General features: G+C 37.2%; 7 protein-coding genes across 11 annotated transcripts; 2 read left to right on the forward strand and 5 right to left on the reverse strand.

The window, feature by feature from the left end:
• Nucleotides 1–23,931: 23,931 nt before the first annotated feature.
• On the forward strand, nucleotides 23,932–55,834 carry LOC116734284 (potassium channel subfamily K member 2). Of its 3 annotated transcripts, none has more exons than XM_032585595.1 (7): nucleotides 23,932–24,340; nucleotides 26,866–27,179; nucleotides 35,095–35,212; nucleotides 40,132–40,292; nucleotides 42,144–42,354; nucleotides 45,806–45,948; nucleotides 50,936–55,834. In XM_032585595.1, the coding sequence occupies exons 2-7, from the start codon at nucleotides 26,991–26,993 to the stop codon at nucleotides 51,290–51,292; spliced, it is 1,179 nt and encodes a 392-aa protein (XP_032441486.1). In that variant the 5' UTR covers nucleotides 23,932–24,340; nucleotides 26,866–26,990; the 3' UTR covers nucleotides 51,293–55,834. The 3 variants fall into 3 exon arrangements, with proteins under 3 accessions (XP_032441486.1, XP_032441485.1, XP_032441484.1); XM_032585594.1 differs by having other exon boundaries at nucleotides 23,932–24,315; XM_032585593.1 differs by lacking the exon at nucleotides 23,932–24,340 and having other exon boundaries at nucleotides 26,856–27,179.
• Nucleotides 55,835–66,423: 10,589 nt separating this feature from the next.
• On the reverse strand, nucleotides 66,424–83,381 carry prkg3 (protein kinase cGMP-dependent 3). Its single transcript, XM_032584499.1, has 22 exons — nucleotides 83,069–83,381; nucleotides 80,573–80,662; nucleotides 79,615–79,677; nucleotides 79,370–79,496; nucleotides 78,947–79,113; nucleotides 78,710–78,823; nucleotides 77,572–77,677; nucleotides 77,382–77,445; nucleotides 77,136–77,213; nucleotides 76,962–77,050; nucleotides 76,485–76,550; nucleotides 76,322–76,369; nucleotides 76,164–76,205; nucleotides 74,755–74,866; nucleotides 74,486–74,622; nucleotides 74,300–74,389; nucleotides 73,780–73,921; nucleotides 73,519–73,682; nucleotides 72,176–72,292; nucleotides 71,909–71,971; nucleotides 71,410–71,485; nucleotides 66,424–69,776 (listed from the first exon to the last, which is right to left on the reverse strand). The coding sequence occupies exons 2-22, from the start codon at nucleotides 80,658–80,660 to the stop codon at nucleotides 69,690–69,692; spliced, it is 2,040 nt and encodes a 679-aa protein (XP_032440390.1). The 5' UTR covers nucleotides 80,661–80,662; nucleotides 83,069–83,381; the 3' UTR covers nucleotides 66,424–69,689.
• A 2,484-nt stretch (nucleotides 83,382–85,865) lies between these two features.
• Nucleotides 85,866–92,297, reverse strand: LOC116734484 (phospholipase ABHD3-like). 2 transcript variants are annotated; one of them, XM_032585915.1, is made up of 9 exons: nucleotides 92,105–92,297; nucleotides 91,065–91,225; nucleotides 90,807–90,989; nucleotides 89,840–89,885; nucleotides 89,196–89,308; nucleotides 88,944–89,117; nucleotides 88,802–88,850; nucleotides 87,458–87,623; nucleotides 85,866–87,365 (listed from the first exon to the last, which is right to left on the reverse strand). In XM_032585915.1, exons 1-9 carry the CDS (start codon nucleotides 92,108–92,110, stop codon nucleotides 87,109–87,111), a joined length of 1,155 nt encoding a protein of 384 aa, XP_032441806.1. In that variant the 5' UTR covers nucleotides 92,111–92,297; the 3' UTR covers nucleotides 85,866–87,108. The 2 variants fall into 2 exon arrangements, with proteins under 2 accessions (XP_032441806.1, XP_032441805.1); XM_032585914.1 differs by having other exon boundaries at nucleotides 91,874–92,297.
• A 1,099-nt stretch (nucleotides 92,298–93,396) lies between these two features.
• On the reverse strand, nucleotides 93,397–96,233 carry ctsbb (cathepsin Bb). Its single transcript, XM_032584550.1, has 10 exons — nucleotides 96,153–96,233; nucleotides 95,677–95,800; nucleotides 95,491–95,576; nucleotides 95,245–95,359; nucleotides 95,054–95,169; nucleotides 94,522–94,607; nucleotides 94,307–94,450; nucleotides 94,111–94,227; nucleotides 93,573–93,701; nucleotides 93,397–93,480 (listed from the first exon to the last, which is right to left on the reverse strand). Exons 2-10 carry the CDS (start codon nucleotides 95,797–95,799, stop codon nucleotides 93,404–93,406), a joined length of 993 nt encoding a protein of 330 aa, XP_032440441.1. The 5' UTR covers nucleotide 95,800; nucleotides 96,153–96,233; the 3' UTR covers nucleotides 93,397–93,403.
• Nucleotides 96,234–97,361: 1,128 nt separating this feature from the next.
• fdft1 (farnesyl-diphosphate farnesyltransferase 1) lies at nucleotides 97,362–104,087 on the reverse strand. 2 transcript variants are annotated; one of them, XM_032585721.1, is made up of 8 exons: nucleotides 103,873–104,087; nucleotides 101,520–101,617; nucleotides 100,716–100,899; nucleotides 100,448–100,576; nucleotides 99,872–100,063; nucleotides 99,293–99,469; nucleotides 98,457–98,609; nucleotides 97,362–98,375 (listed from the first exon to the last, which is right to left on the reverse strand). In XM_032585721.1, exons 1-8 carry the CDS (start codon nucleotides 103,969–103,971, stop codon nucleotides 98,154–98,156), a joined length of 1,254 nt encoding a protein of 417 aa, XP_032441612.1. In that variant the 5' UTR covers nucleotides 103,972–104,087; the 3' UTR covers nucleotides 97,362–98,153. The 2 variants fall into 2 exon arrangements, with proteins under 2 accessions (XP_032441612.1, XP_032441611.1); XM_032585720.1 differs by lacking the exon at nucleotides 103,873–104,087 and having other exon boundaries at nucleotides 101,520–102,668.
• A 7,381-nt stretch (nucleotides 104,088–111,468) lies between these two features.
• LOC116734698 (uncharacterized) lies at nucleotides 111,469–117,583 on the forward strand. Its single transcript, XM_032586228.1, has 3 exons — nucleotides 111,469–111,819; nucleotides 112,026–112,136; nucleotides 115,053–117,583. The coding sequence occupies exons 1-3, from the start codon at nucleotides 111,794–111,796 to the stop codon at nucleotides 116,182–116,184; spliced, it is 1,269 nt and encodes a 422-aa protein (XP_032442119.1). The 5' UTR covers nucleotides 111,469–111,793; the 3' UTR covers nucleotides 116,185–117,583.
• Nucleotides 117,584–117,933: 350 nt separating this feature from the next.
• On the reverse strand, nucleotides 117,934–125,810 carry gata4 (GATA binding protein 4). Its single transcript, XM_032586229.1, has 6 exons — nucleotides 124,794–125,810; nucleotides 121,011–121,177; nucleotides 120,788–120,913; nucleotides 119,853–119,934; nucleotides 118,769–118,938; nucleotides 117,934–118,639 (listed from the first exon to the last, which is right to left on the reverse strand). Exons 1-6 carry the CDS (start codon nucleotides 125,311–125,313, stop codon nucleotides 118,514–118,516), a joined length of 1,191 nt encoding a protein of 396 aa, XP_032442120.1. The 5' UTR covers nucleotides 125,314–125,810; the 3' UTR covers nucleotides 117,934–118,513.
• Nucleotides 125,811–138,447: the final 12,637 nt, after the last annotated feature.

Below are 138,447 nucleotides of genomic sequence, written 5' to 3' on the forward strand. Positions count from 1 at the left end.
TTCAACTTTGAGAGATGAGAATTTGTAATATTGGCACCTCTGTTTTTCACTTCCTGTGGAGTAAATGTAATTACCAAATCTACTTTCTCCACTGCATTGCAAACGTACCACATGCAAACCGAATCACACGCATAAACCATCTGGAATAAAGTGCAATTGAGAGAAGTGCGTGTGGGTGCGCGTATGCGTGCGTGCGTGAGTGTGTGCGCGCACAGCCACAGGGTGGCGCCATTTGACAGTTTACTGATCTGTTGGGTTTTGATTGTAATCATAAAATTTCTCACTTCATTAAACACACAAGCTTTTAAAAATTCAAGCATTTAGACAAGGTCTCATCATTGAATGAATGATGCTTGAATGAATTTTATTACTAAGAATTAGTCCTTTATTGACATTTAATGAGTTTAAAATATCCCTCTAAAAATCTGGGCACTCCTGTAAAGAGCCATTAAGTCCTCACTTCTCACTGATTCCTTGAATTTAAAGATTATGTGAATTAATGTAAATATTCATGCATGTCTTGTATTAGATTTTTTTTAAATCCTCACTGAGGAAGAACACTGGTAAAATTCCATGAAACAAGAGAGTGAAGTTATTTTGGTGTCTCTGTTCCTATATATATGTTATATATATGTATGTTATATATATATGTATATGTTTTTGATTGTTAGAATTAAACAAATGTAAAGATAAGATTAACAAAATATAGTAGTATGCATCAAACTACATACTATTGCATTTTGCTGCATAGCAATATTTAAAATGAGAAAACCTTCCAATTTCTTAGAAGATTGCAAGTGCATCATGAAACCCTCTAAAAGTATATTTAAGGCTTACAAAGTTTTGTCCAGCAGAAAAAAAAACCTAAATGTCCTAAATCTTATAAATAAAGAAAATGTAGAAAAGAGGATTCAGTCAAAGTTTCCAGTATCAGACACTCATGAGTCAACAGAATTATTGAGGGAAAAACTGCTCTCATTCAGGCATTTCAATCTCATCCATGACCACTGGTGGAAAAAAAGTCCAGCAAATAGGCAGATTGCTTCTACATACATTTATAAAAAAGAATGGGTCAATCTTAGTAGCTCAGTGACTTCCAGGGTTTTACCTTGATACAATACCACCTGTGCAAAACAGCCAGTTGTAAAATGTTCTCTTACTATAAGAATGTGACATTACAGGATCAAAGTGAAAGGCCATGTAAAACCAAAGAGTGAGGTCAGTGGATGATTAGGCACCGAGTAGGCAGAGATCACCATCTCTGTATAGAGTTGATAGTGGCCTATCTCCAAACCTAATTGGAGGACAGTGTGTGGAGAGCTTCACAGGATGGGTTTTCCATGGGCAAACAGCTGGATCCACTCTTAAATCACCAGGTGTAAAGGGTTGATGCAGTGTTTAAATTAGATCTCCACTAGAACAATGAAGCTGAGTCCTCTAGAGCGATGATTCATGCTTGGCTGTATAACAGTTCGTAAATCAGAGAGTTGCCAGCAGAATACTACACACTTGACAGGATTGTGTCTAGATTAAAGTTTAGTGCCATGGGGATCATGTTATGAGGCTGTTTATCAGGAGTTAGTATTGACCAATAAATTCCTGTGAAAAGAATATCATCATTCCAAGACATTTTAGAAAATATCATGTTCTTGTCTTTGTGGAAACAGTTTGGTGATGGCCACATCCTGTTCCAACATTAACTAATCAAGGTTTATAAAAATATGGATGAGGTAGTTTGCTCCTGACCTCAATCCAAGCACTCATGTCCAGCATTAGTGTCTGACCCCACAAATGAGCTTAAGAACTTGCTCCTATACCTTGTGGAAAGAATGTCCAGAAGATCTGAAGCTGTTATACCTCTAAAGAGTGCACAGACATCCTATTAAAACATCATTTGATCAGAAATAGTATATCACTCCAGTTCAAATGTGTGCAAAAGCAAACAAAAAAAAGCTTAATGAAAACAATGGGTCATGATTAGAGTTTAAGGGGTCTGCAATAACTTGCCTTAATTTTGAAAGATATACGATCTAGGTGTGAGTTTTGATTTTTCTTTTCAACCTTACTGATTGATCACAGTCACTCCTTCCTCTCCTGCTTTTTTTAAGGTTGCTTTTAATGAAATTGTGATAGATGCACACATGGGACAGCTTATGTGGCAAATTGTGGAATATTTGTGGTTGCCCTGCAACTTGAGAGTTTCCTTTCCCCCCTTTTATTACCTTTTTATTGTACTGAGTTTACTTTGAAAGCACCTTTGGGTTTAAGCTCAAAGAAATCTGATAGGAGTCAGAGCTGACAGAGAGCTGTGGGATATAAGACAGTGTTTATGAGTGTCCCCTATGCTCCACATCTCCTACAGTCCAAAAATAAACCTGGGTTGTTCTGCTACATTAAGTTCAAGTGTTGATTACTTACCTGAAAGGCAGTAGATATATTTACGCCAATCCTTTTCTTCCATTACATAAGACGCAAAAAACATATCTATAAAAGACACCCCCGACTTATATAGTTGTAATGATCTGTTTCTTTTTCATGGCAGTTATTAAACACAGTGTCAGAATTAATATTCTCGTTCATCCTCCATGAGTAAATAAGCAGGAACGCAGCATTTGATAAACTACTTTTCCAGCTGAAATTGACTCCAAAATCAATACATGCTGATGGTGCAAAAAAAAAAAAAAAGGCAGAAATGCATGTGTTGCAATAAAAATAAGGGTAGAATCTAAAGTTTTATTAAAAGGTCATCACAAAATTATTTTGCCTTTCACTCATTCTCATAAAGAATTATACTTAATTATAGATATTTGAGCAGTTATCAAAAATAGCAGTGTTTTTGTGTTCGTGGTTTATATAACAATTTGTCTTTTTAAGCAAGTGAATAAATATACAACATTAATTATGTGTTTGTTGTACAACGGATTTTGGTATGATACTTCTTCAGATGTTGGACTTGAGAGTTGAGCAGTATCGCTCATGTCTTTTGAAGCCGAAGCCTTAGAAGAACTAAAATATCAGCTTGACTTCCTGGTCAACAATATCTCACCAAAAGCTTGCATGTAGTCTCTCTTGGTGGTGAGCTCAGAATTTCTCCACACCAAAGATTTTGTAGTACTCATTGCTTCGTCACCAGCAGGGAAGGATGCTAGCGATTAGCCAACTAGTGCATCCAGCTGGATTCAGAGATGTTGCCGAGCAGCTGGTCAAAAACAGAAACACAATAGTCTCTTACTTGCGGATATACTTGCAGCTGTAAACAATCCACAGTATTACTCAGGAAGCAAACATTTGTAGAGAAATACAGCCGTATTGCAGTTTTATTTGAGACAGGTCTAAGTCATGCCCAGCAAATGGGCCTGTTGAGCCGCCTCCAGGCACACCACATTCCATACAGCCTCAGTTAGTCAGCTGGCTGCCTCCTCAGCATTTTATTATGCTGCTTCTCTTCCACAACATGCAATTATATATCAAAGACTATTTTAATCTTATTAAAAAACAGTAAATGAAAATCTCTTGCACATGGCACCGAAACCAAACGTTTCTTGTCTAAAGCACGACAGACTGTCGTAAATGTGCAGATTTCCACCGTTCTCAAGCTAACAAGCTGATATTAAACAGATACTTACTTAAGTGAGTTTCCTACATTAAATCAAAGGAAGCAGCTCTGTGATGGGGGAAAAAAACAGACCTATGAAGGTGTTTGCAGTAAATGAGTGATTTGCGTAAAACTCATCAAAAAGTGATGCATGTTACTACAGACACAGGCCATAACGCCTGTTTGAGACACATCCTCGTGACAACACAGTGAAGTTTTTATTTTTTTCTTTTCTAGTTAATTCGGAATTATTCATAGAGTCTGAATCTCTGTTTATCATTTGTCATGGGGTAAAAACGTTGATTCCGCCATGCTGACAAGAAACTAAAAGCAGTTCAGGTTGACTGATGTGACATTTTGACAGACGCAGTGCAGGAGGCAATGGTTGAGTAACAAGATACATGAAGGGAGAATAAGAGTGGTAGGTGTGCTGCTGGATGTGCAGAGCAACAAGAACAGACTCCATAAGGAACGCATTATTTAAGCTCTTTTTCTCTGACTAACAATGCAAGGTCTTTTGTTCGCTTCCAGCAATGTATCTGAAGGTTAACCTTGTGTAACAACAGATCCATTTCAACCTTCTCTTGAAATAACCATTATATCAGGAAAAGCACTCCTGGAACCACCACTCCATGTGTCTTTGTGCCACAGTCTCCCATTAAAAACTCATTTTTTCCCCTACTATCTATGGGCTGAGGGAAAATGGATGATAAACGAAATAGACTGGGACACAAGAACCTGACAGAAGAATAAATCAAGATACAAGCAAAAAGGCAAACTCCCACTCCAAAAAACATACCAAAAAAGAGTTAAGAGCTACAAAAAAAAAAAAAAAAAAAACTATAACTAAAACCTGCAACTCTGATCACATTATAAATGCATGAAATTACTTCCAGGACAGGTCACAAGCACTAGAGATCATAAAATTAATAAATTAAGTGAATATTAAATATCAAAAATGATCAATTAAAACACAAAATGTCCAGACGGTCATGATAATTCCAGCATTTACACACCTAAAATTATTGAAGTATCACCTTGAACAATAGGTTTCATCATGCATTCTTCATGTTAAGTTTAGTTGTTCACTCTTTGTGTTTGCTTTCAGGTATTTTCAGTATTTTTGTCTGGATATCCGTCTGTGCTTGTTCTTGTTCAACACTGACAGGTCTGTGGTTATGCAGCCCTATTCGCAACAACCTGTAATCTGATTTCTGTTCTGATATACATACATCCTGTACTCAGCATTGTCTCACTTTCATTGGTTGATTTTTTAGTGGATTTTTTTTAATTATTACTTTTGTCAGTTTCAAGTTATTTCAGCAACCAACAAGCGGTACCAGCAATTTTGTCCACACGTGCATAAAAGTGGTTAATGGAAAGTCACTTCCAAACAATGGAGACTGTAAATATCAGAAATGAATCACGGCTCTACAGTTTTTTTTATTATTATTATTCCAGAAATAAACTGTTATTTCACTGCCCTCTGATGAAGTTGCTTAATAAAGTGCCTGATCAGTGCCGTGCTTTAAAGGTTGGCATTTTCATCAGGGAAAAAAAAAAGAAAAACAAGGTGCTTATCAAGCACAGACAGAAAAGATTCTTCAGCAAATTAGACATAAAGGGCTTAAAACGCAGGTCAGACTTGAACTGAGTGGTTTCGCTTTTAGCCTCCAATTATAACTGGAATGGCTTCAATAAAAACTCTCAAAAAGACACAAAAGCTGAATTATTTTTGTGAATTCTCTTTTGGTGGAAATATTTTACACAGATTAAATAAAATCAGACTTATGAAGCTTTGAGTATCTATAGTCACGGGCTTTTCTTGCACCATTTTATGGATGGATGTTTGTTTGTGAGTACGCCTCGCTGTAATAAATTCTGAGAGACAGGACTCTATTCATCACTCTGCTCCCCGTGGTATCATGTGAACCTTACTACCCCAGTGCTGAACATAGACACACTTGTCTTGAGAAGATAAACTCAAAGAGAGCCACAGGAGGTGGATAAAACTAAACATGGTACTGAACTGTTAAAAGTACTAAACATGATTTCTCCAGCAAATTCTAACATGTAATGGCACACATCTCCCGCCCCCCTTGTCTCATTATCTGTAAAGATGCCTAATGTACCAGGGCTTATGTTGTTTACACAGAATGTGATAAACGTCCCACGTTTCAAGCTCATTTAAAAAGGTGCAGTGCATCAAAAATCATCTGCTCAAATAAAGTCCAGGTTATTCGAACCATATCTTTTTCTGAAATACACTGATGTCTCTAGTGGAAATACCCACCTGAACTTTCCCATCACAGTAAAGTAAAACATTTCCACCATCTGTGTTTGTTGTTGAATACAGAACAGAAAAATTAGAAGGAATAAATGGTTAAAATATGCATTAGTTGGAATTCAATTTAATTAGAGAAAATGCATTTTCAATCTGATCAGGGTGTTTATTTTGTCATTGTATGTTATGTTGCTTGGAGTGAAGGGAACGTTGCAGCATTTCTCAGTTCTCAGGGGGCAGCACAGACACGTTGATGTCCAACGCGACATCCAATGTAAGCATCCACAATCAACTAAGTGTGGGAGGAAACAGAACCAACCAGAGAAAACCCCAGCATACATAACTACAGGCAATTAGAAGAAAAAGCCACCCTCACACTGCCTACCATGAATATATGTTAATTGCAGAAAGTTAGGCCTAATTCACTATATGAGGAAAGATCAATTCCTGACAGAACAAACAAACCCTCAAGATGAACTTATACTTACGTTTGCACTGGAATCAGTCTTTGAGATCTATAACGCAAAACTCCAAAAAATTCAATAATTGCTGATTTCTAACAGGAGATTTTTATCATCCTTTACACATCCGATGAAGCAGAGTTTTCAGTTATTTAATAGATTTTTGATGCTTTGTATCAGAAAAAAGATCAGGAATTGTTTTTTGATGTTTTCTATTCTTTTCAGAGGTGTTCACGCATCAAATATACAGTGATGTGGATTTTCTATCTGGAGTCATTTTCTTTTTCTGTGAATAACCTTGATGTTTATTGAGAAATACCAGGCAGCAGCCCTGCAGAGAGCTCTAAGTCAAATGTCTGTCCTCATACTGTTTTTCTGCCCAGAGAAATAAAAGCAGACATAATGTAGGTGCTAAAAGCTATTTGTTTTCCACCTGGTTTCTCAGGGATGAAAAATTATAAGTACACCATTGTTTTTTGTTTTTTTGGTGGGGGAGAATTACATGAGTAAGGTAAAGAATACATCATGAAATATTCATGAAAAGATGAAAGCAGATGTTAGTAATTCAAAATAAAATCAAAGTCTTTTCATTTTTTAAAGGTAAACCTCGTTATTTTTGTTTTGTGTGTAGAACAAGAAAAACGAACAATAAGTGGAACAATCAATAACATGGCTTGAAATTACTCAATAATAAATGCACAGTAACAACCAGTGGGAACATGTTTTATATAAGCTGTGCGATTGCTGCGCTGGAGCAATTTGCTAACACAATATAAATCTGAATACATGAGAAATAATTTTTACAAAATGATTAAAGTTTCAAAACAATAAATAGAAACACAATGCATGTTTTAATTTTTTTTGTTGAAAAATCTTTGAAACACACAACTCAAGTTGACATTCCCAATATGTCCTTCCTTGTGATTAACATTCATACAATTACAAAGAACCCAACAGCTATGTCTAAGATTACGAGGGGGAAAAAAAACAAAAAAACATAACATACTGTTTAGAAATAAAGCATGAATTGTTGTGGTGACAATTTACCAGAAATTTTTATATTTGACCTCTTTCATTTGACAAAGCAATACTTTTAAAACAATGTTCCTTTAGATGAAGGTGCATGCTCTTGATAAACAGTTGTGTGAAAAACAGAAAAAATACTCTCCCTGTTGATGACACTAAGCTGATTGTAATACTCTGAAGAAAAAAAGGAAGATTTTATGGCATCACTTGTCAAAGCTAATGAAAAAACTTATCATCATTGGCCTCAAGACTGTACATAAAAAAATGTGAGGGCATTTAATATTTAGCAATGGAATAATTAATAAAGGACTTTAGCTGTGATTTGTTTAAAAAGAAAATATTTTTTGATAATAAAAATAAGTGATGGCATTTATTGGAGCTCATATATCTTCTTGTCTGGACTTTTAATAAATATGTGCAGTAAATATGCAGTTGAAAAACTGATGATAAAAATCAACCAAATAGCAATTCTTCTATGCAGTTCTTTCTGATATGCCACTTTTTTTTGTTTTTTACAGTGATTATTATATGAAAATAATTTATGTTCAGTGTGCGTTTTTCTTTTTTTTTTTTGCTCTGAAGAAACACCCAGCACAGGAACCAGTCGCACTTGAGTACCGGTAGTATTGTGTAATCATGCATCATATAACTGTTTGCATTGTGGATGAAATGTTTAATCACACAATGAATGTAATCATATTTCAGGATATTTCCTCACTGAATTATAGCAGCTGCATTGGCAACTTTGGCTTCTCTGCAGAGCCTCAACAAACCACTGAATATCCTGCTAATCATTACAGCATTGTGAGAGTGAAAGCCCTCCATTATTACACAAAGGAGAGAAGAGAATCTGTACTGAATGATTTGTAATTGAGACTGTGTCCAGTAACCCTTTCGCTCAAAGCCACAACTTCATCTGTACTTGACCAAAGAGATTACACTGTCAGAAAACTTATGAGGTTTGTTCTTTCTGGGTAATTTTATTGCAGGACTTACGTTAAACCAGGGATAGAACATGGAGACATGTAAACATTTAGGGGAAACGACCTACAAATACATAAAATAACTTAAATAATTATTTTAAAAAAGCCTGTTTTAATTTACAATCACCAAATTATAAAAATGTTCACCTTCATGACAAGCTATTTAAAAACACAGACATATACATAAAGTCATGGTCCAATTCAAAAGACCATACAAAGACGACCTCTTATTAGAAATACAGCAAAGTGTGTTCATTTTAAGTAGCGCATGTAAATAGATTTATTTTTAGATGTACAATTCAACACTCGAAGACGACAAAACAACATTTTGGGTAAGGCATAACTCAAATTGCTCTTCTCTGAAATAATCACTTAGCCGTCTCATCACTGCTCTCTTTTGGACTGGAGTCAGCTAAATGTCAATGAATTAAAAATTAGGGCTCAGCACAAAGTAGCTTTACTGCTTTCCATGTTGCTTGAACGTTGTCACACGGGAGCTCAGGACCTGACTTTATCACGAGAAATATTTCATGGCTCAATTCATGTATGTCTACCATACTGTCTTATTCTGATTCGTTTTGTTGGCATAATAAAAAGAGAAAGAAAAACTACATGGTCCTTAATAATTGTTACTGATCTTAAAAGTGACTTTACTGCTATGAATGGAAATATCACATTGGTGCTGGGCTACTTCGTTCAAACAAAAAAAACCCCAAAAAAACACCCAGACGTAAAGGTCGTGCTTTTCTTAAGGGACAAACTAGGTCTCAGGTGTGTTCAGTCCTGCAGAATTACCCTTTGACAGCTCTGCAGACCTGAATGCAGATTAACAAGGAGTGGGAGGAAGCAAATGTCCTGTGAGAAACGACAGAATGTCCTGTTATTCTGTTTTTCTCTGAAACAGGCTTTGCTGTAAATCTTTAAACTGTCAAACAGGAAAGAAAGAAGAGAAAAAGATGTGTTTCTGCCAAATAAAAGATGCTTTCTTGTTGTAATTGCCTTATTCAGTAGTCAGAACACATAAAAAAAAACACTTAACAGCAACATTTTCACAATTTCTTTTGCCCTTAATGGTTTTCATAGACGTTCTATTACAAGAATACCAAAATATGCATTTTGACTTTACATAACATTAAGGAAAATATAAAAAAATTATGCCTGCTGAGATGACATGTATTTTGGTTAGCATCTTTTAGCTCACATGTAGAAAGCATTCTGTTTTTTTTTTTTTCATTATTGAGGTTTCTTTTGACTGGACTGCTGATTACCAGTGATTGCATCAGCATGTTGAAGATATAAACTTAGAGCAATTCAACTCATAAAAATAATGATCCTCCACATGTAAAAAATAAATAACAGTAACAAAAAGTAGGAAGCTGTGACTCACACTGTCACAAATATAAAATAAGTAAGTCAAGGAAGTTCACTAACATTTAGGCAGAAGAATATATGCCGTGAGTTCATGCTGAGTATGCAACATGCCGCCACAAAGTGCATCTAGCTTGAGTTGGCCTGGTATCCATGGCAACAACACATGCATTTGCAGAGAGGAGAGAGTCCTCTTCTAGCTTAGATGAAGGTGAAATAATAAATAAATACAGCAGGAGACTAGACAGGATGTTTGCATCGGTCTGCAGAATCCTGCAGTTTCTATGACTGACAGTGAATAATGAGTTGCCATAATCCCTCAGACAGTGCATGAAAGAATATCCTCCCACTTCTGCTCTTAAATCTAAAGCTCCCTCTGCCTGCTGTACTCACAGTGATGTACTCTCTTCTTTTAAGAACATAATGTTAATGAGTAGAGGAATGAGTGTTTCTGTGTGTGGGGTGTGTTTTTTCTCCATTCAGCAGTTTTGTTTTGTAAAATGTAATAAAATAGGATTCTCCTGCCTTTATCTGTCAGCACTGCGCATTAATGGGGTATTCCCTCAGCTCACAGCAGGAGAGCTATTAATTACTGTTTAGATGGGAATCCCATGAAAGAGTAGGGGATTAATAAACAGATTATTAAGCGAAGACATTCTCGTTGTAGTCAAAGTGGCAAGAACATAATTTGCAAAGCAATAAAGATGAACTAAACTAACATGGCATAACAACAATGTCAGATTGAACAGGAGTCTCCTCTTCAATAAATAAGTGATCTACTAGTGCAACCTTCATTTTAGAGAAGGATAAATATTTTACCAAATGTCCTCAGATCACTTCCTCTCACGACTTCCTCTTTGTACCAAATGATTCAGTTCACTCTTCCAACATATCAAATTTTCTGCAACTTGGTTAGATTTGTGTAACAATCCATCCTTCCATCCATCCATCCATCCATCCATCCATCCATTTTCTAGCACCCTTGTCCCTAGTGGGGTCGGGAGGGTTGCTGGTGCCTATCTCCAGCTAACGTTCCGGTCGAGAGGCGGGGTTCACCCTGGACAGGTCGCCAGTCTGTCGCAGGGCAACACAGAGACAGACAGGACAAACAATCATGCACACACACTCACACTTAGGGAGAATTTAGAGAAACCAATTAACCTGACAGTCATGTTTTTGGACTGTGGGAGGAAGCCGGAGTACCCGGAGAGAACCCACATATGCACAGGGAGAACATGCAAACTCCGTACAGAAAGACCCCGGGCCGGGAATCGAACCCAGGACCTTCTTGCTGCAAGGCAACAGTGCTTTGTGGAACAATCATAAATTCTAATTAAAGCAAAATTATGGTGTGTATTCTGCCAGGTATGTCATGTTAATCTGCTCTCAGCTCAATTGTTGTCAAAATAGAAACATTGGAAAAGGTTTCAGTTCTGACTTAGATGTTGTGTTTTATAATAATGCAATAATGTGCTGGTTTATATACTCCCTTTACTCAGAGGAAGATATTTACTGCAAAGTGGGAGTAATGTGATTTATCACCAGAATATTAATGTAGTTTTGGTAACTTCTATATCCATGAGAGATAAATTATTCCCACTTGGGTAGACAGGGATTGATCACTGGGTTTAAGAATATCAGACCACACAGTTTTCAACAATGTCAGAGTGACTTATGAAATTCTATTCAAGTATTTTTTTTTTACTCTATTGCTATATGCTTTTGCCTTATTGCATATAATACTGCACTCTGTAACATGGAAAAATAAAAATGCTAAAATGAGTCCACAGGAACTAAAGTTATCAGTTAAGTCTGAAAACATGAAACACATTGTCCAAGTTGATGCTAATTTAACTCATATATGAGCAGCAGGTTCATCTATGATGAATGATTTTAAATGTGGTTGTTATTTATATCTCTGTCTAAACACACAAGCTCTATATTCTTTCTGTTTATGTAATGTCTGAGCAGCATGGAGAGAGAGTTCAAATAGATCTATGTCCAGTCTGTGCAATCAGACATAAAGAAAGTCTGTTTTACTATTCAGGGAGATGTTTGAAATTCTGAAACAGTTTGAAATTGATGTAGCTTTTGAAAAAGCTCTTGAAGAAAGAAAGAAAATCTTCCAAATTTCTTATGAATATTTATAGATCCTCTTGTTCTCTTTACTTTAAACATGTCCCAAGAGTGGAAATTATCAGAAGAAATTATATATTGGCATTGATATATGGGAACAAACCTTTGTTTACAGGGTTAAAAGTCTTTTTTTTTTACCAGCTTCTCTTCTTTCAGCAAAACATTTACTAAAGAAATTATGATACCTTGGCCAGAGAAGTAAAGTAAGTGGAGAAATACCTCTGAAAATTACAAGGTGAAGGTTCCCAATCAGGAATTTGATGCAATCCCTTTAAAAATACATCGAGTTCTGAAAAGAAACTCACCTCTTCTGACCAATAAAAAAAACCAGTCAGTTTTTCTCAGCTCAAGCGTGTGACAGAAAATACAAATCAAGATTAGATACCTGTTTTTTTCTTATCCTGAATTCCCATGGAGAGCTTTTTTCCAGGGAGAGCTTAGAACCGTGTGTCTTCCATTGAATCACTATTGAGTCAGTCTGTGTAGAAACACCATTTTCAGCTGATTTTCATTTTTACATCTGTGTGTAATGCATTAAATTATGAAGTCAAATTAACTATGTTTTATATATATAGAGTATTTTTTATAACAACTGGATGCAATATAGCTACTTAATTTTGCTACATATATGCCTGGGAAATAGATATTACCCCCTGTACATACAAACCTGTACATAAAATATCTATTGTAAAAATCCAAGACTGATGATGATGAAAGCACATCTGACTTGTGAAATATTTATAATGAGGGATGAGGGCAACAAAAGAAGGTAGAGTGAACATTTTGTACTTAGGATTTAAATATCTTTCCTGGAATCTGCACAGACAGGAACATTGCTTGAGGTGCCATAAAGGACATATCAGAAATATTTCCAAGAATCTTCCAAACCAGATACAACTAGTTTGTAGATGTGCCTTTAGAAAGGATGCACACCTTTAGCACAGACTCTGAGCCAAGTATTTTATTTTTTTTAATCAGTCAGACCTTTGTTGTTCCCATGAGAAGGAAGCCACCAGCAGGAAACTTGTTCAAGCAGATATTCTTGTTGTCAGCTCCACAGTGTGGAAGACATGCTGTGTTTTCCTCAAACTGCATATCAAGTATCCATCTGAATACTTCAAATGGAAAACCAGCTCGTAACAATATAAACAAACGTATTGTCAGAGAGGCTTTTCTTGGGCACCACTTCACCTTAATCCTTAGAGAAATTGTTACAACGTGAAACACTCCTGCTGAAATCTCATTTTATAGAAGCAGTGGAGCCATTTCTTGCTTCCTCTTGAGTAGATTGCTGCTGAGGACCAGGAGTCAAGTAAAGGACATCCTTCTTGAAAAGTGCACCTTGGATGAAATGTGGAGAGCTCTATGGTAAATGTGTGGGGGCAGCAGTGTGAGACAATGGGGCATTCTGGCCCAGTTGTCCAGTTGCCCAGCAACACAAGCTGTAGTTTTTAAGGCAATTGATGTTATAATGTTTGTGACACATGCAGTTATGATAAAAACATGTGAAGGAATTAATTGCAACTTTAATCAACATTAAACCTTAAAAATAAACCACTTTCTAAAGTATGGTAATTGTGATACAACTTGAAGTTTTTGTGCAACTTTGGTATTTTTGACTTTGTTTTGTTTCAGATACTTTCAAGCATAGAGAGCTGTTCTGCACTGACAACAAGAGCTGCTGTTTATCTGCCAAATGCAGCACCAAGGTTTAATGGACTGTGAGGAAGCCAAACAGAACAACAGTACTTTACTAGGAAAAGCATTAAAAAGTCCAACAAAAAATTTGTATGTCTGCCAACTGATTGTCTTCTGTTGCTCGGTACTCACTTTATTTTGGCTTGTTGGTTCTCTAGTTGTGTGATAAATTACATCTGAGATCATAAATCTAAAGTCAACATTTGCGAATTGCCTCAAATTTTTAAAATAATTTTATCTTAAAATATTCTTCCAACCAAACATCCATTGTTTAAACTGGCAGGGCCACATGAGGGTATCTATCTCCAGGTTACTGAGAGTCAGGGTTCACCATGAACGGGTTGCCAGTCCGTCACAGTGCAACAAAATTTGCACATTATGTCTATTTAATAATTTGGGCATAGTTAAAATAGTTATTTGGTGGAGACTGTGTATGTGCATTTGTTTAATAAGCAAAAGTTTTCCAATTTCTGCGCGATATGTTTCATGACCAGACTTTAACCTCAGTTCTGACCTGTGATATGAAGGCAACAACAGTGGAATAGAGAGGATTGTTGATTCTGAGAGTATTGAAGGTAAACACCATGCACTAACATCTGGTCAGTCTGTATCTGCTCACTGTCAGTTTAATTTCCACCCAGATGGCACAATCTTCCTCATGTGGATGAAGTAGATAGTGGAGAACACTGAAGATGAACTGCAGCCAAATATAATTTTGCTATTTCTGTCCATTGTCTGCACTCCTGTGATTAGAGCGAAAATATCTGCTGTAACCTACACAGCACTGGATGCTGTGATGTTACATTCACATAATTATCCCTTTAATTTCTGGTCTTTGCAGGAGCTCAAACTGGGAACAGAAAGCTGCCTTCAAACTGTTCTTAAATGCAGTAAGTGACAGAAAAAAATAGACATTTTTATTTTAGTCTTGATATTAAAGGCAGAGTAGAATGCTGTTCTTGTTTTATTATGGCAGTTGTAGAGAAATATAACATTTTATTGAGGGATTGTTCTTTTTTTTCCAAATTGAGGACATTTTGACATCTGAATGCCTGTGAACTAAACCCTCAAGTTCTCTTCCCACTTACGTCTGTCCTGTATGCCTGTATGATCTGATCTGGATGATTCAAATGCTTTCACAAAACATAATAATAGAGCTGACTCCACCAGTACTGCATACTGCATGCAGCAGAAAAGACTGGGTTATTCAATAGATAATGAGCAGTTGGGTTGCTGCGAGTTGAAGTCTCAAAGGGAAAGGAACAACCTCAAAGTCAAGTGATTGGAAGAGAGGGAGGACTTCTGAGCAGGATTTTTTTTTTTTGTTCAAGGCAAACCACATGATAATGTCCTTGGGAAAGAGCTCATTATGCAAAAGCACCACATGATAGGCACCACAGACGTCTAACAATATATTTGTTATCTCATAACTGCTCAATTACAAAGTTATGACAGATTTTGTGGTTGAATGTCATTTGTGGTGTTAAAAAAGTAACTTCAGGAACTTTAAATGTTCATTTCCTTTTTAGTGATTCATCTGTCTGCTCTCACACATTGATTCCTGATTGGTCTGGGTTTTTTTTAGTCTCTGACAGAGAAGCAAAATCTTAAAGCCGCCAGTGACATTCAGCTTACAGCGGAAAAATGCCACCATCTGTGAATGTCAGTGGTAATAATAGTTCATGTAATTTCATCACACAAAGTACTGTTATTTAAAAGGTTCATCTCAAGTTTGTATGTGTGTGCGCAATTACAAATTTCTAGTCTGCTGACATAAAATGTCTCCAAAAATAATTTTTTATGCTCCTTCAACATGTGACATTACAACTAACCTTTACTTTACTTTTTGACCCACCTGTGTGCCTGGAATCCAACACTGGATATCTCTCTGAATCCACCCACAGTGAAACATGGTGGTGACTCCATTATTCTGTGGGGAGGCTTTTCTACAGCAGTGGGAAGCTGATCTCAGTTGATGGGAAACAAATAAAAACAGAGTAATCATGGAAGCATTCCTATTGGAGGTTGAGACAGTGAGACATACAGTGAGAGTTAAATTTTTCCAAAGGTGCCAAAAACTTGAACTTGAGAGGAATCAAGGGCTATAAAAAATCAATTTTAAAAATGTTAAATCACAAAACTATTTTAATTGTAATTTTTTTTTACCTGCTCAACAATAAATTAATCATGGGATAATTGGAACAAGGAGTTTGACTTTTTAGGTAGCAGCATAAAGTTACTTTGCATTATTATCAAAAAGGCAACATTTTTAGCAGGTGTTGAAACATTTCACTGAGAATCTTTGACAAGAGATGACACGTGTCTAATATGACTGAGTTGGACAGAGGTTTGCAACGACAAGTTGGCAAAAGTTTTTGTCTTTAGATATGAGAAGTTAAACAGACAGAAAAGACAACACAGTTAAAGATTGTTCTACAAAGTCTTGACCGGCAGAATACAAAAGTTTGTCACACTTTTCAGATTTTTATTTCAAAACAATTTGTATTATTTTTCCTTCTACTTCACTGTGATTTGATCCATTAATCAAAGGATTGCAAGGTTATGGATATAACGTGGCTAAATGTGACATGGAACATCATCATTTTGACAAATGTAAACTATGTGTTCAGACATATCTGTGCTGTTTTTGATTGAACTTTTTTAAACATCCTAGTGCAGATGTGGTGCCTACATAGGTAGACTTTGGTGAGAATTGAATTGCTGCTGATTCCAGTTTCTCCTGTGCTTTTATCACGTCAACGAAACAAGAACTTGAAAAAGCTTTGAAACAACCATGGCAACAAGAACCTCTCCGAAGAAAGATTCAGTAAAATCTCATCATTTTTTTGCAGATGAGATTAAAGTGTCAGATCTGTTTGAAGATGCACCATGTGAACATCGTTAATATTTTAGTTTTATAGACTCGCTACATGTGAGGGTGCTGGAAAGCATCTCCCTCACTAAGGTGAAACACAAACAGAGACTAACAGGATGTTAGTTTTGTTATGCTTTTATTTTGAAGACCACTGACTTCACTGTCTTTGAGGTCAACTTTTCTAAGGACTAAATTCATGGATGACTTCAGCTGGAAGGAATTCCCTGATCCCTGATCCTCCACCTCAATGGGTCAAACCATCGGGTTGATGATGGTTTTGTTTTGCCTTGTTTTGTTTTGTATACTTTATATATATAGTTGGTAGTCAGCTGCATGTGGTGTTTGTCAAATAATTTTTCAGCTATTTTTATAGCTTTATTTTTAAATGTTTTGTTTAGGGTAAACTCCCCCAAATTTAATCAGTTATATGGTCTATGGCTATTTAAGCCAGGATGAAGTTGAGTTCACTGAGATGGACTTTTGATTTTTCTTTTCTTAAAAAAAAAAGCTAAAGCTCTGCCTGACCTATTGATGCAGTGATCCTGTGCCATAATCTTCAAATGGTGAAACTTTTTCAACACTAAAAAAAATCTAAGGAAAACACATTAAGAGCTCAGGAAAACTGGTATAGCCTGTCTTTGCATAGATTTAATCTCAGTTGGCAAGTTTCATCCTGTTTGCAGGTTCTACTACAACAATAACCTACACCTCCATACACCCAATCACACATGGATAATATGTCATGACATTCTGCCTTTACCAACAAGCCTGCAGCTATCTTCTTTAACCACATTATATCATAAAATCAGTCCCATCTCAGTCAGCAGGGTTCCCTGTCAGGCCTCACATTAATCTTAATTAAAAATCACTGCTGAGGTGTACCACAGTGAATGCAGCAGGCAGGGCGACATGGACATTTCAGTAGGCGGTAAAGTACAAAGGGAAAGAAAAGCAACATTTTCCTTCATCAAAATCTTGACTATATGCTGGTACAAATGAGCAGGTGTAACATCAAAGAGGCATGGGGCCTCGGATATGTTTCAGAAAATTAAAGCTGGGAGAAATGTTAGATATGTCTAAGGTTTTTAATATAAGCAGTTTCAAGGTTTGGCACTGAAAAAAAAATATTATATTTCTTTTACAGTTACAAATGGTAAATAACAGAATCACAGCTACAATACATATTTATGCTAAAATCTGCTGCATAGTTCTAATTATTTATTCTTTGAAAACATACATTTCTGAAATAAGTGACCAATTTATGTTACTTAAAGCAAACATCAGGCGAACCATTAGCTCTGCTCCACTATTGTGCGGTCAGCCTTGAAATTCTACAGACGCACCAGAAAAAAGGCCATTTCTTGTCCTTCCATGGCCCTAAGAGTGATCAGAGGGTCAGCAGTGTACGAGCTGGCAAACGTCGTGTATTGTGAGCAAATGAAGCAGAATGAGAGATGTGACCATTTAATTCTCAGAGTTTTCACTCAGGGGACAAGGAAAAACATCAGTACATGAGTGAACTGATGTCTTCCTTCATGCAGTGCTTAAAGCTTTTACTCAGTAAATAAAAACTGTTTCCCGTTCTCTACATCAAGTAGTGGCTAATATATTTTGACGATTCATCTCTTACTAAAAACCTCATCTGACTGATTTTTGCCAGCAGTTAAATGAAGTAAACTCTTAACACTGATTTAATAAGGCTATCTCTCAATACAACACCAGAGTTGTAGATAGCAAAATACCTTACTATGTCACTTGCATTATTTATGTTTTTATATCTCTTTCATATTTTTCATGCACATGTTAGTTCTTTGTCATACTGTCACAATGGCTGCTCTGTAGAGGAAAAGTGGAACCAAGTATAAAGTCATAGTTGGATGAAATGTTCTCAACACAATCTTCAGTTTCATTTCTCTACAGGTTTTATCATTTAGGGACCAAATCTGGACCCCATAGCTCATCAGAAACTTGTTAACTCTGTGTTTGCAGAAATACACAAGGGAAAGGCAGCACTTAGGTTTTCATGTGTCTTTTTAGCTCTGGAACCAAATTCCTAGCAAGCCTAAGATGTGCAAAAACTGTTGGCTCCTTTAATCAGAAGCAAAGAACACGATTGTTTCTGCAACTTTAATTCATTGATTTTATTTACTGTATTTTCTAAAACTTAGTTTCTTGTTTTACTGTAAGGCCCTTTCATTTACTTTACTTCAGGTGATGCACCTGAAGGAGTCCCTTTAAATCAGAGGTGTTCAAAGTCAATCCTGGATATTTTAGTTCACCTGAATCAAATGATGATTCAGGTTTTGTCACACTGAAGTTGAAGTAGTCGGACCATTTGAACCAGCTGTGTTGAAACAGACACTCCTAAAACTTGCAGACATTATGAAGTTTGTACAATTGAAAAAAAACCCATGTGATTGACCAGAGAACGAGAAAAAAAAAGAAATTTGGTGTGAAATTGTAATGGTAATTGTTATTTCATATACAAATGGAGGCACTAAAAGGACTCCATTTGTATATGAAAGAACTGAAAGACAAAAAAGTATTAAAAGAATAAAATTTAAAATAAAATACAAAACCTGGTTACTTTTATTTCATTTACATAAACACAACAGTTTGTTAGTGCAAAAGTAATAGAAAAAAAGAAAACATAAAATGTCCAGGAAGCCATGGGGAATACAAATTAACTTGCTTTGCAGAGTCCTCTGGATTTTCTGCACTCATCCAAAGTCAGGTTTCCTATCACCTCCATTAACAGTGTGTGCTCAGAGAGAGCAGGGAACATTGTTGAACAGGACAGAAAGAGCATCCCTGCACTTTAATATTCTTTTTGCTTGGCTGAAAATTATGTGATGTTGAAATCTAATCACAGATATCCCACAGGTATTTTTATTAAAATATTAATCTTTGCACAATTAAAATATTTGCCAACAGACCTTTGAGCCTCATTTAATCTACCAGAGGAAACAAGAAGAATAAAATCTTATCATTTAAACCATTTTGTCACCTTGTTTCAGATAAATACTCTGACGTTGTGTAATTATTAATGTTGATTATTTTATTATTGATATGTTTATGTCCATTTTCTCACAGCTTGCAGAACAAACTGTTATAAAATGTCTTCCCAGGCTTTTATAAATTCAGTACAACTGGGAATATGTTCATGTAAAGCCTAATTATTTAGACAGAGAAGCTGGTGTTTGAGCACATAAACATAACGTGTTTAGTTTGCTTCATTACTGTCTTTAATCAACTTTCATTAGCATGCAGGAACTGAAAAAGTCACTATAGGAGCAAAATAGCGTAACTTATCAAAAAATAATGACTGGCTTCCAGACAAGAAAATGACAGTTTAATAAAGTGAGGAAGAAATCAACATGAGATATTGAAGCGCTATCTGTTTGAGAGCCAACTGTGCATTTTAATGGCTTCTAAACCCACTGTGGAAAGATCGCGCAATTAACAGCGACCACTGAAGCCTGACGGATGAGAAAAGTTTTGGCACAATGCAACTTGTGTAATTTACAGATATTTAATGTGAATTCGACATCAAACTCTTTTATAAGTGACTTACATCATTTGCACTGAGTTTACGGTACACTGAATTTACTTGCTGAGACGTTCATTACACAGTTGCACCTAAAACTGATTAGTCCATACTGCAAAATATGTTAATTGTAAAAATATACATGTAGAAACAGATTTTTTTTAAAAAGTATGGATGTGGGCACTCAAAACTGTTGAGTATTCATCAAAGACAGCCTGGAGAATGATTCTGTCTCTGTGGTTGGTTTTGCAAACAGCGCTATGTAGTGCCAAACTAAAGGTAAAAATCTAGTCTAAATAGATGTTTGCTCTTGCCTCTCCAAGGATCTGAACTATTTTTGAGACAGCAGAAGTTTATAAAAGTGTAATTTCATGTTAAATTTAGATGCAACCTAAATTTTTCTTTTGGAATTTTGTTTGAATTTAATTTGTGGTGGGAGATGATTCATTTTAAATCCAGTAGTCTAAAAATGTGCACTTTTTGCCCCGCAGAGCATCTTTTCCCAACCCTGGCCCTCAAGACATACTGCCTTGCGTGTTTTTGACGTTTCCTTGCTTTAACACGCCTGATTCAGTTGTTTGCAGTTCAGCAAAAGCTTGTTAATCAACCATCAACTGAAATCAGGTTTACTGAAACAGGGAAACAACGGAAACATGCAGGGCAGTGTGTAAAAACACGCCGTAGAGGACCCGACACTGTGGATTTGCTGATAACTCTCTGCAGGACGAGCAAAGTGCAGGCTCTGTGGAAACAATTCAGTTAGATTCAGCAGGACCGGGAGTAGAGACGTAACTCATTTCTCCACCGTCAAATCCCCAGAGTCTTTACAATGCAAGCTTGCAGATGAGGCAGTGGACATAAAAGTGTATAATTAAATGAAACCTTAAAAATGTTTTGTTTGCTGATTTTGTTGTTCATCTGTTTCCTGAACCTTCTGAAAAACACAACTCCTGACAGATTTTGGCAAGACAATTGTGCAATATTTTTTTAAAAACCTTGCACTCATACAGAGAACAATAAGGACAAAGGGTTTTTTTTATCTGCTAGTGAGATGCACATAGATTTTGCCAACGTGTTTGAAAAAAATAAATAGCTACAACAGTTTGGAATCAGATCAGCACATTAAGGTCATCCTACTGATTTTAAAGATAACAAAAGCCTTAAACAACTCTGCTTTCCTACAGAACCTTATGGACTCAGTAGAATGTTTTTTAGTCATTTATTTATGAAAACCTTGTATGAAATTCAACATCAACATCATTACTCTTTTGTTGTTCTGCCTTTACAAAATTACCTTGGTAGTATGGGACATTAATGCAACAATGTCACCCATAACAAGGTGTAACTATTGTTAAAAAAAAATCTACTTTAAACTACTTCAATTATTTCTAAATAAAGCAAAAATTGGGAATCAGGAAGCAAGGCTCCTTTGATCAGTTTGGATAAATTGTGAAAGTGATTATAGCACTGAGCTATCCATGTAATTAATATGTTTTATCAAAGCTCATCAACACTACTGCACAGAAAGCTAAAAAGATAAAGAGAGAGAGAATTTATGTATTCTCTGTGTGACTTCACATCTGAAGTCGACACTGGGATTGAAAGAGGTGAGGCAAGACCAGAGAAAATTTCAAGCGAAATGTCTGTGAGAAAGAAGACATTTATACAGCTGAAGACTTAATCTACCAGAGGAAACAAATTAGGAGGTGGCTGTAAAAATCAATACTGGAGCAGGATGGATTTCATGGTATGGAGCCTGGACTTGTCTGTGGGCAGCCAGTGGAATAGAATTGGGTGATATTTACTGAGATACTAAACTCCTTCAGTGTGGAATAAATACGACAACATCAGGAGCAAATCTTCCCCTCTGAATACTTTATAAAAACCATTTGGCTGAGCTTACGGTTCATATTGGGTGAAAAACGGCTGTTTACTTGAGCTCTACAACAGCCTGAAGAGATATAATTTGACATCACAAAAAAACACACACATTTGAATCAAACACAACAGCAAATTCAACGAAGAGAATTTATGTTGTGTTGCTATAAATAATTTCTATCCAACTGCAAGAAACGTTAGCTTAAAACATTGCTAGATTTAAAGGAAAAATACTGAATCCCAGGAGACCTGCAGTTAGAATTACAATCCTCTATAATAATAATAATAATAATAATAATAATACTCTTTATCCTTTCATTATCACGAACAGAATGTTCACACGTATTGCATACAAACCTGTAAATAGTTTTGCATGAACTTAAAAGGTCTAAGGCATATAATCTGACTAAAATGGAAAAAAAAAACATGATAGTCACAATATACCTCAGAAGATTTTGCTTGATAAATAAATGTATCTTATTAAAGCAGAGAAACTCAGCTCTGGAGTCCTACCATTCAATTACCACTAGTACATTATGTAAATGAGCAGTCAATATTGATCAATACAGTGGGCTCTTCAGCACTAACACACGCTATCCTACTGTTTCTCTGCCTTATATGATCATCTTCAAGGGCAGAACAGACTTTAACCCAATTAAAATCCTTGTCAGCCCCTGTGTGTTCTCTATTTTTTCTGAGAGAACACACCTACATGCCACGAACAACTGAAAAGTCACATCATAAACAGCCCAGACTGTCTCACTAATTCGGATGGATTTAATTAATGCGCCAAACCTGTGCTTTGGAGCATGTAGTGCCGTGCCCTGGGGTCTGCTTCCTCCCACTGATAAGCTGGTTGTCGCCTGCAGGTTCAACTTCTCTCTGTGACAGGGGCAGCACCCGTTTAAATTACTGGTCCAACAAGGACATCATGGCACGCTTTCTGCTTTAAACAGCAGAAAACTGTCCTTGAGAGGGAAAAATAAAGCAACAAGGGTGGGCAGACCTCAGAAGGAAAATGTCAGTCCTCTCTACAAGGTGCTTTTATGTAAAATGATGATGCAAAATTGCCAGCTGTTTCATTCTACAGTCTGTATTGTGGCCGGTGTCAGTGTACAGTGTGATGTTCGCTATTTTAGTTTTACTCCAGATGCACCTTCTAAAACACAGGTGTCAAACTCCAGTCCTGGAGGGCCACTGCCCTGCAACTTTTAGATGTGCCTCTGCTGCACCACACCTGAATAGAATAATTAGGTCATTAGCAAGGCTCTGGAGAACTTATCTACACAAGAAGGAGGTAATTAAGCCATTTCATTCCAGTGTTTTGTAGCTGTGGCACATCTAAAAACTGCAGGACAGCGGCCCTTGAGGACTGGAGTTTGACACCCCTGTTCTAAAAGGTTTTGGTTGTGTTAGATTAATCCACAGAAGAAAATTTTGAAAAGTCTTAAGAAATGTCACAATTTTTTGGGGCAAATTAGAGACAGACCCCAGACTGTTCCTCAGTGTTGAATCATGAACTTAAAACTTTACTGAACCCACAACACCATGCTGTGGGTGTGTGTAAAGGGGTGGTGGTATGTATTTTTCAGACACACACAAGCGCGCACCCCCCTCCCCACACACAAACACATATTATATATATACTGTATATGACTTAAAATTTGACAATTTGACACCTTGAAGTTTGACCTCTGTCTCTTTAAGAAGCAGCCACTCTCTGATTTGTTTTCCTTCAGTATACAATTAAAATGAAGCCATGTATAATTTCCTTCTACTTCACAATTATATTTTTCATTATTATTATTTATTTATTTATTTGTTTATTTTATTTTGCTTAAATTCACAACAACCGAGTGAAGTTTTCAATGAGACAAAATGTGAGAAAACTTAAGAGGCATGAATACTTTTTCAAACCACCTCAAACTTTCAAGAAAACAATCATGATCATTCGTTGCGCTCTGAACGTTGCGCTAGAAATTTTCCATAAGATGTTACAGCGCTAGAAACCTCAGAGGTCTCTCTCTCTCTCTCTTTTTCTCTCTCTCCTGATCTCTCTCTCTCTATTCCTCTCTCTCTCTCACTTTCTTTCCCAGCGTACTGCAGCGCATCCGTCGTGGTCTTACTCTTAACAAAGTGTTTGCTCTCACTCCAACAACAAACCGCGCTTCCCCCAAAACACCTGGATGTTCACCGTGGATAGGAGCCTCTCCCACCTCCCCCCACCTCCCTTTACGCTCAGTCTTAGCTCGCGTTTGTGCCGACAGACGTGATTCCCTGGATGTATTTTCTCCGGAGATTGTGAAGCAGGGAGCAGTTCAGCACTCCGAAGCCATGTGGACAGCGGACACGTCCTCTGGAGCGAACACTGGAGGCAAAGGCAGACTTTAGGCAGAGAGCGGTGCTGCGCTTTCCTGGAAAATAACGCCTTCTAGGAAACCGACAGAGACGAGATGGTAGAGAAGTAAGTAGCCTACGTTGACATCAAGGTGATTATAAATTGTCTGCGTGAATTGTGAATGTTAAAAGATAATTTATGTCATTTTTGTGTCTTTTATTTCTGTTTTCTGAGATGCTTTTTATGCTTCTTATTGTCAAACATTGTTCCATAAAAATATGTTTTTTTAAAACCATCTGAATCGTGACAACAGTGCTTACCTTAGTCATATAACTTATAAAATAAGAATGCTTGCGAAAGCTTAGGAGGTATGAAGTGAGTACTACTCTGTAGAAGCAGTTTCCTTTAAAAAAAAAAAAGGCCATCACGACCTCTTGGGGGGTATTGTGTAATCACCTAAGGGTAGCAAACGTTTGAGAAACATCATTGTGACAAACATTGTTAAATATTTAATGATTTAAATTTATTTTTTTGTTGTAGCTCATGCTCCAAGCACAGAAATACTAAAAAAAAATGTAGCCATGCAGAGAAAGTGCTGTATGTGCAACATTAATATATAATAGCCTAGTGTCAGGCAGGCTGAGTTTATTCCACAAAGATTAGAGTCTCTGTGTTTGATTTTTATACAAGGAAACAAAAACATGTAGATGTGAGGCTTCTGATTGCTACAGATCACTGGGAGCTGAACAAGAGGTGCAGATCCAGTAATTCTAATGGTACAACCATGAAAATGGACATCTCATAAATTGCTCAGTAAAGAGAAACAGTCTGCTATCTGTAGAAATCTCACGTTTCGTTTGGGGTTTCACAAAGTCTACCCACTAAAAACTTCTAAGAATTGCCTAAAAACCAACAACAATATGGCACCAGAACAGCTCTGGTGAAACAATGCAAAAACACTGCACACACACTGGACAAGACAAGAAAGCAATTGCCACTTGTCACCTTCTGACTCTTCTGCATTGAGATTATATTTTGGACACAGTAACTGTAGTGAACTATGGTCAAGTGGGGACAGAAATATAATATTGTATGTCAGGAGGATAGATATGTTAAACAATGTTGTACTACTCCAAAGATATGAGTCAGAGGAACCAGGTCGATGCTTACTAAACGTTCTCCTATATGGAGCCTTGGGGAACTCCATATAAGAGCTTTGTTTGACCTGATTTAAAAATGACCAAAAAGCAGCCCCAGTTTGCCAAATAAGACCTGGAACTGTTTAGCACAGTACAATCCCAGGTACAGGGATGCTGATCAAGAAGAACTGGAAAGGAGCTAAATGCAGGGCAAACCTGGAAAAATACATTTTAGAGGCTGGAAAGGAGAATTGGCTGGAGTGGGCAAGGCTTAACAAGCAAAGTCATGTGTTAGAGAAGCACAGTCAAAGTTCAGTCCTCTTTCAAAGACTGATGTCAAACAAAACAAACTTCATCCAAGCTTCAACCAAACCTGCAGCAACAAAAGCAAAAAAGAAAAGAAACGTGGCTGTAAAGTAAAAGGCTAATGGAAGCTGTGTTAATTTAGAGATTTTTATTTGTAAAATATTTCAAAACCAATTGTCGTTTTGCTTCTACTTCACAGTCACGTGCTGCACATAATATCCCAAAAAACATGTGTTCTAAATATATATGTTGTAGAATTCATTTCATAGCCTGCATGTGCTAGTCCTTTGAACTACTGCCATGAGTCTTTGTATGTTAAAGTCTTGATTCAAATGTGGAAAATATGTCAAACTGGATCATTGAGACAGAAGCTTGAATAATAATCAACAACTAATGGGGACTGACGACTTCACCTGGATGCACTGGTGAAAGCTTTAATTATGTATTTATTAGTAAGACATTGAGACATGTGCAGCTTGAGTGAGTAATAAAATAATTAGTGCATTGCTGTGTAAGGCTAAGAGTTAATGCAGTTCATGTTGGTTATAGAAAGGTATTTTTTTCATAAAAAACAGCAGAAGTTTTATTCTTCACATTAAAATAAAAATATTTTCTTCACAGAAAAATTGTTTTCCCCCCAAAGAAACATAGTAAAAATGTTTGTGGGTAGAAGGTGAAAGAAATTGTAGTGAAAAATGCAGCATAGTTACTATTTTATACAACCTGTCTACAGAGCCTCATGTTTTTTGCATGGCTGTACAAGCTGGCTGTGCTGCGCATACACTTCTTAAAAAGCCATTTTTTCTGTTGTCCTGAGAAAGTTGGAGAAAAACAATGAAAATATTGCAAAACAAGTGTAAAGTCCTTGACTAAGAGAAAATAGGAGTTACTTGAACAGCTTCAGAAGCATTAGCTCTCTGTCAAAATCTATTGAAAAAAATGAAGGAATAAAAATAGTAAGACAGAGTAAATCTAAGAAGTACAATGAAATGAAAACAGTGGAACAATCAGTCATCTTCTTACTGGTGAAGTTTTAATATTAAAATTTCAAGCTATTGGCCTGCAGTGGCAATAATCCAACAAATTATTTAATTAGCTTTTGATACAAAGTCAGATGTATTAAGTAACACCACATAATTTGTTAGCTAAGCTCTTTTTAACAGAAGCATGTATAATTTTTAGCTCTTTTAGTGTGGAACACCTCAGATAATGATCATCTCCATGCTTCCAGTGGCCGCACCTGACCTCCTTGACCCAAAGGCTGCCGTCCACAACTCCAAGCCTCGCCTGTCCTTCTCCACAAAACCAGTGGTGCTGAACACTCCCGAGGATGAGTGCGACACCCGGACCACAGTCATGAGGTGGAAAACTGTGTCGGCCATTTTCTTCCTGGTGGTGCTGTACCTCATCATCGGGGCAACAGTGTTCCAGGCTCTGGAGCAGCCTCACGAAAGCTACCAGAAATCGGTCATTCTGAAAGAGAAACTGGAGTTCTTGGCCTTGCACAGCTGCATAAATTCAACGGAGCTGGAGGATCTTGTCAAGGCAGGTGTAATATTTTCTTTTCTGCTGACTTATAGTGACTGACAAAATGAGCTTTCTTTTGAAATGTGCATTGCTCTCAAATGCGTCACAGGTTTATCCCCATGTTTTGTGTTTTCCATGGCAAACTGTTGCAGAAAAGGTGAATGGTTTATTGAAACACTGGCTATATGAAGTTTTACCAGAGCACATGCAGTATATATTTTGTTTTGCCACAAAAACAACAATTACCACAGCTGGAGGTCAGTAGTGGAATGAATCACCTAGTAGACTAAAATAAACCTCAAAGAAGGTTGTTTGGTTGTTTCTCACTGTCTGAATGTGGTTTGTTCCTATTTACAGAATTTTGCTTATTTTAGATACTTTGTGGAATAACATATGATAAATGTTTAAACTTCCTGCAGTTTGTTGTGGTAATTTAAATAGCTGTTGGGCACGATGAATGTGAATCTAATCAATCAGATTCTGCTGTTAATATTTTTTTACAATTGATATAAATTTTAGTCAATGACTGAATCAGTAAAGCAGCTGAGCACGATTTGCAATGTGATCAAGTGCCGCAATTTCTGCTTTAATTTTGTGGAAGCTAAAATGTTGTGGCTTTGCTAATAAGATGTGGTTCATGAAGACTTACAAATTAATGTGCAGATACAATCAGAATGTCTTAGTGCAAGTAAACACATGCCTCAACTCACCAATCTGAATGCTGGATGTATAGTCAAAGTAAAAAACATAGAAACCTTCTGGATTAAAAACATGAAGTTTGAAGTTCAGTCCTGTTGGCAGGTGCCCACCTTGGTTAGGGAAAACACTGCATAGACTCCTTCATAGCGAAATGTGTTAAAGCTAGTAGCAGTCAGCTAACTTACATAGTGAGCATTTTGACAGCGATGCCCTGTCAAGATGCATAGATGTACAATGGCAAGGTGACAAAACAATTTCTCGGCTACAGTGATATGTTTGCTGTCCAAAGTTTTAAAATCATTTACAAAACTGATTTTTTTTTTGACTTTTTGAATCTCTTTAGAGTTTAGTCTGAGATGTTTTGCTTCACCTAGTAGCTATCTGGGTGAACTCATAATCTGCTATGTTGCTCCTTCATCAAAAGAACTGCAACATTTGAGCGTAGGAACTGAACTTCTTTCATTTTCTATCTCAAAATAGTTTTACAGGCATTGAATTGCAACATATAATGTGTAGATTAAAATGCAGTTTGTGTTCAAATCAACTGAACAGGTGTACCTAACAAAGTCGCCAGTGAGTTTAGGCCACAAGGTCACAGAAATCAAGAATCGAGTGCACGTTCTTTGAACCACTGTGATTACATTTAGTTTTTTTAATCCATAAAAAATATCTTTTAACAATCAAAGCTTAGAAATTACTGTTTTCTGCCTTAGATCTGCTTGACAAAAGAAGATGCCACTGTAACCTACTCTCTTACTTTAAAGAGATGTTCAAACATGAAATGCTGTATATTTGTTTCAGTGATGCTTTCAGTTTGAATGCATCATCTCAAATACCAAGTTTATTTACCTTTTATCTAAAGAAACTGTAAATATGAGCCAATTTGAAGCACTAACTCTAATAACAGCATTAACACTATATGCTGTAAAGATCAGGTGCAAAAACTGACTTTGAATAAAATCATAATTTTATTCAAACCTTTATCATAATGAAGACTTTTTTCCCCTTACCAGTAATCCTGTGATGATTGTTAAACACACTCAACCAAGATTGCTTGAGAATAATGCAACTGACCTCTGCTGACACTGTATTACTCAATACACAAATATTTACTACGCTGAGCAAATTGAGTTAAATTATGCTGTTTTTAATTAAGAGGACTTGATGAAAAGTCATAATTTTATAGGGTTTTTTTTCTCAAAAGGTTCAATTTTGTCCTTGAAAGTGGGTTTTTCTGTTTTACATTTTTCAAGATTTCTACATAATTTAGACTGAAAACAATAGATAAAAAGATATCCTCGTTAAAAAATGAGAAAATTCACAATAAATGGTAGTTTTGTTGTTGTTGTTGAAACAAAGAGTGTTTTCTTAGGCTCCACTAAGTGGCAGTTTCAGTTTCTATCGATGTTAAAACAGTTTTATTTAACTGTTATGGTGACAATCAGGTGTGTTTAGAAGCAGGAAGTTAAATATTGTTTAAAAGGATGAGGACAGGTATCGAAGCAGGAGTAAATGAGATTTCTAAGTTCACGCAAAGATTTCATGAGGCTGGAAAAGGTTAGACTTTCTCTTCTAAAGAGTTTGGATTCCATTAACATACAGAGTAAAGGTTAATGTTTATGAATTCTCCACATTGAACAACAGTAATGTGCACGGCAGGGCTTCAGGGAGACAAATCCTGCATTATACAAAGAACACTGCTGCATCTGCAGATGATCTGGTAAACAGTCAACATAAGACACAGGATTGGTTTTCCATTTTTGGAGAGACACTAAAATCTACTGAAAGCTATAGCAATAAAACAGAAAAAAACAATATTAGACTCATCCAATACTGTACATACAGTACATTGTAGCTCACACTAATGTTTTAGTTTGTCATGAAATAAACTCTTCTAAAACAAGTTGAATGTTAGTAATTGGCATCATGTTTCTATTTGTACATTTAGGCAATCTGGTCTCATCCGCTCATTCCGAAGAAAAGTTGCTCCATGTTTTTCCATCTGTTTTCATATGAAAAACAAAAAAAATCACGTTGTACCTGAAAAGCAGCCCATTAACATCATTTAATTGCAGTCACCATAAAAAGATCTGCAACGTTTATGCTGAGCTTTATGAAAGTCTACATTGAGCTTTGTTGGGATCCTGCAAATCTTTCACTGACATGAATTTCTGTCATTGTCTGTGCTGGGATTCTGACAGTGTCATACAATTATCTATGAAATTGTCAAATTGAGAAGGAATTTGACCTAAATTCAGACTGGAGCAGGCAGGTGAGATGCAAAATAAAACTTCTAGCACAGAAAAACTTCAGTATTTCAGAATTGAAAACAAAACAAAAGGAGACACGATGAGTGCTTTTGTCACAGAGTGCTATGCTTTGCTGAATAATTCTGTTCATTAATTTTAATCTGTGAAACAGTGAATGCTTATATCTTTGCAAGAGGAGTGAAAAGGAACCATGCACATAAAATTAAATGTGTTTTTATTTAGTTGTTATGAGCCGATTGTACTGAGGATGTCAAACCTGGAGTAGTTTCCTGGAGTTCTGCTGAAAAAAGATTGTGTTAAAGCCTCTACGATTGGTGCTCAGGCTTTTGCTTCCATTTCCTATTTTTTCTCTTTAGTGACCTTATTAATTATCAATCAATGATTACAATTCAAGGACAGGACTTCTCCTAAATTGTGTTATAATTCTTCTTTACATTTGAACTACAACTTGAAATTCTATGTGTGCACACCTCCAAATGTGTGAAGACGTCCTAACAATAAGAACAGTCCGACGGGGAATAATGAAAACCGCAAAGCATACCAAATATGATAACTGATTAGCAGCACTGAGAGGGATTCAAGTACATGAAGCAACAGGATAAACAATCAGAATCCTACAAGGATACAAAAACAAGAGAATCAAACCACTAGTTGAATAAAACATCAGACAAACACAAATCAAACTCAAAGCCTCTCATGTCTCAGAACCAAGAGAACACTAGAAATGGCAGAATGTTTCTATATATAAAGTGTAGTTCTTTTTTACTTTTCAACTTTGATCTCAAGATCTGGAATTATTTTTGTGTTATTTTGAATTCTACACCATACATTCTTTGACAGTACAACTGGACATTGGCCTTCAATTACCAAAAACTTTTTACTTTTGAAGTTCAAAGCAAAGTGAAATACATACATTTGATCAAAAACATATCTATCCTTTGAGATCAGGTATTTGGACTTTTGTTTTTGTTCATGAGCTGAATTCTGTTCTTAATAGTCTCCCTGTTCAACACAGCTGTTCCCCATGAAAAAAATAATCGTTTTTAAATTTGGTTTAATCTAGCCTTTATTATTTTCCAAATTGATTTCAGGTTATCAGGTCTAATTGTGTTGTTTTAAATTTGTATTTTCGATCGCTTATTAAATCCCATATGAAAACATTGTCGTGTTATACAGCTAGCATATTCTAGGACAGACCACCTCTGTTAATTATGGTTCAAAGTCAGTACTTTCTTCTGTTGGAAGCATGTTTCCTTTTGATACTCTCAGACTAATTGTAAGACAGCTTTCCACTTTCAACCAAAGATTACTCTGATCCTTTTGTTGCTTCACAAAAATGTTACAGCATTCGTCAGCTCTGCCTATCATCTATTAGTGAGCAGGTCAGTGACTGAGTTAAGCAACCTTTCAAGCAACTACTTTTCCTCTGATGATTTATTGATGCACGGTTTCAACCCAGGTGCCATTTATTCACTCTTTACTTTGCACAAACACACAACTTTTTTCTAAAGCTAGTCAGCAGACGATGAAGGAGAAGTGTGCTCTCAAAGGGAGTAATTAAAAAAGGTAAGCTATATCAAAAAAGGCTTTGACGATTCAGATTCTCTCAACTGTTTGGTTTAGCTCGCCGACAGCCTGCATGATGTCCACATACTTTTGCCTTATTATGGATAGCTTTGCGTGCAAATGGCAGAGCAGGGAAGAAATGATAAGCTCACTTGGGTGGAAAACAAAAGGGAATGACTGAGCCTTGCCTCGCCGAAGGATTTCTTTGGAGGAACAATGGATGTGAGGTTTTATCTTTTAACCTCATTTACATTTGTTTTTAGGCTTCTGAGAACATTCATGGCACATAATTTCCATTCTCTTAATCAGAAAAATGATACATGGACATAACAAAATAAGCATAGATGGTTGATTTTTTTGCATTCATAGACTAAAACGACTTGTATCATGATGGCTCTCAGTTTCTTTCTGGTCTGTTCAGATTTATCAAACTTAGAGTTTAAAATTTAAAGTGATGCCTGAGGCCATGGTTCCTAAACATACTAATGTTCCCCAAAGGTTTCAATTCCTACCTCAAGTGGAGAAATACCTCAAGTATAATTGTTTTATTCTGGAGCTCTGGGGGAAGCTTGGAGTAGAGCTACAGCTTCTCTACATTAGGGGAGTCAACAATGAAGGCTGTTCTGTGCAAAGCTACAACTCACTATTGAAAGCATAAATATGCATAAAACACATAAAGTATCTCTAGGTAGAGGAGTATATTGGTTTTTCACTTGAACTAGTTATATTGGTCCCATCTCAGATAAGGGAAAAACAGGTAACAGAAGAAAGTCACTCATTGATGAATAATATATAAACTGCACCGTAAACCCTGATCTGCAACTTCTTCAGGTACACCAGTTCAATTGCAGGTCAATGCAAAAATCAAATCAGGCAGTCATTTAGCAGAAATCATAGGAACTTAGAGGTCTAAATGCGATGAAGAGGATTTGGTAAAACATTAAAGAAAGCACCAGAATGAGGGAGATAGGGGATTTAAGGTACTTTCAATGTGGCATGACTGTTGGTGCCACACCACTAAACTGCTGAAATTTTCTTGCACAACTTTTCTTTAATTTACAGAGAATAATCTGTAAATACAAAAAACAAAAACATGTTGAATCTTGAAGCCCATGGGCTACTGCAGCAGAAAACCACACTGGATTCCACTCCAGCACTCAGCTATGTTTAGAAAACTCAGGCAACAGTTTGCAGTTTCAGTAACATATTTGGAAAATGTCAGGTGAGTTTCTGTCTAATAGCATTCAGCATTCAGATCCCTAAAGTATAGAGCGTTGTTGCTGACTGTGTCAGTCCTTTTATGTGCACCTCTTCTAATGGACACTTCCAGCAAGAAAATGCACGATAACATAAAGCTTAAATCATCTGAAACTGAATTGACAATGAGTAAATTCAGCAGATCCCAGTCCAACACAGCACCTTTGAGTTATGGTGGTGTCAGAGATTTCCATCAAGGATGTGAAGCTGCAAGCTTGAGGTGCAATTATGTGAACATGGAACAAAATCTCTGAGAAATCTTTCAGACATGTTCCTCTGTGCCACAAAAAAATCAAGATGTCTCTGAAGCCAAAAGGGAGTCCGACCTTTTTACTAGCAGGGTGCCAGTGTAATTTTGGTCTAGCTGTCTGTCTTCCCTCTGACTGACTTCTGAACTGTAAAAGAGCTTTTTCTCATTTGCTGTCTTTTTAATTCCACTTTAATACTCTCATCTTCACTGTCTTATGCAGAGGCAGCTTCCTTGTTGTGAATGAAAGAAGGCTCCATGTAACTAATGATGATGAATAATTATAAACACTGTACGCCCTGTGACATTTTAGTGACCCTAAATATTGTGTATGAACATCATTAATGGAACATTACTGTTCTATTCCAGGAGGTCCATTCATATTAAATTCAGTTAATGGAGATTATTCCATCTGCTGCTCCCTCCTGATTAAAGTTGCAAAGGAGATTTGATATTTTACAGGCTTTGAGTTTAAAAAAAAAAAGCCTCATAGACAGGAGATAAATGTTTTAAAATGTTTTCCCACAATTATTAGCATTAGAGTCAAAGGCTTGACTGCAGCTCTCCTGATGTCTCAATGCTTTTTGTTTTTTTCTCTCAGTGATTCTGTAAAGATCATAAGACCCAGCTGAGTTAACCTTTTGTCTTGAATGTGATGCACTGTACTGTTTCAACCCAAACGCAGGGTCAGTTGTAAATAACAAAAGGTGAGCTCAAGTCCATCCAGCTCTTAAAATGATTAATAGTTAAGCATGTCATTATGTTATACAGTACTGTTAAAGATAAAGATTTTTAAAGATTAAAATAAGAAGCACAGAAATTCAACACAAGTGCTATATTCCTGTTTTTCTATTTAAACGGAAAGATTTGAGCTTGAAAAATACAATAAAATCAGATCATAATATGTGTAATATTGAGTTCACATTTGAAAACATTAAAAGATTGTTGATAAGAGCTAGACTCAAAAAGCACTATTAAATGTTTGCATTAAATTAGGACTTAGGGTAAATATTGTACGTTTAAATTCTTAACCTAAAGTAATGCACTGTTGTTGGTCAAAAGTATGTACTGGTATGTATTTATTGAGAAAACTTAACTTAACTTGAACTTTCCTCTCAAAGACCTGAGTTATGATTTAGATGTAGGAAAAATGACTCGTGAACATCTCTAATTCAAATTTCAGCGCTTTGAGGAAAATTTGAGCTTTAAAACTAAGTTAGATGAAGCAAACAGATTAGAGAAATATAAAGAAAACTGTATTTTTAAGGATTTGTCTGAGGTTTATTTAAACTGCGAGAGAGCAAGGGGGGTCAAAACTGTCGGCAGAAATGAAAACGGCTAAACTGAATTCATCTTACCTTGTTTAGCATTCATGCATTTAGCAGCAGGGTGCAGAAAGTCACCAATTCACACAGAGTTAAGATGTTCAGTCTTTCACTCAAACACAATAGACAAAGCATGGATTTTAGAGTGAGGAAGCTCTTTGCATTTTAGTGTTCACATGGGAGACCACATGTTGACTAAAGGCTTTTTAAAAGGTAAAGTGGGTGTGAAACTTGGCTTTGGAAAACACAAAAATGTAAACAAGAATTAATTAAAACTGAGAACTTTTATTCCTTCCTTGAGTTTTACTCCCAACAGTCTTGACAGGTTCTTTGTGAATAAGATTGCAACTTAAAAAGAAAATCTTCCAAAGGTGACAGATGCTATTATCTTTTCTCCACTCTTAATTGGCTTCGTTGGATGTTTACCTCAGCTGTCATTTGTTTCCCAGGAGAGCCGTCGTGCCCCACTAATTTTGTATTCATCTTTTGAGTTTCTGAACTTATATTGTGTTAAACTCCCAACGAGAGCCACCATCTTAATGTTGAAACTGCTCTCCTTTTGTCTCCAGCAAGTGGTTTCGGCAGTTCGTGCTGGAGTGAATCCATCAGGAAATTTGTCCAATCAGACGAGCCTGTGGGACCTCAGTTCCTCCTTCTTCTTTGCCGGGACTGTTATCACCACAATCGGTAGGAAGAATGGTTTCTATCTAAAGAGAAAATAGCATCTGTTGTTTTCTGAGTCCTGAAAATTAAAATATATATATATATATATATATATATATATATATATATATGTTCCCCTTTTAGAGAGTAGAAGCATGGCAGAATAACTGTGTAATTTCAAGGATCATTTTGGCATGAAATTGCACCTGCACACACAAATTATAGTCACATCAGCTCCTGTCCAAGACTGCACAATGACTGCACTCCAGCAACAGTTGCAAAAAACTAATTTCCTCTACAAGATTACACTTTGATTTGCTCTTTCACTTCCACCCCAGACTGAATGGAGCCTATTTAACATCAGTAAGACAACGAAAACAATATATTCAACATAACTGACAGATGAATGACAGAACCGCAAGGATATCAAACTTCTCTTTCAATCTAGCCTCAGTTTGGTCATTCATTTATCCAACTGAGGAGAATTTCCACTAAGTAATTTTTGCTCTTTGCCAGGTTTAAAATGTTATCAGTTCTTGCAACAGAGCTAATATCCTGTTCATTCACAGCAACAGAAGTTAAATGCAGGACTCAAATTATAATTATAGCACATTACCCTTTATCTGAATGCCACAGGCTGAAAATCCACCATGCTTCTCATCTTTTTTTTACACAATTTGTCCCCTCTTTGTGTCATCTGCAGCTGTAAGAGCTTACTAATCAGGAAAAAAGAAGTAACGGCTCACACAAGCACACGCCTTACAGACTCTTGCACATACACACACACACACACCCGCATTCTGACAGCTCATCTGGCTTTTCCAATTGGACCTTGACAGATCACTGTGTCTGTTCAGTGGGTTGTTGGGCTCCATTTCACATCTCCAGCACCCTGTCAAAGCTCAGTCTCTAATGAGGAAATTAAATGCACTAAAGTGTAATGAACTGATTTGGCTATCAGCTTGGAATAAGAGTGTGCTTGTATTTTCACATGAATGGCCATAATGTGTAGGCAGAGCATGCTCTCGATGAGCACTGTAGTATCAAACTATACAACCCACATGCAGCCCAGACTCTCACCAGACTCTTTTCCAGTTTCCCAATGTGTGTTGCACAATGGAGAAGTCATGTTTCTTTTTTTGAAACCAGTCACAACATGATTACACACATTCACAGGCTTCTACCACATCTGCTTGGTGGGCACCTGTAGCTTATTAAATATAGGCTATGTCAGAGATCATTACTAAGATGCACATTTTCACATAAAAACTGAATTGCTATAAATGAATATTTTAATCTTTGCAAAGGCCACAGCGCATCAAAGGTATGCACAGGCAACCCCCATTTCACATTTTGCATTTATGTTATGGTTTAACACAAAGTAATGCATAATGTGTAAGAGAAAGTAAAAGGGTCTTTCAAAACCATTTCACAAGAGTAGCATGCATATAGTCAGTCTCCTTCTGTCCTGACAGCCACAAATAAAGATGTGCAGGCTTAGTTAGGAAACAATACCCTATGCTTTAAACATATAGTAAAATAAAAAATAACTATTCAATCCATTATATATAAATGAAAAGAGTACTGTACAACTGCAATACCACAAAGACATGGCCATCACCTAAAATGCCAAGCCAGAAAAGGTCAGCTTTAATCAGAAAAGCAGCCAAAAATCTGGAGAAGCTAAAGAAATCCACAGCTCAGATGAAACAATCTGTTGACTGGACAACTATTGGCTGTGCCCTTTAGAGAAGAGTGATAGGAAGAAAGCTAATGGTAAAAGAAAATGATAAACACTAATTTTCTTTGTGCTGGTGTTTTACATAAACTGCCAATAAGATTCATTGTTTGTGCTTGTAACGTGACCAATTGTAAAGAATTTCAAGCGGTGTTAAACATTTTTGCAAGTCACTTTGTAGGCAAAGAGTAATTTCTGCGCAGTTGTTTTTTTTTTGTTGTTTTTTTTAGCTCACTGATCCAGAGAAAAAAGCTCCATGGCTTCAGTTCAAAGAACAGAGATCTGTTTGGCTTTCTGTTTTTGTAGAAATGTCCACATAAGGCCAAATTGCATAAATGAAGTAAGGGTGGTAGCAGAGGGCAAAAGCTTTGATTTTTCTGCAGAAACCTCCCTCCCAGGTGGTGATTTGTGTGCTTTGTCTTTGCAGCCTGTTAGTGTAAACAGCACATAATTGCTGTGCTGTCTGTGGGCAATCATAATTTTTCCTGATTGTTCCGTTGCCTTCGTGCTGTTATGTAAATAAATCAGACACAGAGGCCGTCTCTGAAGCCAGTGTGTCATTTTGTCAGAGAAATCCCGGAGATGTAATTTTTGTTTTTGTTTATTTAGATCAGCTTGAGATTTTTGAACATCTGTTAAAATCTGGGGATCTCTTTGTCTTTGCAGATAATTCCCATTGAATTGCCCGAACTAATGAAAATCCCCTCTCTCTTTCATCCCTACTGTAAATTCAGAAAATTAAATATGAATGAGGCATTCGTTGCTGCTCCTGTGATTATCCTCCTCTCTCCTAGAGCTGAATTTGTGATTGATCTCACTGTGTCAGATCCCCTGGGATCTCTGTGTTAAATCTGTCTGACTTACAATCCATTTACTTTCCACACTACCTGGATCAATACCAACACTCAAAGGAATCTATTATTTCTAGGTTGTAACAACAGGAATGAACAGTTTTTACATGCTTGTCTCCCTTTGATAGCAAAATAAACCTTTTGTGGATTGCAGTAATGTAATGATTTGGTTATTATAAGCCCTAAATAAGCTAAAAATCCCTTTGTGTAAAATTGTTGGGATTCCCATAAATTAAAACTAATGGGAAACAAAAAAACCAGCATATCCTTCATTAAATGATTTAAATATATCATAAAATAGTTTAATTACCTATTAGTGAAGATATCAGACTTACCTTTTTTTCTCTTCATGACCTTAAACTAAAGGCCACTGGTCTTTCATGCCCATTATACAAGTATTTCCTCTTGTATATGAATCACTACATGGTGACATGATTGAATGACGGATGTCGACGTCAGTCTTTTTGCTGAAAAAATCATATTTATTATTAATGGAGCATCTATAGTAAGGTGTACACCAATGTATTCAGATGAACTAGTTTTCCTTTCATAGAAAAGGATCAAGGCAGATAAAAGTGTTGGAAAAATTTAACATTTTTCAGACAGACAAGTGCCTGAACTAGAAAAACACCAGGAAGTTGATCGTTGAGCAGAATTTGCCATTGTTGAATAAAAAAGAGAAAAGAAAGGGTTAACAATGTGATTTTTAAAGGCTGTAATTCTATCATTCATTGAGGTGGAGATGATGGAGGATTTGACTTTGTGATGCAAAGAGATAAACTTATACTGCTTAAGTTTTTTTTTTCTGGAGTCATTTTTCTGTTTAAACAGTTTGTTCTTGGCAGCTCAGTTTCAGTTCACTAAATATGGGAGCTGGGGTTGTACGGCATTTTGTTTCTATATGTTTTTAAATTAGACTTGGCCGGGAGAGCTTTATAAAATCTCTGCATAGTGAATCTCTTACTTGGAACACTCCAACCAAATTTCACTGTTGCTTCCCTGTCCATGAATACCAGATTCTGGCTATTTACCTTGACACTAGGAATGAAAAGAAAACAATTATGAATTGATTGTTTTTTATAAACAGTTTAGAATTTGTCCGCTGGAGTCCTGTCACGATAACAAATTATCCCAGAAGTTATTACGACAAAACATAATGTCTTGTTTTGAGACCATTTTCAAGTAGTATAATGGTAATGGAATAATAACGCTAGAGCACAATCTCAAAGATCGAGAAAGTTTAAATTTTAATGAACATTTAACACTGGAACTGGAAGACATTTTAAATATCCAAAATAAATAAACAAGACAACAGAAACAACAAATAAAATAAATTATGAAGTCTCTGTAAACAAAATTGTCCTTCAAAAAAAAGGGCTAGTTGAGACCAAAGCACCAGACTCAAGACTGTTTTTATCTAGTTTTTGGAAGAAAGAAAGAGAAAAAAAGAGAAAAACGATAAATCATTCAAATTAAAATTGAGTTTGTTTTAATTTAGCATGTGATTATTTGATTTATTTCTTATTACGACAGGCCTAGTCTCCTGTTTATCATTTCCTGGCTCCCCTGGAATTAATCATAGAATTACTGAGATATATGATTGACAATTTCTCTCACATTAGGTGTCACTCCGGTCCAGCCCAAGACTAGAGAGTCATCAGAAGGCTCCCTGTAGCTTACATGTATTAATAAAAGAAAGTAAAATTTAGTTCATTAAACACCTGTTGAATAATGAAACTGACAGTGCACACTATGTGATGCCTGGAGTCAAGTTTATGCAAGGAAAACATCTCTGAAGCTCCTTTTTTTAACATGTTATTGTAAAGCTGCACTTTATAAGCAGGTTTGAAGAGGAGAAGCCATGAACAGATCTGTACTTTTGTCTTATCTGAAAGTGCTAAAAGTCAGCAGAAGGTTCACTTTCTCTTTTCATATTCCATTCGTTTTGCTTTGAAATTGCAGGAAACCAGCTTGTGACTGAATTGACTTAAAAATTATACAAGACGCAAATTGAACACATGCATGTTCAGCAGCTGCTCTTTCTTTCTGTGCATGTACAGCCTCTGGAGCTACAACATCCATATCTATGCAGTATTTTGTTCTCTAAAATATACAAATGCATTTACAAACTTCTTGAATTTGAGCAAATCAAATTAGTTAAGCAAGAAAACAGGTCTTGTACCAAATGAGTTAATGGCAGAGTAGGAGATCTGTGTTGTTTTGCTTCCATGCAACCAATGCTGGCAGTAAGAGGTACACAGTTATTAGGCAGCAATAAACTGTGAAAATAACATGTTCTGACTTGAAGTGGAATTGTTTTTGTTCATTTTCCGCCTGTCTCTCCGTTTTACCAGGATTTGGGAACATCTCTCCCCACACAGAAGGAGGACGGATCTTCTGCATCCTCTATGCTCTGCTGGGCATTCCCCTGTTTGGATTCCTGTTGGCCGGTGTCGGCGACCAGTTGGGAACTATTTTTGGAAAGGGCATTGCCAAAGTCGAGAAGATGATTGTGGTGAGCAACATTGGGAATTTTTTTTTTTTTTGGATGATCAACATAACAAATGCAAGGCATTGAGGAGAGCAGTGGAAACCAAACTAGATATCGTTTGTCTGAGAGGATGAGTAGAGAATAAAAATTTGAACTGAGGCCTGATTTATTCAAGTGTATGCTATTCCCTGCTGTCCTCGCCCACTCTTCAACAAGAAACTAAACCAGCCATATGAGCAGCAGGTGGAGAGGAAACTACTTCCCAGTGAGACTCTTATAACCCTCACCATGCTTTGTACTTCATCACTCAGCTCATCACCGAAAACTACAGTGGCTTTACAGTAAATGTGTTTTCATTTAAGAACTAGGAAGCCCTTATTCTTCAACCAAACTCACATCTCAGGAAGCAGCCAACTTCCTAGATTGAGCGAGATGGTCAGTAGCGTATGGGATATCTGACAAGCCGGTCAGACAGACAGACAAACAGATTGATAAATTGATCTTTGATAGACTTGCTGGCTGGGGGATCCCTACTACAAGCCTGTGGACAAATACAGCAGGAGGGCAGGACATGCCACTATTCTCGGTGTTGTGAAAGGCAACCATGTCTGATAAGAACAACCTTCTGATTGCAGATATGTCACAACTGTTTTATCCCTGAGCTGGTGCTTACTGTTGTGGGGAAAATAAAGACTTTCAATTAGGTGTTATCACTAGAAACTGGGGCCACAGCCAATTAATCTCAGGCACTACTCCAAAGTCATTTGACTGGAGATTGATGGCAGATTATACTCTCTCCAATTAAAGCCCAACATTTTACAGACATTTTCTGCATGTGCAGTTATTCAAAAAGACGATCTAAGCTTTCTGTTTTGGAGCAAAACCAGTGGCAGTGGCTATTTTTTTAACACCCAGATACTTGACAGCAACAGGTTAATTATGTTACTGATTCATTGCATGCTCCGTCACTCCCTCTGGAACAGGGAAGGTTGGAGGGTCATTCAGACAATAGAAACAGATGGATTACTACTGTCACTGCTGCGGGGGGGAAATGCTTTACTGCAACTCAGCTTTATCAGTCCCCCTTGGGAAAAAAGTAATGCTTGGTTTTCAACTAATTTTAGTATAGCACATCATCTTTAAAATTGACTGTATTCCATATTTTTGCACAAGGCACCAAGAAGGGATCAAAAACTAAGATCTGAGGTCTGTATGCTCTTTACGCTTCCCCTTAGACATACTGTTCTTAGGTCTTACATAACCGGGGAGGAAAAGGGCATGATGCTGTCAGCATGAAACCAGCTGAAGGAAGTCATCTCAAGTGGAAAAGCTACCCCAGACATCAGTTGCATGCATATGTTTCAACTCACAGCAGCTGTGAAAGAAAAGAAAGACTCCAGATTTCATATTACATTAGAATTTTTGCCCATCAGACTTACTGCTGAGTTCATTCAGACATCTACTACCATGAAGACAACTGAAATAACAAATTGAGACCATTGTTTTTTAGCAGATGACAGGTATGAGGAGACATTCTGTATCTCATCCTGATTAGGAGGATTTTTCCATCTAGCGAGGAAAGCATACCGCATTAACTCTGCAGTGTTGGATTTAGGATATAGTAAAACAAAACTTTATTTCTAGAAAGATGTAAACTATGTGAATGAGTAATGGTGAAGCAAATATAACCTATTATGAAAAGATTCATTTTCAGATAACTTGAAACAACACAAAAAAGTTCAATGGGTGGGGCATTTTTGAAACCCTTTCCTGCTCTGGTAAAATGTTCAAACCATCAATCACTTTGTCACTCTCTCTGGGGTGTTTGGGTGTGAAACTTCTCAATAGTTTCCTTCTTCTTATCCTTTTTATCAGAAATGGAAAGTCAGCCAGACAAAGATCCGCGTCATCTCCACCCTGCTCTTCATCTTGTTCGGGTGCCTCATCTTCGTGGCCCTCCCAGCTGTCATTTTCAAACATATTGAAGGCTGGAGCACGCTCGAGTCCATCTACTTTGTCGTCATCACCCTCACCACCATTGGCTTCGGAGACTTCGTGGCTGGAGAAAAAGGTCATCTGACCGAGGGTATGTGATTTCGTTTCGCAGCATGTCTTTCATTTGTCTGACTGACACCTCTATTAAAATCAGTGTATTTATAGCAAAGCTGGACAGCTTGACTCAGTGGATGGGCTAAGTAGCAATGAATCTCCCACCAGCCAGTTTTTGCGATCCTTATACTTCATCACTGACTACAAATGGCTGCTATATGTTCAGCTCTCCCATCTGTTAAATCTAAGATTCCTTCTGAATTTGTTACTCATCACCTAAATGGTCCTTCAAATTTCAATGTGATAAGTATGGACTGGTTTGGATTAAGATAGCAGAGTCATCAGATCAAACTAAAATAATAAGTGCAATAAAATTTGCTTTTATTTACAACTGTGACTCTACATCCAGGGTATGGTAAGCTCACTGTACCACATAAACAAGCAAATAGGCAAAATCCAAAGCTAAGTTATTCCAAGCCACATATGGTTCAGTTTAAAATTTGTGCTTTTGGATTACAGGAAAATTTTGTTTAGTTACATTTAGACCCAACAATTTTTCTTTCTCCATTTACACCATTGAAAGGAAGGATAAGGTGCTGGAACAGCTGCTGGACGACGTGAAATCCTATTTCCCGTGTCACATATTGCCTCAAAAATGCTTCGGCATCGCTGGCAGTCTGCTCACACTGTTCTGCATTTACAGTAATACCTCATGTGCTGAAAACTTTGTAGTACCAAAATTAATAGAAAATTCCAAAATTACATTGAAAGCAATGATGTGAGCCTCATTATAAGAACGATTACATTACGAAACACTCGTATCATCGTTCTGCAAGAGATGCACCTAGAAAATGTCTCTTGATCACAATCACCCACATTTTAACCTGATAATCCCTGACTAGTGGAAAGTTAAAAAAATAGAAGAATTTTCCAATCAGTGAAGCACCGTACTAAGTTCTAACAGCATTCAACATGACTCTTTTCCGCTATAAGATGAAGTCAGAGGAAGCATAGAAACTGTTTAAAAGGAAGTTACATACCTAATGTCAATATAAGCTTAAAGCAGCTTTACTGTTTTGATCCTAAGTACTGCATTTTTGTCAGTGCTACTTCAGTGAATAAAAGCAAAGAACATGTAGGTCCAGTTGAACATTTGAAAATAAATGCTTTTTAGGGGATTATTTACTAGTTTCAAAATATTTTTTAAAGTTCTAATAGCATAGAGCATAGTATTCTAATAGAATACAGCAGAAACATGTCCTTCAAAAATAATTGGTTTTGAATGCTGTTAGTGTTTTTAAAAGAGAGTACAAAAACCTCACCAAAAAAGGTTTGGAGGGCCTGATTAATTGTACACTGCAGACATTTTGTCCTGATATTAAAACCTGAAGCTGGTGACTTTAATATTTTAATGAGTTTTTAGAGATCAGAGCTCAAAAACATTTTTTCAAATGAACTGATTCAGCTCATTCTGCGTTGCAAAGTCTAAGTTGTCCTTCTGTATGTCATTAAGCCCTGTAATCAAAAGTCTGCAGCAGTTTATGTCTATTAAACTGAGCTTTTACTTTCAAATAAGACATGCTAAGATACATCATTCACAAATTCCCTATGGTTTTATGACCTTATACTTTCACCTTTTAGCATATTAACTCAGCTATTCAATAATCAGACTTCTTCTCTGTTAATCGTTCTGTTTCTTTCTTACTTCTGTAAAATTTAAGCTTCGGGTGCTGTTCAACATATAAGCACCAAGTTAAACTTTTTTTTATATATCTACCAATTCAGATATTTTGCCTCATTTGGATAGCTTGTTCCATAGGTCTGCTTGTTTCTTGTGAGATTTTGCAAACTTAAAACATGTCAGACCTGTTTTTGGGTGCCATTGTTGCCCGTTCTCTTTCTGGGTGATAAATTGTGACTGCTGACAGGCAGATGTTATTCTTAGTTGTATTGTGACATCTTTGATGAGTTTTCAAGTACTCAGTGTGACTTGGTTGGATTACTGCTCCTCATAAGGTTTGCCAATTTGTCAATTAGCAAAATTTGCAAATATGTTCTCACATGGGACCAAGTTGACAGGGATATATTTTACCCTTTGATAAATGAATTAGTCAACTAAAGAAATATTGTTAGCTGATACTAAAATTTATTCATATTTAAGATTGACAAGAAAAATACAAAACAGAAACAAATCACAGAGATTCATGGAATATCACAGAGAGTAACAGAAAGAGGTGAAAGAAACAAAGTGGGGAACTAATGGAAGGGAGACCAGGAAACTTAAGTGGAAAATATGATAAACAGAAAGGAACACTAATCAAAATAAATTAGTCCAAATGCACTGACAATAATAAATGCATAAAGGGACTAATGTAACTAAAAAACAACAAAGAAGATATGTCTATACAAACAACAAAGAAAATCTACCCAAATTATGTCCAAGATTCAAACACATCATGACAAGTATGAAGATTTAACTACATATGGTCACGCTAATGCAGTAAATGAACCTGGCAGGACTGAATGAGAGCCAAAACTGGAGAGAATAAAAGAGAGACACTAGGTGTGTCTTCATTAAAGTTTGCGCGTGCGTCCGTGTGTGTGTGTGTGTGTGTGTGCGGGTGTGTGTGTGTGTGTGGGTGTGGGGGTGTGCATGGGTGTGTGCGTGTGTGTGTGTGTGTGTGCAGCAGGCAGTTAGTTCAAGTTGACCTGCTTGGCAGATAACAAGGCAGAGGCAGATGGGAAAAATCACAAACACTTAGCTGCTAGATTAAACTTCCCTGAGCTGCCCTAGTGATTATCGATTAGATTACAGCACCTGCATCAGCCTGCAGTAGTTACAGTAAACTAATTAGCTTGGGATCCTCTTAGTTAAACATGCCCTGTAATGGGCACCCACATATCACTTTAAACTTCTTTTGCTCTGTAGCTTTTATAAATATGGTATTGTTGGGATTTAAATGCAGATGCATGTACAAGTACACCTCAGAAAGTTTCACACTGTTCATACATTTTTGAAGAATACACATCCTCTATTTTTGTTGCTTGTAGCTTATTCTAACAAACTGGCTGATGGTCATCATTATTAGATTTACTCTGAATGGACCAATTTTTTGCAGAGTTTGTTTTTTTTTTTTTTACTTCTTTAGAAGATGTTTGAGTAATTTCACATTGTTCTCAATTTTGATCCTGAAAACACTCTAAGATATTCTTTTTTTTCTGTGAGAATACATGTTTAGTTTAAAAAAATTAAATGTTATATGATATTTTGCTTTATATAAGAGTTTTATACATGTTATTCCACCACTCTCTTGCCATGAAGTGCTAATGAAGTTCTAATATCTGAGACAGATGACTTCTCTACAAGACTGACAAACCAACTCTCATTGTTATAAAACTAAATTGCCCAATTTATTTACCACAAGTAATTTAAAAGACCAAACAGGGTGCTCCACTACATCCCACTTGTTGTGTTGATTGTCTTACAGGTGGTTCAGAGAATCTCGAGTACCTCGACTACTACAAGCCGGTGGTGTGGTTCTGGATCCTGGTGGGCTTGGCGTACTTTGCAGCAGTGCTCAGCATGATTGGAGACTGGTTCAGAGTCATCTCTAAGAAAACTAAAGAGGAGGTATGTGCTGTTGTGGCTCAAGTATAAGAAATATATCTGAAGATCAAAATGTTGCATCTTGCTGAGGGCAGTGGCGGCTCAGGAGTCTTTGTACCTGATGAAGCTCTATAGAAGTACAGACAATTTACCATTTCCTGCAAATAAGTGAAAACATAAAGATTTCATTGCTAAATAAAGTCATTTTTCTCCTTACTGTGATGTGCACATCCAGGTATGCATGAGCATCCCAACAACTGTGTCGTAATATTAGCCTACCTTCCATTAGAAAGCTGTGAAGTGGTTTCTGATTTTCTAGTTTCTCCAAATAATCAGTCTGTTTTTCTAATCAAGATAAAAGTTAATGACTTGTAGCTGGCTGATTACCCAACACTGAGATTCTATAAATCCATCTGAATCAAGTTTCCCTCAAACAACAAATTGATTGGCTCTAAAAGCTTACTTCAGACTCATGCTGCATATGTGGAAGTTTAAACACTGATAAATAATCCGAGATAAAGTCAGACTGGAGCTGCAGTAACACACTCTCTGCCTCATTTAACTGGGAAAAATATGGAGGACAAATATTTGGAGAGCAGTTACTGATTTAGTGCATTCTGTGGACATCATGAGATGCTTCATATCTTGGTCTGACTAGTGATCTGCCTGCTTGTACTGTCGATAATGTCCAAGGCATCATTAATCAAATTGTTGGGTTTTGAAGAATTAATGTTTGGAAAATGTATATTATTTTTCTTTAACGCACACCTTATGTTTCCATAGTTACAAATGATGTCAGTTTGCCCATGGCAGCTTCTATTTATTTGGACTATTAATTCAGGTCATGTTTTTTATGAGTACTACAGCCAGGCTACAGCGTTTTTTTGTTTATTTTTTTTAACTACAAGAATAAAGTCATAATATTACAATAATACAGTCATAATATGACCAGAATAAAATTGTAATATTAGGAGAGCGAAGTATTAATTTTACGAGAACTCCAACACGAAAAATAGATGGAAATTAAAATGAAGAAAGTTGAGTGTCATGTAAAATTATACTTCGGTGTAAGTTTTACAAATTAAGAAATACTCCATCGTTTAACACATCAGCATCAAATTATAATCAGTAGCTGAATGTCTGTTTCAAAGAAAACCACACAAACTGAGCTGGTTATGTCAGATCTTTATTCCTCTAGAAGTTTATTTCTCATTACATTTTTTTTCTTAACTTTATTGCATTCTTCTGGTAGAAATACATCTTTATTCTGCTAATAGTTTGACTATATTTTCATAATTTAAAAAAATCTTGTAGTCTGGCCCTAACACTCCACTGTATACAACTCACATAAGGGATGAATGAAATAAAAGCCACTTTTTGAACATATTTTCTATTACTTATAATTTTAGAAAAGTAAGCAAGAAGATTTAAATTGGAAATTGAGTCTGGTCTGGAAAAAAATTGGAGATTTTATTTTTAAGCTGTACCGCCTAGCCTTAATATGTGTTACATATGTAAACAATAAAAAGACTGATAGTGATCTACAAAATATATCAAAAATATGATGATATCCGACAGTTAAACAAAGAATTCAATGTTATGCTGCTGTTCTGTGCTGACCTCTAAACATCTCTTCACCGTCACATCGGCAGTGTGTGTAATATGTTATGTATAGAGATATTTACAGTAAGCCTAAGACCACAGTGACACCCCATTGTTTACTCCCCTCAAGCCATGAATCTGAAAGCGATGTGTATTCATCCTGCCCTCACTCTGTGAAGTAAATACAGGCTCACACTGGACGTCTGCTGGAGCTGAGAAATAGAATACCTTGCTGTTACAGCAGGTTCATAACTCACATGAAAAAATAGATAAATTAATTAATTAATAAATAAATAAAAGCCACACATCCACATACACACATCTGCTCTCCTCCTGAATTCAAACTCCTGCCCATCTTATTTTCTTTGACATAGGGGCTATTTGGAAGTATGCAGCTTTTTCCACCCTTCTGCTGGCATATTAAGTGTACGTCTGAGGAGGCTGGGAGCTGTGCAGAGAATCAAATCATTGGGAGAGGCGGTTTTCAGTGGGAGGTTGCTGGAAGGAACGAGCGTCGATGACGAGCAGGCAGAGAAAACGAGTAGACAGAAGGTGTTTTCTCTTTTTTTCCCAATGTGCACACACATGTGCCATAAATTTCAATTCAAGTGCCTCTTCACCCCACGCTTCACCTCAAAGGCTGCTAAATAAATACGGACCCTAGAGAAGGAAGGCTGATGCAATATTAAGGTGAAACCTTTCAATAACCATGGATGCACTGGCTGTCTGTGTCTATAATACATACTGTGGGCACCTTATACTTTTACAAATCTGTATCAGAAAACTGGCTTGTCTTATTCACTGATGGTCAGTAAGAGATACAGAATAATAAAACTAGACGTGATGACTGGGTGATAGTGACTGTGTAAAAGTCACAATCAAGGCATTCTAGGCCTTAGAGACAAACCCAGTGGGCACTACCCCCAGTATAAATATTGTATTATTATGAATATTGCACAACATCCCTTATAGATCTGTGCATGAATTGAATCGAATAGCAAGGAGCTGCAATTCTAAGAAAAACCTGTTTATTGCACCAGTCTCAAAAACACCATCCTTGGATATTGATTTCTTCCTTCCCGTTTTTCACAAATCTTCACATCTGCAGTCGGCCACTTTGATAAATGAACAATAACGGAGAACAACAGCGTGTAAGGTTATAAAGTTCCTCCATGTGGCTTGCTAATTGGAGCACGGGCAAGGCATGTGGGAGAGTGCTGGAGGGAAGAGCTTTTCAACAGCTGTCTGAGGAGATTAATGGAGGTGCCATTTATGATCTCAGTGAACTTTTTTGTCAGCTGCGCACATTAAAGAGGCTGAAGTTATTAGACGTGGTCAGCCTGACAATCAATGCATGACTTTTGTTCTCTTAATACATTTCTGGGTTAAATGCTTCAGGGTTTTAAGTGCTTCGACATGATTTCATCCATTAGCAGATAGTCCAAGTTTTCTAACTGAGTCAAGGCTTAGATCACAGAACAAAACTCTGAGTCTTGAACGTTAATAGTTCACTCAAAGCATCTGAGGTTTAGTCACGGCCTTAACTAGTTCAATTTACTGGGTACATTGAACTAGTTACGGCACGTTTTCTTATAGACAGTCATATTCAATATGATGCAACACATTCTCACTCCCAACTCGTCATATATTGACGAGTTAGGACAATTTCTGACCATGCGTCACATATTGACGCGAAGGGTACCCCCTTCGCGTCAAAAGTTGACGACTTGGGCAGGGTCCTCCAGCGTCACATGTTGACGATTTGGGCAGGTCACATGTTTTACGTGGATTTTTCACGCGAAGGGTTCTCGTAACCGCTGCCGAACCTTCAAAACCCAACGATTTGGTTAGGTTTAGGGCAAAAATTACGGTAAGGCATAGTGTAAAACACCTCGCGTCACATATTGACGCGAAAGGGGTACCCTGCGCGTCAACATGTGACGAGGACGGACCGTCCCATGCGTCAATATATGACGAGTTGGGAGTGAGAATGGGTTGTATGATGAGGCTGTTTTGTCAGATTAAAAGTTACTTTTGAAACTATATTAGATTTTTTTTACCACTCACTTGTATTTTGTATTAAAACAAGATTTTTTAAGTGTACTTGGACTTTTGACTGCAGATGTCAAAAATTATATACTGTATATGGTTTACAAAGATGGATAATTTTAAATTGCTTTGTATTGTGAAATCTGACATGCTGACAAAATGTCATTTCTGATGATCTTTGTTCTTTCACACGGTGCTCCATCCATCATGATGGAAAATGCACACATAATCAATAAATTGTGCCCAGATTGGTTGATGAAGTTGCTCTTGGAGGATGTTTTGCTGCCAGCCTTTGTTCGTGCCAGTAATCAGAGTTGTGAGTAAGCCCTCTCTCTTCAATAGCAGTCTATTTCTTTGCATCAAACTTTAATTTTGCTTGATACAGGGCACATATAGTAGCTCTCATCTTTCCCAAATAAATATTTTTTTCAAACCGTCATAAGCAGGATAATATTTTGGAGAACATAGCAAGCCTTTTTTCTGAATTATAGTCTGTCCTTAATCTTTTCTGAGACAGTGGGGAACTCTTTGGCCAGAAACCATTCTGGTGCTTCTTGGGTACTCTTAATCATCTTGAAGTTTTCTTTCCTGTAACTGAAATTCTCATTTCCACATTCTTGATGACTGAGAAAATTATTGTTTTTAGGAGTAATGTTCTTAACAGCTTGAATAGTTATGAGTCCATTTTGATGGAAATGATAATAAATTCAAAACTGAGTGAAGAAAAGTCTAAAACCAGGCTGTTTTTTGTATCCCTGGCTTACAAAATCCTTATTTGTTTTGGTGCAACATGATGACAGACATTTTTCATGCCTTGATTTTAGATAAAGTAAAATGACCAGTACTGGTAAAAACAACATGGTGAAAGAGATAATGAGCTTTAGCCTTTACTGAAACAAGCGCTTGTGGCACAAACACCCACACCATTTTCAAATAAAGTCACTAAAATCCAAATTCTTCCTAATTTTGATACCAAGTTTGAACATGTAGATTTCTAAATGCATTAAGTTGCTACCATGTATATGGCTGATTCATACTGAATCAGTATTTAAATACTGATTTGAATACTTATTCAAATCCAATCAAATTTTAATACTGATTTGAATAAGTATTCAAATCAGTATTAAAATCTAAATACTGAGTTGTACAACTCTCAGTTGTACAACTTTCAACTGTTTCAAACTTGCAACTTTCAACTTACAGTTAAAAGTTGTACATAAAATTGTGGCCTGTGAGTGTGTCTTGGCTGAACTAGATGTTTGACTCAATGGGCAGCAATGGATCTGTCCTTAGGGTTAAAACTGTTTCTAATGGGAGCAACAGAGCCATTTGGACATAAATCTTCATTTTGTCTCTGCAGGTCGGGGAGTTTCGTGCCCATGCTGCTGAGTGGACGGCAAATGTATCAGCGGAGTTCAAAGAGACCCGCAGGCGGCTTAGTGTCGACATCTATGATAGGTTCCAGCGGGCCGCGTCCATCAAGCGCAAGCTTTCATCCGAGCTGGGAATTAACGCCACCATGAACCAGGAGATGACCCCTGGGAAGAGGACGCTGTCAGCCAACCTGGGCGAGGACAAAGAGATGTACCCCTCCTTGACGCTTTCTCTAAGTCCCGTCCCAGGGGCTCTCACCAGGAACGGCAGCTTGTATCTGAACGGCCTCAGTCCAGATTACGCTGATCGACAGGAAATCGCCATAATCGAAAACCTCAAATGAGTATCAGTACAATGAAGGAGATTCACTGTATTGAGCATTGCAGCTGTGAGACTGAAAACAAACTCGAGGCTTCAGTGATCATTGACTGATGCCAGACATTGATGAGGTACCTGAATGAAGCAGATTGTTTTCCCGTGATTTAAACACCTAAGCACAGATAAGTCATGAAGCTGTTCACTTTTGTCCATGTTTATCTCTTGCACAGAAAAAAGAAAACAGATTGCATTGAATCTATGGAAGGAGTCAGACTTTACTGAAGATGTGTTTGTACCTGAGCCAAATGGAACGAGATTGAAATTAAAGCGCAAGTTCAAACACTGCTGAAGCTGGAAGGAAATAAAAGTCCACCCTGAGGCTGCAGGCAGCACACTAGTCTTCTTTTTCCACAGTATTCCCTGGGAAACACGAAACGTAAGAAGCAATAGAGGGATCTGCACTCACCTCGTGACGGCCATCCTAATACTGGGATTGGATCAATGATCCCAATAGTTAAAAACACCAAATTATCAATCATAGGTCTATCCTGTGGTTCTTTACAAGCAGAAATCCTGGAAGGAATGTTCCTTTTCTTGTCGCTCATCTTCTGTTTACTTTATCTGCCTTGCATTTGCCACTTAATCAACCCTTTACTAAAGAGACGAATGTTGACATTTTGCTTTCTCCATTAACTATTCATCCTGAGGGATAATTCACTGGTGCCTTATTGAAAACACTGGACATATGAGGGCAACAAAAGACTCATGTCCATCTTTTCATGTGTTAAATTTGATCACAGTAGTAATAAGGACATTTTTGAAATGCATCGTGGACAGTTAAAGAATTTTTTTAAATACTTATATAGAACGTTTATAAATGAAAGCGGAGAACATAATGTTTTAAAGGGGAATGTCTTCTTGACACACTAAATAGTTGCATACTGTAAAGTGTTTCACCCATCAAACTCCAACCTTCCCCTGAGTCAAAGTACCATCTGTTTATGTCTTGGGTCTGAATAGAGCATTACCAGGGCTGTATGAGTTATTTGTCTTAATCTTCTCCAAGATTTTCTTAATGAGTAATCACACTTCAGCCATAAAATTAAAACACACAGCATTGTGTGTCATCACATTTTGTTTTGCATAGAAATTAATGCATACGGAGTGCCTTGCAAAAGTATATTTACACCTTGAACTTTGTCATATTAGAACATACTTTAAAAAAAATGCTTTACAAATTAAAAGACAAAGCTGTGGTGTGCATTTATATTCAGCGCATAAAAGTCAATGTTTTTGCTGAACCACACTTTGCTGCGGTTGCATTTCATTTGTGGTCTGCCAGCTTAGACACATTTATTTTAATATCAATAATTTGCTAAGTAGCGCAATCTTGTTCAGATTGGATTGAGAATATGTGTGATCATCAATTTTTAAATCTTTCCACAAGTTTTACATTGATTTAGTTCTGGGATTTGACTGGGCCCTTCTGTGACGAACATGATTTTCTGTATTAAAACCTTGGTTGCAGGTTAAGAATTGCTGAAAGCTGCACTTGTACACTATTCTCAATTTTTTTGCAAAACATCCACGCAACATGATTTTCATCTGATTTGACCAGACAGCCTATGCTCAAATGTTTGCCGTTTGCTTGTGGTAAACTTTAAATAGGATCTGCTACAGCTTCCTTTCAACATGGCTTTGCTCCCTGACACGTTTACATAAAAGGAAGATTTGTGAAGTTCACGACAAACAGTCGCCCTGTCAACAGATTCTCCCACCTGAGCAGTAGCTCTCTGCAGGTCTTCCAGGGCTACTGTTGACCTTTTGGCTGTTTTCCTTGAATTTATGTAGGGGTACTGGAGTAAAGGGGGCTGAATACAAATGCTTACCATGCATAATTTTCCTTCCATCATTCCATCACATGAAATCCTACTAAAATATATTAAACCTTGAGGTTGGAATTTGACAAAATGTGCATAAGCTTAAGAGATAAGAATGCTCTTGCAAGGCACTATACGGTGCTGTAGCAGTAAAGTCTAGGGACGTTTGAGGCACATTTGTTGCTTTGTTTGATTGAATTTGTCTGCAAACATTTCTCCACTTAGAGTAGATGGAGTATTTAATGCTAATACTGAATGTACACCACACTAAACCTTTCATTTAGCCTGCTGCATGTTACAGCACCGACTCAATAGCCAATAATTCAGCAGCAAATGAGGTTCTGCACTTAGGAATGGATGAACTGAATGAATGATGCCTCACTGTGGCTTTCGTAGTGAGAAAATTTGTGCATCTATCTTTTAGGCCCACTGGGTGATCACTGCAGCAAATCATGCTTTTTCTCTGAGTGTCCAAAATTTTTCTTTTGACACTTTTGTTCTTAGCCTTTCTTTGACATCCCTCTGTGTTGGCCTGCAATCTTATACTCTGACAGCAAATACTTCAAAAAATAGTTTTACGTGTTACTTGATATCATTTATAGAGAAGTCACATAATGTGTTAAAGACAGTAGAGAAATTATTATTATTGCTGGATTACTCAATTGACAGCAGAACAAATGGATTCACGTGGCAAAGGGGAGGTTAAAATGGAGAGAAAAGAAGGACCAAACTTACAACAAATGAGGAAACAAGAACCAGGATGAGAGCAAAAATCAAGACTTAAATACTGGGGAATGTGATCACTGAAGTGAACACAGATGGGTCTAATTAGCAGAATGGATGTCAGCTGTGAGGGAAGCATGCAGAGGTAACCGAGGTAGAACAGTGGAAATGAGAGTACACTGGAAACCAGGCTAGAGTACCAGAAACCAGAAAGAGGACACAACCCAGTAAAATGAATTAAGATTAAAAAATAAAAAGTCACACAGAAATTCAGAAACAGGTGCAACAAGAACATGATTTAAATACACAGAGCTCATGGAAATGTTTCAAAATAAGACTTTGGCTAAAGTCTGATTTTAGCCAATCATTATTCTCTAAAGAGAATAACTATAACCAAAGACTGCAACTCAGCAGAAAATAAATACAAACAGAATATAAAACTGAGGGGTTAACTAAATAAGGAAACCAAATAGTGAAGAAATTGCTACTGTACAGCAATCTAGGAACGTTACATGAATATCTTCAATCTATTTGAAGTTCTTTTGCTAAAGAGAGGATGATCGTTCACAGTATAAAAACATTTATGTATATGGTATTATGCAAAACCACCCAGACGTTTTCTGGCAATAAGTTAAATATATGTTTTTTCTTAGGTTGTCCTTAGCAGGAGCACTGATTTGTGCAGAGTGTAACATGGGTCCTTTAAGGCAGGAGCTGCCATGTGTTATCATATCATATCTTCACTTAAGGTCCATACATAATCTAGAAGAACAGAGACATTTGTTCTCTCTCCCAGAATAATTTGGATCTCTTCCAGCTTCTGGACAGTACTTTCTTTTCTCATGTACACATTATCATGTACAAACCTTCTTGTTAAGTATTGAACATGCTGACCAGAAAGAACTGTGTCATTGCTACCTTCAGCAAAAGAACAAACTTCTCTGTTCTTGCAGTATCTGTGTTGGCGTTAAGACTTTAGATTATAAAAATACGAAGAGGAGGTGAAATATCATAATATTTTGTTATTAAAAGTATTTTATAGCTTATTTAAATTTAAGGTGTAGATTTGAAGTGAAAGGCACTTTAAAGCTGAGTTGCCTTAGGGAAATCTATACACGTCTTGGTTTGGGTTCAGAAATCAAAGCCTCTCCTTCAAAAAGTCATCATGTTGCTTTTTGTCAGTCAATTCTGTGATTGAGAAGCTGTCAGTGAGGAAGAAAGACACAGCATGTTGATGGTGAGTTGTTCCATAAGGCGTCAGACCATGTGAGGACACATTCAAAGAAAGGTGTTGAATATTATGATAATATACATGTGCATTTGTGATGGTATGTGTGAATTTGACAAAAACTTGAAATATACGATATTTGCACCCACGGATGGGTTTTGTTTTAATATTGCAACATCATCTTCTCTTTCGGTAGCCATTTTACAGTAATTAGGTCTGACTCTCATAACCCCAACTCAAGCATGTTGAATGTATCTACCTATTCACGAGACAAGCCTCATTCTGAATGTAAACATCTGTGTCTTTTAACTGTGAAAACATGCCTTTTTGAAGCCCTGGCTCACATGTCCCGTGTTATACAACAATTATTTTCCACCTAGTCATAGGAATCTTTAACAACATTTTTACAATGTTCTCAAAATCCCATTACAGACTTAAACCTGGCTAGAGTATTTGCATGAGAATCTTGTAAATCTTTTGCCCAACCTGTGGAGCCTCATTCACACACAGTCACATTTTTCAAAACAACATGATTTCACCAATTGTTGCATGCTACTTTCAATGAATTTATAAACACTGGAGGTATTATGTACTATGCCAGGCTTTGCATTGACTCTTAAAAAGTATGACTCTTGTTTGTTTCCTGTATGTTAATACGTTGATGTTGCTATGTCACTTTAAAGTCATGACACTTTTCAGAATGTTTAAATTAAAATACTTTATATGCAAAAAAAAATCATCATTTTTGCCCTATTGAATAAATGTCATATTTTAGTAAGAAAATCTTCATATCTTTAAAATAGATGGACATCAGCCTTTCTATCATGTTTTTTAAGAAGAGAAATAATTGTAAAACACTTTTCTGACACAAATAGAGCTCTATGGAGTCATGTCTCCCTGCAACTGAAAGATACTTGATCTTTGTTCATAGTATGAACAAAGATCATGCCATGGAAATGAATTATGACTCTAGCATTGCATCAAAGAGGCAACAGATGTGTTTATAGATATAATATGTCTGCAAACAATGTGTTCTTGTATTTGGGATCTTTTTAGTTCTTACGTGTGAGTTCAAAATGTGGGCAGACATTCAGTTTCCTTTAAGAAATTAAATTAAAAACTGTTCTCTCCAAACAGTCCATATCTAAACCAATGATCATAGGAACCAGCAGGAGCATGTTTTTTCAAAGTATGAGCCAAATGAATGACATTTGTTTGAGCTTGTAATAGCCTGTGTGGCATTAGCTTGGGGTGACTTTTTAGGCCCAAATATGTTGCAACAAAACGAAGGGTAGACAACCTTAAGTCAAATATAGTTTACTAACAATGTTTTTAAAGATACATGCTGTGCAGCTAAAAAATCCACAGACAGATTGAATATGTGGAGGAAATTGATGATTTTTGCTGCTTTCATTAATTTCTTGAACAGACACTGCACCACTCCTGATATAAAGTATTCTAATAACAAAGTAAGAGATTCGTATTCAAGTAAGAGAAGCACTACCACAGTACATTTTTACTCAAATAGAAGTACAAAGTGGTCATCCAAAAAAAGAATCAAATAAAAGTAAAAAGTTTTCAGTAAAAAAGTTGCTTGACTGCTGATTAACTGCTGGAGCTGTCTGATGTAATTTATGAAAGTTATGCTATCAGGCAAGGTAAAAAAAAAAATAATCTAATAATTGTCTACAAAATCTTGAAGTTTGGAGAATAAAATAACAATTATTAACACTATTACATAACAACAAAATCATGAAGAGGTAAAACACTAATCCAAAGCTTTTAAAACATATAAAGCTCATGAAGCTTTATATATTGTACATTTCCTACATTCCTATATGTTAGAATCATGTTACATACTTCTATTCACTTTCAAACAGTTGCTTAGTGCAACCAAGTAAATGTAACAAACTCCCACAAGGCTTGTGTGATTCAGAGTAGCAATGCTGGTCAGAACGCTTCTTGTTAACTGTGAAAAGCAGCAGGAGGGTTCAATTTTGTTGTCTTAAGGAAAAGGAAAGTGCTTAAAAATGAAGAAAACTGCAGAATTTATTGCTGCAAAGGTCCACACTGCAATCACAACACAATTACTCTGCATTAGACTTTATTGGATGTAATAAAGTCTAATATGCATTATTTTACTTATTTGTCTTTCTTGGTGCTCTGTCTGATATTTTTCATTATTTGAAGGTTCTTAGATTGCAAACTAATTTTTTCTAAATTCTGTAAATGCAACAGAGCTGCAAAATGAAACATACCAAAATTGTTCTGTTTTGGGTTTGAGGTTGTTTTCTAAAATGCAGTTTCTAAATACGCAGCATTGTGCTCACTGTGATGTGTTCCCATCTCCAAGCTGTCTTGTTAGCTCATTTATTGACTCTGCTCTGTCTGCTGCTGGAGAAAAACACCATAACAATGTTCTCATCATTGCACATAACCGCTAATGAACAAAAATGGGCCAATAGTCCTGCCATGAGCAGACAGGGTAAAAAGGCTCCAAAGACAAGCTCACAGATGATACACAGCCATAATAACTGAAGGAAAGGCACTTTCTGTTGATTACTTTCATTATAAAAAAATCATGACTGGAGCAAAACCAGTTTGCTCTAGAAAATTATCCTCTTGAAATCTGCAAAGTTTGTTGTAATTAATCTTACATTTAGGCAGCTTCTGCAAACAAGTCATAGAAAATGAGTTTAGATGACCGGAGAGACTTTATAGGATTTATGTATATTCCTCTTTTTACTGAGATTGAAAAAAAAAAGGGGGGGGACAAAAAACGTATAAGCATGGATGGATGAGTGAATGTTTTTTTTGTTGTTTTTTTGATTGGAAGAACAGGTTGATTGTTGTAATACTAATAATTTTTTTTTTCATTGATTTTGGAGAAGAGTATAAATATTTATCCACACGCTAAATCTGTCAGGATTATCAATAATCAGTATAAAAACACTAGAATTAAAAAGGATAAAATAAAACTATCCAGATCAGTCCTGAGACTTTTTTTTATTGGAATGAGTGCCGCTGCTTTTAAAATAACATGCATTTCCATGCAGCTCCACAGCAAAACACACAAGAGACCTAAAACTCTATAAACACAGTGACCGAGACTGAAACACAATGCATTTGGGTTGAGTCACGAGCTACAAACTGTTCTCCCTGCTTCACAAGTACAGCACAGGGAGAGCAGGTTACCGCTTAGTCACAGCCTCAACACCTTCAATTATTATGCGTTTCTTTACGTCATGTGGCTATTTCTTTCTGCACAGAAAAGTACTTGGCTATTGTCGATTATTAAATCTGTCGTTGACCTTGCTGGTGTGTAATTTTTCGATCATCTGTCGCCGGTTTCCTGGTGTTCTGGGTGCAGAAAGGCAGGATGCAATCTGTAACATAAAGCCCAATCTGAGCATATTGTACATAATTGATACAAACTGACAGTTGCTGCTACAGACAGAGTGACACTGAACGTCACCTTCTACCCTCGTCATCAGACAGGACCATAAGCACATCTTAAGATGATGAAGAACTCTTGGCTTAGAAACAGCCCAAGCACAGTTCATGATCCTGATTGAAGACTTGTTTTTTCTTAATGCCAGTGATGTACAGCTTTAAGTATTGCTAGGATTCCCTGCAGATGTACAAATCCTTTTCACAGCTTCTTCTGAAATACTGGACAGACATGATAAGGCATTATGGATCTATCAAAGTGGCACCCTGGTTGGAGATCTGTTGGTTCGTTAGTAATTGTCTGCAGTGACGTCAGAGACTAACTGTGACTCAGCCACCAACCACAACATCTCAGAGTGGAGAGGTACACGGTGAGAGCGGCGGGGAAGGTTACCTCACACTCTGAGTGATGAGGAGCTGCATGTGTCTGTGTGGCGGTGATTTAGTCGACATCCTCTACAGATTGTCCCAGTTCTCTGAGTATTGAGTTGACCCTGTGATGTTGTCTCCTGTTGAGTTTTTAGATTCAGGTTCTTTGCACCATTGAAGTACCACAGAGCAGAGCTACTGTGATCACAACATCCCTCTGAATTAATTGCAGACTATTGACTGGTGGTGTGCTTTCAAAGAAAACCCCATTCAAGAATTGATTTTCTGTTCAATCCAGGGGACTTGAAAGTGCAACCATTTGAGGCCCTTGGAATAGTTTTGTGTGAGCCCCAACTGCAATTTGATAAATGTATAAATTTAGCCCAACAGTTTTTTAACATTTTAGGGTGATCGTTTCCCTGAAAAAAATAAAATCCGTTGAAAATTTTAGGTACAACACAAGTATCATTAAACATGTGTTTTTGTTTTCACTTTAATTTCACATTAATTGGGAGCGGACTTGGGCTCAACCATTCATTTTTGAAAAAGAGGGAGTCATAGTCACGTTTTTCACAATATATTTCACATTTCTGTTAGCATTGCATACATTTTTTTTTATCTACAATCATATATAGACCAAAAAAAATCAGCAGAAATCAGAATACTTTATTTGCTTCATTAAAATGTTTTATTCTTAGTTTATTTACTGAGCTATTTAAAGCTTTAAAATTTGTGGTTATCTTTTGGAGCGCTTTTTAAATAAGAAAAAGCGGTCCTTGTATGTTTTGTCATGAATCTCAATAAAGTTTTGAAACCACTGGTTTACTGAAGATTAAAATAGCTTGTCATGTGTAGACAGTCACAGTTTCAGGTACCTAAAATTTTGTGGTATATTTGTAGTTTTAAGATCATCACATGAAGAATAAAGAACTTTTCACTGAGCAACATATTCGCACAATTAACTAATAAAAGCCAAATTCTGGGCGATTCAGTGATTTTTCAACAAATTTTTAATTTAGTCATACATTAGCCAGACGGCCATGCCAATTAAAACCAGCTGGAAGACAAATAAAACAGTAACATGCCTTTTAAAATCAATTATTTGTTCAGACAGACATTACAATCTAATTAAAGACCAGCATGTCTTACACGTTGTAATGTTTGTGCTTGCACCCTTTCAATTGCATGACTCAAGCAAACATTGAATCAGTGTAATGAGTGGCAACACATTAGACTAAATACTTATTGTGCTCATGGTTGGGTGATCGGATGCTGCTTCTTTTCATGAAAACAAACATCTGCACGTGCATTTTAGTGCTTGTAACAAAAATATATTTAGCAAATTTGGCACTTACCAGACTTGTGCACACAGCGTTGTGCATAAATATTCATTCCCTTCTGACCTTATTGGGCAAATGTAAAACTTGTTCTGTTTGTAATTAATTCTGCAGTACTAAACCCTGTCTTTTAGTTGCTTCATAACAGATTCCTGTGTTTACTTCAAAATGCTATTTTTTCAAACATTCATAGTAGCTATGACCAGCCTGCCTGTGTATGGCCCACACTCCCAAAAATGTACTCCAATAATATCTTGATATGTTTTATTTTTTTCAGAATCATTTGATTTGGGGTTTTGTCAGCTGAGAAATTCTGCACTGCCACCAAAACTCAGTGAAAGCTGGCACTGTGCTCTTCATTTCAGGCTCATTATTGAGTTTTTACACCTAACTTGTAAAGCATAGAATTGTTTTCAAAATGTGATTTGAAACTCAGCCTTGGACATCAGATTAATTCTTGTGAATTTCTGTTACACAGTCTGACTTTCTGTGAAATGTAATCTTTGCACATTAAAACTCAATTTGGAGAAAGCATTATAAATGATTATTTCTTCGCAGTGCAGCTGCTGCCACGCTTTTAATGTGATCAGATCAACTCGCCTTAGCAGCCTTGCACTGCCCAACTTCCTGGTTTTCAGAGACTTTGCAGCAACATTTAATTTTGTTTCACTGAAATAAAGAGAAAAGTGCCTCGTTCTTCATTTACATTCTGAATGGAGCTACATAAAACAGCTATGAAAGCTAATATTTACACTTTAACCTTTCACTGATTCTTACTGCATTTTTCCTTTTGTGAGGAGGCTGTAGCAGATAGGATATCCTCTCACACTGGGAGGATAAATGACATCCTGACCTTTACTGCTTCAGTTCTCCCAGTGGTGCATGAAAAGATATATTTAGAAACAGGTGTCCCTGAACCCAATAAGCTGGCATTTAACAAATACTAAACATGTGATATCTATGTTTATTATTGATCCATATTCTGGTTAAAAGCTACTGATGTTATTGAGATGATAAAGCATATTAGGCTTATCTCCTTTTGCCCAGAGCATTAAATCTGGCTTTATTCTTGGAAGGATTTCTGCCACATTAAACACATTTGTGATTTCGCAGCACAGATGTAGGGATGCTGCTGTAGCCCTGAATACATGATAACTTAAGGCTGGAGGATTATATCTGCATACAGATATTCAACAAAATATTCATAAACAAACAGTGGACACTTTTTTTTACTGTTTATTTGAGAAGATTTTATGAATAGGAAACTTTTCAAATGTATCTAAAAGTATTTTCATTCATTTAAACAAAACCCATTTTCTTAAAGAAAAACAATGTACAGGACAAGCATCGTTGCTGTGAATAATTCAGCCTTACGTATTTGAGCTATGCATTCCTTTGGTGGTTCATAATCTATGATGGATATTAATGAGTCTAAAACATGCATCGCTGAGGAAAATGGTTGTCTTCAGAACCCAAACCTGTGTATTAATGGCTTATATTCCATATTGTTCTTTTTGTTTAATTGATTTCTGTGCATGCTGGCCACGCAGAACATGGTATTCTGCTCCTATCACCTCAATTATATGACATGCCAGCTCAGCAATCGTACAGCTGACATAAAAATCTGCTAATGTAAACCTCAAACACTCTGCAAAGTGCATAAACACAGCGGAGGAGTTAATTTTGTTGCATGTACACAACTGAGTATAGTGCTGCATTTGTTGCAGTGTACTCCTCTCTTCATGCTGAAAGGAAAACCTTGGATCTTGCTCCATTTGTCACTGTGATGCTGGCAGGTAACAGTGGACCTGTTGTCACTCTGGGTTCCCTTCATGACCTGCTTTGTGGGTTTTTTTTTTATTGATTTATCCATAAGGCCTATGGGGTTCTCAACATATGGCTCTGTTTTTTTTTTGTTTTGTTTTGTTTTGGGGGTTTTTTGTTTTTTTTAAACCATACAGAATACAAGTAAACAGCATTCAAGAATAATTGTGAAACAAAACATAGATGAAAAACCCCAGCTGGTTGTACTTCGAGTTAATTAGTCCTACATAGCAATACTCTGTAGGCTAACTCTTAACTTTGAGTCACCTTCCCAGACGTTCGTTTGATGTACGAGTAAATATTTTCCAGTTAAATCACCTTTTACAAGGAAAGTGCAAAATAATTAAAAACTGAGAGACTGATTGTTGCATTGAACTATTTGCCACGTGCCACATAAATTTCATTGATTCTTAGCTTGGCATTCTATTATACGGCTGCCATAAAAACAGAAATCGTTAAATATGTCTGCTATATTGAGCTGCTTGGAAGAAAAACACAAAGCAACCTATTAGAAATGGTAATTGCAAAGTTACATCAAGATCCTGCGAGATCCTAAGGCTCTGCAATATCAGCAATTAAAAATTCTTGCTAAAAGGAAATGTTTGCAATATTTCTCACCCTAAGAAATACAACTTCTTACGGTGTTGTAAGCAGAGCTTGCACTGAGTATTCAGCTTTCGATAAAATATTCTGGATGATAAAATTTGAATCATAATATGGACATTTTGCTGATTCCTTTTTTTTTTTTTTACTTGTGTTGTTTTGTCTTGAACCATACAGCGAGCTGTGAAAGTGGTGAAAGAAGTTATATAACCGTCTTTATATCTTTCAGCAACTTTATTTCAAACGCCAAAGAGAGGAGCCTTTGATTAGCAGAGGAAAACATTGAAGGAAATTCTCACAGGAAATCTCAGGAATCAACTCAACAGTCCTACCTCTGTGAAAAGCATCAGGACAAAATGGTGTCCGGTCACACGGAAACAATGGAAAGAAGTGAACTCTGAGGGACTAAAAGAGGTCCCATAAGTGGTAACACATCAAATTTTAGCGTTCGTGTTCTATTTTTGTTTTATTATCTTCCTGCAAATATTCACAACTACAGATGGAGGTAGTGCTTTGAAGGGAATGAAATGAGTTTTTAATACAGATTTCCTGTTTACTTCCCAGCAAGCTTTGTCATTTTCAGGAAACAATTTGAGCTTTGTTCTCACCTCATGCTAATTTGAAAATCAAATATTCTAAAAAGAAAATCAAATGAGCATAAAATGTTGGGAAAGTCTTTGATTGAAAGGCATTTTAACTGCTTTTGTTTGTAATCCAAAAACTCCCAACCAAAGTGATTATGTAACTTCACCATGATAATTAAATATATATTCCCTCCTTTCAGTTATTCCTTGTGTAGCATAGAGGGACACCAAAGATGTGAGATGATTTCCAGAAACATATGTTTTCTTGTTTTATGTCTACAGACCTAGACTAACACCCTGAAGAGACAGATTATTCTTTTCTCTTGGGAATAAATGCAGATTGTGGAACCATCCTTCCAGGAGAAAAAGCCTTTTCAATTGACAATCTCAGAGATGCAAAAGTTTGTAGTCAGAGCTCTCAAGTTCAACAAGCACATGCTGTCTAGGGGACTACCTGATTAGTTTCTACCACAGGAAATGTTGGATACAACATTTTCAGTCCTGTCTTTATTCCTGACATCCTGAAGAAAGACTTTCTGTGTTTTCCATTCTGAAGTGTGGAATATTTCACTAAAACATCCTCCATCCCAGCTGTGGTTTGAACTCTGTGAACTGATCCCCAAGGCTGACTCAAACAACGATGCGCCAATATTTCCAAACATCCAAAGATGGGGCAGAGGGACTGGAACACAGTGACAACACGTGACCTTTGCATAGAGGGACCGAAGTATTCTGCGAAACAGGTGGACTAATCTCAATGTGACTGTGAAATTCACCCCTGGATGGACTGTAGCTGTCTTTCCTCATTTTTCCCTCTTCATGTTCCTTTTGAGAGTAGAGAGCTAGAGAATCAGAAAAGTGTAGTTTTCAGAGTTAAACAAAACCTGAGAACATTTTTTCAGCTTTTAGAGCTTGAATTAGTTCTTGCAAAAACTTTTCAATTTCTGATCAGAAGAAAGTAGATTGTGTTTGACATCGCTTGGTTTGTTAGTCCATTTTGCTGCCAATGTTTCTCCTGAGTAAATACCTGAAAATATAGTTTAGTTTGATTATCAGTGAACTTATACTTTGTTTCAAGATCTTCTGGTAATTTTTACCTTTGGTTTTAGGTGATGTGTTCTTTTTTTGTGACAGAAAATTTACAGTAAGAAATAGACTAACTCCTGAACTTTCTGAATAACAACTGATTATTCAATGGGAAAGATAAAGGTTTCAGTCTGATAAGTGTCATTTGGTGTTCATCTGTCTGTATTTTGATTATATTCTTGTTTGTTTATTTCAGCTGAGATGTTGTCTTTGCATTTCATTCATTCATATTTAATCTCTTTGTGTGTTCTTACTTTGCCAGCAATTTTCCTTTGGTTATAGTTTATATTTCCTCCTCACCTTCCTCCATGCTTATTAGTCTCTTTCCCTCAGCCTGCCTGTTTGCTCTCTGCTCTTCCTTCACACCTACAACCAGTTCCAATCAGCCATCTGTTTCTCTTCCAGTAACCAAGACTCCCAGTCTATAAGTCCCTCTCCTTCAGTCATTCTTTGATATTTGCCTATTTTAGTTCTTCCTTGTGACTGCTCTGTGCTTGTTTCCCCTCTTGGCTTTTTGTAAGTCTTCTTATTTTGATTCTTATTAAACATTCATTACTACAAAGATGTTCTCTGTACCTGGGCGACTTACTAATCTCAACATAAAAGATTAGAAGATTGTTTTCTTAATTATGAAATATGAGACAGATCTACTGTACCTATTAATGTATAGGTCATGTGGTAAAATACCGCTAATCTAAACCTAATCTTTTCTTTCTAACATTCTTCTCAGTAACTCCACATGCTGTTGTTGTGTGTACCAATTATTTTCTGCATTTTTTTGGTTGCCCAAGTTTCTATCAATATAAAACAGAAAGTTGGAGATGTTTTTGTAAACTTTGTTTCTTTTACATCCTGTAATATCTGCATTTCTCCTTCATGCATTTAGGTCCCTATAATTCAAATCATGTTATATGTCATTCTGTCAGATTCCATTTCTTTTCCTATGGGAAAGCTATCAGTGACAGCAGCAGATCACCTCTGCTCTAGTAAACTTACAAAATGATCTCAAAAATGAAGGGAAGTGTCTGACACATTAATGTAGTCCAGTTCGGTTCGCAGGTCAATATGGTTACATAAAAAATACTTACGAGAAGCTCATCACATTCATCTAATGTGATGAGCTTCGTCTCATGTCAAAGAAACTACAGTCCATATGTGAAAAATAATAAAATAAAATACTACAAGACTGGCAGAGCCTTAAAGCATTTCTCTGGACCTACTCACACATAAATTCCCACTCAGATATATGGGACAAATGATCAAACAAAGCAGAGAGCACACACGGGGAGATTAAGTAGCTTAAACAAAAGTGCAAACAGTAATTAATCAGACTAAGTGTTAACGCCGAGTCCAATTTATTCATGATCACTCAGCTGAGAAGACATGACCGAATGGAAGATCTATCAAATTAAACCCTGACTCTTTAAAGAGTAAAACCAGGATAAAACCCTTGATCGAGCAGTTTTTGCCTGCATATTTTTTAACGATAACACATTTTCATGGTCATGGTTCAACCTTGCAGGTTACCTTTTGTGAATGAATGGGACTGTTTTCACTAGTTTGCTCAAGGCAGCAACATAGCAACCAAACCTTTCCCAGGGGTCACAGAGTGACAAATAACCATGCTGAAAATAGCTCCCTGAACATTTATAATTAATCCTAGAGACTGGGGAGCAGAACTGTTTTTTATAAATGATGCTTTATTACTTTAAAGACCTTCACCAACATGCGTGCGTGACTTTGGTTAAGCCTGTCATGGCAGAAACACCCTTCTTAATATTAAATCTGGCATCACTGTGGATTCCCATGCATGTGCTGCAGTTTATTTATATCAACTTGGCCAGAATCAAAGAGAAGAGCATCTGTAGTCATGGTAACAGAGTCGTCTACAGTGTCACCTTATCACGTTGACTCCACTTTGAGTCTTGACATCGTTGAATAATCTCTGGCTTCCCATCACAAGCTCCGTTTGCTATTTATGAAACATTTGGTAATGTAGTTTTGAAATGTTGGATCTCAGCATATTATACCTAAGTTAGACTTTATATGAAAATGAATACAAGTACAATATGCAAGTGTTGGAAATGATTTTGCATATTAAATATTTACATTTAATTGCAGATTTCAGCTAAAAAAAACTGATGCAGATATTTATCATACAGTCTTATCCACTGAATTTGGTGACTTTCCCCCACTTTTATTGGCAAAATTACTGACACCCAAGCAAAAATAAATTACCTTATGTTTATGTGGTGTTTAATATGATGTGACGCAGATGCCTGTTTTTCTTCAAAGGGGTAAAACAAGAGAACATGCCATTCAAGTACAGTTAATGACATTCCTAAATACTGACATGACTGCAATAAAACAGCTCCTCACCTAAATCTACTTTTTTCTAAAATAAGGGCAATAAATAAAAGTGTTGACAAACAAGACTTAATTAGTAATCCATGAGTTCCTGTTTCCTTGGGGAATAAATACAGACAATGAGGTCAATTCCTTCTAGGCACTCTTCAAAAAAGGAAGAAAAATACTAAAAATGTCTTGAACAACTGAAACGGAGAAGTGAGACGAAGAGCGTCGCCTTTGAGTCCCAAGGTCTTTATAACAAGCTTTACAAACTATGTCATGCTGAATTGTTGTTGAGGACGGAGGCCATGAGAAGGTTTCTCTGTCCCACTATCACAAGCACAGAAAATGTGAAGCTTGTTCAACTCTACTGGGACTTTAACTGGAATCAAGAGCTTAGCCAAGATGAGACTAAATTAAGCATTTTAGCAGGAAAAACTCCAGGTTAGGTCTGTTGAATGGACGATGAATTTAGAAAAGGACCAGGCTCATAAGGATGGTAGAGGACCTTTAATGCTGTGGGTCTGCAAGCCTTTATAACCTGTTTAATGTGGTTGGCATTGTGAACTCTGAGTATTACTACAGATTTTAAATAAAACTTGTCAGACATTAATTCTTTCAATAGAATAATGATCCAAAATATATGATTTAGCATAAAAGTGGTTTTTGGCTGTCTCAACTTTTACAGTTAAAGCCTATGGAAAAATAATATTTCATAACATCATACTTTGTCTCTACAAATTTCTAAAATCAAAGTTGTATTATTTTTTTGGGGTGAGAGATTATGCTAACTTAACAAAAGTAGAATTTATTTAAAGACTTTTTCACACAGCTCTAGCTCTAAACCAGTGAGGCGGAGGCTGTTTAACTTCAGTAAACATAGAGCAGATTGGTTCTGATTAGCAGGAACAGATGGCTGAAGTCAGTGGGTAGTTTTGCATAATACAGATTGACTTAGTGCATTGTTTTTGGATTTTTTTCATAAACATAAAAGAAAGAATCAAACTGATATATCTCAAAATAAGTCTTGAACCTACATGCAAAAAAAAAAAACACACATTTGACACAGCAAAGACATCTGCACCAAAATATGCTTCCTTTGGGTCCTTTCTATCATTGCTCTCCATGTATTAACTTCCACCTCTAAATGTGTTGTGTGTGGGGTTTTTTTGCAGGAAGGAAACATCTGCTGATGTGTCTTTTCCCACTAGAAGCTATGTTTACTTTCATGTGAAGTTTCTTCTCTCTAATATGGAAAAGTACTCTCAGCAGGCTCACAACATGCATTAAAGGGAGGGAACAGGACAACTCTTCCCTACAAATTTAAAACCTGCTGCCATGCTGGACAGCTGCTCACCTTCAGAGCCAAACAATCAGCTGCAGCTATTGTGAAAAATACGAGGTAAGCCCCCCTCGCAGGCTATTTTCCCTCCCTGATAACGTCAGGCCATTTTCCTTCCTGCCAACAGCAACAACAATGTTTCCCTGAAGCGTTGCTCGTAACTAATCACACATCTAATCTGTAAATACTTTACCTGCCCTCTCTGGGTTGGGAAGGAGATTTGGTCACGACGTAAAAAAGGAAAACATGAGAAGAGTTTCACACTTCAGGGTCGACAGTGACAAAATTCAAACACATGGGATTCAAGAACCAAAGTCATTTAGTTTATCATCAAGATGTGTTTAAACACTTCAATAAAAACATGAATGAATAAGTCAGCAACAGGTGATTATTATTATTATTTTTTTTACAAACAGTAAACTTCCTCAACCTGTGAAGAGGCTTTGTAATTAATTTCCTCATCATTGATTTTGCCTCAGAAATAGCTTGTTTCAACCCAAAAGCTTTCTCTAGGATTAAGGTTCTGGAATTGGGCTGGCAGCTTCATTATGTTAATCTTGTTGGTCTGGATCCAAGATGCTGCTTGCTCACTGAAGTGATGGTACTTCCTCTTCTGGATAAAATAAAATTACCTCTTCAAGTATTGTGATATATTAAAAGGGAATCCTGATGGGAATTTTTTTTTTAAAAGATGATATATAAGATATATAAAATGCTATATTTTTTTAAGAAAGATGACTTTCTTTGGTCACCCTAAAGCAGATACTTCTGGTTATTCTTGAATTATAATTTTCGGTTTTCTTCCTCATCTTCCTTGTTTTAGTTTCTGTTTGAAGGCATTTTGAACATTTTTAACTGCGGATGGCTTTCTGCATTTCTTAATATGTTTAGCTCTCTCTGATCAACATCACAAGTACCCTGTTGTTCAGAACAATTTTAAGAACAGGTTTCACTCAGAACACACAATGACTAATATTTACTGTACAAAACTGGTAGCATTTATCCTTTAATAAAGGATGCGAGTTAAAACTGTTCGGTCTATTGGTCCTGTTATAGGGCTTTTGCACCTACTAATAAATTATTTGCCATATAGAAATATAATTTGTACACAAAACAGTGATTGATCCTGTTATTGTTTTTGAACACAACATATGACATGTATATTCATTTTCTTGGCCTGCAAAATTAAAAGTGAGAAAAGACTTTTAATGGAAATTTTTCCTTACATCGGAAGCATTTGATCACCTGGTCAGTATTCTTAATCGCTGCAAGGTGTCTCATGAATTTAACACTTACTCATCAGCTACCAAATATCTTTGCGCTGAATATGAATACACAGAGTCCTACCATTTTGCCTCTACACCTTCTCCTCGTCTGCAGAGGTACATTTGTGTGTGAGCTGAAGCTCACTGCAACAGAGGAGCTTCCGCACATATTGTCACAGTGATTCCCTGGAGCTTCAGTGTAATTGGTGTGAAAATTTGGTAAGAAATGTGTTGTGTGATATGTCAGTACCCAGTAGCATTAATCTTCTTTTGGCCCCTTTAGAGGCTGAATAAACTACGGTCAGTGTCTTTAATTAGGGTCCTTTTTGGGATGATAAGGACAAACCGCCCACCATTCGATTCTTCAACCTAAACGTGAGAATTAGAAGTCACGGTCCCACCCAGAAAACTCCTCTTCTGCCACCGAGTGGTCCTGAGGAAATTTATCAAAGTTGATGTAGCAGGGACCCTGAAAAAGAAGAAAGATTTTTTTTTAATTAACAATCACATATGAGTCTTAGCCAATTTGAAAAAAAATTATTTTGTTTAACCTGCACAATCCCTATGAATGGCGAAACATTTGTTTTGAAATCCAGAATGTATTGACAATAAATTAAAGGCTCACAATGACTCATTTTGTAATAAGTAAATCTGAAAATCTAGTTCCAGGTAGGCTCAGGTTTCAGATCATATCACAACCGCCAAATAGTTTAAATACTTGAGACTCCCTTAAAAAACACGTATAACATAATATTTTACTAGTACAAACACCAAATGTATCTTAAGATGCATTAGTATAGACAGTGGAAACTGTCTTAGTACTACTGCAGAAGTCAACTTCCAATCTGGTCCTGGATTGGCTGCAGATATCGTGTCAAGTAGCATTGTGCCTAAACATTTCAGCTTCCCAAGCTGCGTTTTCTATTGGCCATTTTAAATGTGGTCTATGGAAGAAATCAGCTAATAGGCAGATTTTCCATGAACATCTCAATGTCACTTTCCACTGATAAATCTGCAAATAGCTTATCCTTGAATGCTGAACATTGCTTAATCTCATGCACTGATGAAGTCACCCTTTCATGCAGAATGCTTGAAGTGGGCTGGCCTCCTTTCTGATCAGGTCAGCTAACAATTATTTGACCCCTGAGATGGGCAGGTGAACATTGTGGAGAAAGAGAAAACAACACTGTTACATCCCTGCTGTGTTCGATGTTTATTGGAAACCAGGACTTTGATCAGGGAATGAGAATTGAGCCAGAAAACGAGTAGGATGTAGTTTTGATTCAATTTTGGTCCAAACTACTGAATAGAAGCAGATGTTAATGTATATATCTCTGTTTTATGTGTTGAAGTATTAAAGGAACTTTTTCAAAAATTCACGGTATTGCGTGTACTTCTGGTTTAATTTTAATACAAGCGACTGGATGTTCTAATAAATAATAAATTGTTTATCTCTGGAACTTTCACTATGAGCGGCAGCTCACTGAATTTGAGGGTACTCTGCAATATCTTACCCTTCCCATTCAGAATAACAACTTCAGTGGAAATTTTTGTTTAATTTCCAGCTGAGAAACTAGAACTAGAATGTCTGAGTACAAAGAGAATCCACTGTTACTCTGTCCTGATGCAAAAGCATGCAGAGCCATTTTACACCTTTTATCGCAACAGACATGCAATTTACAAAGCCGTGGTGCTTCATGAGCAACAATCAAGCTTCACAGGATTTGATATTTCACAACGTAAGCCTCAGATCTTCAGAGCCATGTAAAAACATTTTCAGATATATCAGCAAATGTGGCAAGATAAGAAACAGTGTGACAGCAGCCTCAGGCTACTCTACACTGCGTACACTACCTTTTGCCTCAAATAAAAAAAAAATTTCTGACAAGGTATATTTTAAGCCTTTTTTTATTATCTTAATGTTGCTAGAGAAACACAGTGAGGCTCCAAGTCACCATCACCAACACAATATAATTAAAAAGGACAGTAAATAATTTCTAGAAAACTGAAGTAAATCTGCTATCTTTTATATTTCAATTGTCTATAAAACACCATCTGTTACAAATAAACATAAAAAAGCCTTTTATGATGTTTCCACTTGCCTTGCGGATGAGTCGTATGGTTGGAGCGTCGAGCTGACCCATACGCAGCTTGTGCCAGTTCATGCTGCTGTACCACCTTAAAATAAGACAAATTAGAGAAATATTTGATCAGGCTGTTGATTCATTGTGAGAATTAATATAAATTGATGATACCCTGACTCTCATATGGTCATAGCATGAAGAAAGAAGCATGTTTGTCTGCGTTTGCTCATAAATTATGCAGTTATGTAAATTCATATATCCTACTGCAATTTTGTAATATATGCCAATGTTTTAACACATTATATAGGTTGACTAAGTGTAAATGCAGCCACTGCTCTATGAATAGTGCTGTGAACCCAGACCTGGCATGTACAAGCACATTTTGTTTTCCAGCACAAAAGCTCCATAAAGCTCTACTCAGTGTCTAATGCACAGAGTAGGCTGTAGGGGATGACACATGAACACATGAAGGATTTTTAGACTCTGCCTCATGAGGACGACATGTTGCCGTGGTTACCTGTGATGCCGGACATCTTTGATTCCATTCTTGGTATTTCCTAACCTCTGACCTGGCCGAGGTCTACAAAGAGCGTTCAAAGAGACAGTCAATCAAAAACTGCATGAGCTCATACAGCACCAAACAAAACGCAACCAAATGCATCTTTACAATCGTTCTCTTGATTTTGCTCAATTCAGCTCCATTATTGTGAAATATTAACTTTAAAATTCCCCTAATTTTAAGAACCACCTTGCTTTGCCATTACTTTGTTAGGTTCCTGCTTACCTGCACAGTTTGCTGATGATTGACTTTGCTGCTTCGCTCAGGTAAAGTGGAAACTTGAGTTCTCCATCCAAAATTTTGGAATAAATCTTCTGAGGCTCCGAGCTTGAAAATGGAGGACTGGAGGTTTAAAAGCAGAACAAAGAGTTGTTGGTAAACCTTTATTTCAAACACTCAAATCAACGCACAAGATAACATCAATCCTATGTTTCTGCTGCCATCTGCTGGTAAATATTTCTGTATATGAATGTTAGAAAATGATTTTGGTATGAAAACAAACTGGGTATTTTTTAAGTAAATCAGCTTTCAAAAGTAATCATGTCTATTGTATCTTTCCACACCTTCTTCAATTAAACTATCTAGCTGTAAATAATTCCCATTCAGGAGGATCAAACATGTAAAAGTCACATGACACAAAAATTTACCTTTATGGTTTACAGCAGCCATCTGCAGTGGCTCTTAATAACTTGGTAAAAACTACCAAATATTTTTAAATATAGATAACACATGATGGTTTTTAGCAATTTTTTCAGTTTTTTCATGGAATAATTGCAATGAAGTTCCACAATGACACTAGAAGCACTTATCTGGCATTTTTTTTCGTTAATTACTGGTACTTTTTTAGAAACCATGTCATTGGGTTTCATCATTTCTTTTTAAAAAATTTTTTGACGTAATTTCCACAAAAATCAACATCCCATAGAAGAAATATATCCATCCGTTTTTTCCAAAAGTTTTACTTTTTTTAAAATTTAAAACTCAAAATTAGAAATAAAATGGGGGTTCTTTATAAATGACAAAACGTATCCTATAGTTATCAAAAATCAATGGTTATTTGGATTATAAAGGTTGCAGAATCCTGGTGTATACATGTAATGAGCTTCTTCCCATAGTGAAACATGGTAGAGGCAGTATCTTGCTAAGAGAATGTTTTTTTTGGCCGGAGTTAAAGGGGAACAGCATTACTAGAAGAAAACTTCTTCTAGTCTTCTATAGTCTTTTGCTATAGATTGCAAAAGACTTGACATTGAGACCGAGGTTCACCTTCCAGCAAGACAATGAAAACGAATCTAAATATACAGTCAGAAGAACGATGGAATAGTTAGATTAAATGCATACCATGTTTTAGACTTTTGTACACAATTCTGAAAACCTTGTATCGTTTTTATTCAAATGTGCAATTATGCTCTAATTTGTTTCTTGCCAAGTTTCTTCATCAAAAAACACAGTGGCTGTAATGTAAAACAATGTGAAAAAAGTTGAAGCAGTATGAATACTTTTTCAATCTGAGAGAAGTAGTGGGACATGATTTGCTCTGAGGCATGGATCCCGTCAAATGTAGTTACCTTCCCACCAAAAGTTCGAAGATCAGAATTCCAAGTGACCAAAAGTCAACTGCAAAGTCATGACCCTGGTTCTTGATGATCTCTGGAGCCATGTACTCAGGCGTACCCACAAAGGAGTAGGTTTTCTCACCACGCACCAGTTCCTTTGCAAAACCAAAGTCAACCTGAGACACAAAATCCAGAGTCAGCAGAATCTCCTCTAAAGCAAACCGTGGAAGAAATTTAGAGAGTTTAATGAGCACTGAAGGTCCAAGGACCCACCAGTTTGATATAGCCTTTCATGTCCAGCATCAGGTTCTCAGGCTTAAGGTCTCTGTACATGATGCTCTTCTTGTGGAGGTAAGAGTAGGCCTCCACCACGCAGGCAGTGCAAAACACAGCAACCGGTTCATCAAATCGCCCTCTGTCATTACAGAGATGAAAAAGATTTTTAAAAGAATTGCACTTCAATAACTTGGGTGGCAGTCTTAATATTCCCTCATTCACATGTCTTAACCTAAGTTGTTTACTGCTTTTTTTTTTTTTTTTGGAAAAACCGTTGGGTACAACAAGTAAATAAAATGGGTTTCATACTTTTTGAATGTTTTTTTTTCTGCATGTCTTTTTTTGATTTATGTCATAAACATACAATTAATCCTAATTAAACCCAATTAAATTGTCAGAGATCCTGAAGAAAATCTTATATAAATATCTTTCAGTTCTGTCTTATCAGATTTATCAGATGTTATTCATTCATTCACTGTGCTGCTTTTTTATTTCACCAGGTTTTCATTTTGCTTACACTTCTTTGAGCTTGGTCCAGATCTCGCCACCACCACAGAACTCCATCACCATGTAGATGTACCTTGCATCTTTAAATGCGGCATGAAGTCTACAAACGGCAGAGAGAGAAATTATTTGTGTTTAATTTTGTGGTTGTACAATGTCAAAAAAAAAATTTGCAGACAGTATATTGGATGGCAGTTACTTCACAATGAAGTCACACTGGATCGCTTTCAGGATCTTCTTCTCAAACAACATGTGTTCCTCCTGTCTCTTGGAAACAATTTGCTTCTTGCTGACTCGCTTCATGGCGTAGTATTTTCCATAAGTCAGTGTGGTCACCTGAGTTCAACAAAAAGACAATATCATCTTTAGCAAACTTGAAGCTACTAGAACTCATCATTTCCATCATAATGCCACTTCCATAAAAGTTGGTTCATGCACACATCCATAAGATGAATTGGCAACACCTACCAGCTGCACACGACCAAATCCTCCAACTCCAAGTGTGACGGGATCTCCTTGATAGCGTCCTTCCTGATATAAAACAGGAACCAGATCCTTAAACTTCAGACTGGAGCTCGGACTAAAACAGAAAGAAACATATTTTCCACTTTTTGTAAGTAATTTGTAGCATTTATGTTCGCTTCCAGCATAACTTTTGGAGAGTGAAGTCAAGTCAAAGTGTATTTGTTTTACAGATATAATCAGGAATTACTAAGATGCAATCAAAGAATTAAACCTAATCAAACATTTCAAGAACAACCCACATGCCTTTCTTTGGAAAACTAGTTTCTGCTCCATGTGTTACACCTGCAGTGGAGGTGGAGGTGGTCCCACTAAAATGGCTGATTGAGAATGAATGGAATGCGGTGTACTAACAGAGGCTGGACAGCAAAACCCAAAAGTTAAGCAATGCTTCGAGCAAATCTGGATGAAAGTAGCACAACACTGCTTTCCTCTTCCAACCGTTGTTCCTTAAAATAACTAATATGACAAAACTAATTACTTGCAGGTGTGAGTGCTTATGTAGAATGGATACCCTGAAGAAAGAAACTTCAGTGTTCTGAGTGACTCATTAGTGGACCAACAGCTAACAGCTTTTTAAAATTAGTGTGAGATATACTGATGCAGCGGTGATTGCTTGACTTAGACTTGAAGCAATGGTGAAAGTAATTAAGGTTAACACCACCTTATTATCGAGTACAACAGTCCGTTACCACAGAGATGAAACATAGAGTTGTGGAATGACATTATGGCTGACAAAGAGTCACACTAACTTCTTTGGCAACCTTTTCTCCTGCTTGTATATCTAGAGATTTGACCACTCACATATAGTTTTAAAAATTAAATCTATATGAGTGAAGAAGAAAAAATGTGTTGCATTAGAAAGAATAGAACAGAATATGGACAGAATATATATTTAAAGAACGAACAAAATTTTAAATGTATGAAAAGAATAGGTAAAACAAAAACCATTCCTTTTGATCAAAAAAGAACTAATGAGTTACTTTATGCCTTGTGTGATGTCATCACTCTTGTTTTGGATTGTCGATTTTGTCTCAACTAAATATTTACAAAATAAATCTACAAACAATAAATCTGACCATGATGTGTTATTCTAACAGTGATAAGCTATGTGTGAAATTATTTTGATTGAATTTACAGAAAGGTTTGGCAAACAGCTTTAATTTAATGGAAAAAAAGAGATTGTTCTGAGTTTCTGAACTTTGGTTTTGACATCACTAAAGTTTCTTTAAAACATGGTAAAGATGTTAACAGAGCTGTTTTTTACTAGATGATACATATGGGCTTCTACATGTTCTTCCAGCCTGCAGGCACCAAAATCTTCAAGGCGTTAGTTTTCTTTCATTGCAACTCACCCTGGCTGTTCTGGACCTTGCTCCTCTTGCATCACTTTGGAGCTAAAAGCAAAAAAATAAATAGATAAATGAAACAAGGTGGAAAACGAGCAATAAAGTAGCTGGGAAAATATTTCCACAGTACACTTTTGGGATCTCAGTGGAAAATAGTCACATACTCATCAAACAGCTCGAGGTGCTCTACTGGGATTGTTTCTTCAAAAACCCTTAAAAAAAACAGCATAGTCATGTCAACAAGTGGTAAATCACTCTCTAAAAATAAATGATGCCCAGGTAACAGAAACAAATAGGAAATGCTCATCCAAAGCGTGACTGACTCACTCCTTGTCAATAGAGAAGCATGTAACAGGGCCATCAGCAGTGCAGGTGGCAGTTCTCAAGATCTCTCTGTGAAAACAGAAACAAACAAGCATTTAAAAGTCTAACCATTACCAATATAATTTCTGAATAAGTTTTTAATAAGTCAAACAACAAATACCAAAAAATCTATTTTGTCAAAAAAAAAAAAAAACTTTTGGGGGCAAAATAAAAATCTGATGGCTCATTTTAGATAAGTTATGGCAGTAATATTCCTTCCATGTGGTTAAAACAATACAATTATTATTTATGGTGGATTATTTACATCATGCAACATAATAATTGTTGCATGATAAAGTCTCCAAAATGTAAAACAAAATCTGCAGATTTTGACAGAAAAATGATAAACAGGGCAGCATTCAGGGCAGATACACACATCGTCACATCTCTTTGCAAGGTAAAGTACATTTCCTCAGGCAGTAGCTGCATTTGTATGCTTACCGTATGAGGGCCTGCTCCCCGAAGTGCTCCCCTTTTCCCATCCTGCGAATCTGCTTCTGGTGTCCATTCACATTCTTGCTCACCACGACCTGTGAGGACAACACAACTAAGATCAATGGAGAGACATTTATGTGTCGGTTTACAATATTGTTACATATTGTAACATTAAATTACCTCTCCTTTGAGGATGATGTAGAAAGTGTTTCCTTCTGTTCCTTCTCGAACTATAACCTCTTTGTCCTGAAACTTAACCTGTGAAAAAAATAAAATAAAAGATTTATGTAACAATTATTGTATGATCAGATGTTTTGACTAATAATATAAAGTAAATATCAAACATCAGATCACTGTGAGTTTAATAAATGTTGTTCAATAAAGTGCATGTTTGTCGGAAGAGGTTAATCACACAAAGTTACGCACCTCCTCCATGGAGTCGATAATTTTGGACAACTGCGCGTCATTCAGATCCTTGAGAGTACGAGACCTGTAGCAGGTTATTAAAATAGTAGAATCAGACATAATTCTGTTTCTAAAGTAAAAAAAATAAAAATAGGACCACCTAAGAACAATTCAACAGATCACACATCGGCTGCAGGACAATGAAACTCACGTCTTGAGGAAACCCATGAGCTGCTCTCGTTTCTTCTTGGACTTGTTAGTTATAATCGTTCTGTACGTCTGTCGCTCCATGCACCACAGATGCACATGTGTCTTAGCTGATTAATGATGTGTACACAAAACAAGGTCAAAACTTCTTAAAATGAATAATGGAAACACAGTCTTTTTAGGTGTTTTTCTCAATACATTTTTTTTTTTTACTCTTCTCTCCTAGTTGGTCAGTAGAAGCTTCCAGTGCTGCATGGTTAAGGCAATTTCTTTGTAAGGTTTGTTGCTATGTGACATTTAATCTAAATTTAAGGAAAAACAAAGCAACACCTTTCAGTGAATAGCTGTTAACAAGCTGTTTGCTACAAAGAAATAATTCTGTTCATCAAACCGAATCAAGCAATCGCATGTTGTTCTGGTTCTGGGGCTTGGAGTTCGTCCAAGATTAATTTTTCCTCTCAGATTACAATTAGAGATCAAGAACAAAATTAGCCCATTAAATCACTTTTGTTTTTTTGGTTGTTTCTTTTGATTAATTAATCATTAATGAATTGATTATAGTTCGACAAGTAATATATTTAGGGCTTGATTTTATTAAGAATAAGCTCGCAAAGGCTTCCTGTTAGTCTTTCAATAAAATGTTTATTACATACGTTTTGCTCTCAGTAAATGAAAAATGCTGAGATAAACTCCAAAGATATTTGATCGGAAATTTCAGGAGTTCATCACTATATATTAATAAATAAATTTGGAGATTGTGAGACTGTTTGGTTAATAACCTTAATATAAATTAAACATACATAGAGGTGCCAAAACCAAAGGCATGTAAACATTTCCTTCTTCTACATATTTCATTCAGTCATTTGATTTTGACCAAAATGTATGAAAAATTCTACAATCCAAACACATCTTTCAAAACTGATAATATTTACTATAATCAGTTTTAATGACTATTATGATGGAGTTATTGAAGCCATTTGTTCATCACATTAAAATCTACAAGAAAGATGCCAAACTGATTGATGTTCAGGGCAAACGTAAACCGCTACAATGCTGCATAAAATCACAAAAAGAACAGTTATTATGTGAGAATAGAGGCAAATCATCCCATACTAAATCATCAGTATATTGAAGAATCTGACCTTTGACTGTCGCTGTCCGTTTGCAGTTGTAGAGGATGGCTAACTCTCCGAAAACATCTCCTTTTGTCAGAGTCCTCAGGTCCCGACCTGACTGAGTCACGATGAGTTCACCAGCTGAAAAGAGCAAATACCTCTGACATTGCTTTCTGGATAAGTTAAGAGGAATGTTCAGTTTTTAATTTCAGGTTTAATGTTATCATGACACACAGAGAGGCTCACATTTGGACATGACCCCACCTGCCACTATGTACATTCTGTCTCCTTCTGATCCCTCCGTAATGACTTCTTCGCTAGGTTTGTAGTGCGATGACATTAAGAGATCCACCATCATGGTTATTTGCTCATCATCCAGGCGGCTCAGGAAATCGTTCTTCTGGATGGCTTTAACAATAAGACTTGTCTCACTGAAGAAAAAATATATATATATAAATCGAGAGATCCAGTCACCAAACATAATGACACAGTAAATGTAATAGGGGTCTGATAAATGCAAAAGAGGATGGGAATTTTTACCAAATCATTTATTTTCCCTTAGCATTACTTTATGCAGAAGTATTCATTATTTAAAAAATGAAGAAGGGATAAAAAATGACCCAGTTTGACCCCAGGAGTCCTGAAGGGTTAGCGTTGTCAAAAGCAGTGAGCAGTGTTATTCCTGACCTGGCAGTCTTCTTAACCATGTTGCGTGAAATTTCCAGGTTCTCTGGAATTGGTTCAGGGGCCATAACAGCGGCTCGACTCGTCCTGAATTCAGGCTCTGCTTCATTAGCAGTCTGGGAGGGAAACTCTACGGAGGGGCAGACAGACAAAAACAAACAAAAGATCAGAGATCATCATCAAAAATCACTTTAACCAACTGAGGAGATGCATCAGGTGTGTAGGTGATACCCAGGTGGGCCTCATACCAAGATCATGGTACTGGGTCTGCAGCTCCTGCAAAAGTTTTTCTTTGTCTTTCAGCCGTTGCTCTGTGAAATGGGAATAAGGATGCTTGTTTACTGTACAACGTAGTTGAAAACATACTATTTACCAAAAACATCATTTTACTAGAGAGAGCACATCAATAGAAGAAAGCAGTCAGACAAAAATACTTTCTATTTCAAGCAACAGAAATAGCAGGAGTCATCCCTTAAGATCCCATTAGAGAAACTTTTCTAACTTCTTGTAGAAGGTGGCTGTGCTGCAGTGCTGATGCAAACTTCTACACAACTACAAACATGTAAATGATATCTCAGCTTCACTTTTTTACATTTTATTCTATACAAGTGTTAAATGTATAAGCAGCTCTAAAAATATACATTGTTTTTATGTATATGTATATACAGTACATTGCAGACTGCTGCTTTCCATTAGTGCTGAAATGGATCAGTAAGTTCATAGATCTGTGAGCTCAAATTACAACAACACATCAAAAATATGTAGGTACAATAATTAATCAAAGAATTTATATGAATTTTTAATCCCACCTTACACAAAAACTTTACAGTTTCTCAGTAAACATTATTATAATATACATAAATATATATTATTGTACATTACAATATTCAACCATGTGCTCTGAAGCATGTTATAATAAAAGAAATACACTGTTTGCATGTACTGCTAGTAGTAGTTATATTATTCACTCAGCATGCAATTGTAATATTATACTATAATGTCAAATCCTGTTAATTACATTAGCAAAAAGGTATGAAGTTATTGACTTTGCAGCAGCAATTTTTCATATTGTACAAGCATGTGGAGACAGTGGGCAGGTTACTGCATCAACTCATTGACTTTACCACTTTACATATGATTTAATTTAATTAAGTTCATACAGAATGCAGATTAACCGAGATGTGATATAATGCTTGCTGTACTCACCCAGGTCCTTATTTTGCCTCTGCAGTTCCTGGTTGATCTGACATTGTTTTTCCAGCTGCTGCTTCAGCTCTTGCAGCTGTTTCTCCATAGCTACAGAGAGAAGATAAGTCATAATAATTAATGTAGCAAATTACCTGGAATAATGACAAAATACACATAAGTTGTCTACTTATAGAAATACACAAGGTACAGTCCCATGAAAAAATAAAATTAGGATACCTCATTAAGTAACTAGTTCTTAATTGCTGTTGCTAATTACCGTAAATCTGTGTCTAATTAAGGGCTTTTGAAAAGAGACTGATTTTCTCCTGTTGCGCGCCAAAAATAACCTTGTTATGTCCATGAATCTGTGTATATGGTTTAATTTATTTTACTTGTGTGTAACCAAATCATTAGTTGTTGCAGATTTCTGCCCTCTTTCAAATGAGATCTGGATCTCAATGGAGTTTTACCCGGCTAAATAAAGGAAAGACAGAAAAAGAAAGAAATTAAATAAAAGTTGTAAAAAAACATAAGTTACACTTGAGCAGTCTCTTTCTGATTGAGAAAGCCTGCACATATACATGACCAGTGGCAAGAGCCTGCGATATATCCCACTTTCTGCCTTCTTTTAGCATCTTGCATGCTGCTTTCAGGGTAAACTCGCTTGGACACTAACACCTCAGCATTTTGGTAAGTTTATTTGAATTTCTGTCTTGTGGACTATTTTCTTTCTGAACGCCTTACGCAACTTGCTGACACTTACTTTAGGGAGCTCAACAAACTAAATGTCTGAGATTTTAAACTTAAAAATGCTGAGTAATCAAGAGTACTCAGCATTATGTCCAATTGGACATACAATATGTCCGATTGTAATTTCAGTCATTTTGGGAGGTGTCATTTATTCTCCACCAGAAAGAACCATTTTTTGTTTTTATTGTACTTTTATAATGGCTGAAATTTTCAGAGGTGCTAGAACTTAGATTAAATTGCAGACTGCCAAAGAGGGTCCTAAAGGTATGTAAGGGGGTGGGGGTGTTTGGACTGTCAATGTCCAGGATATTTTCAACAAATCACTAGCACTGCCTGTGAAACAACATGAGGTCTGCTGAATCATGCAAGCTAATGATGGACAGTCAACAGGGTGCATCCTGTCGGCTTTTACTGGAGATCCTTTGTAGTTCTTATCAGTGACACACATTGCAAAGAAGTAGAGAGAAGTAGAGAACTTGCCTTGTGGGTAACTATGAGTTTATCATTACTTTTTTAACTTTTCTGCTGGTGCAGAAATATGACACTGTAAAGGGCTGCCAATAAAAGTTATTATTTATGCTTGAGTGAAACCATCTAGCTCCTCTGCTTTTTCTTTCCTCCAACAGAGATCAGCTGTTTACACAAGCTCTGCAAATGTGGTTCCTTCCCAGATATTAGAAGGATGATTATGTCACTATTGACAGGAACTCCATTGGAATTGTTTCAAACAATAGGTGATTGGTTCCCTGACCAATAAACTGAAGCTGGAACTCTGTAAAAACCAACATGTTTGCTCTCGCTCACGGCGCACTTCACGTGACCCCGAATATATTGCTGCCTCACCCTGAACATTGAACGACTCTGAGATTAAACGAGGAGTCAAAGCAAATCATAAAGCTGTAGGGCAGCAGAGCAGCACACTTTGAGGGGAGATCTCTCGGAAGATGGCGAGAAGTTAGATAACTCATAAAAATCACACATTTTAAGCTTCAACTCAGTGACGGAGGAAGCACAGCTACATAAGCCTGCTGGTGCAGAGCCAACAGACGTGTGCAAAAACAAAACTGTCCCTACTTCCTGCAAATTACAAGGATTTGCCTTTAAGCATTTTATTAACTAGCCCATACAGGACAAACACACAAGAGAGCTGTGCACAAACACATTTTGTGAGCTTTCTAGGAACTTAATGCTATAAAGAAGTACAGCCAAGGGACAGATTGAGGCAATAACCTCCAGTTCACGCATTAAATGAAAACCACCAGCCAGGTGTAATCGAGACAGACTCTATAAATATTTGCAGTTTGTGCATTCACAGATTTATTTTTTATTTATTCTTTTTTTTTTTTCTGACGCACCATGTGATGGCAATATAAACAATCATAATGTAGGAAGTGATCTGTGCTGGAAATGATACTTGGAGGTGTTGGGGAGGAAAATGCATTCTTCAGCTGTGCAGCAGGAAGATGATGCCAGCTATCATTATACTGATCCAACCATTGCACTGTACACTTCCTGCTGCTTTATCAATAATTCATAGGAATGTGTAACTACAGCTGGATTCTCAGAAGGCATACTGAAATAGTCGGGTATAATTAACATCCCTCCTATGTAAGGACTATATTAGATGTTTGGTGTGATAGCAGTGAATAGAAACTGGAATAAAAACAATTAATTTTTAACTTCTAAATATTCAGATGTTTCCAGATTGTACACAACTAAAAGAAGTCACGAAAAACTGCAGCATGGTCAAACAGACAGACTTACCTGCAGGAGGTGTAGATCAGTACTGAAGCTGAGCACCTGTCCAGCCTATTCAGGCCGCATGGATCAAAGGAGCCAAACGATCAACTTGGCCTGCGCCCAGAATAACCACTTCAGCTGTGGAGAAGTTTCAGCTTCTGAACCTGCTTGACTCCTAGACGGTCTACAGTCTGCAGCCCCTCTGGCATTACCACCTATTCCCTCTTTTATTTTTTTTTTCTACCCTTGCACACTTTTCCGAGCTCTCATTGCAAAGTCTGTGTTTCACTCCACTCCAGCTTTCTGTCATTCGTTCCCCCTTTCTTTCTCTTTCCATATCTGTCAATCTCAGCAGCTATAGTGTTGAATCATTAACCCGTAACCTGAGGCTCCGCCCATCACACCAGGCAGGTACAGCAGGGAGGAGAAGGATGGTCTGGAGAGAAAGTTGAAGATGAAAAGTAAAAAATTATGCTGATGAGTGATTAAACTGAGGTTCAGTCATTCTAAAAAATAAAAAATAAAAAAACATATCTAAAATATTTAAAAAACTGATTTATATGACATTAATTGATAAAATATTATTTTGTTAGTGCACTGCATAAAGAATTCAAACATGAGAACCATAGGGAATGACAAAAGAGGATCAGTAGGTGAATATAAATCAATTTTATGTATTTTTATTATAGAAAAAGCTTTCTTCTACTTACTGTAACCATTGCATTATATCGTTAAAATGAGAATATGAAAATGTGCTGCATGACACTTTATGCAACATATTTGCATAAATGTCTCTAGGTTCATCTAACTTAGGAAAAGGTTAGACAAACCTCTTATTATGTTAGATGGGTTATGAATAACCAAATTATTTGTATTTGCAAAATGGAAGAATGACAAGGGAGATATTTTATTATTATTACTTAAAAGGTTATATACTGTATATATACTGTATATTTCATTAGTAGTTGGTAGAATAACCTTGGGTCAATTTTTTTCCCCCTTTCACTTCAGACTTAGCTGCTGAGCAAAACCAACAACTTCCTGGATGGGTTTGCAATGCAACTGACTTTGAGCTATAACTAGAGTCTCTGTCTTGTTGGCAATTTGAAGAAGACAATTGCTAGAAAGTCAGTCACTAATCCTGGGTAAAGGCAGACAGGTGGTATAACTGGTGGAGCTACACATGTACAACTGAATGTCTTCTGCAAAGATGTAGGATTTGTCTAAGAAGGGTCAAATAATTCCAATTAATGTAAGGATATTAAAAAATAAAACAATAGATCCAGAACTGAACCTTGTGGAGTCCCACAAAGATGTAGAGACAATGTCAAAGAAGATATTGTCTATCCTTACTGAGACTGTTTCAATGGACAAAATATAATATTATGTTGCTACACCATACTTACGGATTGGTGGTCTCAGTTTCAGATCGCCTTTTTCCTCCAAATGTCATGCTGGCCATTTTGACCAAACAGTTCAATTTCAGTTTCCTAAAACAAAATTTGTCTCTAAAGGTTAATCTGTTTGTCCATGAGTGACTTTGCAAAGTTTCATTTGTTTTTATATGTTGTTTCTGGGATCAGAAACAGACTTCTCTCAGTCTATGTCTATACTCATTTCAGTATCTATTTCTTAACCTATTAGAAGCTTACAAAGCCAGGACATAACCATCTGAATTTTACCAAACTGTTTAAAGGCCTTCAGTGTATAAACCTTTCAGACTTTAAGGTAAGAAAGAAAATGTCCTTCTTTTTCTTCTAGCATTTAGCAAACAGAAATAATTTTGGTAATCCTAATCTAAAACAGGAAGTTTTTATGTCAAACAGTGAAAAAATAACTCATGATGTCTTTTAATGGAGTCTTTAGAAATATCTGTTTTTAACTTTGTTTATGGAAACTTTTGAAAACAACCACTCCTTTCTCAGTATTCTCATATTAAGTTGCTTGCCTCCTTACACCCACACAGTAGGAGCTGTGGATGGTATTTGGAGGTGAGGGCAATCAGTTCAACTCTCAGATTCCAATCTACAGGAGTTGGAAAGTGGTTGTTTGTTTCTATTTTTTCCACAAAGTAAATGCTACTTCAGACCTCTTTTTTTTCCCCAGACCACAACTGAATCTAAATGAGGGTTTGGAGTGGTTAGGATTGTGACAGAGGGCGTGGGGCTTTACTGTTCCTGGTTAATTATTGATGTGTTTCGGGTTAATCAGCTACATTAATGACTCTACCGCACCAAGATAAAAGGCCTGGGATATAATCGGTGAAACCGGAGGCGGCTCGCTGTCAGGATCGCCGTGTGTTGTGACATTTTTACATAAAGACGAACCTCGTGATATGTGTTAATTAAAACCATCTGAATTATTTGTTGATCTTAGTCACTTAACTTTTAATGGAGAAAAATGTTTGATGCCATTTAGTGCCTTAAACCTTTTGCACATTTTGACAGGTTACAACCACAGATAGTCCATCTAAAACCTGATCATCATTTCTGTGTTTCTACATTTATTGAGATACTTATTTATTATTTTATTCAACTATTTGACTTGCCTTTGAGAGTTGCTATTTTTTTTTTATTTTATTTTGTTTTGCTTTCTTTGTGCTCAATGACAATAAAGAGAATTCTGATTCTGAAAGTTAATTGACTGTTAATGGGATTTGAAGAGTAGTGCTTAATTATGTAGTGAACAAAAATAATACATTGGTTTCAAATATCTTTGTACAAATAAGATGTGAAGATGTGAGCTGTGACTACATGAAAAATTGAAGGGGCATGAAGACTGTTGCAAGGCAACCAAATATGTAAATTAATCAGATAAAATGTAAATTCTCTAGATGCCATTCTTTATTTGTTTCTACAAGATTCAGTACATAACATAGAACAAATTATTTACATATTTGTGCATTTACATGTATGTGTCTTATGAATAACAATAAAAAGTATGATTGTGTTTATAGCTCTGACAAGTGAAATGAGAGCAACAATGTCACTCAAAAACATAAAAACCCATTTTAAACGTGCAGAAACAATGTCAAGGTACATGTTGTTAAAGGCCAACAATTAACAATTTTAGCTGCAATAATTTATTCATGGCCATAAATGATGCATGAAATCACTTCTCACTAAGAGTCACCTAAAATATAAAATAATGGAGGCATCTGTGATGAATCTAACTTCATTTCCACCTGGATTTTTATCACGTTAAAGCAGGGTCCATTCATCATAAGCGCAACAGTCGATACAATCGTGAAACATGTCTGTGCTGCCACAAAAAATAAATTCGAAACAAGACTTCTCAAAATGCCTTCAGGAACAGTCAAGCAGATTTGCACAGACTAAAATTTTTCTCATTCATCTGTCGCTTTTTCATTGTTGACCAATGTGCAATCGGTCAACAAAAGGCAAATCGTAGCTAAATAAAACTTTTTAATACTTCACATTCTTCCTGACAGAAGATGCTAATATTTTAAGTGCACAGAGAGATCAAGTGTGTATCTTGTACAATTTTTACTCATTTAAGTTTTTATGTACTCTGAACTGCAAACAAGCAAACAGTACATAATTTAAGGTGTTTAAAATACGTTGATGAGGAAGCAATGCATCAGTCTTAAAATTCTTTATATTAACACCAGAGAGTAATGAAAGTAGAGCAGTTCCGTCTTAAACATTCTTTTTTTCCATGCAATTTGTTTAAAAAGGCTTTTCTTTTTTCCACATATTACTTTGCTCTCTGTCTGGGGTGGATTTTAGTGAAGGAGAAACAGGAAGCAGTTAACATTCCAAAAATCATTTAAAAGTCATTTAGAAATATTTCTTCCATTTGTGCAAAAGCTTTTCACATGCTTCAGGACTTCATACCTAAACACTTGAAAAGTGGCTTTCCCTGCAATGAATTTTAAATTAGTTTGTTTTGCTCCCATCTGAGGTAGATCAGCAGGGCTGCGATGACGTCAAAACATTTGGGTGGACGGCCAAAAGCATGCAAGGAAAAAAAAAAAACACACACACACACACAAAAACAATACATTTCAGTGACTTTTTTTTTCCTCTATTCAAGATCAAGCTTTACTGACTACTGACATCCCTGATTGGTTTTTCTCCAACATCACTATGTTGTTGATTCGACTCATCTTTTGCCATGCCGCAGGCTCTCTTGATGTCCTTCGGGTGTTCAAAGACTGCCTGGACAAACTGACCGAACAGGCGCTCCATGTAGCTCTCCCCGCGAGGAAACAGACCCTCCAAGAAGGCAATGTGTCCGCCGTGAGCCGTCAGTAGCAGGGCAACGTTTGGCAGCGTCTGGACTATGGAGACTGGGAATGCTGCAAAAGCCGCAGAGACATTCAAAAAGGTCAGAGACAAGTTGCAAAGTTAGTAGGTCTGTGAGGATCTGACCTTCCTGTCATCTACTCACTACTCTGTGGAGAGAAAGGGTCATCAGCAGCATTGAGACACAGGATGGGTACAGCAGTGTGGGGGAGTTTCTTGGCTGGGCTGGCATCATGATAGTAATCGACACACGACTTGTAGCCAAACACATGTGAAGTGAAACGCTCGTCGAACTCCCGGATCGTTCGTGCCTGGAACAGAGAAAAGAATTAGACGACAGAGGACAGGAAAATAAACGCTCAATTCATGATTTTATTTGCATTCCTCTCCACTTCCATTTCATACCTGTAAACACATCATTTCATAGCAATTTACTTTAATCATGGCAAATCTGTTTTTATCTGTTATGGAGATAAAGTGTCATAAAGATGTTCAAATCTCAGGTATAATATGAATCAGCTGCATTGCACTCTAGACCTTTTTACTTTGGTTCTGGTTCTTTGAACCGACAGACTCAAAAAGATAGATAAGAGGCCCTTTTCAAACTAAAATAACTGAGTGACCACCAGCTCATAAATATAAGACATTAGAGTCAACAGACTGCAAGTAAATATACTGTAGAAAATAACTTAAAATTGTTTCTTGTCAAAGCTGGTACAAAACCTTTCACACAGAAAGTCAGCCCCATTTGCTCTTCATCTCTTCTTCATTCACAAATTAACTTCTTTCATTTGTTAAAGAAGTGTAGGTTAAAAACCTACACTGCCAAAATCTATATTATAGTGTGCATTTGCACCAGTGCCATGTGAAAATTACACCAGTCTTTATATGTGAAATACATCTTATGAATGTTGCAGTCCAACTTAAACGCCTTATGAAATAAAAAAAAAAACCTGAAGTGTATGGAGGAGTAAGACCACTGTAACGGTTTAATAGATTGTAAATGATTAAGATGAACAAGTCGTGATTGCAATTCCTCCCATTGACCACTAGAGGTCATACTAGAGAACAATGTCATGGTATGAGTTTCTTAGATGTTCACATCTAAAGCCACTTAGTCTCATCTGATCAAAACCCTTACCAGACTCCTCTCTTATGGTAAAATGAACACAAAGTCCTTACCTGGTCTTGTTTTTGACAACTGCTTTTTAATTATTGCGCTTAGAGTGACTAAAATAAGCTTATTAGAAATTCTGATCAAGTTAAAAAGTAATGTGCTATTTAAAACTACTTCAGTTACATTTGTTCATTAGCAAATTCATGTTTTTCTTTATGTGGGATTTGTTTTTCTCAACAAGGCAAATGTGCTAAAATAAAAGTAGAATTTTTCTACATTTTAAATTATGATATGATGCTATGACATTAAAACAGGAACTTATATTCGTTACCAATAGTGTCAATATAAGAGAGGATGTTCAACGAGCCGTACCTTCAGGACATAGTCGACATCCACCACTTTCTCCAGAATCTTCCTGTGCCTGTAAGAAACAAGGCAACATTTAGTTTTCTAATAAAATCTCAATCTACACACTTAACTGTGGTTAACTTGAATGTACAACAAACTGTGCAACCTGGTGACTTTTTGGCGCAGGCCATTAGTGAGGTGTTTATTGAAGAGAAGCCAGTTGAGAGGCTCCTCCATCGAGTCGGACGACTTCAGCGCATCCCAGGCGACGGAGATGGTGATGCCTGCCACCATTCCCGACTCTGTGCGCTTACGGGCCAGATAGTTTAACAATATCATTCTGCAGCGGAGAAGAAGGGCCGGAAAATAATTAGGATTAGGTCAATGAGATGCACTGAGCTGGTCGCCAACCACTCACCCTCCAAGAGAGACACCAGCACCCAGAACCGGAGCCTGAGGGTACAGGCCTTTCACATGCTGCACAACTTGCTCCAAATCTGAAGTGTTAGCAGCGCAGTAGGTCACTGGGGTCTGAAAGAGGCACGGATTCAAAGGAGAAGTGTTGGATTCACAGCTAAAAGGAGGGCCTTTATTCATCATCATTATTGCCATTATCACCATAATTATTGCCATTACTGGCAACTCTTACACTACAGTTGCTCTAGCAACACCCAGGGATGGTCATTCAACAACATTATTAAAACCAGTGTGCTAATAACAAACATCTAAATCCACAAAATGGTATCTTTTTATATATATTTAACTCACTAAAATGGTAGGATTTGACAAAAAAGAAAACGTAATGTACAATTCACTAAATCATTCTTGAAATTATTTGTATTTTCTAACCATGTGAGTGAACTTTTGAAAAGGAAGATAAATGCATATTGTTTTAGAAAAAATATATTTATGGTATATATTACAATTTAAAAAATATCTTCTGAATAAAAACATTTTATGTAGTAGAACTACTTCAGAGCAATCACATTTATGAGCTACAAACATGGTTACATCTCCAGTACTGATCACTAAAACAGTGTCTCTGAGGTTCATATTACATACCAACAACTCTTCCCCTCCTACTCCTCTGTTGTTGAAGACCACACATCTGGAAAAAGAAGAATCAATACAAGGAAGTTAAGTCTGTAGGACAGTTGAAATTAAATAAATATTTCCTTAGGATAGATTACTTTATCTATTTAATATTATTGTCTGAACAGAAACTAGTTTTGACAGCTCTCTGCAGACTTTTGGATGCTACTGGAGCCCCTTCGCACTTCCCCCTGAAATTTTTCTTTTAATTAAATATCAAATTTTCACATATTGGTAACCCTTAATATTTATTTTTACTTCATGCAAATGAGACAGATTTAAATGCTTAATTTTTCTAAACTGATCAAAGTAATCTGAAACTCTTAATTTGTCCATGACTTCCTGTGTGATGCAGAAGCCCATATGTATTATGATATTACATGTGTAATATATTTCTCGCGCCTACAAGAGACTACTTTTCAAAATAACATTCCATTAAAATAAGGCAGACGTCTTGATTTTTCCGAAGTCACGAAATGGCTACACACAAGTTAGAACAATGATTAAAAAGAGACGGCTCAGGTTTAAACATGTGGTCAAACGCTACTGGGACTTGAGGAAACACAAATTTAACTTTCTTTATTTAGATGTGGTATGAAAACAACCTAATGCCCGCTGTTAAATGTGGTGGAGAATCCATGACGCTGCAGGCCCATTTCTCTTACATATTCCCTCGAGACCATGTCAAGAGGGCAACGTATTGTCAACTCTTTGAAAGATCAAGACTTTTCAAATAAAAATCTGGTGGACTCAAGATTATTTTCTCACTCTTTTGAGTAAATAGATTCAAATAAATATTGGCTTTTTTCTGAGTAAGATTATCCTACTTAGCAGCTAATTGAAAGCTTTTAGCACATCTTTTTCAGCTGCACCAAGGAGTGTATGGTGTATCTATCCCTAATTCTTCTTTTTTATAAAAAGCAGAAGCAAAGCTGACCTGTAACCCCGTCTTGTTGCCTGGCTAACAGCATGAAGCACGTAGGGCTGCTGGCTGTTCCCAGTCAGTCCGGGGAGGATGAGCACAGTAGGTCGCACGCAAGATTCAGGGTAGGTCTCACTCATATGATTGTCAACCCAGTCCAAGGAGATCTGACCACCATCTAGTGTACGAATCAACTCACTGAAAAGAAATTAAAGCAAAATAAATTACCAAAAGTAAAAAAGGAAATCACATAAATAAAAGGCTTCCTCTTACTTGCGATAACAGACAGAGGGTCTGGATTTAAGGAGAGCACAGACCAGGGTCTGCACCCGCCCTCCCCAGCACCAGGGAGTGGGATGGAAGCGCTCAGCTACCACAGGACAGTGCTTTTTGAGGAATACACTAAAAGCTTCAGTACATATCAAGGCAGGAGTCTGAAAAGAAAGGGAGACCAAATAATCTCTGAAATAAACAGAAAAGGTGTTGACATTAAAATCAAACAAGAATGTATGCAGCCATCAAGCATTATTAAGCCATAGCACATAGGGTCTTAGTGTTAATCAAATGTAAATAGTTGTAAAAGTAATCTGCACTTCTTAATTTCGAAATTTACCAGATTAAAGAATTACATACCTGAGTTTTTCATTATTTATGGAAAACACTATAAAAACAGCATCCTGCAGATTGTGAACATTTATACTACACGAACTCCATAAAAGATTATTAAAAAAATAATTTAAAAAAATGAGCAAATAATACATAACAAAGCAAAGTATATTTAGTGATGTCATAAACTAATAAAAATCATTATTTTGAAGAATGAATAGATAAAATAAATTAAAGCATGTTTACCGAGGTAAAAAAAAAAAAAAAAAAAGACTGAATACAGAAAAGTAAAACCTATTTAACGCTGCAATAATGAGAGTGCGTTTAAAAGAGAACGAACGAATTGAAAGAAAACAATTTTTAAAAAGTAACAATGGATAAACCCACATTTTGGGGAAAAAAACCCATAAAAATAGAATAAGTAATAAAGCGCATATAATGTAGTTAATGTCAGCTAAGCTAGCGCTGTGACTGACCTCACACTTGCGGCCCCACAGATAGTATAGAGCAGCGGTCACTGAGCAGATGAACACCGTGTACGGCCTGGAAACAGACTCCCAGTATGTTCTCCACAGCTCCACACTGGATAAATACATGCCAGTGACCTATGGCTATCCTCCAGCACAAACCTAAAACCGCAGTGCCGACAGCGCTCGACACAACAAAGACCTGACAGAAAATGATTAAAGTAACCTCGGGGAACCTGCCTTCATCCCCACCAGCTACCGATCAAAGGTCGCTTCCCGATTTTCTTCAACCCCGACAAGTCCCATCAGTTATGACAGCGGCGAAGTCCACCAGCGGCCTTTATTGACCGGTATGTTCTCCGGGAAATGCCGCTTCCTGTCTGCCAGGCCATTACCGAAGTGTTTGAGTTTAAACCAACCAGAGTCTGCCTCTGATGGCGAGTCGTTTAGATCCCGCCTTCTTGCCTTCTTCTATCGACATCAAACTCAAAATGTGCTTGAGCGCCACCTCCAACGGTGTGGCGCTTTGCTGTAAGTGCATCTTTGTGATAGATTATCTAATCAATCGCAGCCTATCTAACAAGATCTATCTAACTCGCTTAAAAACTAGTTAAGCGAGTTTTTAACTCGCTTAACTAGTTAAAAACGTTTAAATTCCATTTCTTCTTCTTCTTTCTTTTAAGCCAAGTAAAGTGGCTAAAATTAAACTAATAACATCACAGATTGGCAAAATGTTCCAACATTCACTTGGTAACTTGATCTGAACTTTGACTTGAGTTTTTCAGTTTCTAAAAACTCTCAAAATCATAGTGTGATATTTTTATGGCCACGAATGATATAGCTTTACTTCATCTCACACACAGACAATTCTTGAATGAATGTGCACCCTTATTTCTGCTGCTCCACATAGACTGAACTGTTGAGATGTTGAAATCCAACCCATTACCTTTGTCTCGTAAATACTGATTCCTTGGAGTTTGTATTTTTCTGTCAATATACTGCAATTAAAAATTGGTTACCCTTCCAGGGAGTAAAATAAGCTATCCCTCCTTTTAAGTGCCCATATTTTGTGGGCAAGGGAGTTGGCAGTCAAGTAGACCAGGCTGGGAATTTTATGGAACAACCTTCACCAATCATCTCATTTCTTTTAACATGTTTTTTTGTGTGTGTATAAGCAAATAATTTATATGAAAATAAATGAAAGAAGAAAAGGCTCATATTTACTTTGATATTAGATTTATTTAATGTTAAAACAAACCTTATAGAAGTGCATGCAAATACTTTTTGTTACAAACATGTGTAAAAGCAACTTTAAAAATAAGCTTCTAACTCACATTTCACTATACAAACAGAAACAAAGCAATTCCTAAAATAAATTCAGATTCTCATTAATCAGGAAATGCTGCTTCAGGCTCTACCATAAAATAATCATCTGTCATGAAATCCATTCCTTATGATAATCTGAACATAAGTTTACATGTCATGTACTTGCTGGTCTTAGACCTTAAAAAGAAGCTCGAAACATATTTTTTAAATCATCTATTTGAGGGGGATTCCTGCGACCACTTCAGACTCAATTCCACATTCATCATTTCCACGTTTTATTTTGAAGAAACCTGTATGCGGAAAGACACATGTATTAGAATGTTGTGAACTTTGCATTTTTGTTGTAGAATATGAATAAAAAACGTTACATATTCACTTTTACCTTTGTCTCCCCAGTCATTGTTCCAGGAGTTTGCAGCCAGCCAGTAGGGGGTGCCATTCTCCTCCCCCCAGCCTAGGATCTTTATGGCATGACCTCCCAGCATTTCTCCAGTCACATGCTGATACACGCCTGTTACAGCAAGAAAGAGCTCATTAACTTTCATGCTTAAGGAAGAGCATGAATACTCTTCTAAGTGTCAGTTCAAAGAAGTCAGGAATATGTGGAAAATCAGTTGTGACTCAGTGGTTTAGATTAATGCAACAAGCAGGATCAGACTGAACAGGACTTCAGCAGATAACTGGCCTGCTTATCTGTCTCTGTATCCACAGCCTGAGAAAAAAAATGAGGTGAATCCACCTTGCTATGTTGTTAAAACACATAGGAAAGAAGAAGACAAATACTTAAATTAAAAAAAAGATATAGTGTTAATCATAAAATGAAGTTAAACACCTCAAAAATCAAATTAAAGGAAAAATGTGAACAGTTTTGTTTGTAGAGTGGAGATGTGTGTACACAGCTGGGATAGCAAATTCCTCACCAGATTTGTACTGCAGGAAATCCTCATAGACACTAAAAGCTGCCTCCACAGGCCCGTACTTATACAGCTCTGTCATGATCTGTTGCTGCTCCGAAGGGATGCTGTACGAGCGCAGGCCTAGAGGGGAGCAGACAAAGCTTAGAGTCAGACACGAGATAAACCAAAGCCAGCAAAACTGTTTTAAAAATGCCTCTACCAAAGTGTTTGTCCTTCGGGTAAGACACAGCATATCCATCCGTGCATTGCTGCACACATTTAGGGGTTTCTTTTTCGCCTTGGCACGGAGGACGAGTTCCATTTACGTGATGCTCACAGGAGGCAATGGTGTAGGGTCTGCAACCTGTAACACGCACATAGCTACTAAGTTTTTTGGCCCTCAAAAGATGCAGTGTGAGTGTGGGTTGAACTCACCAACTTTGGAGTCATACAGGCCTCCTGTCACAAGGCCAGTCTTAGTCCAGAACTCCCAAGCAGCTGAGGGATAACCACCAAAACACCTGCAAGCAAACAAACCCACAGTATGTGTCACTTTGAAAAGTCAAGAATGCAAGAATATGAAGGAAACACACCAAATGGTTTGAATGTATTATCTTTTCTCCTTGATCTGGGTTAAGCTACCAAACTGTTTACAATGCAACTGAGCAGGCTTCTCCAAAAAACTTTCACCATTAAAAATGTCAATCAAGTCTCAAAATGCCAAGTACTGATATCATTTGGAGGTTATTTTTTTAGTCCTTGGAATAAACATGCAAAGGCAAAAATTTGCACCTACAATTAACAATTCAAACATTACATTTTAAGGAAGATTTTGCTTGCTTTTTTGTTGTTTTCCTTTGAAAAATTGAGCCACTGTTGTCACTTCTCAAGCATAGTTATCTTCTGGATATTTAAGAATCTAGAAGTGCCCTTTTATGTGGAGAAATTTCTTTGTTCTTTTGCTCACCCCATTCCACATTCATCACAGCAGGTGAGCAGATCTTCAGCAGAGATCTCCAAAGTGACCTTACCACCACTTTGGATACACAGACGGTCAGATATTGCTTCCACCGCCCCAAAAGCCTGTAGGAAAAAAAAGATAAGTAACAAAATGTTGTGAAATAAAAGGTTGTTTTTTTTGTAGGGGTGTTTTTTTACCCAGCAGGATCCACAGGAGCCCTGGTCTCTGATCTGATTGAGGGTGGGACAGTTGGGCCACTGCTGGCGTGGGTCAAAGCTGTCTGGAAGGTTTATACCTTCAATGTTATGAACCCTAAACGAGAGAGGAGACAGTCTGTAACACCCTGCAGATGACAAACCTGTTGATTATCACCTGTTTCGTCATGTGAGAGTTTGAACACTCACATCTCACACCCTGAAACATGAAACACTGTTAAAACTTACACTTCTGGCAGTTTGGGTCCGTTCAGGATGGTCCCACAAAGCCCTCTCACATAGCTGATGTCAACATTATGGAAGTTGTGGCCGGCCTAAACAAGAGTGACGTAATACAGCTGGATTATTACCACAGTCTGTGGCCGTGTCACTTTCATCTTGGAAAAAAAAAAAAAGAAAACTGAATAGTCTCACTGTCCAGGTGGTGTTGGCTTTGTTAATAAGGTGGATCAGTTCTGAGGAGAAGGGAGAGGGATTAGGTCGAGCCCAGGCAACGGACCCCGTCACCGCGATACAGAGCAGGAAGAAAGGATGCATCCTGAATAACAGATGACATTATTAGTCAATGGGAGAAACATTATTAAAACACCTGAAATCATAAGAACTGTGATAATTGTAGCTGTAATTACATACTATTTACTGTTCCAAGTGATGCTAGCTGTTATGCTTATTTTCTCTGATTAAAACCAGAAACATTTAGTTAATTTTATATATGACACCATTTCAAAGAAATAAATTAATGGATAACTTTCCCAACTTCGAATTATTAAATTCTGAGATAAACCAGTGCTGTAAGTATTAATATAAATAAAAATTATTTCAATATTTTAACTAGTACAATTCTAGTTACAAGAGCAAAAAAAAGACATCTTAAATCAATGTCCTCCTACCTGTGTTGCTGTTTCAAAGTTGAAAGCTTCTCTTCACTGCTGTTATCGTTTACGTCAAAGAACAAGGTCTGTTGCAGTTCTTTATATGAGATGCAAAGTCATAGAATCACATGTTTATGCAATAAATGTGTCATAACTGTTTGTCTCATGTGACGAGAAAAACTCCAAAGGTTTACTGTTGCTCCTGGAATTAGGATACAGGTGAGAATAAAAACAGAAATAATGCAAACCCATGCAAGTCCCTCTTTATTTTGGTAAACAGAAGAGTAATTCACAAGGAACTGTATGGATCTCAGTCTTCTGCTTTAAAATCTATACCCCTGAAAGATGTTGATTTACTTATACAAAAAAAAAAAGCAAATCAAAGACATTTTTATAAACCTCATGAAACAACAAAAACATACAATAATTTGCTACAGCTTGCCTGGTAGTGGCCATGAGACAATCACCTGCCTTCCATAAATCTGAAGCAGCTTCGAATGCTTAACGTTTGCTTTACAATTATCGTTACGTCAGTTTAAGGTCACTCATGACTTACGTTTAGCATTATATTAACAAAGTGTCAGGTGCCTAAAAAATAGTTGTAAACTTGATTTCTTATATTCCTCGCTGCTGTGAAAAATGTTTTGCTGTTACAGATTTCAAGCTGTGGTATCTGGTAATAAGTTTCAAATTGTTAAAAAAAAAAAGCAAGATTCTGCTTAGCTGAAATTTCTGCACACAGGAGAATTTTAAAGCATGAATGGCCTATTTAAGGTAATACCACATGTCAGATTTAAGCTCAAACTTCTACTAGGCCACTCCAACATCTTACTTTTTGTCCTGAGTCATTGATACTAAAGCACACTGTCCTCCTACATAAGGAGGACAGTGTGCTTTAGCTTGAAGTTGCTCACCATCTTTTATTTTTCTGGTTCCATTTTGCCTCATAAGCCTATGAAAATGTTTTGTAAGTACTTAGATCATTCAGACATTATTTTTTTTAGCAAATATGAGATAGGCCTTTGTGTTAATTTTGGTCAGCCATAGTTTAGATGTTGGGACTGTCTTAAAGAAACATAAAACAGAAACAGTGACCTTAACTTTGGGAAAGGAGGTGTGTAATATGTCACCCTTCTTCATTTAGTAGCCAGAAAACACAAAGGCGGTGAAACAGAGTAGTAACTGTGAACATTATTGGTTCAAGTTTGCATAAATTTGACTGCTCCATCCATTAAAAAAATTGCTACCACATGCATTATTTATTTGTAGGTTCATTTTAACAAGGTTCTCCATCTTTGACTCAAATAAAATAAAACAGAAGTGCAAGCTTACTCTGATTTCACACAGGTTGCACCCTTTATCTTCTTTATTTCTTCAAATATGTACAAATGAAAATGACACATTACATAGCAATGTTTGTAGCCCTCCTTTGGTTCTGTACAAGGTCACTCTGTGCTAGCACTTCTACTCACCAAAGCTGTTAAGGACACTTTGCCAACAAATTCCTTTTGTTCAAAATATATTTCACTTTATTCAATTTTTTTTAGTCCATGACTGATAAAATTAGCAGAAAGATATTTCCCACATATTGTTGAATAAAGTCAAAACTCAATGAAACATGAAATGTTCTAAATCGGTTATTGGAATATGTCCATGTGATCCAACAGTGCAAATGCTGATGTACTTTAAAGTGTTTCTCATAGTGAGGATTCAACAAGAACAAAAAAGCTAAAATTTCAGAAAACAAAAATCAGTGAAACTTCACAAAGGTAGATCGCTGTTGTCTAAAATCCTAAAACTGTCCTTTTGCGGCAAACACAAAATGGATGAGAACGTGTCAATACCGCAGAATTTTTTTTTTAGATCAGGCTGCAAAAAGAATCCCAAAGTTCAACAAGTCTGTGGTTCTTTAACAGCCAGTGTGAGACTCCAATGTGGGAAGACGTTCCTTAGGTTTCCCAAGGAAGAGAAGGACTAGATGTCCAGGAAAAGACGGGGGTTTTCCAATCAGGAAGACAGTCACTGCATGTCCCCTGTGCTTTGCGCCTGGGCAGCTGTCGTACTGAGATACTGCCAGCTCAGAGCGGCAAGCAGCATGGCAGCCGACAGGTACATAGGAGACAGGTGGTGGTTCCTGCAGCTGACGTCGGGTTGAGGAAGGGCCGACTTCTCCTGGATCACAGCCAGGATGTGCAGCGTCTTGTCCCGTGTCGGATCGGTGAGGGAGACCTTCTGTAAAATCTGCAAAAAAAGAGAGGAATTTGGGTCAACAGGTTCATGTAGCAGAAGCTGGCAGAGAAAAGACTGAGAGAACCTGCAAACCTCTTGGCTGTACTGAGCGATGATGGTCTGCACAGCTCTCATGTTGGTGGCTTCCATCATGAGGGTGACAGCCTGTCCCTTTCTGATCTTCACCACACTCTGAAACACCATCGGGTTGTTGTAGCACGTTGAGAGGGTAGCTATTGCCATCACCTGGTTGACAGAGGGATTACATCTTTTCAGTCGACAAAATCAAAGTGCTTGCCTGAATTATCATCCAAAAAGATGTTTTAAATGCAAGACAAAAATCCATTTAACATACATATACATAAAAAAGCAGTATGTATTTGCGTGTCTGATGTCACTACTGCTGTGAAACCAATAAGAAAAACATCAATAACTCTTCATATTTGATTCTGGGATTTTCCTAGTGCTAAAATAACCATAAATAAGGAGGGCAGATGTAATTAAACACTGTTGTAGACAAGAAGTCTGTAAATTATTTAAAAAGTGAATATTTCTTATAAAGAAATAAGAAATATATTTCCAGATATATATTTCTGGAAATATATATCTAGAAATATATAACAGTTTCCAGATGTTGTAGTAATCAGCATAAAGTGTCAGTCCCAGTGAACTCCCCACTACGTTGACAACTACTTTATATTGCAGTAGCCATATTACTTTAAACCAGTAATAGTGCTTATTACTGGTTTTAATATACACCAATTATTTTGACAGTTCAATTCCAAATCTACAAACACAGATTTTGTTGTCAAACCTTTCCTTTAGTTTAAAGTAACTTTAATGAGAATATATGCTGCACAGAGAGTGAAACACCTGGACATTAAGTGAAATCACCACATTATTTGAGTAGAAGACCAAATGGTCTTTACTTGTGGAATGGCGCAGAAATTGAAGACGCTTTGGTTGCGCAGCCGAGACAGGTAGGCGATGACGTCGGGGACGTGACGCAGAGCGTCGGTGACCAGCAGGTTGAGGCAGGACAGAGCCGACTCCAGCTTCTCGGGCTGGGCCAGATCCTCCAGACGACTCGCAAACTGGCTCCACGCCTGCACAGTGACACAAAAGAGATGACATTTACAACATTTCCTGCAGTCAACATGTCCCTTGGTAAAAACAAAAAAGATCCACAGCTCAGGTAGGAGTAACTGGAATGAAGTCACATCAAGTCCTGTTTGCAGCTTGTTACAAGCCACGTATGAAAAACACCAAAATATGTACAACACGGTGCTCTGTTCAGATGACTGACATTTTCTTTTAACCTACATGCAAATTGCAAAATGTAACAGTGGGCAAAAATTAATCGTCTATATGTATAGTGATACTAATAAACACTTTATTTCAGCTCAGTGGGCATCTTTTGCAAATGACTCACATTCCTGAAGCCACTAAAACTGCCACAACTGCAACGCTAACAAACTCAAACTTGATGTTTTTGTTGTTGTTGATACCTCTTTTGGCCAGAAGGCCCGTCCCTCCTGAGTATCTTCCAGATAGTCTCGGATGATGTTTGTTTTCTGCAGGAACAGGCCCATTGAGTTTGCCAGATCGGTGTCCCGTCCCACTTCTGGATCCTCCAGCTGGGAGGCAGAGAAGAGCCGCGACAGACCGATGCCGACGAGACCGGCAACGTAGTGGCAGTACTGCACAGATTAAAAGACACACAACAAGGTTGTTATCATTATAGCGAGGTACTAGTAATACCATTGTGGCTAATAGGTCACCTTACGTTGCCCCTGGATTAGTTATTAGTTCTCAGCTTATTACACATTTACAGTATAGTAAATGTGAAACGCTTGCTAAATCTATTGTAACTTTTTTCCTAGAATGGAAAAAAAAAACGTGTGTGGAATTTAAAACATGCAAGATTAAAGATAAGGCAATGATCAGCTGCCAGCACAAACAGTCTATTGCAATCATTAGGCAGAACCTTTATAATAAAATCCAACATGTGTAGGAATCCATTCAAAGTCATGTATTTTGCCGTTTTGCTTCTAACATAACTGTGACACACGGATAACACTTACCAGGTCCCACTCTTTCACGGATCCCACCTTCTTTTCCAGAAATTCAGCCATCCCGACTCCCATCCGGTGGCAGATATCAGAGATGACGTCTCTGTATTCCTGAGCAAGGTTTCTAAATTCCAGTGATATCTGGGTTCAAACAATCCAGGACAATCACAGTTACTCTTAATGAACTGCATTATTGTAAATGTACATCAACTCTCTCATGTAGAAATCCCTCTGCAGTGGTTTGAATGGATTTCTTTGTGCATGTATGGGTGCCGCTGACCGTAGGGAAATCCTCCAGAACTCGACGGTCCTTCTCATGGCTCTCAGTGAAGCACCACTCCTCCTGGTACAGGTACGTGTGGAAATTGTTAAGCATGGGCACCTTCTTCTCCAAAGAGATGGTCATGTCGTCCTCAACTGTGTCCAGTGCACGAAGCACCAGGTAGAAGATGCAAACCGCATGTCTGGATCAAAATAAATGAAAAAGTTGCAAGATTACAACTACAAACTTTAATGTGTTTTATTGGAATTTTATTTGACAGACCAAAAATAATCATTGATAAACTGTTTGTTAGTTTTGACAGGAAACCAACAGACTAGTTAGACATTTTCCCTTTAATATTTACATAATTTCCAAACTATTTAAATAAATGATCAAACCAGTCCTTGAGAAAGTTATATTGGGTAATCGTGAACAGATGTTTTGCTGCAGCCAAATTGGATTTTACAAAGCAATGTGCAAAGTACACTCTAATGACTGCTATTTAGGATAGCAAATAACTGAAGAAGTTATTGATTTAATGGGGCTGTTGACGGTTTTATAAAAGTTAAACTGACGCAACGCGTCCCTCAGGAGGAACTGACAAACACAACATTGCTTTTGCAGACATGCAAAGGAGCTGCAGATGTCTTCACATGCCTGAAGTTTTATACTGAAGGACTCAATATGGCTGAAATACACGCACATCTACCTTCGCGTTTCTTTACGTTTTTCAAGGGAAGATCCAAGCTGCAGCCATCATGCTATGGAACATTTTGCAGACACACCTCTCCTCACCTGCAGCTCAGCTCAGCTCTGACTCACCTCAGCTCTCCGTCCAGTGCCTGAATCACGGCCGCAAAGCTCCTGCTGGTCTGATTCAGATATACGTAGCAGGTCCGCAGGCTGTCGCTCATAGACTCCTGGCAGGAGAGACAAAGAAAGGCTGTTTGTCGGTAGAAACCCGCGGTTCTGAGGGCGCTACTGGGTCTGGTGGCCTCCTGCAGGCCCCTGTCCCCGCGCCTCCTCCAGCCCTGCAGGACGGACCGAGGGGGAGAGGAGCCGCAGCCTCGCGGCGCCACCGAGAGAGAGCGCTTCAACACGGACAGAGAGGCCGGACATTTGCAGCAGGCTCCGGCCATGCGAAAACCCTGACGGGAAGAGCCCGAGCCTGCAGTTAGGAGACGACACGGTCCATGTGGAGGCCACGCTGCTTGGGGGAGTAACAAACTCCGAGTCCATGTAGAGGACAAGCGAGCGGAGAGAGGGGTCGAAGCGCGTTGTAAAATCTCTTGGAGGGCGTGAGGTCGCTCCGCAGGTCTATAAGCAAGCCTATCGCTGCATTAGCAGAGCGGACCTGACGCAGAGCGTTTGTAGATCTGTTGTTATGATCAGACACACGTCCCCACCCCCTCAACCCAAAACACGAGCAGCTGCAACGTTGTTTCCTAATCCAACTTCAGGAAATATTACCGTTTAGATCAATTTAGATCTAATGCTAGTCAAAAAGATATATAGGATGCACTGCTGCGGGGTTGTAGTACATGTTTTTAATCGATTTTAAAGTAAATATAGGCTCAAAATAAACCTTGTCCAACCAACTGGTATTTTCGCAAATAAAATGAGGAAAAGCGGTGCTTAGTTTTAGCGCTGTCGTTATCATGACTAAAAGAACGTGTGCGTTGTTACAGTACACAATGCACTGCAAAACGAGTGTTTATTTCTGCAAAACGAATCGTGACAAACAGATCGAAAAGCAGAACTAAGAGGGGCAGTGTTTTGCTGACATCTTGTGGAAGACCGTGGGAACTACATCCGTTTGGATTTTCTTGAAAAGCAGTGCAGTAAATGAGGTTAAACAGGCTCAAATGAAACACAGGCCACTAAGAAAATGTTCTGTTGTTGTGTTTTCAGGTGCAACTCAATAAATTCTTTGAGGTTTTAAGTAAGCCAGGTTGTGTAGGCAGGTGCTAATTATTTTTTTTCGAATTATTTCAGCATCTTCATAAAGCTTGCCAGCTGAGCAAAGCAATAAGAGCCCTAAAGTTTCATGGTAAGCAGCTGACTTTTATTTGACAAAATATAGATAACATTGCCCCCCAAACTACCAGTGACTGAAAACCTCACTCTGGACATCAAGCACATTGGATTCTATGACTCCACTCTTTATTGAAATCTCTGAGGCCCAGCCTGCCTTGTGCACATCACACTTTTTCAAAACACCCAACTTTTCATAACCATAATATGCTTTGCTACAGCACTTTCTGATTAGCTAGTTTCTTAAACAAGGGCTTTTGTAGCTAATTACTTTCCCTGTGCTGGAGGGTTTCAGTGACTTGTTGCTTTTATTGGTGCAGAAAACTACTGGATGCTTGAGGTCCAAAGCAGTGCATGAAATGTTAAAAAAAAGTGTTGCATTGAAGAGTTGTGATGGAGAGTTTTATTTACATTTTCCATGTTAGCCTAAAACAGACTATGGTTAGATAAATGTCAACCAAAGTTCCTAATATTTTCAAGGCCTTAATAGTGGAATACAGTGGCAGTGATCACTGTTCCACATTTATCGTTGATATTGTTAATAAAGGAAGTCAGAGTGGCTTTTTGCTCTAGCCTGAAATAAAGGCCACCCAATCAGTGCGATCCCTTTAGAGTGGGTTAAGATTAATTCGGATCACCACATTTGCCAGGACACATTTAGTAGGATGTAGCACTCTTTGGAGCAACAGTCTCTGCATTGCAGTGACATCTATTGTGCGCTGAGATGTCAGCAGCAAAAATCGGAGTCTGTTTTAAGACATTTTTGCAGCCTGATTTTCTTTTCAGGTCACATTGGTGTTTAAACTGTGGGATTATCATCTCCCTTTAGTGGTGAACCCTCCAAGCTCATTATGCAATTTAAATCCTACGTCAGAAGCCTGGTAAGAGCACAGACCTAATTTGACAAAGTCCTATTAGTTGCTTGCTTCCACTCTCGACGGCGCAATTAACTGAACTGTAAAGCAGCAGGCCTAAATTCTAACAGGCCTGTATGTTCATTTTATTATGATTTGCATATTTTTTGTAGCTGTTCTGAAAAGCAGAACACGACGTGCTGCATAATCCCCATGTTAAGTCCAGGCTCTCTATAGTGCAGCGTCTGTCTCAGTACGGAGCTTGTTGCGGAACGTATTTTACTCACATAATCCAGTTTTGGCATGACAGCTCTGCATCCTCCCATCTTAAACTTAAACAGGTTAAATATTTCCTCCGGATGTCCCAGCGATTTCAGGATGTCCATGTTGCCTCAGGTTGTCCCGGTCTTACTCTGGCAGACTGATGTGCAGAACTGAACAGATGCTCTCCATCGGCGCTTTCCTCGCTGAGATGCAGCTGTCCAAAAACCACCATTAGGTGAATGATGTTTTCAGTCTCAACCGCGTCATATGGACTGACGCTTACGATTGGCTGGCTCGTCATGGGTCTACAGCGATAGGTCCAATGAGCGATCAGAGCGTCTGGCGTGATGCCCCGCCCCTACAAAGTGTCATCTGAGCGCACCTTTGATTGGCCCGTTGGTCATCCGAAAGAAAAACCATACCTGCGCAATAACACTTAAATCGACGGAAGTAGGCCTGTATGGCAGGCCATTAAAACATATAATTAAACCACACTGTGGCATAGACACTTTGTATCTTTGCAACGTTATAGTAGTAGCATCATAACTCTGGAAAGAATTAAGTGTATGTAATACTAACGCTATCAACATTATTTATTTATTTATTTAGTGTGTTCATTTCTGCATAGTCAAAAAGCATTGAGTCTGGATCCCTTCAGTGTCCTATTTTCTGTAAAAAAAAAAAAAAAAAAAAAGGTCAGGTGTTGACTTTGTTGAATTAATGGAAAAGTATTTGGTTTGGGCAACACTTGTATTAACTAATGAATTCATTATAGAATTAGGTCCTCCCAACAAAGAATATTTGCAGGATGCTATTGTTCGCCTAATTTAATGTATCTAAAGAAAACACAAAAAGTTTTCAGAGGTCATTTTTCATTTTAAAATACTATGTTGGGCTTATATTACAGAATCATTTTTGATATGACACAAAAGCAACAGCAGTTTAAATAACCACTTGTTAAGGTCTATGTGTGTATTATTTACCAACGCTGAATAGACAATTCAACAAACCCTGAAGCAGAAGACCACACCAGGTGTCGCTCCTGTTAGGTAAGGAGTGGAAACTGGAAATAGGAAACTGAAGGGACAATTTACACAAGCTCAACGTTTGGTGACAAAGTGAGAAGAAACGTTTGGGGTTTGATGGGTATCAATTTCAAATGACATGGTCAGATTCGGCATCTATGTAAGAATATAAATCCATCTAGCAGGGAGTTTGTAGGGAAATTAGCTCTGCTACAGAGCAGACACTCCTATATAGGTTAATAATGTAGCAAAAACCAGATGTTTTGGGCAACTTTTTGACTCTGTGCCACAAAAAAATCTAGCGGAGTGTATCTAATTGAGTGACTGGTAAATATGTATTTATTATAGAAGTCCTGTCTTGCTATTATGTGATAAATTAGTTTGCCCGGTCATTGATACAAATTCTTATTTCAAAAGTGTCCACACACTAATAAACTGTGAAATGCGGAGAAAAATTCAACCAAATTTAAACATGAGTAAATACATTATTTGCTTTTACAACTTTGGCATAAAGGGGTGAAAAATAATATTCTACTTTCTAAATAAATGCTAATATTCAACTATTAAATGAGGCTTCAGGTAGTGTCTTGCCTCTAACTATGGACTAAAGCTTGTTGACACTGAGATAAGCTGAGCTCCCTGATTATCACGTAGCACATAAACAAGCCACTGGATTACAGACAGCTCTGATGTCCAAACATGTAGGGGACAGACAGTTGAAATCAATTGTTTGCTTCCCATCTTTTTGACTTCCTCCTTTACATGCTCTCTTACACAATGCCTGCATACACCAGCACAAACACAGAGCAGGTATACAATGTTGCTAAATTGTACATGAAAATATTAAACACACAAACATAAGAAAAAGTACAACAATTGTTATCTTTAACATAGTTTGACCTATATTTCAAAAATGAATAAATAAATTAAATGAGAGGGTTAAAAAAAACAATCCTAATGCACATACACACATGCTGGTACATGTAAATATTTTTCTATTAAAATAAGGCCACAACCTGCAGTCTATGGTTATTCAAAAAAATGCTGCTGGCTGCATTGCATTCAGATGTCTCAATTTCACAGCACAGGGATGATCATTACACCCATTCAGAAGTCTGTGTTTCTGTTTTGGAGTAATTGGTTTTCTTGATAATCAAGGATGATTAGTTCAGGGTAAATTCAACAAGCCCAAACCTGCCTAATCAGAGAAACAGTCTGCCGATAGAGGTGAGTGACAAGTTGTGTCCTGGTTCTGAAAGACTCTGGTAGGCAGGTGAAGGGGAAAAGCGGGGCATGACAACTGATACAAATAAAAGCAATAAAATTCATTCAAGATTAATTTCTACCACAGTATGAATATTGAACCGAATAAGGTTGTTTTTAATAAGAAGGTTAGACAGAATTACCTAATTTGATCAAATGCAATACATGAAAAAGAACATTCACACTTGTCCACTTACTTAATGGTACACTTTGTACGTACCTGTTAACTTCCCTTTTCCTTCAAAACTGCCTTAGTTTTTTTGTATTATTTCAACAAAACTAATATATATTCCTCCATGTTTTATTCCATATTGAGTTCCATTAGTGCTAAAATAAGTTTATGTCTGTAAGAAGTGTACGTAGCACTCTTGTACAATGCATCATGTCTAAGTGTATATGTATGGTGTCTATTCACTGCATTGTGTCTATGTGCTACACTCAATGTAGTATTCTGACCTTCAGCAATTCAAAATAAAGACTCATGCTCTAGACCAGGCATGTCCAAAGTCCGGCCCGGGGGCCAATCATGGCCCGCGGTCAGATTTCATATGGCCCGCAGCTTCGGTCTTATAATGTATTATTTATGGCCCGCCTGCACTGTCAAACAGAATAAATAAATCATAAAACTTGAAACTGTAATTCCTCCTTTCACCAAATGGTGGCAGCACCACTTTAATACTATCAGTCTGCCTTCGTGCAGCGAACCCCTCTCCACTCATTTCTGCCATGGCCACTGCAAAGAAAACAAGTTAACAGTGAGGGCCGCCGCTTTCAAGAGAGATGGGAATTACAATACTTCTTCACTGAAAATCAAGGCAATTGTGCTTGTCTAATTTGTGAGACGGTTGCCTTGTTCAACGTAAAGAGACACTAGCAGACTAAACATGCTAACGCATACAACAAGCTAACAGGGAGTGACCGTGCTGAAAAAGTGAAGCAGCTCCAAGCTGCACTGGCATCACAACAGCGATTCTTCACGCAGGCCTGAGTCAAAAGAAAATACCACCAAAGCAAGCTACGAAGTGGCCATGTTAATAGCTAAACATGGCAAACCTTTTACTGAAGATACTTTTATCAAAGACTGTGTTATGAAAATGGTGGAGAACATTTGCCCTGAGAAGAAGCAAGAATTTGCGAATGTTTGCCTGGCACGTAACAGTGTGGCACGGAGAGCTGAGGACATGAAATTGAGTATTTTGAACGATAACCGTCTGTCACTATCAACAGTGAAAAGCCAAAAGAACATTTATGGCACTTGGATTTATGGCCCTTATTTTTATTAAACTCTTAAGTAAGATTTGGTTATTACTGTTGATGTTATGAACCTGTAGATGTGACACAAACTATTACTTTCTGAAAGATATTGTAAATGACAAGAGCAAAATTAACTTGTTTTAAGATTTAATAATAACAGACAACTTTGCATTACTTATAACTCCTGTTTAAAATGTTCTTGAGGCAAAGATATTTTTAAACTCATGTAAATTTAAGGTATTTCATACAGTTTGTTCAATGTTATCTGACTCTCCAGATATGAAAGAAAAGCAGAATTTGTGTTTTTAGAGTTGTTCTCATCTGCCTGAGTGGCTTATATTTGTTTTTTTTTGTCATTTGAAAGATAAAGATAATTGTGACAATGAAAATTGTTTTATAACAGAGTGTATTTGCATGAAACTTTTGTAGTTAAAAAATGTCCGAACAAACTATTGGCCCCCGGGCATCTTCACTTGATCAAATCTGGCCCTCTTTGCAAAAAGTTTGGACACCCCTGCTCTAGACATTCTGTGTTTTCCATGTCAGGGTTTAAGTTCAAGACCAATAAAATCCTTTCAAAACAAAATCCAGAAATAAAACTATTACTGAGAGTAATTATGTATGCGGAACACTTGTGAATACTTCAAATTTATCTTTACACATCTCAGTTTCAGTTTCCCACGAGTGTGACATTTATAGAAAATGGGCGCTCATCCAGGTAGACTGCCTCATAGAAACAATGCTTTATTCATATTAAAGGATCAAAAGTGTGTCAAGAACATATACCCCACACCGTGGTGGGTCTTATGTCAGAAAAAAAGCTATTAAATACTTCAAAGTGTTTTGTTTTTTTGTTTGTTTGTTTAAATGTTAATGGAGCTTATGATTTGGCATAAAAATTCCCAACAGATCTGAATAACAATCTAAGTAATCCACTCATGCAAAGAATTCAAATAAAATTATTCTACACTTGAAGTTATGGATTTGGTTGCAAATAATTAAACAAGTAATTGTCATCTTTTACTATTTTCACTCTTGACCTAACCACCCTAGCACATCTAGTTTATGTTTCTAGTTTACCTTTTAAATTGAAAATTGTCCATATTTTTAAAATGTTATAAGTAGCAGTGGTTTTATTGTAGTAATATATTTATTTATTACAGATCATTACCTTTAAACTATACGACAAAAAACTACTCAAAGCTGTGTCAAAGCTGGAGAAAATACAAATATCTTGAAATCACTTTTTGTTTAAAGAACAAGGAAGAAATAAAAAAACATGCCAGTCAGGTCTAATGAATTACCACTTAACACTGAAACATATTACAGATGTGATTACCAAAGCTAAACACAATCCGTCACATGATCTTTATAATTAATTGTAGGCTCTATAAATAGCTGCAAAACAAATTGTGTGATTTCTGGTTCCAAGTCATTTTCGCCACATGTAGATGTGTGAATGCATCAACTTAATTGGTGGATTTTTACATTTGAGTTAACAAGCATTTGAAGAGGTGTATCTAATAATGTCTTTGCACAAAAAGAAATGACCGTAGGCGGCAGCAGTTTGTTTTTGAAGTTGTGTACAGGCTTAGACATATTCCTAAAATGAAAATCACACCTTTGTGCCTACAGGGTCCCAGGTTACCTGCATACCTTTAGCTTTACATTTCAGACATTTCAGTGAGACTTCTCACTCAGGAGTCTCACAAAAACTTCTGAGGGAGAAGTCTTTGTGAGTGCTTGTGCTTCATTCACATTATTTGCATTGTAAAAAAAAATGACAATAAAAAGAAAGAAACCAAAATCAAAACTAATCATATAACTGGGGTCCTTATTGTGTATTTTATTTACACATTACAAATTCATAGAAACCTACTTCCACCACTAGGCTGAGAAAAGTGGTAGTGTAGTTATAAGACATATCTCATAATCATGCACTGTAAATTACTTCACATTAGGGCAATGAAGTTCAATTTGGTTTATTAGCACTAATTAACAAGAGAATGCCACCTGGAAGTAATTTACAAGACAATTTGTTAACAAAATCAAAATTTGGATTCAATTCAAAACTGTGAAATTCAATACCAATACAATCTAAAGATGTAATCATAACAAATACAGTCTGAACCCATCCTAAAGATAACATTGCATAGTCAAATTAATTTAATTGTATCATTTAAAGCCGAGGGGTAAAAAGTTGCTTATGAAAGGAAGGCGATGTAACTAAATCGTTGACAAATCAGCAATTCTTCCTCTTGAGCAAAGAAGTGACAAAGCACTTAGCCAGGAATACTTTCTATGTTAAGAAAAAATAAAGAGACTACACAAAGTCAATGCTTCTGACCAGGAAAGATACACAGAAAAACACAGAAGCATTGACCCGGAAGGAATTTCTGCAGTAAAGAAAAAACGACAGCGCATGTAAGAAAAACATTTCTATCATAAACTCATAAGGATAAATCGCTTCTCACCTCAGGCCATTCATAACTCAACAAATGAAAATGCCAACACCCAACACAGTTGTTGGTTTTCATAAATAAAGTCAACATTCAAGGTTGAGACAATGTGGGGCAGTGACGCCAGACCTTTGCATATAGTCTGGCATTTTTGCATACAAGCAACTTTTTTTGTAAAGGGCAAACAAGGTTTAAAACATCTGGGAACATCAACCTTAACCCATTTATCTGATTGACTTCAACATACCAGTCTTTTCATCTTTCTTACATAATAATCTTTCAGCATTAACAATAGGAAAGAGGTTGATAGCTGATAGCTCCCCTTCATACTCTTGTCATTATTTCTGAATCTGTTTATGCTTTAAAGTATTGTGCAAACTGTACATCATCACTATGTAATCCCTTGATCCAAACAGGTTTAAGTCAGCTGATGCAGTGCTGTGAATACTTGGCTTGGTGAGACAGAAGTAGGCTGATCTCAAACTCTTTCTCCGTATTTGACCTTTCACAAAACACACAGAGACGACAAAAAGATGCCTTAGACTTGTCTTTGGTGAAAGTTTTATTAATGGCAGCAAAGGTTGCATCAACGGCTTTTTATAGGACATAAGCACAATATCTAAGCATAGAAGTGCCAAGACAAAATTAATTTCAACAGTAAAAACCAAATAGCTTACACATGGTAAATGGCAGTCCAGAAAAATACACAGCTAAACACAAAAGCAACGAGCTAGCATTTTACGAGAAGGAAAAACAAGCAAAAGCTCTTCCACTGATTTTGTCATGAAAGAAACTATGTTAAACATAAAATCATTCAGCCAATCATCTTTCTAACAGAAAGACATAACAGAGTGGTAAGGTAAAGTTGCACCAATAACTGCAAAGCATTCAGAATGACAACTAGAGAAAGAAAAGCCTGCAGAGTGAAGAAAAAAAATGTATAAGTACTGCTGCAGCCAAAGCTCAGTGCATAATTATAAAAGAAGTGTCAGCAGCACTGACAAAGTAATTAAGATGTCTTTCAAGCCTTTTGCTGAGGGAGATCAATCGTGCCTTTTCATTTTATGGCTTTGTGTATAATGAAAACGAAATTAATTTCAGAGTTCAAGATTGCTATCTATCACAGTATGTTTTTTTCACAATAAGATGTCAACTTACAGTCAGATCTTGTCTAACATGTTTCTCAGCATATTTGTGTTAATACAGCAGAACCACTTTGTACAGTTTAGTCTGTACATGTTTTTTTTCCATTTTATTGAGACGAGATAAAATTTCAAAGAGAACAAAAAATAAAAACAGGCAAATGTCTTCGGCACCTTTTTTTCGGTTTTGTCCTCCAGCCCCTACTCCCCTGGGGAGTTTTTTTTTATTATTATTATTATTTTTTTTAGGAAAAATAATTTTGAGGTTTTACTTTCAGGACAAAAATTTCTCTTAAACTATTTAACAGCAGACAAAACTCACAATCAAATTTCTTATAACCATACCACTGGATAGTCTTCGTGTGCAGCATTTACCTCAAGGGCTCAAAGCTGAATCGCAGCCAACCTCCATCATGAACATCCATTCATCATTGTGACATGTCACGGTTTATCTTCTCTTTTGCATTTTGTTCTTTCATGAGGCGTCACTGTCCCCATGAAAGAAACATGTGGTTTTGATTTACTCTTTCTGCATGGAGTAAGGTGAACTATTCACCTTACTCTATAAAAACAAGGCCACCACGCAGAGATGATAAAAGTGTGGTTGAGACAAACTCATGGAGTGACTATTGAAACAGTTTCCAGAATGTTTTTGTAGGACTGTGAGTGTTCATAAGAGGTGGAGCTTTGGGCTGGGGGAAGCAAAGTAATGAGCATAGCTGTCACTTCATTTAGCAGAAGTCCGGGAAGCGACTCAGCGTTCGCAAGCAGCAAGAGAACCTGACAGTAAAACTTCAATAGATGAAGAGCAGCATGGACATTCCCATGTGAGTAACCTAAATATCTGAGTTTAGTAAAACAAAAGATCTGTCTTTGTAATATTTATGCTGAAATAGCCCTTAACTCTTCTAATCTTCGCTTTCATCTCTGTCCTCTTGTCAGCCCACAGCCCCGTTGGCATAATTTAAGACTTTCTGAACATTTTCTTCTCGCCGGCTCTGTTCATCGAAATTACATGTGTGTTTTCATCCAGGTTTAGTCGTAAGCGGCATCTGATATTTGGATGTAATGATCAGCTTCCACTCCGTAGGAGAAAATGCCTGATGGGCTGGTCAGACTCAGCTGAACATTCAGACAGACTGATGTGAGTACACTCTAATCTGAATATGCGGTGAAAAACTGTTTTCATTGTGTGTTTGTTGGACGGTGTGGTGCATTTTTGTCAGAATAACATGATTTATGAAACTTTCAGAGACAGACAGTTTACCACTCAAGTTAATTTAATTTAGTTTAAAAGTAGGAGAATACAGTATGATGTTATCATAATCATGGGAAGTCAATATCCAACGTTCCAGCTCTATAATTGTGACATTAACATCTAAAACCATCAGATAGAAACCTCCATATTACCTAATTGCAGAAATATTATAATATTTTCATTCCTATTGATTTAGAAAAAGAATTGGAACATTCCTTGACGCATGGAGATAATGGGTACAAACAAAGAAACTGTTTTATTTCTTTGAAATTATTCAAAATGGGTATGTTTAAGGCTACATTATGTTTTGTTTTATGTACTTCTGTTTTAAATAAGCAAAGCTTAGCCTAAATGATTTAACTTGAGACCAACTTATTGACTAAACCAGTATACAACTGTCTTCGTCCTCACCTTTAAATAAATATCCCGACACCATTTTGCTGACTTCATTTAGGCAGATGTTTTCACTTACGTCTGCTGCTCTGAGAGCGGAAGCGAGCTGATGAATTTTCTAAGATGTGGCCAACGAGGAACATGGTTTCCTGCAAAATTACTTTTACCCCATGATTTTTCTTTTCACCTTTCGTCATTTTACAGTCATAAAAGTCTTAAGTCACTCACTTAAGACTTTAATGGAGGTCTTAAGTGAGTGACCAAGCTAAAGGGGGTGGAGAACATTTGTGGATGTCAGTTTTTTTAAAGTTTTAACACAGATTCTTGACTGGGTTTCAGTCTGAGCTTGTCTTAACCATTCTGACATGTGAATATGCTTTGATATATACATGTGGGTTTCAAACCCCGGGAGCCATTTGCAAGGCATCTTATGAGTTTGTGGCAATTTTTCTTTTCTGATCCCGTGCACAAAAAGTGAGCGCTAGTATTTGTTTGCATTTTTAAAGCCACATTTGGATGCATTTGTGTACTGAGGTCAGGTGCAAGCTTTTTTGAAACTTTATGTGTAATTATGCATCATAAACATGCATGTAAAAAACCAGTAGGCATAATACAAACTATCAACTAACTAATCATTTAGTGATTAAATAAAAAACAAAAAAGAGAAACTGATATTTACATATAAAACACAAATAATAATGAAAGGCATTTATTAAATAAATTATGAAATCTCCATATTTAGCCTGAAAGTTGTGGGACTGAATAAAATATTTGAAAAATAGAATCAAGTCATTCATTATGTATTCCAAGTACATTTTTTGTGCAATTCAACAGAAACAGTATGTCGCTGTATTCTAAGGTTGAGACACTTTTTTGAAATACAGTCACTCTGTCATGTGTTGTTTGTGGCTGACTGTAGACACACATGCAGAACAGCAGAAGTGTGAAGGTGATGATGAAAATATTTAATGAAGCGATGAGAAACAAAAAAACAAACTCACGAAATCTACAGGAGGCCTGGGTAGAAAATAAATCATAAATCCAAGGATATAACTGGGGGACTCATGGGGCAAAGAGACAAACAGGAAGTAACTGGAGGAACAAACAAGTCATGACTGAGAAAGAGGTGAATAAATACTGCGAGGTAGAGTGTTTGAACAAAGAGCTGAGCTGGAGAGTACACTGGAAAACAGGAAATAAATTTAACACTAAAGAATAACTATACTGAATAAACAATTAAACTAGAGGTACTAAGAATAACTAGAACAAATAAACAAAACTAGAAAGACTAAGAAGGACTGAACTAAAGAAGAGCCAAAACAAGACTACACTAATCAGAAAATAGACTAAGGAACACAGAATAATGAAATAAATCAAATTCCAAAACAACTGAACAAACTGGGATCCTGACGAACAATATCCAAATCAATTCAACAAAGTATTTTAATTTGCAACCCTTTTATTTTATGGAGGGTAACAGTAATACAATCTGCCCAAATTTTAATTAGCTTCAATTATCACTATTTCCTGGTTTGTTTATTGCAGCAAACTGTCTCTACTGTGAGAGTGTCTTCAGGGGTTTAATGCATTCAGTTGTTTGATAAATCCCCGTAGACTGTGATCCCTGCACAGTTTTAGGTGGTTGATCTTCAATCTTTTAGCCATGTTAGTGTGAACTCCAAGTCTTTTCAAAATCTTTGAAGACAGTGAAAGGCATGTGGAGTATCTGTGGCATTAAAGTAGTACGTAATAGGATCACTCAGCACCGCATAGGTGCTGAGTGATTGATGTAACTACACCCTAATATTTACAGCAGCAGGCAGGGTGTGCCTTCTCATCATGCAGTAGAACAACCTGCACATTAACTACAAATGCATAAAAACAAAAGATAACAGAAAAATTAAAAAACTGATAAATGCCAGGTAATTTCAGTTGCAGCAGCAGGTCCTCCTTTTCTAACATAGCCCTTATTAACTAACCATTTGGCTCATAACAAAAACTCCCACTGGTTTTCGTGATGAAGTTTGTTTCATAATTTTCTCTATTGTACCTCAGTTGCCTTTACAGGTTTGTTTATGCTGAAATTAATTTGCACACAGTTGGACCGAGTTTTGGATGAGTTGGATTTTATTTTTGATTTATTTGGACAAAGGGGACCAAATACATGCAAATGCCTACAACGCATTTTAGATCTGGAACAATCATCTTTAATCTGAAATTTAGTCTTTTTATGAGGTTAGCAATGTTTAATTGGCAGCTTAGGAGACATAAAATGGTTTGATGTAAGTAAAAAACAGATTGCACCCAAAGAAGGAACGCTCTGACTAACTCAGCAAGAAAAATATGCTGATAAATAAGCTTCAGGCCAACTGATAAAATCGTTGAATAAATTACTATTTTGTTTTTCAGGACAAGCAGTACTTCCACTTGGTTGTTCGACTCATGTGTGAACAGGTGGAAGATCAGTCACAAGAACACATTGGAGCTATTGGAGCTGACGCGTCTCTGGGCCGACGCAGAAAGTTCTGTGCAGAAAGTTTTAGAGTGTCTCAAAACCAAACCGGGCGACGTCTTCCTAGACCACTTGGTGAACAGCAAGTTTCTAGCCTTTCACAGAGACATCACGGATGAATATGGCAGGGAAGACAAGCAGCACTCCTGGGCGGTCATCGAAAAACAGGAAGAGGTCATCATGTATGGACCTTATTATCCTAACTACAACAGCGGAGAACACAGCGAGGACATCATCATTACACAAACTCAAGAGCTTCTGGAGGCAGAGGACTTCCCTCAAGGCTGGACAGTGTATATTTTCACCATGAACAGTCCTTGTTTGGCAAGAAATTCGGACCCATGCATGCTAAACCTCGTTCATAGGGCCCGAGACTGGTGGAGCATGTTTGCAGTTAAGACTTATATTGGCTATGTGAGAAGTTGGGGCTTTAAAGGAAACAAAGAAAATGTTTTTAAGGAACTCAATTACAGACAAGTGGAAATGATAACTCAAAGTGTGGACTATGGGAGCTACGTTGAATCAATTGATAAGATCGATGATCTCAGTCCTTTGTGTGAAACTGTGTTTATTGTTGCTAAGGACTTACTGAAAGGTGAGAAGCTCAACATTCCTTTGATAACCACAGAAGAAAAACAGGAACAGAAGAGTTACTTCAAAAATATGAACAGTATACTTGAGTCCAAACAGGAAGAGGAGAAAAAACTCCTTATAAAGGAGCTGAATGCACTTGCGGAAGCAGCAGAGCCCTTGCTTTTAGGTGAAAATCAAAGCTTAGAGGACCATTTGGAGAAAGGAAAGGTGTTTTCACTCGGTTACAATTTCAGCTCAGAGGTATGTGAAGGCCTCCAGGAAGAAATGAGAGTCAGGTTTCAACAGTGCTGGAGGGAGACAGTACAGGACAGGTGTGCGGAGTTTGTCAGGGAAAAGCTGACTGATGAGTTTAATCAACTCACTGTTCGGCTTTTTGTTGAGGACTTTCACAGGCTTACACAAGCATATTTGCAAATCGGAAAATTGAAGTTTTAAAATTCTTAGTAAAACTGAGTGTTTGGAAAGATTATGGGAATAGTAGTGCTAGGAATCTTTATCACGCATTGAAAACTATCAAAAATCTCACCCGTCACTTAGAGTACGTCAAAATGCTTTCTCTTTATTACATTTGCTTACAATATATCACAAATAACAGAGTACATGATTATAGTGGAGTGATGTTTTTACAAAAGCTTGTACATTTCTCATTCTTGTAATTACTTAAGGTAGTATCCCACATTTACACCGGTTACCTCTCGCTAGCAGCAGATTAGAAAGCATTGCAAATATTCTGTACAGTTTACCCATCAATAACCATATTATACAGGACGTGAATTTTAATGTAGGTTCCCACAAACCTTTCAAAGGCCCCATGTGCTACTGGCTAGAAGATGCAGATCTGATCCTAAGCCAGCAGAGGGAGCTATGTGCCTGCTGTCACGCTCTCATTCAGAATAATCACCATTTACGCTGGTTAGGTAGTTTGTCTTTATAACTTTTTCAGACGTGACGTGCAATTAAGGAATCACAGCCAATGAGCCACGACGGAGGAGTTCTTGTTACACTAAACTGTAGATCACTTTCGCTGAGGTAATACTTCAGGTGAGGAGTGACGGATGAGACAGACTAGGAGGAATTTACAGGAATAGTTTGTATTCATTTATTTTGCCTCTGTTGTTTTGCAGCAGAGTTTTGCTGAGTGTTTCACAATTCCTAACTGATTTTTTTTCCTTTTAAAAGACTTTTAGGTCTTCTTGGATGCTGTGCATCTTAAAGGATTTTTACTGTTACCTCTTCACTTATAAACAATTATTATGATGCACAACCGTAGCAAACGTTTTTCTGGTAGATGAGCCAGGGTTCCTTCTCTCTTGAAAAGACTTAAAAACTGTGAAGTTTGCTTCTATAATTTCCAAGGACTGGCTGTGAAATCAAATAGAGTAAGGAATACATTTGTTTTTTCAGACTTTTTTTGTTTTGTTTCATACTATAAAGAATAAAAATCTGTTAATGCTTATCAAATGCAATTTACTTTAGTTATTTATATTTGAACGATGTATTTTTACTTTGATTTACCACCTCTGAACTTCATTTAACATTTTATCCATGACTGAACTCATACTTTTTCAAACATTTAAGGACATATTTCACAACGTTTTTGGATTCAAAACAGCTTCTGGTTTAATGAAATTGTTACTGTGGGTCTGAAGGAATATTTTTATTCTTATCCGAGAGTCCTTACAAATCCAAGAATGATTTATTTTACTCCAGATGTGAGTGAAGCTGTGAAACATCCCTACTACACACTCTGAAAAATGTTGACTTTAATATCTTTTTTGTTTTACTTATAGAATCTAAAGAAAAATTTTACCTTTAAAGACAAATGCCAAATGTTTTTGCTTTCATGTCCTCCCCCAATGTAAGCTAAACTTGGGTTTTTGTCCTGCCTTTTATGTCAGTGTGCCTGTTATTTTAAACTCTTCTGTAGATATAGGCAAGGTTAAGCTGAAAGCAATTTTCTTGTAGCCATCCTCTGACTCACCATTTTTTTTATTGACTGCACATAGGTCCTTAAATTGAGATTTTGTTACTGTAATGAAAGAAGGATTTATTTTACACATCATTTGCAGGGATCCAAGAAAATATTACTGTTGCTGCCCTTTTTATCAGTTAAAATGATTTCAGGCTATCTCTGTGATTGTTGAGGTTAATGTTCTATCCAAATACTTATTTTTTCTTTTTCACTTTTTCAAAGATATAAAATCTTAAATGCTTTCACATCTTCAGCTGCTAATACAACATCATACTAATTTATCATTAGCACAATCTCCCAGATAGATAATTTGAAAGTTTGCCAGGAATTAAATATTTTTCTTCCACTATTTTCCTGTAAACTGACCCTGATAACACTTGGTGTAGCACCTCTGTGGTGTAACCTTTGTCACAAAGTTGTCCACTTATGATCTGTTTTTGTGTGTTGGATGTCCATAACGACCAGAGAAAAATGTCCAAAGCTATGAAGGCAATACTTACACTTAAGTCTCTCGTGTTTCTCATAAGTGTCATGTACTCTTTCAGTATCTTTTAGGCAGTTTGTGCTTCCATACTGGTTTTGTAGGAAAAGGCTTGAGTTCGAAAAATGTTCCTTTATAATCCCAGTTTAATTGTACTTTGTCCCAAGTCGGTGTCTTCTCATCGTGTCTTGGTGTGCAGTCATGACACTGATGCCACCGATTGGAGAAAACGGTGCAGCTAGCAGTTCCTGGAGAGTTTTGTTAGGATGCTGTACATAGGTAGTTTTTTGAGATGCAGAGCTGTAGGTCTCCTAAGCCATGATTAGGTTGTTCCAAGGCTCTGTTTTGGAGCTGGAGGACCCACCGTGTCCACCTGGAGACATCTTCAGAGGAATAGCGCCTCCCTGGGCTGCCATGTAGGCAGGTAGGGCTGAAATCTGAGGAGAAACGTACAAATGGTGAGAAACATTTGATAGACTGAGAATCATATCAGAGTCTGCTTGGCAGTGTTGTGTTGTCTCTGTCTGACGAAAAGCTATGGTCACATAGTTGTCAAAGTGGCTTACTTGTGTGTGCGGGCCATGGTGTGTGTACAAGTTGTGATTTTCTGGCTCTGTCTTTATCTGGCGAGGCTCCACTGCAGTGCTGGAGGTGGATGTTATGGAGGAAGTGGAAGAGGAGGAGGAGTGGGGAGTGCTGGTTGGAGTCACTGGAGCCCCCTCAGTGCCTGGAGGTCCTACAGAGTACAGCAGAACAGTGAATGTGATTCGTATCTACAACTGCTTGCTCTTGAGTTTTTCACTTTGTGAAATCAAACCAGACTAAAATGTTCCGGTTTTAGATCAATGAGGATGATCTAAACAGTGATTTCTGTTAGCTAAATGTAATAAGAATTATATATTTTTAGAGAACTATTTAGTTATTTCTTCCAGTTAGAAATTGTTGAGACTACTGTGCCTTTAAATAAGCCCAAGTAATGATGTGATACTTTCACAAGCTTCTGATAGGTTCATTCACAACATTTAAAGGAGCGGCATTTTGTATTTTCCAGTCACACAGTGACATTTTATAACACAATCAGGTTTCAGTTGTTATAAAAATGCTTCATATATATCAAACATAACAAACGAAATTGGACTTTGCAATTTGATGCCTTGAAATTTGCCTCTGTCTCTTTAAGAAGCTACCTTTAGCACATCATCACAACAGGGCTACTCCATAACCATTCTTAGGGGCTGAACTGAATTGAACTGAACTGAAAAGTATTTTGTATGATGAGTTCAGCAGAAATGCAGTTGCACCAGGTATTTGCTGGCTAGTTTGGAGGACTCTCCCGGAACTGCTGGCTTCACCGTTTTCTCCAATCGGTGGCGTCAGTGTTATAAGTGCACATAAAGACACTATGAGAAGAGAACAGCTTGGGACAATGTACAGAAAAAGTCTGGTAATCCTAACTGACCTAAAACATGAAAATTTAGTCTGGTTCAAATTTAGAAAAAATGCCTGTGTGTCTTTTTACACGGGCTTAGTTAACATCTGGTGTAAACTGTATAACCTTGAAAAGGTATTGTGATCTTGGACAGGATATAGCAGCTCGTTAGTTTATTTTTGGTGAAGTCTCGTATCAGTCCTTGTGCGTTTGAAGCTAACCTGTTTGGGACTTGTTTAGGTTCTTAGGTTTGCGTTTGCGGGTCTGGATCCCCTCTTTCTTCATAGCAAGAGGACGGGGGACCTAAAGAGACGAGAAGAGACAGAATGAATTTATCTACGCAGAGCATTCTTGCAAATCCTTAAAATAATTTGTAGATTTTACATACAGTGTCTGGCAATGGTATTCTTACCCAATGAACCAACATTTTGTCACTTTACTTCACAAAAGCAAGTGACAAAATGTTACCTTTTGTAACATCAGAAAGACGTCAGTTATTATGGAGAGATTTCATGTGACTAAGCAACACAAAGTCAAACCTCTTTAGTAAAGAACCATCTGTCATTGCGGACACAAATGTGTATACATACCATCAAGTTTTTGATGAGTATGTCTTAATCAGCTTTCCACCATTGCACATCAAAACAGTAAAATATTTGCTCTTTGTTTATTGCAAAGAAGTTCAAGCTCAGAAAAAAACTAAGGACAAGTATCCCCAGAGCATGATCTGACCCCACCATGTTTCACCATGGGAATGGTTATGATCAGGGTAATGGACAGTGTTAGTTTGCCATCGCTCACAGTGTTTTTACCTTAAGACCAAAAAAACTGATAAGAACTCTTCTTCCCTATGTTTGTTTTTCTACTTAATAGTCAGTTGGCTTGCAGACATAGTTGGTTGCAATAGAATTTAATATCAGAGTAAACAGGGTTGAAAACAAACCAGACTTTTAAAAGTATTATGTGTGAAACAGTTTGAAAAGCATTTTCCGTCCACTTCAAAATTATGCACTGCTTTCTGTTAGTCTGTCCTATAAAATCCAGACAAATACCTTTCAGTTTAGGTTGTAAAGTGACAAAGTGTGAGAAAGCATGACAATGAAAGGCATTATGTTTTGTTTTTTTCCCATTATTATTAGCGATGTGCTCCTCTTACCCCGTGGAGTTTCATGTAGAGCCCACAGGCGTTGCAGACGGATTCTCCCTCTGCATTTCGTCGCCACAGGGTGGTGGTGGTGGTGTGACAGTTTGTGCAGGACAGGCCCACCCTCCTCGAGGCAGACTGCAACAGGCAAAAAACGTCACTCATCGAACAAAGATACTGAGGGAAAAGGAGCGAGAAGATGAAGGTGAAGAACATTTATTCTGTGATCACCCACCAGCCGTCTTTGGGGTTTAATGAGCGGCCTGTTGATGCCATTCATCTTGTGGTACAGGCCGCATGCGTTGCACAGGTAGTGGCCGGTGCCATCGCGCCTCCAGAGGGGAGTTGACATTGCACCGCAGTTCACACATTCTCGTCCCTCAGCAAAGTCATCAAACAAATCTGAAAGGATGTTAAAAAGATAATGTGAGTCGGAAAGGTCATTCTTTGGGGGCGGGGGGAGGAGGGAGGTATCGCAGTGGCATACATAAACCAGTAGGAGGCATCTCTATGCCCCCCCCCCCCACATAGCAGCAGCCTGAATGGAATCCCTCCTTATCACTGCTCCCCTTAAGATAAAAACCTGGCTGGAAATAGAGATGGTATATGGAGCTCCATCAAATTCAAACGTCCATCACATCTCCTTCTCCCTGGGCCTCTCAGATAGCCAAACATCTGATAAATGTAATCTCCAGCCTCTCATTTGCCAAATAACAGAGTGTCTCCCAGGAACCACTTAGCCATTTAGAAAAGGGAGACATCAATTTACAGAATGGAGGAGACAGCTTGGATTTTATCTCCTCGCATCACCTTCATACCACCAGCAAGAACACTTTGATGTGTTGCAGAAATTAGTAAGACAGTGAATTTTAAACCACATTTAAACCACTACATAAAAACGCTTTGACTGCACACTTCAAGGTGCATTATTGCCCCTCCTTCAGATAGCATAAATCAGGCCTGTATCTATCCCTCCCTCCTCTGGCTGTGCAGCAGAGCTTGTACGAGGGGCCTCCTCAAGGCTGAGAGCCAAAGCATAGCCGGCAGGGCGAGTTAACCTTGGGCTATAGGCAGCACATGTAGCCAACACAACACTGCAAAAACAGAACAATGCACAGCAGAAATCCTCTATCTGAATGGATGCCTTTTTGTATTTGATAGCGTACGTGTCAGAGAGCGCCTTTATCAGGTCTCAGCTTAAAAACATCCACACAAACACTTCAGGAGGCCAAAGGTGAAAGTGGAAATAAACAGCTACACAGAGTGTTACAGAGTAGAAGTTACTGCCATGCAGACAAATTACTGAGTGCGAGTTACATAAAAAGTTTTGAAAATCTCATTTTGATGAATCTTAGACTGGAAATGAATGACGCTAATTATAAATTGGATGATTAGATACACATTTTAGATAGAAAAAAAACACCTAAAATATTTTTACTGGGTATATGCAGCCAACATTTTTTACAATTTTGGTTCATATTTAAACAGCGAAATCAACTTTTTTATGTTGAATTATACATTAATTTAGTACTAAGAAGCTCCTCCTTCAATTTTAAAACATAGTTTTACAATTTTTTAAAGTGATATGATATTATTTTTCAAGAAAGAATATAAACAACTCTGAACAACCAGAATGGGCGATTTTAATAATTTCTTATCTTGTGCTTCAGCAATTAAGATATACAGTAAAACATATATTATTTTTCAATAATACAACCCAAGTTTTTAGGTGTTATGCAGAGTAAATATTTCTAACACTCTTTACTCATTAACTCAATACTACTACTACTACTAATAATAATAATAATAATAATAATGATTATTATTATTATTATTAAAGTAATATTGCCATTAATACATAATAGGAAGATGTTAGTCTTGTCTCTTTCTATTATTTTACTTTCATATAAATGTATATAATTGGACATAGTCAATATATGAAGATTGCTTATTATAATTTATGTATTATGTAATTTGATTTGCTTTATTTAATTTTCATTTTAACTTGGATGAAAAAAAGAAAGAATCAATAACAACAACACCACATGTTTTTCTCCTATTGTTTCTTTTTAAATATTTTTTAAGACATTAAAACATATCAGCCATTTTTTTCATAGCAATAATTGAACGGTATATCTCAGCGTTTCCTTTATGAAAAAAATTACAACACAAAATTACAAAATTTAAAAAAAAACACATTGGAAGCAATTTTTAGATAAAATATGTAAATATTCCTTTTAAAAATAATTATTTACTGCTTTTAGTATGAAAGGTGCTTTATAAATAAAGTTGATTGACTGATTGATTGATTTATCTTTGCTTTTACATCAAATTATATACTTAATTTCAATATTTCAAGGATCGGAGAAATAACGAACATATATTGTTCCATGCAAAGGTCACTGAATTCATTTACTTCCATGTTTACTCAACAGATAGACTTTTTTTTCTCCCCTGAACAACAATAGGAAACATTCAGAAGCTTTCCACTGAATGCTTCTCAATCAGACTAAGATTTGATGTCATTTGTTGTGACTGAAACCATTATTGTGTGCCGGAGGAAAGCAAAAGCTGCAAAAAAAAAAAAAAAAGATTGTCTTTTTTTTTTACGAGTCTCAGTGTAATGAGATGAACGGTTCATATTGGATCAATGTAGTTATCTTTCACACTGTTACACAGCTGATCTTTTTCTCTTTAAACTCACGGGAGGGGGGACCTTAAATAATCCCAGGTCACTTGCTTAAACACTAACAGACAGTATAGAGCAAATACAATCCAGAAAGGAATGACGTGATGAGGAGCTGCAGTGGATTAGAATATTAGCAGATGCTTTAAAGCGTTACTCAATGGCGTCAAAGAGGATTTGAGTTATTCAGCACTGGAACTGAAGCAAAACAGCAGTAAAACAAATACATGGGAATAATTTGCCCCCTTATAACACATCGGTGGGAGGAAAAACGAAGTGTAAAGAAGATTAGATATTAAAAACTGACAACAATTGAACAGTCTTGAAATCTCTATCGTACAGCAGACTCCACAATCCCACCTATAGCGCAAAATAGGAAATAAAATGTTTCATTTGGAACATTCTCAAAGTTTAAATAAAATTATTAGTTGTATTTTCATGTCTATTCTCGTCACTTTCCAATCGACCTGCTGTGATCTGAAATGTCACATCAAATAAAATCCACAAACACTAAACTCCATGAGCAGCGACCGTCAGGCTCGTTTAATGTTGCTTTTTTAAAAAGATTCCGAGTATTATATCTATAAAGTTTAATAAACCATTCAGGTGCACGCCTTTGCTTTGCAAATGAAAGTTTAATATTCAGAGCTATTTTTCAATACCATGTCCAGTATTTTTAATGCGTGAAAAAACTTATCTGCAATACAAATATATTTAAATCACACATTAAATGTTAATTTTGCTTTTTATTTTGTCCTCATTTTAATTGCAAGTTTCTTTGCTCGATTGATTTTTTCCAACTCTTTTTTTTTTTATCAATTACAGCGACCATCATTTGTTGTATTACATTTTGTATTAATCAGTCAGCCATTTTTTTTCATAGCAATAATTGAACGGTATGTCTCAGCGTTTGCATTATGAAAAAATGCATAAAAGTCAACTATCAAAACAGATTTTAATTTCTAAATGTTTTTTTCGCTGCTTTGTTTTGTTTTAAATATTGTTCTTTTACTAATTTCTACGAAAGGTTCATAAAAATATGTGGGAATAAAATAAACTTTTAACGAAACGTATAGATTTAAAATAATTTTTAAACATAAAATATATTTTGTTTTTATACTGATAGTATTTCCTGTCAGACACAAGTTTACAAATATATTTTAATTTAACCTTTATTATTTGGGGGGGGGGGGGGGGGGTGAGGGGATTGTTTGTTTGTTGATTTTATTTTATTTTATTTTTTTCACATTAAAAACGCCTTAAAAACATCAACATTCAACATATGTCCATACAATTTCTTATTATTTAAATATATTGGTTTCTGGTGCTCACCTATGTTTGGGTGCCGCGTCGTGACAGGAGAAGCGCCGGTCTGCAGACCGTGCAGCACCGGACTGTCAAAGGGGGACGCCGGCCACGTTCCTCCGACGTTAGGGCTCATGTAGGCCGAATAGGGACTTGGGTACGAGCCGCCGAGGCCCCGCGGACCATAGTGCTCCCTTCCGTTGGCAGAGATGTTCAGCGGGCTGGTGTAAGAGACCGCCTCCCTGGCCGTGGCCACACCGGACGATAGTGGCGGACTGGTGGAGAAGGAGAAGCGCGGAGACACCGGGGAGTGGTTGTAGGAGGGCACCGGGTCTGCACCCGGTTGTGCCCAGACGGAGTGGCTCGAAACCGGGTTGCCCTGCTGCGAAGCGCCGGGCGTCTGGAGGTACTGCAGCGCGGGGATCATCGGAGTGACGACCCGGGTGGTGGGCACGTAAACCGGAGAGGTGGCCGCCGAGGCGTTGTGGAGAAACCCGGCCTCATAGGAAGAGGATCCGTGGTTGGTAGTCATAATGCCCTGGTACATATCCCCACGAGCTGGTCATCCGTGGAGGTAAATCTGGAGAAGCCTGCAAATCACCGCAATGCGCGCTATCTGGCTTATTAACGCCGCTGTCCTGGTTCAGATCTGATCTGCTGACGTCCAGCGAAGCGACCACTTTATTGAGAAAATTAAAATCGGTCTGAAGGCAGGAAGACGATAGGCTGCATGAGAGAGGAGGAGGAGGTGGAGGAAGAGACTATCCAACTAAATCAAGATCCAGCTGTTATCTGCTCCTTCTCTCTTTCTCTCTCTCTCTCACTCAAACACACACTTTAATCCAAATTATGCTCATTCATGCCACATTTTTTCCTTATTATTACGCGGAAATGATTTCCCTCTATTTATTTATTTGTTACGTTATTCGTGTTAAGGTTTTGTTCAGACACGAGGGTTTTCTTAAACTTCCAATACCCCTTCTTAATATCTAACAGCCTTTGAGTTTCTATTGTCAACGTTTTTGACAACAATACTAAAAAAAATAAAAATAAAAATAAAAAAATGAAGGAATTTAGAAAACGAAGTACAGTATTTTTTTCTTGGACGTTTGTGAGAAGTTGTATCAAATAGCAGGTTACACTACAAATGTTTAAGTTTGTAAAAAAGAAAAAAAGTGATTTCATGCATATTTACGGCCTCATCTTCGCTTCTCTCTCGCTTGAGGTGGATTGAGTATTTATTTATTTATTTATTTATTTATTTATTTATTTATTTAGTCGTTCTCTGTTTGATTAGTATTTTTGCATATTTGTAATTTTAAAAAACTTGAAATATTTTGAGCAAAAATTAATGGAATGAATGTTTTAGGGATTAGAAAAAGATGAACAAATGCTTTTGTTTTTGACCAACATATTTTAATCTGACTTGTGACCGAAATATCAATAAAGTTTGGATTTTCTGCGATTTTGCTCGGATGTTTTTTTGATCAGCACTCAGGTCGGCAGATTTTTGTGTTTGTTGTGTAAATAGATAATACAACATAATATGATGGGGGGGAGTTATATCTTTCTTCGATTTTCTAAATTTTGAAACTGATCTAAATCGTTCGTTCGTTACAGTCAAATTTGACATTGAGCTCATCTTTTTGTCTAAAACATTGACATATTTTGAACTACCTTTTATAAGTTATTCAAATGAGTACGTTGAAATGTGTAACACGTTGTTGTGGAGATAAATATGGGAGTAATTCAGTAATCGCATGTCTTCAAAATTATTATTCACTCAAAGACTAAAATTCCCAAAGCCAATGACTGTTATATTAGTATTTTACATTTAGCAAAATAAACAGACATTATCAGTAATCCAGTCGATTTAAACCTTTAATTTTGCTTGGAAGTGACAGATTTTGACAGAGGCCACGCATGATTCCTTCTCGCTTCATGTCACTGTGACGAATGGCGCTGTTGTAGTCGGAAGTGTCCGGCGGCGGCGGCTGCCCTTATGAGGACAGATTTATACCTGTCATCGACACCAGAAAACGTAAACACACGGGGCCATTTCATTGTGCGGCCACTTCCCGCTGACAGCCTCATGCTGAGTTATGGAACCTCTACGGAGGCCTGTAGAGTCCCGCATGGTGTTTCTCTTACCTTGTGTGTCGGACTCAATGGGATAACGCCAGGAAACAGGGGGAGGGACACCAATTAATGCTCTGCGTCGTTGAAAAACACTTATGATTGTTTACAGCGTGGTGAATGCATTGCAGTAAAAGTAAAAGTCCTGCTTTCATTAAAGTGTAATTATTAAAAGTTTAGAATAAACAAAGTTGCTGTGAATAAAGTTGAAGAATCTTTCTATCTATCTATCTATCTATCTATCTATCTATCTATCTATCTATCTATCTATCTATCTATCTAAACTATGAATATCAGTCCATATGTATTTCAGTATTGATTCAATCAATCCACCCTTTCATGTAGGAGCAAAAGACAAACAGGGCAATATTGCCTCCATGGAAATGGGGAACTGCCATCAATGTGTAACTTCAGGCTGATAACACAAGCACCAATTGCTGACTAATAATATCAAGGTGTGGCTCCGTGTGGCCTCAGACGGCACAAAGTGGCATCAAAGTCACGGGTTATTCTGATTTTATGGCCCCAATTCAGTTAATGTACAGAGATTTGCTCACGTTTGAGGGAGAGCTGAAGGTTTATATATATATATATATATATATATATATATATATATATATATATATATATATATATATATACAGTATATATATATCTGTGCTGGGTGGATTGTTACTGTCCGGACTGCTGGAGTGCAGGGTGAAAGGTTCACAAAAACAGTCTGAAATCAAGCATCCTCTCTCCCCTGTTGTTATACTGTAAAATGTGTTTTTTGGTTTGTGTGCCGCTGCACATGCCAGACTGCAGTGCTGACAGTGACAGAGGCCAGAGCTTATTTGAAATGTGTGCGTGTTCATGTGTGTGTTTCAAACAATGATTCAGTGCTCAGTGTGTGTTTGCTGTCAGTGTGTATGAATGAGGAGGTGTCGGGTGAGGAACTAGATAGAGATGCTGGTATGTGCGGCACACTGTTGCTGTGAGGAAGGTGTGTGTCCGTGCGTGTGTGTGGGTGTGTGTAGGTGTGTGTTTGAGCCAGGCACCAGGAAAACTGTCCCCGTCCTGGCTGGGGCAAAGACTCAATCACTTGGGGTCGGTGACTTACTTTGGCCCTTCTTCCTTACACACAGACACTCACGCACACGCACGCCCACACACGCTCTCAAGGAGAAAGAAGCCTGTAGACTCCTGGCTCCAGGAAGAACACTTCAAATGGAAAAGCAGGAAAACCCAGGAAGAGAAACGATATGAGGCCAGTGAAGCACACACACATTCACACAGACGTCACTCTGTTGTATTCGAGGTGTTCCTCACTGGCATTTTCCTTTGCAAAGTAAGCAGAAAATCTGAGTTCTTTCAGCTATAAAGGCCTTTCATCTTCTCTACGTCTGTTCCTGCTGATGTCACCTATTTGTCTTGTTACAGCAGATCAGGCTGATGTTCCCTCATGTGACAAAAGAGTGAAAATCAATTCAAACACAGCTCAGATGTCTGCATTTACCTGATGAGTTATGTTCAGTTTTACAGCTTTGTTGCTCAGAATACTCTTTCAAGTTTGACTGATTGCAGGTTTAGGAATATATCTAAAAGTTCACACACAATTATTTATCATAGTAAGCAAAATATTGAAGTGTACAATAAACTAACCAGTCAAAATGAAATACGTTCATACTAAATTGTTAGTTTGTTTATATAGCGTCGACTCACAAATAATGTTATCAAGAGGCATTTCACAAGGCAAACAAATCCAGTTTATACACAGAACAATATAGTCAATCCTATGAGACAGATTTAATGTCAGTTGCATACATTCCAGTTGTGGTCATAAAGCAATACATTCAGATTCTATTTATTATGTTGATAAAAAAAAAATTGTCAACAAAGAGATCCTGAGCAATTACATCAAACCATTGGCTCTGCAACCATTCCTCCTCCTGAATAGTGGACAGTTTGCTTCACCCAACCCTTAATCTTGCAGCAGTCTCTCATACTGAGCAGCACACATGTGGTGACAGATTAAATGAAAGCTCACCTTTAATAGCAATAATATATATATTTTGAGTGGGGATTGTCAATTTGTTCTCAGAGGGGGGAATGGGTGCAGTAGCTCTATGCTGTATTTTGTTATCTATTCTGTAATGATTGTTATAGTTCATACATGGTTGCAAGTTGTGCTTTTTAGGGCAATATTTGTTTTTGCTATTTATTGTAAATGCTTTGGCATAGTTAGCGCCTTTTGCAAATAAAGTGTGTCAGTTGGAATATGAGTTCTGCTGATTATTATTATGTCAATTATTTTGAAAATGTGAAGTTTGAGTTGACAACTGCATTAATGTAATCAAGAAAAACTGTATACATTTCCATTAGATAGTTTTTTCTTAAACTTTCTGGATACTGTGAATTCAAGTTTCACATGGTAAATGTGTCTAGCATTAGATAAACCAATGATCTCCCAGTATTCGGAAATAGCTCAAATGTGCATCTCATGAACTGTCAACTTCCAAGTAGTGAAAACAGCCAGAGCACATCACAGTGTTACCTTTCCCACAATGGAAGGACAAGGATTTGGAGAGTGAAAGAGTATGCATGTACGGTTTTCCTTAACGAGATTGTCCTACGTTCCCATTTCTATTTTTTGTTTTTATTTTCTTTGAGATATGGAGTGCTGTCTTTTCCTTTCTGTATCACAATACAGTGACCTGTCAACAAATCACAGTTAAAGAGTAAGTATAATTTTGTCTAGTGTCTTGCCATAAATACAATTAGCAATTCTTGTCATCAAAACTTTAGACATAGTTTACAACAAAATATCCATCCAGAGTGCGGTTGTATTGACAATAAGCGTATGCAATTTAACTGTCTTATTCATACACACTTAAACAAGGACCTGTCACACTCAAACACTGACATGTTCATCAGGTAAGATATCTACTCATGAGAGATGAACTAAGGATTTTCAGAAAGAAGCTGGTTTTTGCAGGTAATCCATGGTGTTTTGCTGTTTGTACGAATTGTTCTGAGAAATACACTTTCTGTTTTGCAAATGTAAAAGTTGATTTGAGAAATGCATCGAAGCGACTGAGAAAAACAAACCATCAGCAGAACCTGGCTTGGTGTTAGCAGCCGTCTGCCCCTATACCACTTAGGTATTTGAGAAAACAAAGAATGCACACAAAAATTTACTAAAGTGTGAATATATTTGTTAGTTAGCATAGTTAGCATCCAACTGTGTATAAAACTATCGATAGCTTTGCATGGACCTCTGTTTAGTAATGCACATGGTGTTATTCATCTTTCTTCTTTAAACAAAGACGATTTGTACTCCATTCTCCATGTGACACGAAATCAAGGCTTTTTGATTTCACATTATTCATTTTGAACTTTTTTATATTTACTTTTGATAAGGTTGTTGGGTCTGGATTTGAGTGTTATTTTAAAGGATCTTGTGGATTAGGGTGTGTTTGTGTAGGTAAGGTTACACAGAGTCACAGACGCACTGGTTTTCTTAGAGAGAGACCTGGACATCAGCAAGACGATCATCTCTTTTTCATACACACCCCTACACACACACACCCCAACACACCCCCACATACATTATTAACCAGAGGTGTATTTTTGAACAAATTATTAACTCTTCCGGTAATGGATCTCTCATTTGAGAGGCTGAAGAGCTGATTTGGACTCTATTTACACAATTTCAAGAACAAAATAAATACAAATACATCAAGCAGCATTTAACTACAGGTGATAAAAATCAAGTAATCAAAATCATTGTTGTTTTCATCAAGCAAAAGATATCGACAAAAGATTGATTTCTATGTAAGGAGAAAGTTAGAGCACCCTACAGTGGCTTGTGGTACCAAGGCCACCTACGGGTCACTCAGATTGGTTTGAGATCAATGTCATCTGTGGCATGTTTGAGGGGTTTCTGGTTTCAGGTGGCCCCACTTCATTGACATTTGGGTTTTGACTGGGCCCATGACTTCTCATTTCTAAATTCTCAGCTAAAATTTGATCGGCATACATGTATGCTTACTGTCATTGTCATTGTCATTGTCTTTTTTTATTCTGTTTTTTACAGATGGTATAGCATTTTTCTGCTACCGCAAGCATTCCCAAACCCTTGACTATGTTTGCTGGTTTTCTTTTTGCACATCTCCCATGAAAGCCAAGCTTCTCTGGTCTCATCTTGATTGCACAGGCATGGACTTATGCTCTGATTTCAGGGTGAACTTACTTGGCTTAGGGGTATAATCATTTTTTTTTTTGATGTCCTGCATTGGAAGACTATTTTTCAGGCAGTGATATGGCTGATTTCAAATTCTTCAGAGACCTCTTTAAATGTGTACCAGACTTATATGCCACCACAGTCTTCTTTCTGAAGGCCCCATACAACTATTTTGTTCTCTCTTTTGTTTCAACATTAAGGAGCAGACCAATCTACTCTTTGAAATTGCTGAATAACTGGGTTTTAATCATGTGCTAATTTGATCCACCGGTGTGTGATTTTAACAAAAGATTAAATATAGAGGTGTCCAAGTTAATTCCTACCAAGAAATTGGTTGCTTTTTATTACTAAAAAATGTTTGCATTTCCATCAGCTTTTCTGATCTCTAATGTTACAATTGATTAAAAAAAATGTTTTAATTATTTCCAAATATGACAGAAAAACTAAACAAAACAAATTTTGTTTTTTCAGATCCCAGATATGAAAGCTCCTCTGAAAGTTTTGTGAATGATTCTCTACTATCGATGGTTTAACATGTGCTTCAACAGTATCATAAGTGCCAGTTTTAAATCTCATGCCCCGTGACACTAAGTGCATGAGTGCAAGCAATAGCAAGAGTATATTTAGCAGCGCGGACCAAGGGATCCCGGGACCTCTCCCTGTGATAAGCTGTGACCAAAGTCCGCTGGCTAGAGAAGGCCGAAAGAGCAAATAGGGAACGCGCACACACATACGGAGTGTTTAATAAACGCATACATGGGACTTAGCTGCAGTGTGATGTGGCAGGCAAAGGTAAGGCTGCTTGTTTGTACACGAGGGGCAAATTAGGGGCAAGATCCAGGTTAGGTAAAGGTGAAGTGATGTCATCAAAACAATGGGTTCTGGAGGTGATGAGTTCAGGCAGAGTTCATGCAAAGGTGGTCAAAGAAGCTTCTGGGGGACTTCAAGGAGATGCTCTGAAATGTGGAGATGGCCAAAAACCTGTCTCGTTCTGTCAGTCAAAAAGCAGGAAAAAACAAGAACACTTTGAGGAAGCAGGAGGAGAAAAGGTGCCTCAACTGCACCCAACTGCACCAAGTCTGATAACAGCAGGAATCTTTTTGTTTGGACAGAGAGAGGAGGGATGATGTGTGAGAGGAGTTTAATAAATTGAGTAAGAAAAAAAAAAAAAGAAGTTGAAGGTGAATCAAGAAACAGAGCAACACTGAGAAGAAGGATGCCACCAGACAGGAGGAGCAGTGGAAAACAAAAGAGGCTCCACACTCTCCTCTGTCTTATCTGTCTGAGGGTCTTATCCACTGCTGGCTCTGTTAGTGTAACCCCTCTCCCTCCCTTCCAGCACGGCCGCTCTCCTTCCACCTCATCGCTCCATCTCCATGTCCCCCCTTCACCCCCATCCAACCAGCCCTCCACTGCTTGCGGTGGACCCCCGTTATCAGGCCAGGGCTGACGTCAGGGGGGGCCGGAGACAGAGGCTGATAGCGTGGCAGAGGCTGCCTCCGCAAAGGCTGTGGGAACCACCGGCCCAGCCCAGTTCAACCCAGTGGCCCTGCACGTCCACCACCAGAACAGACGGAGGCAAGCAATAACAGCGAATCCATGACAGCACACACTCCATGTCAATTTATGGTTTCTTTGTTGTTTTTTTACTGTCGCACTAAAATAGAAAACTAAAATATCAATTGTTTGCACCTCTAGCAGCGCAGTTCATGTTTTACATTTCAGAAAACGCTGCAAAAATAACACAAAACAGAAACTTTCATCAAAACTCAGAGTTGAATATTAAATACAACAAATGTTTTCATCAGCATTTTCCTTAAAGTAACCAACTGAATTTCTTATCTTCTACTATTTTTGTCACAATAATTTACTTTCAATAATAGCTACAAGTTTGAGAATTTAATGAATTTGAAAAAAATAACTGTGAAACTTTGTGTCATTTTGATAATACCAAGAATCAATACTTCATTCATTTAAGATGAAACAGTTGTTTTTTTTATCACTTATGCATCATTTGTCATACTTATTGGCATCCATTGTGAAGATGCTAAAAAGCCCTTCTAATTATGTCATCCTTTATTGCAGAGGCATAAGTTGTTTTTTATTGTTTCTTTTTTTGTTAGTTTATTATTTTTTTTTTACAAAATGAACGCTGGAACAAATATTGGTACTCTTTTAATACAAGCTCTTTTTTGTGCATGTAGAACAACATTTAGTCTTCCTTTCAATCTCTCTAGAGAGATCTAGAGAGTTTGGAGTCCAAACTCTCTAGATCAAATGGGAAAAAGTTGACTTTGTGTCTGGTGAACCATATCGGTGCTGATTTGCTTCGAGGCTGTTGGATCAAAATCCCACTGAAAGATGACGACTCCTGATGACTTTCACCCTAACAAGTTTCCCAGACCCATTGGAAAAGAATCAGGCCCAAAGCATCACAAATCCTCTAACATACTTAGCAGTGGTCATGATTTTTCACAAGTCCACTCTTTACTTAAGGTCAGACCCACCTCAGTCTTAGTCTTATCTGTCCAAAGCACACAGTTCCTGTTAAAGTCAAAGAAGAGTTTAGCAAACTGCTTCCAAACAACAGGTTGAGAACATGATATTTTTGTTACCTTCTTTCCTATATCAACAAGCTAAATCTGGGTCCTTGTCCAGATTTATATGTCACAGTTCCAGTTGTTTTAGAATTTTCAGTTATTGCTTTGTGATGCTAGATGGGTCACTATACCGATTTTCTGTGTTGTCATTTTAGGACTTATTAAGATCAACACTCATATGCTTTACTCGAATGGGATGTTTTCCTCTCTTTTCAACTTAGAAGAGTGGGGTTTTTGAATCTACATTCATTCACTTGGGAAACAGAGGGTCATTTATTACTCATTCAAAGTTTACTGATACTGATTAACAGTAAACATAAATGTAAATTCTAAAATACTTCAATTATATTTATTTTAATGGGATGGTTAGTAGTAACCACAGTGCCACTGATGATTTGTGACTTTGTCAAGTGTGGTTTTAAGTGATCCTGCCTATGGAATATTAAATAAAGGTCAAGTAAAAAACAATAAAATGATATGTGAAATATTTTTTTTGCTTGTTTTATTTGTTTACATTTAGGCTTTTTTTTGATAAGTTTTACTACAAGAAACCTAACAAAAGTGTTTGTGTTGGTCCAGAAAAACCCAACATATTTGCACCGCATGGAATGAAAATAAGAAATACATTTCCTCAGACTGTTTTAAGGGTGCTATTAACCCCAAATAATTGACTTGGTATTGTCATGGCAGAAAGCTTGAGAGAAGCAAAGTGAAAGAACATGTGAGTTTGTTGGTGCAGGTCAACAGGTGCAAGTTGTGAAGTGTGGGGAGTGAATGCAACATGGATGGCTGCAACAGATGAGGTTTCCCATCATTAAGTGCAGGTGCTGTACTCCCAAAACACACTCATGCACACCCCAAACACACACACGCACACACACAGATATCTCATGTCATCTAAACCTTGTTCATTTTCGTACTTCGACATCAATAATCCCAACGAAAACGCTTAATGAGCCTTTGTTCCTCTGTCTAATTCTGGTTTGGCTCATTTACACTCCAGGGGAGCAAGGTGAACCATCAATCTGTCCTTTGCTCAAGCATATATTTTCACTCTTCCTAAGTGTGTCACAGATGTTTTCGGTGATGGATTTGTCGGATGGGGAGTGGAGACACGCTTATCAGTGTGTTGTCCTCGATAAGCGAAGGAGATTTGTAACCGTTGTAGTTGGTCAGTCTTGGGTTTGTGCGTGTGCATGTTTGTGTCTTACGTTGACCTCTTCCCCGTCGAGCTAGTAGGAGGAAGAAACAAGCGGCCTTGACAGAACAAGGAGGGGTGAGATCTTAAATAAGAATCTGTGAAAGAAGGAAGCCGTTGTTTCTGAGCTCGTTATTACTTCCAGTCTTGCTCTCATTTCTCTGAGACACACTCCTTACACCAGATGTCCTGTTATACTTTCAGTGTATTGTAGTTTGTTTGGTTGGGATATGACAGACCAATACAAAGTACAGGTGCAGCTTAAGGTTTTAGCTTTTGCTTTAATTTGTTTGCAATTACAAAACTGAAACGTTTGACATTCGTCTGTTATTTTTGCTCATTGTGATCTGCAAAACAGCCAGAGCTCGGTCCAATTTAATGGAAAGCATCTGAACAGCAATTTTCAGGTTTTGTTACATAATCTCAATTGGATTCAGGTCTGTTCTTTGACTTTGTTGTTCTAACAAATGAATATGCTTTGATTAAAATCATTTCTTTGTAGCTCTTTTGTACCTCTGCCAGTATTTGGTCGTCCCGCAGGAAAGCAAACCTCCACCCAAGTCTTAAATATTTTTCAGCATCTTAAAGGTTTTTTTCCATAACAATTCTCAATTTTGCATTATTTTTATGTTTGTCAATCCCATATAACCTCTGTTAAATACATTAGCTGTCAAGTTCAAATGGTATTGATACAAATACAAAGAATCATACGTGTGGCTATTAAACAAATATCACAATGTGGTTAAAGGTGAGTGACTGAGCAAAAACGTCTTGACTTATGCTGCACCCTGGCTGCTGAACACTTATTCATCAGTTAGAAATTATGGGAACAGGTGTACTAAAATATTTAAATTTTAGGGTTTTGTCTCAGTACAAAGATGCATTTTCATAAGAGGACTCAATTCAGGCTTTAGAGGAACTAAATGTTTGTTTCTTCATGCTCAGGCAGGTTCAGAGAGTGTGATGTGCAACTTACAGATCTATTCTTGACCTGTGCCATGCAGGCGTGTGACACAGATGTGAGAAGATACAAGGGCCCACTCTGGGCAGGCGACGGGGTTTGTTGGTATTTTACTGCGATTTCCTGTCTATCACTGCTCTGAGATGGAACAATAATTTGTCTGAAAGATGTTGAGTCTCAAACCCATGGCTCTTTGGGGGTACAGTCAATCGACGCCAAGGAAAATGTACTTCGCTCCCTCATTAGCTGCATTGCAAATGCCAGTACCTTGTCAAATATTGGTATTTTCTGCTTCCCAAGCAACATTTGCTTTTTAATATTAAAACATGCTGTGCAAAAAAAAATTGATAATGTGATTTTTTTGTGATTAACTTAAAGTTATGGGCCACTAATCAGGGAATCCAATTTAAAGACCAATTGACCTAACATGCAAAGTTGTGGATTGTTAAATCTTATTTAACCAGATTTAACAAATCTAGTTAAATAAATTCAATGAATAAATGCATGGATGAAAATGTAGGTGTTCGCATGAGAGGGGTGTCCAAGTTGAAACATGCACCTAGCTGTCTGTGACCTACAAATCTCCTCAGCGCTCAGACATTATGCCTGTTCCATTATGCTGTCCCTCAACTCGTTCAGCCTAAATGAAAATTGTTGAGATAACAGAAGAAAGCAGAGCATTAGCAAGAAATGTTACAAATTTAATTACCGGGGGAAATTCTGCTGCGTTGTGTATACTGAGAAAAAAGTTTGTATATTTCCAAGTCTTTTTTTTCCATGCTGAGTGACTCAAGTCTCCTCATCTCTGCCCTCTGGCTGACATTATAGGAGATGGGCTCATTAGGCGTTTTAATTGGTCCGGAGCAGCTGCTGTATGTGAACTGGTTTGTGGGCTGGCTACCCGCCAAACTTAAATAAGGTAACCTTGCGGAAAAGCTATGCAGACTGAGCAACAGATCAAACAGGTCAAAGAAAAGTTTAAACAAGATGAGAAAACCTTTCATTCTATGCTTTGAATGCATTTTTCAGAGTTTTTTCCACCTACTGTGTATTTCTTTTTATGAGAGTATTTTCGTGGACCCTTCTATCTAAAATCGTAAGTTTTTAGATACACCTACTCCCTCCACCTGACAGCTTGTTGGCCTTTGTAATAAAAAATAACTTCTTTGACTAAATCATTTGTTCAAAAGACTTTTTATCATTAAATAAGCAGCGCTGTGGTTCAGTTTTTCGAATGTGAATGACACATGTTAAGATTGATTACATTGAAGTTGCTTTTCTTGCTGAAATTTAGAAATTAGACCAATGACTTAAGAGCATCTTGTCGAATCCACCTTTAGCTCGTTTTCTCTTGTGTGCATGTATGTGTGAAACCCGCTGTGTGTGTGTGTGTGTGTGTGTGTGCTGTGGGGTCTATAGCTTGTGGAGAATCCATCAAAGCTTATCATTATAAGTAAACATGACAGAGTGGACAAAATGTCTTGTGCGCCGCCAGACCTGCTATCTGACCACGAGCCATATCTGCGATGATGGACTGATGTGGCGCTGGTCTGGACTAACCAGAGTCTGAGAGTTTAGAGTGGGAGGCAGCATGCACTCATACACACATGCACACCGGGACACTTGAAAACACACTTCAAAAGGCACAGACATGCAGAAAGTCAGGAGCACTTCTATTACCTTATATCTCCAACATCTTAAAGGAATATTGCTGTTTCAGTGGATGAAAAGTTGATTCACTGCTCAGTCGTAAATGGACAGACACTGAAATGATACATTTGGAGTTTATAGCTGTTATTTACTGGCAAGTGTTTATTAAGGTTCAGAGTTTATGTATTTTTCAAACACAGGGAGGATTTTAAAAAGTAATCATTACTGTACATGACAAGCCTCTTTTTATGGCAGGTGAGATCAGAGGAGAGTTAAATAGCCCTGATGGAGATTTATTAGTAACGTTACTCTTCATCTTCTGCGCTCGTGGTTTCTTTATAGACTGTGTCTGAAGGAAGATTATCAAAACCTAAAGGGGATTTTGAAAAGTATATGGATTCAGTATGTTTTTAGACATATTTTCCATCCGTCCGATGTGAGGCATCTCGCATGTGTGTGAAGTGTTGAGGTCAGCCTGCATGTTCCTTTACTTGTTACAACACCACTGATAAGAAAGGTAAACAACCCTGCACTGTTTGCTTCCCTGCAGCAGTCACATGATCAAGAAACTCTGATGATAGCCTCTATGTGAGCTTGAAAAGGTACGATTTTGCAGACACAGTCTAATCCGTGTTCTGGGTGGGGGCCTCTGTATGTCCATTTGAACTAAAACTCCAGTATTGATAACCTCTTTCCTGCTCTTTAATTTCTGGGTCAAAAGTCATGGCTGCAGTACCTCAGCTGACATGTCAGATTGACAGTAGGTGTAGTGGCACTGGATGGTATACAGCATGGGGATGTCTGATGCCATGTCGTTGTTCTGTCTGTAATCAAGGAGTATGTGTGTTCAGGAGGTCATTTCACTCATTGTAACAAAGAAGGTGGTCCTTAAGATAATTTGGACTATCCCA

The sequence above is a fragment of the Xiphophorus hellerii genome, chromosome 15 (genome assembly GCF_003331165.1).
Source record: "Xiphophorus hellerii strain 12219 chromosome 15, Xiphophorus_hellerii-4.1, whole genome shotgun sequence".
In the NCBI taxonomy this organism is placed as follows: Eukaryota; Metazoa; Chordata; class Actinopteri; order Cyprinodontiformes; family Poeciliidae; genus Xiphophorus; species Xiphophorus hellerii.

Bases quoted from the DNA above. Each gene is read 5' to 3' on its own strand.
- LOC116734484 (XM_032585914.1), bottom strand. From the start codon at position 91,993: ATGTATTTATCCAGTGTGGAGCTGTGGAGAACATACTGGGAGTCTGTT. The intron at 90,990-91,064 runs GTAAGAGGAAGC...ATTTCTTTTCAG, and splicing joins CCCTCTGTCTGTTATCGCAA to TGAGTTGATTCGTACACTAG. The intron at 87,366-87,457 runs GTGAGTAGATGA...CGGCTTTTGCAG, and splicing joins CCCTTTCTCTCCACAGAGTA to CATTCCCAGTCTCCATAGTC.
- fdft1 (XM_032585720.1), bottom strand. From the start codon at position 101,836: ATGGCCGGAGCCTGCTGCAAATGTCCGGCCTCTCTGTCCGTGTTGAAG. The intron at 100,900-101,519 runs GTGAGTCAGAGC...ATTTTGATCCAG, and splicing joins GCACTGGACGGAGAGCTGAG to ACATGCGGTTTGCATCTTCT. The intron at 100,064-100,447 runs GTAAGTGTTATC...TAATCTGTGCAG, and splicing joins CCGTGAAAGAGTGGGACCTG to TACTGCCACTACGTTGCCGG.
- LOC116734698 (XM_032586228.1), top strand. From the start codon at position 111,794: ATGAAGAGCAGCATGGACATTCCCAT. The intron at 111,820-112,025 runs GTGAGTAACCTA...GTTTTCATCCAG, and splicing joins AGCAGCATGGACATTCCCAT to GTTTAGTCGTAAGCGGCATC. The intron at 112,137-115,052 runs GTGAGTACACTC...TTTGTTTTTCAG, and splicing joins GAACATTCAGACAGACTGAT to GACAAGCAGTACTTCCACTT.
- ctsbb (XM_032584550.1), bottom strand. From the start codon at position 95,799: ATGCATCCTTTCTTCCTGCTCTGTATCGCGGTGACGGGGTCCGTTGCC. The intron at 94,228-94,306 runs GTAGAGGCATTT...GCTCCCCTCTAG, and splicing joins CCCGAAGGACAAACACTTTG to GCCTGCGCTCGTACAGCATC. The intron at 93,481-93,572 runs GTAAAAGTGAAT...TTCCGCATACAG, and splicing joins CAATGACTGGGGAGACAAAG to GTTTCTTCAAAATAAAACGT.
- prkg3 (XM_032584499.1), bottom strand. From the start codon at position 80,660: ATGGAGAAACAGCTGCAAGAGCTGAAGCAGCAGCTGGAAAAACAATGT. The intron at 79,114-79,369 runs GTCAGGAATAAC...TTTTTTCTTCAG, and splicing joins ATGGTTAAGAAGACTGCCAG to TGAGACAAGTCTTATTGTTA. The intron at 76,206-76,321 runs GTATGTGACTAT...TTTTGCTTTTAG, and splicing joins CACCTCGAGCTGTTTGATGA to CTCCAAAGTGATGCAAGAGG.
- gata4 (XM_032586229.1), bottom strand. From the start codon at position 125,313: ATGTACCAGGGCATTATGACTACCAACCACGGATCCTCTTCCTATGAG. The intron at 119,935-120,787 runs GTAAGAGGAGCA...TCGTCTCTTTAG, and splicing joins TCTACATGAAACTCCACGGG to GTCCCCCGTCCTCTTGCTAT. The intron at 118,640-118,768 runs GTAAGCCACTTT...GTTTCTCCTCAG, and splicing joins ACCATGGCCCGCACACACAA to ATTTCAGCCCTACCTGCCTA.
- LOC116734284 (XM_032585593.1), top strand. From the start codon at position 26,856: ATGCTTCCAGTGGCCGCACCTGACCTCCTTGACCCAAAGGCTGCCGTC. The intron at 40,293-42,143 runs GTGAGCAACATT...CCTTTTTATCAG, and splicing joins AAGTCGAGAAGATGATTGTG to AAATGGAAAGTCAGCCAGAC. The intron at 42,355-45,805 runs GTATGTGATTTC...ATTGTCTTACAG, and splicing joins AAAAGGTCATCTGACCGAGG to GTGGTTCAGAGAATCTCGAG.